Source organism: Castanea sativa, chromosome 7, assembly GCF_040712315.1.
Source record: "Castanea sativa cultivar Marrone di Chiusa Pesio chromosome 7, ASM4071231v1".
NCBI lineage: Eukaryota > Viridiplantae > Streptophyta > Magnoliopsida > Fagales > Fagaceae > Castanea > Castanea sativa.
Genome location: NC_134019.1, coordinates 38,484,615 through 38,627,731, shown reverse-complemented (window position 1 = coordinate 38,627,731; position 143,117 = coordinate 38,484,615). Strand labels below are relative to the sequence as shown.

The following is a 143,117-nucleotide window of genomic DNA, read 5'->3' as shown; positions in this document are numbered from 1 at the left end:
AAAGGACCATGCTGACATGGATGTGGAATGGATGAGTAAAACAGGTCTCGATCACAGCAAAGGGCAGTGGTCAGTGATGGAAGGTGGCTGAAGATGGCTGACATGGTCAGTTGATGGCTACACTGGTGGCTGGAATGATGCATTGCATGTAACTAGATGATGACAGCATCAACAACCTGTACGATGACATCTGCTGTGGACAGCATCATCGGCAATTGGCTTAAGAAGCATATCTAACCTAAATAGGCGCAAGAGCAAGATGTTTTTGGAGTTGATACTGGTGGAGTAGCATAGATCTATTATTAATGATCTTTTATGACTCAAAAAAGTACCCGAAAGGCTTGAATGGTGGTAAAAACTGAAAACACCTATAAGGGGTAGCACTACTGGTAGGGAGGCCAAAGAAGACGTGAGAGACTCTAAAACCATGTTAGAATTAATGTTGAAATTAAGAATGAAAATGAGAATAGATAGAAATAATCAGTAGAAGCAAATTAACATTGTTCGAGATCATGGCCTACGTTCATGGTAGAGAGCCATTAGTGGCTATATCTATTCCAGGGAAATATATTTGTTACAATAAACCTATTGAAGGCTATATATTAGCAAACCCTAGACTAATCCTAGAGTTACCTACTTGCACTATAAGTAATGTTATTACATATAGGATTAGGATTTTTAATTCCACAAAGTGGATTCAGATGAATAAGTTGCTCAGACAAAATTACCTGGTTGTCCCAATGTATGTGAGCAGAGTTGTCCCAATTACAAAATCCACTTGGACACAAGGGATATCCCAGGATTCAGTAACCTCCTTTCTTGGAAACTGGGCAAAGACGAGACCAGCACCCTGAACTTCCAGTACAGTATTTATAGCAATGGTAGCTGACCTCTGAAAACGAGATTGAAAACAAAGAACTACTTTTCCTCTCGCTAAAGTGGCATTTAGTGCTCCTGAATCACAGCTCCTGTTAAAAGTACACACTATTAGCTTTCGAATCTTCTAACATAGATAGAGGCTTCACTTAGAGTTCATGCCAACAAGATGCAAATAGCAAGGCATTGTACCTTGCATCGTCTTCATCTGCATCACTAGCTGCTATGTCTTCTCCAAATACAATAGGGTGAAATTCGTTCATATCTTTCACTGTATAGAAAGCCTGACCCTGTTTAAAAATAAATTTTAATTCTAGTCCTAGCCTTCTAGGTCTCAACAACAAAGAGTTAAGCATCAATAAGACAACTAGAATATTCATTATGAGTCTGAAATTTGAAAAAGGCTTTTTTATGCACGGTTTAACAAAAAGCAGTTCCAGGGTCATATTCAGATTCTTCATATGACACCATATTCTATAGTACTCAAACCTACTTAACAAAAATCTCTATTTGGATTACCCCAAATATTTGCATATTCTAAAAAACAGGAGTGGAAACTGAGGATTATCAGTTACATAAACCTTGAAAAAGAAATTAAATAAACAGAAAAGAGTATTTCAATGACTGTGAACGTAGAAGTGTCAAATGATAAAAATGATCTCAGACTCACTTATGATTCTCATACTTTCATACAAAAGCTTCAAGTACATATTGTAGATGTAAGGGTACTTTTGGAGTTTTCCCCCAGGTAGGCTGGCTTTTAAAAGAACATCATGAATTGTAATCCAAATCTCAAAAATCGTGAATTCTTTACATTTCTTTAGGGACACAGGCATATTATGGAACCACATATTTCTTTTACATGTGGATTGTTTATTAGGTGAATTAGTTATAGTTATATTTCTGCAGTTATATTTCATTGCAAGTTTGTTTTTATCTTGTCCCAATATAAGCAAAACATAGTATTTCATGACAGAAGAGAATTTAAGAATTACCACAAGAGTTTGATTGTTTCCCATGGTGATCACAGTGGGGAAAGCTCTATCTATGGTGCTTGCAGCTACAGTTATAACCCATGGAGCTGTATTTATGACAGTCTGAGGATAAGGACCTGAATTCCCAGCAGAGCATACTACAGAAATTCCTTTAGTTACAGCATGGAAGGAACCAATTGACAAAACTTCATCAACATAAGTAGAAAGCGGAGGTGGTGCGCCAATAGATACTGAAAGCACATCTACACCATCAAGTATTGCATGATCAAATGCAGCAAGAAGATCGGCTGAGCTGCAGCCACCAGTAGACCAGCAAACTTTGTAGACAGCTAACCAAGCTGATGGAGCACCCCCTCTTGCTAATCCTTGAGCTAATCCTAGAAAATTCACATTTTCTATTGGAGCACCAGCTGCGGTAGATGATGTGTGAGTACCATGACCAGAAGCATCTCTTGGAGATAAGTATTCACCCACATCACTAGTATTTAGCTTTCCGAATTCAGCTTCATATCCTTTGATATACCAACGTGCACCAATAATTTTCCTGCCCAAAGTATCATAACAGTAAGTAGTTAAGGCTAAAATCAAATTTAACTTAACTCAAGCTCCTTTGAATACAGTGAAAGAAGAAAAATACGATTAGTACTTCTAATAGAAGAGCAGATTCTTCAACTCAAACATGGATTGCCACGGTACTAACTAACATGAATTCCGGAATTCAAAGCATGCAATTTGATTGGATGCTAACAAAATTGTGGTACACAGGGGCAGAGCTGCACTTAGCAATGGGGGGCCATGGCCCCCCCAAAATTTTTTAAAAACTTCATATTGTATGTATTTTTTGCAATTGTTTAAAATATTAGACATTAAAATCAATATTTGGCCCCTCCAAAAAATAAGAGTTGGCCCTTGCAAAAAAGAATTGAACAACTAATTGTTGAGTTCCTAAAAATAGTTGTTAAGAACAACAAACTATCCACCTTGTAACATAAATAGTTGTGACTTTCAAATTTTTAGTTTTTTCCTCTCTTAATTGGTAAGTTTTGTTTGTTGAGTTCAAATAGTAAGTTTTTAATAAAATAAATTTCTCTTAAGAGTTATTTTATTTGAGACTAAGTCTTTTTGTTGTTTTTGTTAAGTTTCAAATTGTTTGTCAATACTTAATTAGTTAGTCACAAAGCATCAAATGAAAAAAAAAAAAAAAAAAAAAAAACTACAATGAGGATATGTAATGTTAGGGAGTGACAATACTTAAAAAGCAATTTTCTCTTGGACACACACACATACAATTTTTATATTTAATTTTCAATTTGGGACTAAGTCTTTTATTGTTATTGTTGTTGTTAAGTTTCCAATTATTTTTCAATGCTTGATCTATTCTAGACTAAACATGTTGAATGAAAAAAAAGGATAATTTAATGTTAGGGGGTAAAAATATAGCTGTGTAAATATATGTATGAATATGTATTCGGCCCCCCCAAACTAAAAATCCTAGCTACGCCCCTGGTGGTACATTTAATAATTTCATCAACTAAATTAGCCCAAGACATTGCTCCAAACTACATTGTCATTCACCTTGATTGCTAGAATGATCTTACAATTATCTTACGAAATTTGAGTTTTCTTCTCAAAAGTAGTGATAGAAAAATATATTGATTCTGTTAATATGACAATGATTTAATCAGGAAGAATACTTTAAGAAGACAAAAAGAATAAAATATCAAGCGAATAAACCTGTTACAGTGGGATTGATTGAACTTCTCTCCTGTTTGGCATATGCCTTTCCAATGAGATGGAACCTCCCCCATTCCCTCATCTTTGAAGCTTTCAGACTCGGGCCAGATTCCTGTTCAACACAATAAGCACAAATAAAGCCTGATCCTGTATTGTCTACAAGCACATGCAGCATTTCCACACTAACCTGTGTCAAAGACACCAATAATAATCCCATTTCCTGATTGACTCATTGAAAGAATTCCATTTGCAATTTGAGGCTTTACTTGGAGAAAATCCCAACTTCTAGTTGTCTGCAGACTAAGAACTCGGTTTGGTACAACACTAACAACTCCTGGGAAATCTGAATTGCATCATGAAAAGGGACAATATCAACTACAAGCACTTGTTTGCAAAGCTCAAGTCTAATAAGAAAACAGAGTTCACAGTTCACCAACATTGTAACACCTGCAATAAGCTTGGCTTGTGACTCAGTTAAAACTGCAGCAAACCCCGAAAAGCCATGTTTGTAGCTGTACAAAATTGACTCCTTGGCAGCTTCATGGCTGTCAAATTGATATCACAAGCTCTTACTTCATTGTTGTTATCATAATTAGGTCCCAGTCACATACCTTTAGAAGCAACAAAGTGGAAAATGCATTTGATGCACATAAAACTGTATGAAACAATCAACACAACAGCCAAAAATACACAAACTTTACATCTGCGCACACAGATTTGTTTGCTACTTAGCACTATGCGACATAACCTTTGCCTTTGCTACGACCACCGCTGATGCCACTGCATGTTTTTAAAATCCAATTACAACCTCTACCTACCAGCATGACCAACTATATCACCAAAGATACCATGATACCTACCTACTCTAATACATTGATAAATTACCACTAATTTTAAAAGCTGAAATTATTAGAATAGTGCGAATTTAATCATTTAACCATTATTTTATTGGTGTGTGTATTTTCGACACATTCCAATAGGTATACTTCATTGACTACGACACTCAAATCTTCTTTCTTTCACATAAGAAACTCTTCTTCTTTCTTTTTGCCAAAACAAAAGAACGTATTGAAACAAATACGATAGAAGCTTTTTTTATTTAATAATTTGATAGTTACGGAGTAAAGGGATTTGAATCCTAAACTTCTTCGTTGAAAATATCAGTAAGTGTTAGTTGAGCTTAAAAGGGCTAAGAGAAGTTTTACGGCATGCATAAAAATGCATGCTGACAAAGAGAATACGATTCATTTAACAGCAGTAAATAATTAAAGATGCAAGTAGTCAGAGCACAGAAATTAATTTATAGCCGTTTTAAATTTTATTGAAACACATAAAAATTTTAAAAAATTGAATGAATGCAGACTAAAGAAGTCAGAACTGAAACCTTCCAAATATATTTGATAGAATCTCATGGTGGGAGTCTTGAACGAGTTCAGGTTCATCATGCTGTCTCTCTCCCATGTACACAATGTGAACCTGCCAAGAGCATAGAAAAATACAAACCCACCAAACAAATTCATCAAAATAACTAAATCAAAAAAAAAAAAGAAAAAGGACAGAACAACCACCCCATATAATTAAGAAAACTCAAACTCACATTGGTTGAAGCAAGTGCTACAAGGAGCAAAGACTGTAATTGCATAACAAGAAGAAAGAAAATGATACTATGATGAGAAGACATGACTTGAGAGACCTGAACTCAAAATTTTAACTCACTCACTGACTCTTATATATTAGCTATAAATGGGGCCCATTGAGATTTAGTTGCTCAACTACTGGTGCAGCTGTACAAGGCACTTGCATTAAGGCTGTGTTTATTACGCACAAACTTATCAACACGCTTGTTTTAAACTGAAATCGTGACGCGCAATATCAGTTTAAAGACGCGTACAAAGTATGTGTGTATGAGACATTTCTCTTGCATTAAACACCAAGATTGTTGTGCCATAAATGTGTGTACTGCACTACATAATTAGCTTTTGGAGGTTCTGTTACCGTTTGGTGAAAGATAAAAAGCTAGTGGACCATTGACATTGACTCATTGAGTGAGTGAGAGAAAGAGAGAAAGGCTTGTCTGTTCGGATATCTTATCGTGGGGACGCATATGCTAGGGGGTTGACTGTAATTTCACACAAAAAATGAGACAATACTAAGTGGTGAGGTGAGGTCAATTCCCTCTGGTCGGAAATGTCGGATTCATATTTCATTATTTCGTATTTGCTTTCATTATGTGTGGCTACTCGTATTCCATATGCGGTGCATTTGAACAGTACTTTTCTTTTTAAGAAATTGTTTCAACTTTCAACGTGATTCACTCTTGATGGGAAGATATCATCGAACGTTAAAAGATTTTATTAATTGAATTAGCTGAAACCTACCATTTAAGTAATACCATTTTTACAATCCTATCATCATCATCATATTAAATAATTACCACAATTTCACAAGAGACTCCACTACTAATAAGCTAATTGAAACCCCATTATGATATACAATTTTATTTCTCCGCATGAGTTTCAATCCTTGCTCTTTTATTGTATTTATTGAATTATTGAAAAGAAAAGAAAAAAAAAACCCTTTTATAGAAAATAATACAACAATAAACTTCAAAAATGGTTTACTTCATACAAAATGGCTGACCCCTTGAGTGAAACTTATTCTTAATGGATGAGGCTGAAATTAATGATGTTTCATATTTGTTTTGATTGATGAAGTATCCGAGATTAAGGATTAATTTAAGCTTGTTGCTACCGACTAGGCATTCCAGTGATGATGGAATAAGCACGTCATGATTATACTTACACCTTATTGCTTGCCACATCATTTGATAAAGAAAAGACAAGAAAAAGTGTACATCACTATTACACACAAGGCAATTATTTAAAGTTAAAACCCTACCCTTGCCCATGCAAAACTTTCAATACTTTCTTGCAAGCCTGTGAGTTAACTACAAATTAATAGGTAGCATTAGTATTTAGTGTCTCACCGTTTAAGAACATTCCAGGGGCATTTGGTAACGATATTGTTTGTATTTTTTAGAAATACATATAGGTGAAAAAGTGTGTGAAAATACGTGTAATATTATTTAAACACCAAAAATTATTGTTTAAAATACCTTACCAAATACCCTTCATTATTCCTGACATCGTTAAGATTTTTATATATAGAGGTCTCATCCTTTCTGCCTCTAATTCTCATATTATCCTTAACAACAGCTGCAGCAGAAAACTTTTCAGACCCATGAGTAAATTCCATGTTGATATATAAGGGGGGGAAAAAGCTGCTGATTTGTAGCTTGTAAGTCAAAGCATTATTTCCAATGGGAATCTATAACTGGTAGTATAATTTAGTTATTTACTTCAGAATGTCATTGGTGGTGAATATTGTAAAAGCATTGTGTACTTGGCATGCTTTAATCTGACCCCTTTTTCAAAGCGACCATCGACTCAAACTTTCAAGTTTCCACTTTCAACCAATGTCATCCTCGAAAAACCCTCGAAAAGAAATCTCCCCCCCTCCCCCAGTTGAGATATATTTTCATCTTATAATTATCACATCCCTTATAATTGTTCTTGATCATTAGATTAGACTAAACATCAATTAATTTTATGGTATAGACAAGATACCCTTAGGTATTTTAACAACAATAGATTTTACCAATTGAACTAATTAAACTGACAAACTCCCTTATTTTGAATAACTAATAATTATTTTTTTGAAAAGAAGAATCGCTAATAATTATTTTTATTTTGACTATTTATGTTTCAAAATTTTCATTTAAACCCTTCGTGTTTGTTTTTGTTTTCATATTAGCTTTGTCGACTATTTTAGTTAGTAATCTGATTGCAAAAAATATATATTAGTCTAAAAATTAAGCTCAATTATAAAGTAAACCCCTAAGTGTGTCAATTTTAATTTCATCTCTAAAGTTTTGATATTTTTCAGTTTGTCAGTTTACTTCCATCAATTGGTAAGTGATCCCCAAAACAGCATAGTTTTAATTTTAATTTTTCCACTTTTAAAATACAAGAAAAACGAACAAATAAACAAAACAAAACAACTATTTTAATCAATTTTCTAAATCTACTAAATTATTTATTAATAATCACTTTCTTTTCTTTCTATCTTTCTTCTGTTTTTCTTGTATTCTCTTATGGCAGTCAACTTCTCCTACACTCTCGTTCAATTGTATTGGTGGTAGCTGAGAAAAGACATTGCGGTCACCCAAAGGAATAATGTTAAGCTTAGAAGAAAGTTATAAGTGTACCATGAACCTATATATTCAGCCAAAAAAAGTGCACCTTGAACCTAATTAATGAAAACTATGACCACTCTTTCCATAAAGCAAATGAAACATATCCCCTTATGATTAAACAACTCCATTGGTGCATCGCTAGAGGCAAAACCTATAGTGAGTCTAGATATCATCATAGATTTATGTATGATCTATGCCCCTATATTGCCAATTCCAATTGCTATCAAATCAAAAGAAGAAAAAGGAGAAAAAGTTAGATGCATTATGTGCTTATGACCTTCCATTAAGCAATATAAAGAAAAGACGTAAAATGCAAGATTTAGATGTTAATAATGCAAGGTGCCTTTCGCTAAACTCATACAAAAAAGGGACATACATACTTTCGGCATTAATGATTGAACTGAGAGAAAAAAAACTTGTTGGCATATATTGCTTTTGAATTATTTTCCTAACAAACGTAATATATAGATATTAATCACTGTTACTACTTACTATGTTACTTAACCCAAAAGGTCTTTTGTGCAGTTGAGATTAGAGAAGTTATATTATATAGTATAATGCAGTACAATTGGCCATTTCTTTTTATCACTGTTAAGACTTTGGGGAGTTGCATCAGTGCAATCCAACACAATTGACCATTTCTACAATACGGCAATTTTTTATTGTATGATTTGGATGTGTTCTGTGTCTCTCTCTCTCTCTCTCTCTCTCTCTCTATATATATATATATAAAAGATAGAGGAGAACATTACTATCATATATACGTAATGCAATTTAGTAAACAAATTTCTAGTTTCAGCTCTTGAGGGACAGAGAAACGTAGTCAATAGGAAATAAATCAATTTAACCTTTAGACAACTCCATTAGCAAGGTCACTGTGCAAATGAATGATGATTTTTTTGGACCTTCAAATTTTAAGTCCTTCGAAAATCATTTTAGGATTTAAGTGACAGCCTAGGTTACATAGGGCAAGTTAGGGTTAATAACATCTTTTGTTGTGTCCTATATCTGTGATTTGATCCTCACCTTCAATTTCCCCAATATCAATCTCCAAAAGAATTAAAAATTAAATACTCATTTAAGTGACCCATAAATAACATTTGCATTACTAAATAGTAAATACAAAGGGCTAATGCTATGTTGATGACCTGATCTTTTCTTCTTTAAGAAAATACATTTCAAACCCTATAATTCAAATGTTTAACAAATTCTTAAAGTTAAAAAAATAAAAAATAAATAAAAAAAATCAAATTAAACCCCAATTCATTGTATTTGATGTATAAAATAGGTTTGAGGGCTTGGTTTGTTATTTTATAAAAATAAAACTTCATTATTTGATTTGTAACTTTTGAAATTAATGAGTTTAATTTGTCACTTTTACACTCTAGGATCTAATTTGTTACCCCGAAACTAGGGTTTAAAATGATTTTTTTTAATACCATACCACAGTTGACATTACTTTGGTAAAGGTTTCACAATTTGCTCATTATGGCATTTCACAATTTAGTACACGAAGTTTAAAAAGTTAGACTTTGACTCAGTTGACTCAGTTGACCACTAGAGAAGATGGAGATGCTAGAGAGAATTGAAGTGGAATATGAACAGAAGTTCTGCACTAAAAGAATACAGCAATTGAAATTTGGTTGACGTTGTCACCAGTAGAAATACTAATGGTCATGTGATCATGTCTATCTTGGCAACCATCCCGACTCAGTTGACCACTCTCGCAAACTCTAACTTTGACTCCCTCAACCTCAAGTAACCTTACAATCCTAACCTATAATGATTTAGGTGAAGCTTGTGTCCATTATTTAAAATACACTGGACACAATATAATTTGAACACATGTCCAATTTTGAATATATGTTTGTATAGCAAACAGAGGCTTGGCTCAACTAGTAAAGCTCACACATTTCGTCTAATCCACCTAGGTTCGAGTCCCACTGTCAATAGGAGTTTGTTGGTGGGCATCTATAAGGGTTGACTGCATCAAAAAAGAATGGGCTTTAACCCGAGCACCCTGCTTGGGAACTAGCATAACCTAGCTAACCCCTATTTTTGTTAGCAATATATGTCTGTGTGTGTATGTGTCTAATGCAGAAAAAAGCACTGGACACAAGCTGTATTTAATAATTTCAATCATATCTTCTTCCCTTATTTTTAATTCAAGGTTTTTTTTTACTATCATATTTAATGTTGTGTTTGTTTGTATTGATTGTTGACTGAATTTACTCTGTTATTATTTATTGTGATTTGGGAATGATTTTTTTTTTTCCAATTGAGAATTTTAGTTTTTAATGAATATTAGGATTTTGGTTGAATTTTGATTCATTGTTGTGTTTTCATATTGATTTTAATTTTTCCTAGTGAGAGTTTTGGAGTTTTTGAAATATTGGAAATGGAATGGTTGAGATAATGAATTGGGATATAATAAATGATGTGTTCCTGATGAAATTAAGTCGAGGGAAATGGTTACTTTCTTGAAATCTTTTTTTTTTTTTTTTTTTTGAGAATCCAAACTTGAATTTCATTGAAAAAAATCAACCATAGTCGGTTAACAATACAGACTAGAGGTATGGAGGAATATCCTACATCCACACCTTTAAACTTGCGACATGTCGTGCATGTTTAGCAAGGTTAGGAGCAACAAAATTGCCAAGTCTACGAATGTGGGAAAAAGAAATACAATTGACATCTATTGTGGGTTTGGATGCAGCTAGGATGTGACCAAATGGTGCTAGTGAGTCTTCCTTGCTTTGTAATGCTTTGATTATTAATTCTGAATCCCCTTCTAAAATGAATCTTGAGAAGCCAAGTTCTGCAGCAAAGGAGATAGCTCTTGCCGCTGCCATGGCTTCGACTAAATCCGAAGAGAAAGGAAGTGTAATATGCTCTGATAGGGAGGCTAGCACCTGACCAAAGCTATCCCGAATAACAACTCCCAAGCCAGCCTTATTTATGTCGCCCCATCGAAGTTAATTTTTACATAGCCATTAGGTGGAGGGTGCCATGCAACTCGAGTTGGTGTTGGGGTGATACTCTGTGCTTGTTGGACTCTACAAGCCTTTTGGTAATCCGTTGAGGCTTGTTGAGAAGTTTGGAGTATTTGTGAAATGGTGTGGTCTTTGTTGGTCACTCTCAATTGGTTTCTACGAAACCAAATGTTCCACACGATGACCGCCATTAATTCCACCTTGCTACCTACATTTGAGAAGTAGAGAAGCAGCTCTTTTAAGTCTGCAAATGATCAGGCATTGCGGAATGAGAATTCTGGAATGGCTTCCCAAATTGTAGAAAGCTTGGAGCACTCCCAAATTGTGTGTAAGACCAATTCTTCAGCTTGCCCACAATGATCGCATTTGTCGTCATTCAATATCTTCCTTCTCTTCAAGTTTTTCTTCACTGGGATCGCATCTCTGCTTGACCTCCACACAAAATTTTTAATTTTGTTTGGGACATCAACACTCCAAATCAGCTTCCATAACTTACTGTTTTGATCCGAGTGACCAGGAAATTGATTGTGGAGCTCTTCCTTTGCTAAGAATTTATAGCCGGACTTGATTGTGTATGAACCCGATGCATTGAAAGGCCATGTAAATGTGTCTGCAACAGAGGTGGTGCATAAGGGAATACTCTTTATCAATCTTACCTCTTGAGTGTTGAACAAACCTTGAATTAGACAATCATCCCAGCTGTATGTTCCAGAACTATAAGGTCTTGGACTTTAAAATCCTCAAAACCTTCCACAATTGGTGATTGGATGTGTGGGTGCTCCAATGATGGCAGCCAAGCATTAAGCCACACACTAATGGACTCCCCACTTCCCACTCTCCATCTCGCACCTTTCAACAAAACATCACGCCCTTTTAGGATACTTTGCCAAGCATAGGAACCTGAATGAGAATTTGAGGCCTCCAAAATCGAGCAATCCGGAAAGAATTTTGATTTGAAGACCCTATAAAATAGGGAATTCTGATTGTGCAAAAGTCTCTATGCATGTTTTGCGAGTAGTGCATCATTGAAAAGTGCCAAATCCTTGAAGCCCATACTACCATCAGATTTTGAAAGACATAAGGTTTCCCACTTAACCCAATGAAGCTTCCTCCTATCTCCCTTCTGTCCCCACCAAAACTTCTTTATAGGACTTTCAATTTTTGAGCATAAGCCCAAAGGGAGTTTGAAACAACTCATGGTGTAGCTTGGAATTGCTTGAACCACAACTTTGATTAGAATTTCCCTTCCTGCTTGTGATAAGAGCTTCTCTTTCCATCCTTGCATTTTCCTTCATACCCTTTCTTTGATGTAATTAAAGCTAAATTTTTTATTTTTTCCAACAAGAGATGAAAGGCCAAGATACTTCTCATAATGTCTTATTTCCTCTACTCCCAATGCAAGCTTAATGTGGTCTCTTGTGCCCTCATCAGTGGATTTGCTAAAGAATATGGTAGTCTTGTTTCTATTAATCTGCTGACCCGAACACCTGCCACAAGTATCTAAAATGTCTATAAGTATCTAAAATGTCTAGGATTTTTTGACATTCTTGAACTGTGGACCTGCAAAACAAGAGGCTATCATCTGCAAAAAAGAGGTGGGTTAGGCGAGGACTATTTCTAGATAAAGAATAGCCTTGAATATCACCCTATGCTACTACTTGACTGATTAGGCCATGAAAGCCCTCTATGCATAATAGGAACAAGAATGGGGAGATGGGATCTCCTTGTCTAATGCCCCTTGATGGATGGATTAAACCTTTGGGTTCCCTATTGACAAGAATGGAATAGGAAACAATAGTAACACATAACATAAGAAGTTTAATCCATCTATCATTGAACCCCAATTTTTTCATGACCGCTGCTAGGTAAGGCTACTCCACTCTATCATAGGCCTTGCTCATGTCAAGTTTGATTACCATGAAACTCTCCTTCACTTTGTGTTTATGCATGCTATGTAAGGATTCAAATGCTACCAAAAATATTATCTGAAATAAGGCGGCTTTTGGTGAAAGCACTTTGGTGTTTAGTGATAATTTTTGGTAAAAGGCATTTAAGCCTATTAGCTAAGACTTTAAAAAAAATCTTATATAAGACATTACAAAGACTAATAGGCCTAAAATCAGCAGCATATTTTGGGGGTTTTTTCCTTTGGGATGAGAGTTATAAAAGAATGGTTAGGTGCTCAGGTAAAGATGCAGAATTAAGGAAGGTAAGAACTGAATCAATAACATCTTCTCCAATTAAATTCCAGTAATGCTGAAAGAAAAAGGGGGGCATACCATCTAGACCTGGTGCTTTTAATGAGGTCATCTGCTTTATAGCTTGTTGCACTTCCCAATCCTGAAATTCCCGAGAGAGTTGTTCATTCATCTCATCACTGATCACTTGGTTGATTGAGTTTGTGGCTGCCTCACATGGTGGTAGATTTGTCGAGATATAAAGCTCTTTGAAATAAGTAATTAACGTCTCTGTGACTTGATCCATGTTCGAACTCCACTCCCCATCAGCTTTGCTAATTTTTAGGATTGAATTCTTCCTCTTCCTTTGGGTGGCACGATAGTGGAAGAATTTTGAATTCTTGTCTCCATTCGATGCCCACAACACCTTGGACCTTTGGAACCACATCCTATATTCTCTATCCACTAGCTCATCAATTTCTTTTTTAAGCTCTCTAACCCGGAAATTAACTCTTGTTCTCATGGCTTCTTCTTCTGATGGAAATATATATGTACGCATCGGAAAAATAACGGATCTACTTCATTCATAAATGTTAACATGCACTATGTAAGTTTCAGAATATAAGAACAAGAAAGTGTACCTTGGAGTGGTGAATTTCAAAACCGAAGATCAGAAGCACTTGGGAATACTTTCAATCTTCACCCCAATTCCATTAACGCCCAAGATGTGTGGTCTCTCAATCAATTTTCAAATGGAGAATGTCAAAGTATCTAACACTCACATACATACCATTTTATCATGATGTCTCTCTTTTTCATACATAAAAATTATGTATGTTTCCCCCTTTGTATCTAACTGATTATCTAATTGGACTAGCCATTTAGGCATTTCCAATTGGGCTTAAGTGTGTGTGGCTTGGAGTGAGACCAAAAAGGGACCAATAAGACATTAGCTTCAATGAACATTGGGCTTTTCTGTCAACTCTTGACAAGTCCAAAGTTACCATTAATTACATTTAATATCATTATATAAATATAATTGTACTCTAGGCCTTATTAATAAATTATATCCCAAGACTTTATTGTACATGCAACATCTTCATAAAATATTCGTAGTAATACAAAGTCATTAATATAGACTGTCACTTTGTAAATTACTACATCTTAATCTTTGAGTACCCGGTTTAATCCTTTAAAGTTATTCATCATATATTTATGAAATCCAATTCCATAAATATATACTTTAGTAACTCCTTACTAAAGTGGTTAGGCCTAACTCTCTGAATAATCAAACCCATTAAACTTATCTCAAGGGAATATTTTATATCTCCAGGGAATATTTTATATCTCCGCTAAGAGACTATGAATTTCATCTTGAGAATATATGTTCCATCAACACTGATAGGGGACTGATTTAGCCTATCTCCTAGTCGTCCATACAGGTCGTCCAGAACCCCCCTACCACTGTAAACACCCATAGAAACTCGCCTACAATTACCTCGTCCAGGGAAGAAGAGTTCTGGACGAGGTAGGCACCACCAGTGATGCACTCGTCCAGAGTGCCGACAGCCTCGTCTTGAAAGAATTTGCCCGTTAGACGAAACGGCCCCCGCGCGTGGACCAAAGCACACCCAACTAAGGAACTCCAGGACGAGGGTATCATACTTAGGAAAATCTCCGAATAAGACGTGATAATCCCTTATCCCACGCATAACCGCCAGGTATCCGTTGTGGAGACAAAAGCATAACTTCTAAACGGTTATGCAAGTTACGTTCGATTTCTACCTCTCCTTGAATCCAGGAGAAGTTCCAATTTTGGTAACCGCCTATAAGAACACTATATAAAGGCTGTTTCAGACAAGGCCAAGGTATGTTCAGTTTTTACTCCAAAAAAGTTGGAACTCAGATAACATAGAGGAAAAAACTAACTTAGCCATCGGAGGATTTTTGGCTGGCAGCCCCGGTCGCCTTTGATTCGCTTTTCTTTCTTTTCCAGGCCGCAGAGAGAACCAGTAGTCCTTTGAAGTCCGAAGCATCCAACCTACTGATCTTCTTTGCATCATCAAACACTAAATGTGGTTGCCCAATTTACTAAGGTTTTGACCGTAACTATAGATCTCACTCCTGATATATCAAAACAACCTACACTTCATGATCAGGTCCATTATCCTCTTAGGATTAAGAGTTCATGTAAATATAAGTCGTGAGTTTATTATTCATTTGATAGTCGTTAAAAGAATAATAAATCTCACACCAGTCCAGTTCAGTTCAATATGTCTTAACTTTTAAAACATATCAACATTCCAACTAGAAATCTCCATTTCCATTATCAAGACAAATCAACTTAGTTGATATGTTATAGTCTTCGCAGATGAAATGCCCAATTTCATCACCGACTACGAACTAAATTCTGAGTTTACAAAGAATTTATGATTTATATCTTTTATGACTTTTCACATAAATCACATACTATGCATCTCATGGACTATATGATAATGTCTCAATATTCATGTTACCATTATTTTTAGATAATAATAAAATAACTTTATTAAACACAACATTAAGTCATACATAAAATTATACATAATAACATACATAGCATTATACAATAGGATTTAAGGGCACACATCCTAACATCTTCGGCCTCCCTCAATAATTTTCTTTTTTTCTCAAGCTCCCTTCTCACATTTTCGAAATGCATTCGGTTCCATTCTTGTAGTTCTTTTCCACACTTTTTTTTTTTTAATCTTTTTGATCACCTTGATGCTAGGATCAGCCTCTTCATGGGATGTCCACACCGCTTCAACAACATTTGTGCACCCTCTGTCAGATAGCCACATCTCTTCAAATCTGAATGGTTTAGTAATGCTCGGGATTTCTAGACCATCCGGGATAACCCATAGTGGGCAATGGTCTGAAGCATTGGAAGAGAGGTGGTGAATTTTTGTTCCAGCAAATTTCATAAACCAATCATTATTTGCAAAGCCTCGATCCAATCTTTCCCAAATGGAGTGCCTATCAGCAAAGTGCTTCTGCCGAGTGAATTGTGACCCAATGAAACTAAGGTCAATAAATCCACATTCGTCAATAATGTCACAGAATAGCTACATTTGGGCATGACTTCTGCAACTCCCCCCTAACTTTTCAGAATTTCTCACTATCTAATTGAAATCTCTTGTACAAAGCTATGGCAATTGGAATCTATTGTTGAGTTGACGAAGCATATCCCATGATTCATGACGTTTATGCGTCATTGGATCGCCATAAAATCCTGTGAATCTCTAAGCATCCCTTACACCCTTATTAATAATAGCATCAATATGATTTTTTTAAAAAGATTCAACATTCAAATTTATTGAGTTACTCCAATACAATGTCAATTCTCCACCTCTATTATTTCGTTCAACAAAAAAAAAATTATCAAAATTCAAATTACGTTTCACTTCTTTTGGCCTTGCTTCATTTGCCCATATTTCGGCTAAAAACACAGCAGAGGGATCTTTTGCTTGAACCATTCTTTCAAACTCTTTCCCTGTACGTAGGTTCCCAAGCTCACGATAGTTGCACACAATCATACTCATTATTCTTGGCGGGGCTGCCCTGTAGCCTCCACCATTGAAATGTCATGAACTTCCGCCTTTGAAACATGGATTTTTTTAGTCTGTAACTCTGGCAGGTTTGTTTCTCCATCAGTGCGTGCTCTTTTCTTTTATGTGAGATTCAGCGAAGTAGGGGGCTGGCTGTGCACGTAAGGCTCACGTTCAAGTCTTTTCCATTTATGTGTTGCATGAGGATCGTTGAGTTGGATGCAATCATTGCTTGTATTTTTATTCTCATTAATTTCTCCTTCATATTCTCCATTTAATTTTGTGCGGTGCGGTGGTATTGATGACATGCTGTCTATCTCTTGCATGTTACCTCTGTTTCCTTTTTGGTGTGTATCCGAATCAATGCCATTTAATTGCATACCAAATTCGGTGGGATTCGTTTGATAAATTGGTGCTTTATGATTGGCATTACTCCCCTCATTAATTGCATTAATTCATGGACACATATCGGCTTGTAACTCCTCCTCGACAGCTTGATGGTCCGAATTTAATGCTTTGTCTCTGTCCACGTCTGCCCTTACGCCGTGAGGAGTGGCCAACTTGTTCACCGACGTGTGCTGCTGTGACTGAACTACCGAGACACTGGTATGGGTTGATGCACTTCCCAATCCATCACCCATTCCATCCACGATGGTGACCATTGTTTTTCCAGGATTGAAAGGTAATGCTCGAAGCCAATTCCCATATCCTTGCTACTCCTGTCGAAGTTTCCCTTTACTACTGAGCCAGACATCACACTCCTTGTTCGCGTGAGATACCAAACCACACCAATAACAGAAATTTGGAAGTTTTTCGTACTTGAAAGAGACCCAAATTTCGGATTCCTCATTGATGACTACTTTCTAGCCTTTACAGAGCTGATTAGAGATGTCTACTTCGACTCTAACCCGAAGAACTTTACCCCCCACCATCTCCTTAGTGTTCTCTGATGCCAACACCAGACCTAGTGATTCACCAATTTCTATCGTCGTTTCTGGATCCATCATGTTCATTGGCAGTCCATGTATTTGGACCCAAAACTTCGTAGTAGTAAACCTCATATTTCTTGTATGGACAGAGAAATCAAACCGTTTGAAGAGGACTAGGTGTTTGTCAAACACCCACGGTTCTAAGGCTATAACTCTTTCAGCATCATGCTCAAGTTCAAGCACGAATAGGAGGACATGATCTTCGGCTTCTCTGATCGCAACTTCGCCCCTTGACCTCCACAATGGCTTAAAAGTTCTGCCAACGGCTTCTACATTCAAAGCTCTTTTGGTTAGGAATTTTGCTACTAAAACATATTCCTTGGCAGTTCGGTTCTTGGATTTCTTAACACTTACTTTTACTCCCTCAGCTTCTATTAAAGAGAGTTTCTTCCAATCCTCAAGGACTTCTTCCATTGTTAGGATGTGTAATAGAATTTTTGAGACTAATAAAAGACTGTAGAGAAAGATAAAGAAATAACTGTTTCCCTACCCTTGAAAAAAAAACCCACAAGCCTACTAATAACCTTGTTATTAGAGGAAGAAGATTATCATTCCGAAGAAGATAAGTTAGATTCTATAGTCTTTTCCCTCAGTAGAGAGAGTAGAAGGAGAAAACTATAACCATTGATGTCCTTTCTTGAAATTTGTATGGTTGTGTATCGATTCTATCGAACAATATGATTTATCGATGTGCATGCGTGTGTATGTTGGTTTTTATGAATATTGGGATTTTGATGTATCTTTATTTGCTTGTATGTCACTTATCTGGCTCCATTATTTGCTTCTTCTTCTTTTTACTACAATAGTTAGAGGTAGAAGATCTGAATATTGGATATCTCCATAACAAACGTCAAAAGATATCAATTCAGCTACAAGGCTCTTTAACACCAAATAATGTATAGTTTTTTTTTTTTTTAGTTTTTTTTTAAAATTGAATTTGCTTGTAAAAACTCATGTGACAAAAAAAATTGATTAAAAACTTTTCGTTGTCATGGTGGTTGTTGGGCTTTATGGAGCCTAGTTGTGTTTGATCCAGATTATGATCCGATCCAAAATAGTATTGTTCTGGTTTTTAATGAGAGATTTTCTGAGGCTTAGAATATAGAGCAGAGGATATAAAAATTGTTGTTTTGAAGATTAGGGTTTTATGTTATTTTTGAAAGAGAGAAATTGTACTGCCGGACTCTGTATTTTTTTCTGTGGACGTAGGTAAATTGCCAAACCACATAAATACTAGCTTGTGTGTGATTTTTTTTAGTGTATTTTTTTCTCTATTTTTGCATCTCACAAATTTGAGAATTTCATGTACATTCCCATCCGTGGTGGTGCTGTGATGGTTAGGTTTGATTTTGTTTGGTTTTGATGGGTTTTTTATGTGGGTTTTGTGGTTTTGATGGGTCTTTGATGTGGATTTGGTTGGCTTTAGGTTTGTTGGGATTCTGATGGGTGGTGCCATGACAAATTCTCATGGCAATGCTGTGGTGGTGGTGCTATGGTGGTTGGGTTTGGGTTTGTTCAATTGTTTTTGTGGAGTTTTTGATGTGGGTTTTGTTAGGTTTTCTGATGGTAGTACTGTGGTGTTGTTATATATGGTTGTGCCATGGATTTGTTGCATATGGTGGTGCTATGGTGGAATATTGCCACTGTGGTCTATGTTAAGAGTGTCTATGTTGAGAGAAGAGAAAAAATATTTTATTGAAGTTGATGTGTAACTGTGTAAGCATAAAAAACATGGATAGCTAAACTATAAAAAATAGAGCTTTTTGAGTTAATTTAGCTAAAATTTTGAGAAGACTAATGTGAATACTCTAATGAAACAATATTTTCACGTATTAAAGCAAAAAATTTAGTTGTTTACATTCTACACTCTACACTTTACACTTTACGCTTTACACTTTACAACCTCAAAATTCAAATATCTATAAGCATTTAAAATGTGTGGGTTCAAACTACAAGCATTAAAACTACTAATTAGAACTTATAATATTGCTTCTTTTCGGGCATCCTTTTGTAATTCTAAATTCCATATATTATAGATTTTTACTTTCATGTTAAAAGATAGAAATATAATTTGAAAAAATATATAATAATAATAATAAATATTTTAAAGATATCTTTCAATTCTTTAAATATTGAAAAAATTACTTAAACATGCTTGCGTTTCTGTTATTTTTTCTATGTATTAATTTAGTCATTACTTTTTTTCACAAAAAATTAAACTAACTAAAAGTTGAAGACCTTTTTCTCTCCCTTATGTGTGTGTTTGTTTCTCCAAAAAAAGGAAAAACTAAAAATTGAAGATCATAAGTATATTTAATTAATTAAACAAAAAAAAGAAAGATAATTTTATATCCTTAAACAATACTTTCTTATTAGTATTATGCCCATGAAATGTTTGGATCAACCTAAAAATCATATATAAACGAGGAAAATATTTTAATAATATAATTAAAATTAAATAACAAAGTACATAATAACAAAATTACTTCAAGTTACTTAATTGAAAGCATATCTTATAAGACCAATTTTTTTTATTAAAACTAAAATTATAATATATTTGTAGGGGCATTGGGCCCAATAATTTACCAAGGATGGCCCAACGAAGTCTTTTGGGTTAGAAACTCAAATCCGAGGACATCAAATGATCGTGGAGTATCTGAATGTATCTTGATGATGCCAAGAAAATCAGTAGGCTGGATGCTTCGGACTTCAAAGGACCACTGGTTCTCTCTACGGCCTGGAAAAGAAAGAAAAGCGAATCAAAGGCGACCGGGGCTGCCGGCCAAAAATCCTCCGATGGCAAAGTTAGTTTTTCTCTCTATATTATCTGAGTTCCAACTTTTTTTTGGAGTAGAAAATGAACATACCTTGGGTTTGTCTGAAACAGCCTTTATATAGTGTTCTCATAGGCGGTTACCAAAATTGGAACTTCTCCTGGCTTCAAGGAGAGATAGAAATCAAACGTAACTTGCATAACCGCTTGGAAGTTATGCTCTTGTTTCACAACGGATACCTGGCGGTTATGCGTGGGATAAGGGATTATCACATCTTATTCGGAGATTTTCCTAAGTGTGATACCCTCGTCCTGGAGTTCCTCAGTTGGGTGTGCTTTGTTACACGCGCAGGGCCTGTTTCGTCTAACGGGCAAATTCCTTTAAGACGAGGCTGTCGGCACTCTGGGCGAGTGCATCACTGGTGGTGCTTACCTCGTCCAGAGTTCTTCCTACCTGGACGAGGTAGCTGAAGGTAGGTCAAGAAGGGTGTTTACAATTCCAAACTGGCCACGGACGACCTTTATGGACGACTTGGAGATAGGCAAAATCAGTACCCCATCAGTTGCCCCCTTGTTTAAGGGTCGTCCAAAGTTCTTCGAGTTTTGGACACACTTCAACATATTATCCCACGTGCCTCAAGGTAGAGGGTGGGGCTTTAACGGCCACCACATTATGCCACGTGTCATCACTTACTTGGTTAACCGTCATGTCGATCTGAGTTTTTGAGGAAGTTGCCACGCGGCTCTCCCCGATTGGATATTTCGTTTCAAGCCTTACTTTTCAACGCCTATAAATAGTGGATTTCCTCCCATACCCTCTCCATTTTTCAAATTTCCTTCTTTGACATCTCTCGTTCGTTGCCTCGTCTAGGAGTATTCCAGCGTCCCTAGTTTCCGTCGTCTAGAGCCAGGTATTTTCTCTACGCTCGTCTTTAGGTTTCCCTTACATTTCCACAATGTCCGAGGTTTTTTCTTCGTCTAGCAATAGTGTTAATAGGGAGATAGACGAGTATTGTAACACAACTAGCTATAGTGGTTCTAGTAGTGATAACAGTAGTAGCGGTGGCAATACTACGGACGAGTATATTTCTGGGGTTCCTGGGTTCCCTTAGAAGTTTTCCGGGGAAGAGTTCGGACGAGAGTGATGTCGGGGGTCCAAGGCAGCCCTTCTAGTGCTCCCTCGTCCACCCAGAAGGACGAGATTGAAACTGTATACAGCTGTGCTGTAGGGGTCCCGGCTAGGACGGACGAGAGAAAATTAGCATCTCTTCGAAGCTGGTACCAAATTCCAGACGAGCTAAATCCTAGATTGGCCGTCCGTGATGAATGGTGTTGCCAACCTCATTTTGGTATTGGGGTTTACGAAGCCTATCTCCTTGGGGGTCTTAGGCTTCCTCTTAACGCTTTTGCTAGGGAGTTACTTACTAGGTTAGGTATAGGTTTATGTCAGCTAAATCCTAATGCATGGAGACTAGTTGTTTCTATGCAAGTTTTGCGGAGAGAGGTTTTTGAAGGGGATTGTCCTCTTACCGTGGACGAATTCCTTTTTTGTTATAAACCCTCCGAAATTAGTCAATCTCGTGGCTTTTATCAATTCACGGCCAGGAGAAAAGACTGTAGGATAATAAAATCTCTGGTTACCTCAGATAGGAGTTGGAAGACAGAGTTCTTCTTCGCCTCAGGTTTTTGGGCAGGACGCCCTGTTGATGTGAGTAGGGATTCATTTCCTCCATATACAGGGGAGTTAGGGAACCTTCGTCCTGAAGGTATGCTCACCATTACCGCATCACCTTTATTACATATCTTTCTGAGCTAATCTCTTCGTCCTTGTCGCAGGTGTTAGAAGGCCGTCGCTGAGCAAATTTTATCTAGGACGCGTTCAGAAGGCTCGTCTTCATCCAGAGAGGGACTTCCATTCCTTGGTTACCCTCCAGCGTCTTGCGACTTGGGGACTTGGCCTAGAGCCCTCTCCGGAAGCCTTAGCCCACGAGATCACAGTTCGTCATCGTGAGTTCTCGTCTTGCATTTCCCCCTTCTTCTTCTTCTTTTTTTTTTTTTGTCGTCTTAGACGCATTTGTTGACTTACTCACCTACATTCATTACTATCTCTGTTTATTTTAGGGATGGCTACCCTGAAGGAAAACAAAGGCAAAGGGGTCGCGGACGAACGTGGCAAGCAAGACACAGAGGCTAGGGCTCGTCCTGCTGTGGGCGATAAGAGGAGCCTGTCAAAGGCCATCAATCTTGAAAACCTCCCCAGCCGGAGAGCCAAGCACAGAAAGTCATCCAAGCCTGGGGTCGTCTCTCCCGTTCCCCCCGTTCCTCCTCCGCCACCGTCGAGTCCGGATCTTCGACGTGGAGTCGTCCGAGCTGCCTCCTACCCCATCCAAGACCGGCGTTCCTGCCTCATCCCAACCTCCCGTTGACGTTGTGCCCAACCTTCTTGAGAGTGAGGGCTTGGCTTGGGAGAGGTTCCAACAGGCAGTGTCTGACGAGGACGTGGTTGCATGCTATAACATGTCCCTGAAAGATTTTGAGCACTCCGGTGTCCACGATCTTTTCAAGGTAACTGATACAAATATGTTCTCGTCATTAGTTTTTTATGCTTGTTTACTTTGCTTGATACAAAAACTCTTATTTGTTTGTGCAGGCCATGTCCAAGGGTATAGCTGCGTCTAGGCGGGCTCTTGGAGACCGGGGCAGACGATTTCTTGGAGAGGAGGATCAAGGAGGTCAAAGATGAGTGCAAGGGGCTGGGGAGGCAGTGCCGAGGCTAAGGACGCGGCCAAGGGTTTGCTGAACCTCGTCGAGGAACTAAAGGCTGATATAGTGGAAAAGGACTCTCGTCTTGACCACTTTCAGGGGAAGATCGACGAGCTAAGCAATTCCCTTGTGAGGGCTAAGGACGAGGCCGTGGAAGAATTTAGGGCTTCAAAGCAATTCACTGACCTTCTGGACGCCAACTATGCAGCTGGATTTGAAGATTTTCGCATGGAGGCGAAAGAAAAGTTTCCAGAAGTTGATTTCAGCCCCATCGTCCTTCAACTGGGAGGTGCTACCAGTTCTTTTCTTCAGGCTAGCTCTGAAGATGTCAATGTTGAAGACGATGCCTCAACCAAGCCCGTTCAAGACGACCCTGATGCCTAATGCCCTTTGTTGTTGAAAGATTTTATTACTATTTGTCCATGTGTTTTGCTTGTCTCTTTTTCTTTTTCTTTTTTTCTTTTTTTAAGATGTATAATACATTTATCTCGTCTGGGGTACTTTTAGCGAGTTTATAAACAATTGTCTTTCAAGGCTTATTTCTTAAGGGTTTTTGGACGATGGTTGTCCACCCTTTAACGTTTAATGAATGTTTATTTTCGATTATTATTGTTGTTCCATGGACGAGTTTATGCATTTTTATATTTTATTTCATTTCCTTTTAAGCAATATTCCCAAGTGTTGGGTGATTGTTTACACAATTCCCTCATGGACGACTCGCTTAGGACGATGATGATCATTTTGCCTGCCCTTTAGGCTATTATTACTCGTATTTTCACGAGTTTGTAATCGTCTTGACCATATGCTCGTCGTTGGGATGTCATGCGTTAATGCCTACTTTCCTTTTTAGACAAGTGGGCTTTGGCTAAGGAAAGCTTGGACGAGCATGCCTTAGCATTTTTTCTTTGCTTTATCCTCATTCTTTTCTAAGGAAAGCTTGGACGAGAATGCCTTAGCATTTTTTCTTTGCTTTATCCTCATTCTTTTCTAAGGAAAGCTTGGACGAGCATGCCTTAGCATTTTTTTTTTTCTGCATTATCCTCGTTTAAAGGAAATCTTAGACGAGTCTGTCTTCGTCCAGAGATTTTACTTGTCTAAGGCTTTTGCCTCGTCCATGGGTATTATCAAGGAAACTAGAATTCAAATACATAAGAGATCCAAACCATATTATTACATGAACATTGTTCACAAACTTGGCACATGCTTACAAGCTAGTGCCTTATTAAAATAGTCAAGTACATAGCATCGTCTTTCATAAGCTAGTCTGTAAGCAGTGCAAAAGTTTAAGAACTAGTGCACTTTTATTCATAACACACCATAACAGTAGTAAAAGCAAAAGTAAATATAAACAAACCCGCAAATCACAACTGTAATTTTGCCAGACTTCCCTCGTCCCTGCTCATTACTGATAGTACCTTCGTAGATGTTCCACGTTCCAAGGATGCTCTAACTTCCGCCCGTCCAGGGCTTCCAGGTAGTAGGACCCCTGCCTTTTGCAGTTGATTACCCTGTAGGGTCCTTCCCAATTGGGTCCCAGTTTTCCATGAGCTGGGTTCCTGGTCGCCAAGAAGACCCTTTTGAGGACAAGGTCCCCGACACTAAACCGTCTAGGTTTTACCATGGCGTCATGCTGTCTGGCCATGAGATTTTTGTACCTTGCCGTCCTTTGCTCCGCATCCATTCTTACCTCATCAATAAGATCGAGGTCAAGGCGAAGTTGTTCCCCGTTGTCTTTCTCCTGGTACTTCATCACTCGGTGACTTGCCATATGGACCTCCGCTGGTATAACAGCTTCACTCCCATAGGCTAGTTTAAAAGGGGTCTCTTCTGTCGGAGTTCGTGTAGTCGTCCTATAGGCCCAAAGAACACCTGGCAACTCGTCTGGCCATATCCCTTTTGCCCCCTCAAGCCGAGTCTTTATGATTTTCAGCAGGGATCGGTTTGCTACTTCTGCTTGCCCATTTGCCTGTGGATGGGAGGGTGAAGAATAGTGATTCTTGATGCCAAAATGATTGCAGAAGTCCCTAAAGGGTGCGTTGTCAAATTGACGTCCGTTGTCAGATACTAATACCCTGGGTACTCCGAACCTGCATAGGATATTCTTCCATACAAAATTCTTCACGTTCTGCTGAGTGATTGCTGCAAGAGGCTCGGCTTCTACCCACTTGGTAAAGTAATCTATCCCTACCACTAAAAACTTCATTTGCCGGACTCCTATGGGAAAAGGACCCAAGATATCCAGTCCCCACTGTGCGAAGGGCCATGGGGCTGTCATTGGGGTCTGATACTCTGACGGCTGTCTGCACATTGCTATAACGCTGGCATTGGTCGCATACCTTGACATAGGCTTTGGCGTCTGCCTGCATTGTTGGCCAATAGTAGCCGGCAAGGACGATCTTATGGACAAGGGACCTCGCCCCTGAATGATTTCCGCACGATCCTTCATGAACTTCCCTCAGAACATAGTTGGACTTGTCAGGAGCCAGGCATCTCAAGTAGGGTTGGGAAAAGCCTCGCTTGTACAACACCTCATTTATGAGGACATACTTGGCCGACCTGACCCTTAACTTTCTCGCTTCATCCTTGTCTTCTAGAAGCCTCCCATCTTTGAGGTAGATTATTATCGGACTCATCCAATTTTCTCCTCCTCCTATATGCTGTATGTCAGGGATGTCTATGCTCGGCATGTACTGGATGTCGCCGAACTCGTCTAGGGCTCCTGCCGAGGCGGCTTTTGCCAAGGCGTCTGCTTCGGCATTCTTCTCCCTGGGAAGTTGAATAAAACTTATGGCTGAAAATTTCCGGGCAAGGCGTTTCACTTTGTTAAGGTACTTCTTCATTCGATCCTCTTTGACATCACACATCTCATTTACTTGGTTAATGACCAGTTGAGAGTCTCCTCTGATTGTTAACGACTCCGCCCCTAAGGACTTGGCCAATTCCAACCCCTTGAGTAGAGCCTCGTACTCAGCCTTGTTGTTGGTAGTTGGATACTGCAAACGGGCTGCATACTCCAGCTTGTCACCCTCAGGGGACTTTAGTACAATTCCAACCCCTCCTGCATACAGTGTGGACGACCCGTCTACATTAACCACCCACATTTCATTTCCTTCGTCCTTGTTCAGGTCGTCCTGGCTGGGGGTGAATTCTGCAATGAAATCTACCAACGCCTGCACTTTTATCGTGGTCCTTGGGAGGTACCTGACATCAAACTCGCTAAGCTCAACGGCCCACTGTACTAGCCGTCCAGTAGCTTCCAACTTGCTCATCGCCTTTTTTATGGGATGGTCTGTCAGGACGTTGATGATGTATGCCAGAAAATAATGTCTTAGCTTCCTGGAAGCCGTGATTAATGCGTAGGCTAGTTTCTCCATCATCGGGTATCGTCCTTCTGCCCCTCTCATCGCGTGGCTTGTGTAATAGACCGGCTTCTGGACTCTCCCTTCTTCCCTGACTAGCGTTGAGCTTACTGCGTGTGGGGACACTGCCAAGTACAAGTACAACTTTTCCCCAGGTACAGACGGACTCAACAGTGGTGTCGTCATTAGATATGTCTTCAAGTCTTGGAAGGCCTTCTGACACTCGTCCATCCATTCAAAAGCCTTCCTAAGGATTTTAAAGAATGGTAAACATTTGTCAGTAGCTTTCGATACGAACCTGTTAAGGGCGGCGACGCGTCCCGTAAGAGACTGGACTTCCTTGATATTTTTCGGTGGCTCCATGTTCAATATCGCCTGGATTTTATCCAGATTTGCCTCAATTCCTCTGTGCGACACCATAAACCCCAAGAATTTACCCGATGAAACCCCGAAAGCACACTTGCTCGAATTTAGTTTCATGTGGTACCGTCGCAATGCATCAAAAGTCTCTTGAAGGTCGTCAAGGTGTTTATCCTTGTCCTGGCTTTTCACCAGCATGTCGTCCACATAAACTTCCATATTTCGCTCGATTTGAGGACGGAACATATGGTTAACCAGCCTTTGGTAGGTCGCCCCCGCGTTCTTCAAACCGAAGGGCATAACCTTGTAGTAATATAACCCTTGGCTCATGATGAATGAGGTCTTCTCCTGATCCGCTTCATTCATCTGAATCTGGTTATACCCCGAGAAAGCGTCCATGAAGCTAAGTATCCTGTGACCTGCCGTCGAGTCCACTAACTGGTCAATGCGCGGCAACGGGTAGCTATCCTTGGGGCAAGCTTTGTTTAGATCAGTGAAGTCCATGCACATCCGCCACTTGCCATTGGCTTTCTTGACCATGACCACGTTCGCCAACCAGTCTGGGTAATGAACTTCTCAGATAAACTTCGCGGCGACCAACTTCTGCACCTCTTCCTTAATGGCATTGTCTCGCTCGGGAGCAAAAACTCTTCTCTTCTGACGCACTGGTTTCGAATAGGGACACACGTTCAGGCTATGGGTAATGACGCTCGGATCGATGTCAGGCATGTCCTCATGACTCCATGCAAAGACATCGAGGTTTTTCTTCAGAAACCGAATCAAAGCGTGCTTTGCCCCCTCTTCCATGCTCGCCCCAACTCTGGTAGACTTCTCGAGCTGGTTATCGTCCAAAGGGACGTCCTCTAATGCTTTAGTGGGCTCAGCCACAACCCTTCTTCCGTCTATACTCATCGCCTGCATGTGCTCGTCCATGGCCAGCATAACTAAGTAGCATTCTCTGGCAGCCAGCTGGTCTCCTTGTACCTGGCAACTCCGTGCTCGGTCGGGAATTTGATGGACAGGTGGTAGGTAGAGATTACCGCTTTCCAGTTGTTCAAAGTTGGCCTTCCAATAATCGCATTGTATGACGATGCACAATCAACAACAAGGAAGTTCACCTCCTTGGTTATCTGCTGCGGATATGTTCCGACGACCACTGGCAACGTGATGGTGCCCACAGGTTGCACCTTCATTCCTCCGAATCCTACCAACGGCGAGTTCCTTGGTCGAAGGCGATCTCGTCCTAGTCTCATTTGTTGGAATGCGGGGTAGTAGAGAATGTCTGCGAGGCTGCCATTGTCTATCGGTACCCTCACAGTCGTGTAGTCGAGGAGATGAGTAGGGTGATGACTATCGCGTCATCGTGTGGGTGGTGAATTCGTCCGCCTCCTCGTCGAGTGAAAGTAACGACTGTTGGTCTACCTCCCTCGTCACTGGGAGGTCGTCCGGGCTTGTTGGATGTTCTGCACCACCTTCAAGTATGTCTTCCTTGACTTGGACGACTGCGCCGTCGAACTTCCTCCTATAATTACCCTTATTTCTCCTGGTGGGGGGCGTGAGGATTCTTCCACCTTGGCCTTCATTTTCTCATCTCTCTGGTCTCGTCCAAGGAAGTTCCTCAATTTTTCCTGTCTAATGAGATTTTCTATCTGCTGCTTCAAGTCAAAGCACTCGTCCGTATCATGCCCATGGTCCCTGTGAAAACGGCAGTACTTACTCCTATTACGCTTGTTGGGGTCTCCCTTCAATTTGTCCGGCCACTTCAAGGACGGATCATCCTTGATCTGCATAAGAACCTGCTCTAATGGCACAGTCAGGGGCGTGTATTGTTAATTCCTTGCAGAGGAACTGGCCTTCTTACCATCCTTATCTTTTCTCTCGTCTACCCGAACTTTCTTCGGACGAGGTCCCTAGTCCAGGTAGCGATGGTGGCCCACTTCCGAGCGTTCTACCCTTTTTCTTTTCTTGGCTATGATGGCGTCTTCAGCATTCATAAAATTCTGGGCCAAATGGACAAGCTCGGCCATAGTCTGTGGTTCCTGCTCGTAGAGCTTATGAATGAATAAGTCAGAATTGACCCCATTGTGGAAAGCGGCCAGCAATAGCTTGTCATCCATCTCGTCCACCGTTAAAGCTTCTCTGTTAAACCGGGTGATAAAAGATCGAAAACTTTCATTTTCCCCTTGCTCTATGGTCAGCAGGCTAGAGGAGGAACGTTTGTGACGCTGTCCTCCAATGAAGTTGTTGACAAACAGCTTACTCAGTTCTTCAAATGATCCCACTGAGTTTGGGGGAATCTTACTGAACCACACTTGCGCTGGTCCCTTGAGTGTGGTGGGAAAAGCTCTGCACATGATCTCGTCTGGGACCCCCTGTAGGTGCATGGTCGTCTTGAAAGTTGCAATGTGATCGCAAGGGTCGCGATTTTCATCGTACGAGTCTAAAGAAGGCATTTTGAATTTCGGGGGTAGAGGGTGACTGTTGATGAAAGCTGTGAAAGGGGAGTCCATTCGATGGACCATATCATCAACTGGGTTTGCTCGCCTCATGTTTTCCCTCATTTCATCCATGGCTTTTCTCATCTGGTCCATTTCTTTTTCCAAGTGCGGCACCCTTCTCGAAGCGGTACCCCGTGTTTGATCTTCGGACTCTACATTTTCCCCTCCTCCTTCCTGACTTGGGGCCCTTCCCTCCATGTGTCCTTGACGCTGCCTCCTGAGGTTGATCTCCCTATTCAACTTCTGGTTCTGACGTGTCAGTTCTGCCATAACGGCAGCCATGGATTATATGTGCTGAATAGAAGGCGGTTGCATTACAGGTGCCGATCTGCGATCGCGAAGGGGATTGCTGGAAGCATCCCTACTCTCCTGGTGGCCTGGGCTGGTAGCCCTTGATCTTGTTCGAACCATTCAGCCTTTTGTCTGGGATAGAATAACTCCTTTTTCCCCACAGACGGCTCCAACTGATGATGCCAAGAAAATCAGTAGGCTAGATGCTACGGACTTCAAAGGACCACTGGTTCTCTCTACGGCCTGGAAAAGAAAGAAAAGCGAATCAAAGGCGACCGGGGCTGTCGGCCAAAAATCCTCCGATGGCAAAGTTAGTTTTTCTCTCTATGTTATCTGAGTTCCAACTTTTTTGGAGTAGAAAATGAACATACCTTGGGTTTGTCTGAAACAGCCTTTATATAGTGTTCTCATAGGCAATTACCAAAATTGGAACTTCTCCTGACTTCAAGGAGAGATAGAAATCGAACGTAACTTGCATAACCGCTTGGAAGTTATGTTCTTGTTTCACAACGGATACCTGGCGGTTATGCGTGGGATAAGGGATTATCACATCTTATTCGGAGATTTTCCTAAGTGTGATACCCTCGTCTTGGAGTTCCTCAGTTGGGTGTGCTTTGTTACACGCGCAGGGCCTGTTTCATCTATCGGGCAAATTCCTTCAAGACGAGGCTGTCGGCACTCTGGACGAGCGCATCATTGGTGGTGCTTACCTCGTCCAGAGTTCTTCCTACCTGGACGAGGTAGCTGAAGGTAGGTCAAGAAGGGTGTTTACAATTCCAAACTGGCCACGGACGACCTTTATGGACGACTTGGAGATAGGCAAAATCAGTACCCCATCATATCTCATAAAGAAATGCCAAGTAAAGATATGATAAACGAGTGACCAATTACGTCCGAGGAATAGATTTGTCCTCGGATTGTTAAGCCGAGGTCATAAGAAGAGAGTTTTGGAGTCCCAGGACTATGCTATAAGAAATCCTATGACTACGGGAAGACACGACATACGTGGAGGACAATAGGAAAAGCGGTGGAATATCTAAGGTAAAGCTGCTACCACCGCCCATGCATTAAAAGCTCTGCGATTGATATAAATGACTGCAGAAAGGGGAAGATGGGACCTGAGCATGAGGATCGGAACTTGGTCCCTAACCCCAGAGGACTTTGGGAAAGAATTGATGGGACAAGTATTCAAAGCCAGTGTTACAACCATGAGGTGGAAGATGATGAAGAGAAGAGGAGTTAGTATAAATAAAGGGGAAGACCTACGAAGAAGAAAGAGGCTTTTTCAGTGAAGTAAAAGGCCAATAGTATATGATAATCGATAATTGTATCCAACCTTAGGAAATACTATTATAAAATATCCTTGGATTGTGTCCGAGGAGGAGCTTTCAGTCATATTCTTACAAATAACTCTCTATTTCGTGCCATTGGGCCGGAAGCCCGTTCTTTTCCTTGTTATCTAAACCATCCATGAAATCTAGATTACAAACCCATCATCTACAAATTTATTGTAAAAAAGGCCCTTTAAACCCATTTCCTTTCAGTCATAGATTGAGAATTTGAATTGTATCTTTACAATATTATAATTAAAATAAATAATTAAACTATTTTTTATAAGAAAATTTTGATGTTTAATTTTAATTAAAATAGTATTCTAAATTTCTTGAAATTTGTTATAAAGTTTTACTTCAAGTAAATTCTGTTTGTAATTTTAATATATTTATAATACCTCACTTTTTATTTTATTTTTTTGCCAGATGATGAATTTTATTATAATAAAAAAAAGGGTTCAAAACTTGGACCATTTTCCATCTCAGCCTCCAAGATGTGGGCAAAGAGATTGGAGATGGGGAAGATCCTAAGACTATTGCAAAAGGGATCACAGATTGCAGGGCCATGGGCAACACAATTGATGACTTGATATGCTTTACAACTAGAGAGAATAAAAAACTAAAGGAAATGAGTTAAATGGTTGTATTAGCTATGATGAAGGAAATAGCCTAGTGAGGAGTGATTGAGAAGTTATGGATAGTCTTAATCACATTAACGTCTTCAAATATGATATTGCATAAAAAATATATAATAATAATTTATTTTGATAATTATAAAATAAATAAATAAATAAGGTAGAAGATTTGTACCAATCACGTTAAGTGAAACCTCTTCAAAAATGATATTGCATAGAAAATATAATATTTATTTATTTCGATAATTTGATAATTATAATAGAAAAGAGAATTTGTCTTAGGTTGCGTTTGAGAAAAGTTGAAAAAGACAATTTTTTTAACTATTTAGTTTATTTTTGCTATTATTTATAGGTCTTATTACATTTTTTGGTACTGTGAACACCAGATCCTACTTGAAAGATGGTATTTGGACCCCTAATTAATTTGTACGTGGGTTATGTCACTATCCTACCAATTGAGCTCTAAACTTCACCTGGTTTATCTCCCCTTAGCCTTAGTTCACAACCCTCCCTCTGGTTTCCCTTAATTTCCCTACATTTCCCAGTGTTTTCCCTCTGTATCTCACTCTCGAGAATTTTTCCAGCCCCCTTGTGTTTACCCTCTTCTACGTTTTATAGTCTCTCGTTAGTGGGGTGATCATCATTATTTTCTCACTTCACACATTCGTACGTTCATCAAAATCTCAAGGGATCCTTACGACTTTAGAGGATTCTCTTAGAACTTGTTCCAAACGCCAAAGAGTATTCAGCAGTGAACCTCCCTAATGACACTGTCAACCCTCAGTTACTAACCTCACCATACATGCGTCCCATGTCTATTTCCCTCATTGTCCGTCAATATTTAAACCGACCACCTAAACTTCCTTGGGGAGGTGTCCCTTTGACTTGTTATCCCGATCTTAGAGTTAACTCCCTTCATGTGTGCCATAACGAGTTCCTCCAGCGGGCCTTAGGCCCTATTTTGGTTTTGATTAAGTGGACTTATGCGGGCCTCCCAGGCCCAACTCCCTACAGGTACTATTTATAATTCTACTATATTATTTCAGTTACTTTTTTGCTTTATTTACAATACTTTTAGCCAAAAAAAAATTCAATTTCAACTAAATAAGTTGTTTCTAAACAAACTCTTAATCATATTAAGTGGAATGTCTTCCAAGATCATATTACATTTATATATATATATATATATTATAGTAATAAGAATTTGAGATCATGGTCATTATTTATATAGATTTCCAATAAATTATTCAATTTTAACTGGTACTCAAAAAGGAGATTGATATATGAATTGAAACTCTACCTCTAACAAAAATTAAAAAAAAAAAAATTAGACAAGTCTCTCCACGAAGGGACCAAAAAGTTTGCCAGTTCAAACAACACACATTTTGAAAATCTCTCTCTTTCTCTCTCTCTCTCTCTCTCTGAAACTCCGTTACCGGTCATCTGTGTGTCTGAGAAACCGAAATCGAAACCGAAACCGAAAATCTGATTGCCCGATTCGCTCTTGAATGGAAGCTATTAGAAAGCAAGCCACCAAGCTTCGAGAACAGGTCGCTAGGCAACAACAGGTCCTCTCTCTCTCTCTCGTTCTTTCAAACCCTATTTGATTTTTTCAACCAAAACTTTGTTTATTTCAGATCCTCTACTATTCTTATCTCTCAGTTCTTTACAATTAGATCCGTTTTAATGCTAAAAATTCAATCTTTTTCTCAAACCCATGTTAGATTTTCCTCCAAAATTCAAATTTTTTTGATCGATTTATGTGTATTCATGATTCTAGTTTTCATGTTTGGCATTCGTTCAGAAAATGGAAATAGCGAAAAAAATTTTTGGCTCAAATATTAGTACTGTAACATTGAGTATTGGGATCTATCAGATTGTGCATTTTTTAATTTTGAAAGTGAAAAGAGAATCTTCCAAAATCTGTGATTGTTATATGTTATTGAATAAACTACCATTGCTGCTGACTGATGCATAGCCAAGTTAGCTTTAAAGGGTGATGAGCTGTTTGTAAAAAAAATTTGATTCTTTCAGCTTTAATTAGCACTATCTGTTTTACCAGAAATCGAAACTGTTTTGGACTTAGATTAGGAGTTTGATTTGATAGAATTGAAGAATGGTTTAATGGGCAATGTTGTGTTAGGGAGGAAACTTTTTTTCTTTTTCTTTTTAAGTTAGGAATTTAGGTTTGGATTTTGTGAGTTTAAGTTGGGGCGTAGAGTGTCTAATGAGCTTTAGCTCAAATGGGATCTTCTTCGATTGTAAGATTATGCAGAGAATGAGGTTGTGCGTTCAAGACCCATCAGTGATAGAGTTAATGGTGTGTCATGGATGATAAACTTAATGCATGTTTAGTCTTTTATTTTATCATTTTTGGAGTCGATTGGCAGAATAGAATACAAATGGCTGATCCTGATTAGTCTGTTGAGGATGCATAGCTGAACCCGAAATTTTGGGACTATTGTTGTATATTGAAAGAACAGAACTTTATTTGGAATTAGGCCATATGGGAAAACTGGTGCTATCACTGAAATAATGATATAGGCTTATTTTCCATTAATTTCCCCACCATTTTTTTTGATGGCTTTCATTATTTATGGTCAGCCTCATTTACAATAATGGGGCTTGTGCTATACCATCAAATAGAGAACATGATGGGGAAATCAGATTTCCATGAGATGTCCAAGCAGAGCCCTTGTATAGTTTAACACTATCTGTATTTTAGTCATTTCAGATAACCAAGGCCTGCTTCTCATGTGTGAGTTCAGTGCTTGTAGCCTTCTTTTCTTTTTTATCCATTGAGTAGGCTTGCATCTCCTTCCCTCATAGGAATGGGGATGAGGTTGTGGGTTTGAAACACATTGGTCCATGCAGATGCAGAGCTTACTACTTACGGGGAAAACAAAGTAGGCTCACATGCTTACTTTGACATTGGTCATTGATTTGGTGCTCCAATTCATTGTCCTTCGCTTAATGCTTACAGTTGCATTTAATCTTTACTAAAAAGCACAACTTATATTGTTATATTGTGCTATTGATTTAAGAAACCTTTATGGTGTGTTTGGATGGCAGGATTTGGGTACATGGTTTTGAATTTGGGTGATAAAAATCCAAATACTTTGTTTGGATAGTTATAGAGGGTTAAGAATTTGGATTTGAAAAATCCACCAAGGATTTTAAACCTTAAAATCCTTGAATTTTAATAACTTCTAAACTCATAGAATTTTAGAAATCCATTAGACATACTTCAATATTTATAGATTTGGAATTAAGACATTTCAAATCCAAATTCAAATTCAAATCCAAATCCAAATTCAAGTATCCATACGCAACCTTACTTTATTTTAATTATTTTTCAGTTTGACAATAGCAAGTTTGTTAACTAAATTAAGTGTCTTTTTAGGCTGTCCTAAAACAGTTTGGGGCGGGGGGATATGGAGGTTCAGATAACTTAGTCACTGATGAGGCAGAACTCCATCAGCATCAGAAACTTGAAAAGCTTTACATATCAACACGTGCTGGAAAGGTTTGTCTTGTCCACCCCTAGCCCATCTCTAATCACATTTGTTTTTTTTTTAAATAAAATTTTATTATAAAAATATTTCATTTGTTTTCTTCCATAAGTTACAAAGATTCATCATTCATCTTTTCAGCATTATCAAAGGGATATTGTTCGTGGTGTAGAAGGATATATTGTCACTGGTTCCAAACAACTTGAAATAGGTGAGCTGGTGGAGCTTTGATACCATTTTCTTATACCAGGATTTGACTTAGGGGGACTTAATATGGTTATCTTGTCTAATATATCTTGTTCAAATAGGAACAAAGTTGTCGGAAGACAGCAGGAAATATGGTTCAGAAAGTACATGTACCAGTGGTAGCACATTATCAAGAGCTGCACTAAATCACGGGCGTGCTCGTGCTCAAATGGAGAAGGAACGCGGGAATCTGTTGAAAGCTCTTGGTACACAGGTTTGGCCTAGATTTTAATACACCAAAATTTGAAATTCCATGAGTTTATGTTGCATGTGCATGATATTTGTTCAACACCTCACAAATTTATGGCAGATGTTCTTCACATGAACTATCACATTTTATAAGATTGCATAGCATGGATGATATGCCACCTCTCTTGATTGGATTTGCTGCATCTTTTAATACTTAAAAGTGAGCCTTGGCCTTCCCTGCCACACCCATGAAGATGGTTCCCCTGCTAACTTAACACAGACCAGGGAGTCATTAGACTCAGATTGAAATACTAACAGCCATTGCAGCAATTGTTTGATTCTCAATTTTTCCTCATCTTCTGGGATCTCCCTTTCTTTTAATAATTGCTACAGTTTTGCTTTCGTTTACATAGTGGTTTACGCAGCTGCTAGTGCAAGGATATTTGTGAATGTAAACCCTCAATCTGTATATGTGGGCTTGAGATTCATTATATGGATGAACTGTTGTAATCATGCATGTTTTGGGATTAGCTAGTAGTGGCTCCAATTCTTACCTACAGAATCCCAACAGCTCCAGCGTTTAGCTAAGTTAATGCTGCTCAGTTGACAACAGAGAATCAAGTAAATTGTCCACTCAATGCTCCTCTATTAATTAGTTGTCCTTTAAAATAAACAATTTTCTCATACCTCATTTGAGTTTGTATTACCTTATTTGATATTTTTGAAAATTGTTAAAAGGCTTATCTTAGGGTTTTTTTAAGTACTTTTGTACTCTTTTGGTTTCAGATTCAATATATTCCTCATCCCCTCGCCCCCCCAAAAATGATTGGTATTTTAATACTGGGTATTGTGTTAAATGCTTTGATTATTAGGTTGTAGAGCCATTAAAAGCAATGGTAATGGGAGCTCCTTTGGAAGATGCTCGACATCTTGCTCAGCGTTATGATAGAATGCGACAAGAAGCTGAAGCTCAGGTATTCTTAACAGGGTTATTTTGTTGGGTTTTTGGTTATTAGAAATTTGATATATTGCGTTGTCAATTTTACTTGAAGAGCTAATTCTCCTCTTACAAGCTTGTAATTACACTTTCTGTTGAACCTAGACAGGCTATTGAAGTTGCCAAACGCCAAGCAAAAGTGAGGGAAACACCAGGCAATTCGGAGAGTATTATGAAACTGGAAGCTGCTGAAGCAAAATTACAGGATCTAAAGGCAAACATGGCAATATTAGGAAAGGAGGCTGCTGCAGCAATGGCTGCTGTCGAAGCTCAACAACAGAGGTTGACTCTCCAGCGACTTATAGCAATGGTAGTGCAAATTGCTATCCAATTTTGTTATAGGTTCATTTATTATAATTTTCACTATATATTTTAGGAAATCAGATTTAATAGTTTATCCACCTTTTTTCTTTCTGGATTGTGAAGATTGAAGCAGAACGCACTTATCACCAAAGGGTCCTTCAGATACTTGATCAGCTTGGAGGCGAGGTATGCAATCATGTTGCCATACCGTTAACCCATTATAATACTTACAATTGCAGCTGAATTTACAGTAAAAAGATCAATTGTGTTTTCCATCATTTTGTGATTTTCCACAATCTACTATTGTTGTTGATAGATGATTTCGGAACGACAACGGATTGAAGCATCTCCTAGTCCAATCATGGATAACACCATGCCTCCACCTCCATCATATGAAGAAGTTAATGGCGTATATGCTTCTCAAACACATAATGGAACAACAGACTCCATGGGTTACTTTTTAGGGGAGGTTAGTAATTAAGCATATCTTATTCCTACCTTTGACTTTGACTGATGAATTTTCTGCAATATTTATAGTCACTGTTAATTTGTCTTTGTTGTATGTGTTAATTTTCCATTCTGTTGCAGGTCATGCATCCATATCAAGCTGAATCTGATGTGGAGCTAAATTTGTCAATTGGTGACTATGTTGTTGTCCGAAAGGTTTATAACTTGCTTGGCTTAAACATTTTTATAATATGGCTCCATTTTTTTTTCCTTTTAATTATGCCTGCCAGTGAATGTTTTCTACTTTGAGTTTGTTTAGTATTGGATTGGTGAATGCAAGTCTGACTGCAACCCATTTGGATTTGGACCAATCCCACTAACCTGCTGGTGAATGAATATATTCATTGAAATTATTAAAATCTAGTAATGCTAATTTTGTTTTGAACAATTATAAATTAGAATATGGTTGATTAATTACTGAATATGGGTTATATTTTGGTTGGTGGTCTGATGAAACATTACCTTCATCCAACCTACTTATCTTTCTGTTTGGTTTACGTCCACCAAAATCATGCTTGGAGATGCATTCTCAATTCATACAAAACATTTACTTCGTGGGATTCCCGCATAAAGCCCCTTTCTTGTCTGATTGCTAGTGTTCTATATGTGTCAGATCCAGTCCAAGCATAACTATCATATTCTTTGTTCAACAGGTGTCAAACAATGGGTGGGCGGAGGGTGAATGCAAAGGTAAAGCAGGTTGGTTTCCATTTGGATATGTCGAAAGAAGGGATCGTGTTCTTGCGAGCAAGGTGGCTGAAGTGTTCTGATTTTTCTGTTGGCTTCTTTGCCAGAGGATTTTGTACGTGTGTATGTTTTGCTCCAGCATCCAAGTTGGATCTTGTGTTGTTGAAAATAGAAGAAGGTCTATCATCACCTACTTTGATGTGAAATAGATGATGACTTTCCCCCTTTGTTCTATTTATTGATATAAACAATTCTTTCTACCCCTTTTTTTTTTCTCTTTCTTTCTTTTAGTGCAAAGATGTCCCTGTTTGTTCATACTTATTGATGATGAGTGAAGTTATATTTTCATTCTATATTTTGTTTTCCAAGCCACGTTAATGCTCATTTTGGAAGGTTAAGTGGTTTATTGAGCTTGAAAAAAAATAAATCATTCGGCCAAAGATATAGTTGTTCTTTCTAAGTAAAATCTTAAAAAATTGTACATAAAATAAGCTGAAAATAATCTCTTGCAAACAAGCGACCTGCTCTAAAAGTTTTGGCTTAACATAACTTTTATTTCCTACAACCTATGGTTTTTCTTCCAAGGCAACAGAATTGGTTGAAATTGTAGTACTTGCCACCTTGAAGGTTGTATTATTCAACTTATATATATTTCGTCAAGCTAAAGTTGGTCGATTTGATAAACTTTCTTTGTTCTTTCTTTAGGAAAACTTCTAGTTTTGTTTTCTGTCTTAATCACAAGTGCCATGGAGATTGTACTAGACTTGTGAACATTTGAAAAAACGAAGGATTAATTATATTTAGTCTCTCTAATCTTGGTGTCATTGTCATTGTGAACCCTCTAGTTTCAAATCTAATAATTTGAACTTTTGAATTGTTGTTATTTTGGACCTTCAAGTTTAAAAATTTTACAATTTAACGCATTTAACTACAGAAAAAAAGTTTTAGATTTTATAAGTTTGGTGTTACTATATTTATTAACCCTTAATTTCAAAACTTGCAATTATTCTCTGAACTTTTGAATTGTTGTCATTTTGGTCCTTCAAGTTTCAAAAGTTTTATAATTAACCTATTTAATATTTGAATTGCTATCATTTTTTTTGCTGTTGTCAGTTTTAAAACAAAATGACGTTTGGCCTGGTTTACAGAGCCTGACAAGGGGGTAAATTTGACAACAATTTGAAAATTTTAAGGGATTAATGACAAGTTTTAAAACGAACTAAAATGATAACAACAATACAACATTATAGTTAAATGGGAAAATTTTATTTTAACATTTAAAAAAAAAAAAAAAAAAACCTAGAGGTATTGCTATTGGTAAATTTTTCATTAGGGAGGACTTCGTGTGCATTTAGATTAGGATGGAAAATTAAAATTATTTTACTATTCAGCTTATTTTTGCTACTATTCATGAGTCCTATTGCACTTTTTAGTTCGAATCACAAACATGCATAGATACCACAAAAGATGCCAAAACGACTCATTACAATTTGGTAAGTTGGTAATTAGGAAAGTTTTTTTTTTTTTTTTTTTCCCTTTGAACTGTGGGAGGAGTTGTCAACATTTGTGTTTTGGTTAGAGATACATATGAAGCTAACCTAAATATCAAATGCTCCTTTTGGTTGTTAGGGCATTGGAGAGGGAATTGGAGTCCAAATCACAAACATGCACAAATACCACAAAAGATGCCAAAACGACTTGTTACAATTTGGTAAGTTGGTAATTAGGAAAGGGATTTTTTTTTTTTTTTTTTTCCTTTTAACTGTGGGAGGAGTCGTCAACATTTGTGTTTTCGTTAGAGATAAATATGAAGCTAACATAGTATCAAATGCTCCCTTTAGTTGTTAAGGCATTGGGGAGGCGAAAATTTTTATACAAAGGAACCTCACGGCTGAATTGAATGAATAATATCACTCATTTCCCTTAACAAAGCCCAACTCGGTATTTTAGCTCGAGCCCAATTTGATTCTGGACAAACTACAAAAGGAGCTAATTTTTGTGTTTTAAGTCCAGAATTGCCAATAGGTGGAGTTTCCTGAACGGTATTGGAACTAGGAAGTTACAGCAACCGTATTTGGCAGCTTATATGGATAGACAAGCTTCAATTATAGCCATAACAAAATTTTCAGGAAAAAAAAAATCAATATATTACATTACATCCATATACTCTATAAACAAACTGGAGGCGTTGCCACCATTATGGTTATATTTGAAAGGTCTCTCTTCTCAATTTTGGGTGGAGTCATCATGTGTGAAAACTGAAAAGTGGAGCCATCACTAGAATCTATACACAGGAAATTTGGGGTTCTTTTTTTCTTTTTTTTTGAATGAATAACATTTCTTATTTTGTTTTACAAAGCTTTTAGTGTTATAGCTCAATCCAACATGACTAGAGAAAACTAATACACAGGAGCTCACTTGTTGCGTCAAGGAGCCCAGAATTGCCAACAGTAAGGGTATCCTAGAGGAGATAGACACTACAGGAATTGCATTTGATATGTTTATAGTAGATATACAACCTTCAAGCATAATAATTAAAATATTAAAAACAAACACAAATCAAGTTTCATAGAAGGATGCGTGCTCTTGGTAACTAGCCAGCCATTCTTGCAGGGCATTCAAGAAAGCCTCAAGTTCTGCATAAGAACAAAACATGAAAAATCAGCTCCGGTCAGCTGAAGAAAATAATACCTTTTCTTTTTTACTTGTTCCATGAAACCATCAATCTTACCATAAATGAGAACACTAATTTGTTCGCTTGGCAGAGAGATAAGCAAAAATGACAGACAATATAATGATCAGCATCACAATCTGCATTAAAATCAAAGAATAAGCATTAGACATTCTTAACATAACTTCTTTTTTGGAGGATGAGGGGGGTGATTAAGAGCTCATATATTCCTCAAGGATGAAAAATCGACAGATACTTACAAAAGCTGTATTGTATCTAGGGTTGCTCTTGACTACATAAGATTTCCTGGTGAAATTCACAAAAAGAGTGGTCAGAGATTAAAAAATTGATATTGACAACCATAGAGAAACATGTGCAGAGTTCATAGATGACAACCTTTGGTTAAGGAGTCCAGAATCCCTGCAGGTTTTTTGTATTGCATTCAGCCTGCTCCGTGTTTTTTCTGCATTAGGGTCATTCATGTCGACCTATATACCCAACAGTGCATTATTAGTAACACTCAGGAAAGTGCAGTGCACAATAAAAGCAGTTCAAATTAAAGATGTCTAGCAGCCATCAATTACAACCGTGCAGTGGCGACGCCACTCAGAAGCCAGGGTGTTCCTAGGAACACCCTGGCTTGAATTTTTTTTTTTTTTTGTTTACCCTTAAAAAAAAAAGAAACACCCTCAAGCAATATCAGGAACACCCTCAAAATTTTTATACCAAACAAATTTTGAACTAAAAGGCAGGCAGAGGCAAGGGTGTGTGCTAACGCACAGTGGGGTCTGTGCTAGACTCCTAATAGTTAGTTAAAAAAAATGAATGAAGCAACTAAACACCAATAATTAATAATTTAATTAACTAATACATTATAAAAGACAAACAAATTAAATTATGTTAGGCTAAACAACAATTAATGATTTAATAATTAATGAAACAACAATACAACAAATTATAGTTTATAAAAGACAAACAAATTTATAAACAACTAAACAACAATAATTAATAATTTTATTAATATTTCAAATGAACTTATAATTTATTGTACTGGTGATTTGCTCATTAATTTCTTTTCTTTTTATTTTTTTAATTTTTTTTCCTTTTGAGGTTTTTTGGTATACAAAATGCAAATTTGTTTTGGTTTAAAGATTTTTTTTTTTTTTTTTAAAGTACAAACTTCATGCTTGCCAAATTTTGAATTTCGGCTGGTATTTACCGAAATGTCCCGAAATAGACCGAAATGACCCAAAATTTTTTCAAAGTGGAATAAGAACACCCTGAACAAAATTCCTGGAGTCGCCATTGCAAACGTGTGCTCATTCCAAGGTTACAAACATTTCCTCAAAGCTTGGAAGCATCGACTATTTTATTCCCACACACAAGATTCATGTCCCAAAATCTATTGGCATAAAAGTGCGGTTCAAATCTAGGGTTCTAGTAGAAAAAACACATTGGAAGCATTGACAATTTTATTCCCACACTCAAGATTCATGTCCCAAAAATCTATTGGCATAAAAGTGTGGGCCATATCTAGGGTTCTAGTAGACAAAAAAACACATCCAAAGGGGTTAATGAAAAATTCTAGAAGTATAGGATATGGAAAGATAATTCCAATATATAAACTGAACAAATAAATATCTTGTTGCAAGCAAATATATCTTTTTAAGTGTTGATAAAAGCATTCTACCTTTGACTTCAGAATACAAGAGAAATCAAAGAATGCCCCATAGACATCAGCAATCGTCTTTGTTTGGTCAATGACTTTGGCAGTAAGACCTAGAAAACATAACCAGAATGAATAAAATTCAGTAAGAAATTGTCACAAAACAAATACAAGAGCTATGAAGAACAGCATTAATATATTAAATCCTTTGTATTTACCCAAACCATCATTTTGTTTTTCAAAAATGAAAAAGGACATCAAATACCATATCATGTCAGTGAAGAAGAAATTAAAATCTTCTTACACTACTTGGTTCACAATTTACAAGAGAAAATAAGGCAAATAAAAGGAAGATTAAAGAATTATATTATTTTCACTTGCTTGGTTAGAAAGAATGTAGAGAGAAAATAAAGAAAGCAATTTTAGGGTGAACCCAAGTGTTTAGACATTCTCCCAGGAAGTTTTATCTCGCTTTCCCCACAAGTGTACAAGAGTGCTCATGTGTTCAACTTTTTATTGCAAGAAACTTGCTCATCTGTCTACAAAAGTCATATCAAGCTAATCCAGACAGCTAGAAAACGCATCAGTGGATCTTCTCTGAAGAAATGGATCAAAGCCAACCATATATTGGTCTTTCCATGAAATACACACATGATCTGAAAGTTACTCCTGCTATTCCCTTTTCTTGGCTTTGCATCAGATAGTTTCGCTATCATGGCCCAAAAGCATAACATATCTTTTTAAGAAATTTCTAGAAGGCATAGAAGGGGGCACAATCTAAGCATAAAGGGAATTATGCAAAGTGCACTCCAAATATAAATAAATAAATAAAAAAAGGGACCAAATTACAAATTAACTCATAACCATACATAACATCTCTCAGTTTCTGAATTCAATAACCAGTTGATCAAAAAATTTTAAGACAATTAAATACAAACCCAACAGCACTAAGCACAATCATTCATCAATGGGGGTCTCTGATTGTTCTAATCTTCCTAAAAGCCTCAATGCCCCTAAAGAAACCCCTGCTGTGCTCTAAGGCAGATAGATTACAGTGACTATAAAACTGTTCTTTGTAGGCCACTAGCTCTCAATTTAGTATCCACATGAATGTGCATCTTAATCATTTTTCCCCCAAGGTATCACTTCAAAAACACCCACTATCTAGCCCTAAGAGTAGAATAGTAGAAAAGGTATTAAGAGCTGTTAACCACGTTATAAGGCCCAGTTAGGGCGCATTTGAATGTCTCATTAAATTAAATTTTTTTGTTTGTTCTACTATAACTCCACATAAAAATTTATAATTGGAACTGATATTCGTAAACAATGAACTGTGGAAACTTTATGACTCAAATGAGAACAAAGATAATTTTTCATGAGAAGTTCTCCTTTCTCAACTTGAGAAGGGTAGGCTTGCAGCTTTGCCAGAACCAAATAGTTGAAAATCAATACATTTGTTTTCTGTGGATCAGCCTCATTCCACAAACATGTTAACTAATTTTCATTGTCTAATATGCCTTCAGTTTCAGCAGTAACAGCAATGTCTATAGATGACTTACCACGCCTCATTTTCACTACACCTCTGAATACTTCAATATTGTTGTAGCATAATGCCAGTGTTCCAATTGCCATGACCTAGACAATGTAGCATATGTCAAATGAGATGCTACACAGAAACATCATATAATTATCAGTGTGTTACATATCTAAAACAACACACCATTAAACTGGGACCTAATTTTGATTTGGTATTTCCATGCAGGTCAGAGAATATTCATATTGTTTGCAAGTGATTTGTGCATAAATTACATATATCCACACCATTATGCCAAATTATCAGGCATAATGGTAACAGCTCGGAGTTCACATATTAATAGTTTTTTTGGTTGGGGTGGGGAGAAAAGAGGCTTTCAGAGTTTGTTGACAATATTAGATACCTGGGGGATAGCACAAAATCGAAATATTGCAGGATCTCGTAAAGCAGCCATGTATATCAAGCAATCTTCCACGTGCATCAAAGCATTAGTGACCATGTCATTCAAACATTGCACTGCCTTTTCAGAGTTTTCCTCATATTTCAAGTCCTGGATTAAAAAGATTTCAAAATAGTGAAATGAGAAAAGAAAATCTCAATATGATGTTTTTTTTTAATGGAACAATAAATTGTTAACGAAAACACAGTTTTACAATGTTTTAGAGACCTACCCCTCTATTGAAGGTCAGTGACAAAACTGGGTTTACGTATTATAAAAGGCCAAAATGACAGATAAAATAAAGACTGAAAATGATAGAATTGCAATGAAACTTAAAAAAGAAATGCACCTCAAGTTTGATAACATATTTACTCCAGATCTGACGAGGCCAGAACATGCGAGACTTTGGTATCTCATTAATATCCTCCAGATAATCTCGTATTATGTTTGTTTTCTGTGGTTGTAGAATGTTTAGTACTGAATCAAACTTCCAAGCAAAAGAAACTGGAATGAAAATGAATCGGTTGCTTAATACAGCAAAGCATTACCTGAAGAAATAAACCCATTGAATTTGATAGATCATCTGAAAGCAAATCCTCTGTCCCAGAGGCATGGAAAAGCTTGGACAAACCTAGTCCAACAAGTCCTGCTACATAGTGGCAATATTCATCATAGTCATCAATTGTCTCTACCTGCAGGATGAGGATAAAAACATAGGTGTCACATAAAATATTTATTATAAACTTTTTTCATGACCTATGATATAGATTTAGCTCCCAAGCTCACAAACCTCCTTCAATATAAATTTTGCCATCCCTGCACCCATTCTTTTGGTAATATCCTCAATTGCCTTCTGAAAACTGCAGAATTGACAGAGAATTGCTTGTTATTTACTAGAAGAATGTAAGGCAAGAACTTATATAACATATTCACAGACAAGATATTCACGTATGCCAAAAAATTTTGAACCATATAGCATCCTATGAATCTCGACTAAATTATGAATAATGTATAAATCCCAGATGACAATTTATTCATTATAAACAGATTATTTAAAAAAAAAAGGCATAAAATCAAAAAAAGGGACTGGTACTTTAAATTTTCCCCAGACCCTACTGGCTACTTTAAATTCTAGTGTCTCAAACAATCACACTATTTAAGAATCCTAAGCATTCCGATTTTAACAATATTAACATTTTTGGAGAAGTGCAATAATCAGCACATTGAACCAGTGAGACCAACCATTCATTAATGTATCCCATGATCAGTAAACTTGAAGGGATTGGGGGGAAAGAAGATTCACTCCAGAAAATAACCTACTTGACCTCTACAGTTATAGCAAAACACATTAACTACCACAGTGACATTCCAGTTGTACAGTGGAAACACAGGGCTAATTTAGAGATCACATAATACATGTTACTAGGCTATGAGCTGACAATAGACAAGAAGTTACTTGCTAACAAGAAATGAGCCTTTGGATGAATCCTATCATCAGTTTTCAGTAACAAATAAGAATAGGTAGAAATTTGGTAAGATAGAACGAAGGATACAGACTCTGACCAGGTCATGGTTAGTAAAGCACTAAAGCTGTAATAGGAATCATTAAAAATGAAACCAATATTCTCATATCCACAGAAAATCATTTCAGATATTTATAGAGGAAGAAATAACCTCTCTCCAAGCTCTAGAAAAGCAGTTGATACATGATGAAATTGATCCATGAGAACTTTGTAGTCCTTTTCACCACCTTTACACAGAAGCAAGGAAAAAAAAATCAGCAAATGGACTAAGATTCAATTCTCTTTGACAAGGTAACAGATAGCCAGATAGGTAACATGTAAGCATACCTAAAAAGTTCTATGAAACTTTTCTCATAAGAGAAAAAATGAATGATCTAAGAAAGCTTAAGTCCTTGGTTTAGAAACCTAAGGCATTAAGTCAAAAATGAAAATTTTACATAGGCATAATTAAAATTCATATAAAATAGGACATGAAAAACAATTAGAACCATAACACTAAAAGCAAAAGAAGAAATTGGATAAATGATTCTGCTTGCAACTACAGCCTATACATGCATATATTTACATGACAAACTCAATGGGGGCTAACAGCAATAGAATTGAACGTCTGAAATGGGGTCCACAAGACTACAACTTGAATTGCCAATGAGACCTCCTTCAAATGGCATGTCATTCTCTCACAAATGTGTAGTTTTTCTTTTCTTTTCTTTTTTTAAAAAGGACTACAATTCTACAACTTGAATCACCCACACAATATTGGTGCCTGCCTACAAGCACTAAATGCAATTACTAAATGAAAAATATGATAAATCTGAGCTTAAAAAAAAAATCTATCAAATCTATGAAATAGAAGACAGGTTCTTTGGTCTATAGAATCTAGGAAAGTTAAAGGTAAGAAAAACTAGGTAGCATGACTTCAAAACACTCACATGCAAAATGCCACTCCCGATCATATATGTGACGATGAAAAGCTATCAGGATAGGCACTTTAACATCTGCTGCTATGCTTGTATCATCCTCTGTAAAGAAACAATCAAAGCAAAGTTGGTCAGTTGGGAGAATCAACATAATAAGAATCAACATAATAATATATAGCACTAAGAGTTGAAAAAGGGGAGGGGGTGGAGGGGAACTGAATCACAACTAGAGTGCCACCGGAAACTACCATTCCATTACTAAAACTATTGCCAAATCAAAACCAGCATTTTCTTGATTGCCCTGTTACAAGGCAATCAAGATGATCTTGTATGTAACCAGCATTTTCTTGATTGCATAAACCTAAATAATACTACAAAAATATTTCATCATTTCTAGGAATCTTATTCAGTTTGTCAAAGTGAGCAGCTACAAAACATTATGCTGCCTTGGAATTATAAAGTTAGACCTTGATCAAGTAAATAATGCATATATTTGATTTAGAAGTTGATCGTCTTTTAGAATAAGTTCCAACAGAGGCTAAAGTATTGACATCAAGAAATGCAACCCATGGGGGTTCAACTTGTTAAAAGGAACTCATATTCTTCGATAAATCTTTCTTATGTATAGCATCAAAAAATGGAAGGGCCTGAAGGGTAGCCTCATGTGCTCCACTGTCAACCCAAACATAAGCAGAAAATCCTCATTCCCTATTCATTATTAGTAATATAAATATAAATAGAGCTACCAACACGTGAATACAACCTGTCCCTCTTGGAGAATCCAGTTGCGTAAATGGTCTTTCATTTTACAATAAATACAACACTACCAATTTAATATAGAGACCTCATACTCAATCACTCAGACAAAAATAACATAAAATAGATTAAGAAAAATAAAATAGAAAATTTAAGGCGTTGACAGGAACATACCAACAGTATCAAGGGCTCGAAGAACCAAATAAAATATGCATACCTGCAAAACCACGAAGGTAATCTCTGAGAAATTAAATATTATATATTGCTAGAAAGTAACACAAGAAGAAAATCTAACTAGAAGATGAAACACGGTAATCTGTCATTTAAGTAAGAAAATAACAGAAGTAGCAGAAAAAACAACAACAACAACAAACAATTACTGTAAAGTATTGGCTTAAGGCTCACTCTCAGCATTCTGATATCATAAAAAAGACCAAAAATATATAAAGCATGGAATTGTTCAACAGTTCACGGTACTTAATGTGATGTGTTAATATCTGATTGATTGAATAATATTAGTTGTTTACAGAACTTATGGTCAACTTATAGAACTAATGGAGGAAAAGAAGGAATTTGGGAGCCTTTCCTGCAGCTAATACACTATATCTTCCTTCACACCAGTTGTTCTCTTGTTTCTAAAGCCACGTATAGGATATGCAAACACCGCACTTTGTCATCCAAATAAAGGGAGAAACTCATTGTAAATTTCATTCTACCTATTATTGTGTGATTTCTAAGACCTAATTTTTAATACCATACCATATACTCTAGAACAGATTTGTTGAGTCTATAAAAATTAGTGGATGTAAATCAAAAGTCACAAGAGCACTTAACCCTTCTTCTTGGTAGTTGTAATTCCACTTTTAGAACCCAAATTGAAGCAGTTCATGAAAAATGTTTCTCAGTGCCTTTTCACTGTAACTCCACTAATTTGTTATTTTAAGAGGGTCAGGCATAGAATTCAACCTCTGATGGTCAAAATTAGACTCCGTGTATATTACTTATTTTGTGCGTGTGTATGAGAAAGATAGAGAGAGTAAATTTTACTTTCTCCATTAAAAGTCTGAATGATTACACACAGTCCTTTCAAACGAATGAAGACTTTGGCTTAACAAATCAACCAACCCACCACCACCGCCAGCAGCCATGTAAGCAATCAGCCATAAAACATAAAAAGTACAGTCAGCCAAGTCAGCAAAACTTCATGGATTCTCATCTCAACCCTTCTAATCCATAAGACTAACAGCATCCACCATCCACAACATGCAGAGAAAATCTTAAAAACACACATTAATCAAACTACGCATTTCCCACACCCCAAAAAACAAAAACAAAAATCAATATATCAATCACAAAATCCCATAATAAATCACATCAGAACCATCCAAATTTCTCATCAAGACACGTAATTCAAACAATAACATCATCATCATCATCAACAACAACAACAACAATAACAACAAAAAAGTCAAAACTAAGTGACTCAATCAAAATTCTAAAACAAAAAAACAAAACAGACCCACCAAACCAAACACAGAAAAAATCAAAAATTTCTGGGTCTTACAGCGTTACGAAGATTGGTATCGAGCTGTTGAATAACGAGAGCAAAGCTTCGAGACACCTTGTGAAGCATGGAATAGCAGAAACCCCAGTGTGGCTCTGGAGGGATCTGCTTCGCCGCGTGCTTCATTGCCCTCTTCAGCTTCAACAATGGGAACAAATCATCTGGGTGTTTCAGAACCGCACCTAAGCTTCCCATCTTTTCTTACTTTCTTGTTTCTGCTCTCAAATTTGGGTTCGTGTTTTTGGATCTCCCAAATCCAAGAGAGAACAAAAACTCAAAAAACGAAACACACCCACGTTGTTGTGAGTGTGCGTGTGTTTCTTTATGTTACACTATCGGCTTATATAGGCGCCTATAGTGGTAGCGCCGTTTGGTCTTTAATGGCGTCTAGAGAGAGAGAGAGAGAGAGAGAGAGAGTTTTGAGCGCAACAAAAAAATTATCGAAGATGTGACTAATAAACTAAAAATAGGGAAATTATTGAATGTTAGCATAAATGCATTGTGATCCCACTATAAATTTGATACTCAAAGTATTTCATAATTACCCTTAAAAATTATTCTACTGACAGATATGTATGAAAAAAAAATTAAAATTTTCTAGATTTTTTAAGATACTGCTGAAAATGGTGGGGTTTGGTTGGATTGGTTTTTCAAATATTTTATTTTTATTTTTTCTTTGTTTTGTTTTATAAGTTTTGGTAGTTGGGAATTTCTTTAATTAATAATAGTTTTTTTTTATATTATATTTTAAGGGTTAGAATGTACGATTAGTTTGAACGAGTGTGAATTGTGAAATGAGAAGTAATAGCTGGAAAGTGTGGACTTTCTTGAGTCTGAACGTGCATACTTTGAAGAGATGTTGATGTAAGGGGGCGTTTGAAATTTCAGTTTCAAACGTAATTTTCTTTTTCCATTTATTGTGAGTTGACTTATTAACTGTTATCTATATGGGTAATATTATTTAAGGAATTTTTTTATTTTCACTCTTATTTTTTTAAAATAACCTAGAGATACAAATTATTTTACAAAAAAAAAAATTACAAACTGTTAATATGGTGAGTGATTATTAGTAAATGAAAAAGTAATATTAATGATGAGTCTAAATGAAAATCTTTAAGAGGTTGGCTACATCATCATTTTTGTAAAAATATTGTAAAATAATTTGTAACTGCACTATTATTCTCTTTTTTTATTGCCCAAAATATCTTTCAATATTGTGTTTTGACTCTTTGGAATATTTTATGTCAACATTCGACTACCAAATTATAGGATAAACACCATCGATGAAGTTGGGATTTCGATCCTTTGATATGATAGTGGTTCGACTTTTATGGAAACCGATCCTTCCAATGCAACCTAAAAACCCCTCCCAAGACTGATCACACTGAACCAGGTAAACCCTTAGTTTTGGGATTTGGCAATTAGCAACCTTTAGTTGCGGAGCTATTCTAAGACCACACATTTGATTACACACTTTGTTACAGCTTTCATAAGTGTCGATTTGTGATCTGATTACACCACTTACACATTAGTTCACTACTAGTACTTGGTAAAAATTAAAAAGTAATTTAATCACTTATTGGCACTTGTCTAAGTTATGGTAAAGTGGTGAGTTCCAGTTAACTCAACTAGTAAAGTCTATGATGGTTGTATAAAAGATCTGGAGTTCAATCTCCGCCTACACCAAAAACTGATTGGTGTCTTGGTTTGATGATAAAAACAATTATCAGGAGCAGACGTCATAGGTTGAAACTCTCTAAAAAAAAAAGTTATGGTAAAGTGTGTGGTCCCAAACTTTTTGTTAACTATGTTTTTATTTTACACTTTTAGGGGGAGGGTATGAATTTATTTATTTATTTATTACCAAATAGCTCAGTTGTCATATTTAGACTTTTAAAAAAAATAAATAAATAATCGTCTCAAGAAGCCATACCAAAAGGAGATTGTAAAGTTTTCTTTGCTTTTGATTTTGTACAACCGACATTTGTATAATTTCAAAATTTTAAAAAGAAAGGAATTGGTCCAATTGTCCAAATGTGTTTGTTTCTTTAAAACATTCTTTCCCTTGTATTACAATTTGTATACTTTCTGCGGAATTTTTAATAATTACTTTTTCTTTTCCAAAAGATTAAGACTTTCACCTACCCAAAAAGGGATACAATGATTTACTTTTTCTAAGCTAAAACAAATTAAACATAAGAACAAAGAAAGGCATCTATATTCTACAAGTCCTCATCAACCAGCACCACGCGGAGGATATTAAGCATAACGATAGCGTAAAGAATATTTTTCCCCCTCCTCCCATCCCTAAAGTAAATATTTAATCAAACCAAACCAAAAGATTATCAGCACCATTTTTTCCTTGGAAACAAAAAATACTTGGCAAGAATGGAAAAGATGGAAATAATTCCCACTTTATAACACATAATTGCTCTCTTTTTTAGCAACAATGTGAACACATTATGAACTACAAAATCTTCCTTCATTGTTTCTCAAAAAAAAAAAAAAAATCTTCCTTCATTGGACAATGAATCCTATTATTGACCAAGTTAGAAGTAATATATTAAAATCATTATCTAATGCAATAGAAGTCCATGTAGGTTGGCTAGTTGCTAGTGCCAAGAATCTTACAATATAAAAAAAGTCTACTGAGAGAGAGATGCAAGTTGCAAGTTAATTATAACAAATCAATATATCAATATATATATATATATATATATATGTCATATCATATACTAATATAATAAAATTTGGGCTTAATTAGACGCCATGGTTATGTCACGTGGCTTCACCAAATTGTAGATTTAAAAAAAAATTAGATTTAAAAATATATATATATATATATATATATATATAATTTTTCTCCTCCTACAATCTTTAACTTGATAAAAATCTTAATTTGATTATAATCCAAATTCTTCTTCTAATCCATCTAATTCTTATTTAATTTTAATTTGATTACAATCCAAATTCTTCATCTAATCCATTTAACAAAGAAGTTTAAGTTTAACTAAGACTTTAATTCTATTTTTTCTTATCAACTTATTTGGATAAAATAACAATAAGTATTGTATCAATTTTTTTATAAAATAACAATTTTACTTTTAGCCTAATTTAAATGTTAACTGTGTTTTTTTTTTTTTTTTTTTGTGGATAAAGTGTCAAATGATAGCTAATATGTATCAACATTAATGTAAAATTTATTTAAAAAATATAATTTAGATAACGTAAAAAAAAAAAAAAAAAAGATAAAGATAAAGTAACCCCCAAAAAAACTAATATATTTAAATAATGACAAATTTTGCAAAAAAATAAATGACAGATTCAAATCCATGTAAGTTTCAAGAAAAGCATACAAAATTTTGTTTCATGATATTGACAAAAAATAATATTAAAAAAAAAGAATAAATCATCTTATGTCTGAAAACAAACATATTTATTGCACTCTTTTAATAAATTATTACTTATATATATATATATATATATATATATATATATATATATATGCATTTCATAATACCTTCGTTTCACACAATATGAATTTATTATAAGACTGAAAAGTAAAATATTTATTTGTTTTTATTATCTATTCTATTATCTAATTTTAAGTAAATTAATAAAAAAAACTATTTAAATATGAATTTTGATTAAGTCATGCATCACATAATGTTAATATATATGTAAAAGTAGAGACCTCATGCAGAAATACATGAGGTCTTGTCATGTGGCGCTCTAATCTTGCATTTAGTTTCTTTAATCTCCTCTCATTAACCTTTTTTTACTGTTGCCTAAAAGATCACGTTAAATTTTTTTTTTTTTTTTTTACTATTATCTAAAAGATGGGTTGCTATTGAAAATTGGACCAAATCAAACCAAACCTTATATAAAAACTCAAGCCCACTTATTCTCTTATATATTATGATCTAGTCATCGATATATATATATATATATATATAAATAGAGACCTCATGCAGAAAAGCATAAGGTCTTGTCATGTAGCACTCTAATCTTGCATTTAGTATCTTTAACCTCTTTTCATTAACTCTTTTTTACTGTTACCCAAAAAATCACGTTAACTTTTTTTCTTACTAGTATCTAAAAGATGGGTTGCTATTGAAAATTAGATCAAATCAAACCAAACCTTATAAAAAGCTTAAGCCTACTTATTCTCTTACATATTATGACCCAGACATTGTCTTTTCCCATGTGTAGATGAAAGCCAAAACTCTAACCCACTTACAAACTCTCTTTCTCCTCCTCCATGTGTAGATGAAACTTGAAAGTCATGACTCTAACGCACTGTTTCACTATTACCAAAATAAAAGACCTGAGATTGACAAAACATTTGTAAGAGAGAGAAATAGGAGTTTGAGGGGTCGCCACCTCTGTCATACTAGCCTTCCACCACTATCAAGCAGTCAAAACCCCCTACGGGTATTTTATTTTATTTTTTATTTTTAATTAGGTTTGGGTAATTTGGTTAGATAGGTTTTGTTTTAGGTTTATAACTAGAGAGTATATTTGGTGCACAATGTAAAGCCATATTTTACCATATGTTTTAAATCATCTATAAGACACATGCATATGCACTTGTCCACACCATATCCTAATGTCACATTATCGATGAGTAAAAGAAGGTGAGAAAGTTGGGTATACTTTCATTTCATGATATGTGATCTGTTAACACAACACAAATTAGTTGATTTTCATGGTCCTGATATATACTCTTTTGCATTTATTTTTGGTTTCATGATTTAAAAAATAATAATAATCTTACCTTGAGAAGGCTACAAATGTGCAATGAAACTACTAAACTAATTTTTAATATTTTAAAATGTATATGTTTCTTTACTATAATTTTATTACTTTTTTATTTATTTATAATATATGTATAACACTAATTCTCCAAAACCGCTTTACATTAAATAGCACAAAATTATATGTGCATCGCACGGAAAACTTACTAGTGTTAAAAATACTTTATAATTTATATCATGTGTATCTCTGGCATAATGGTTACTTTACAAATATAAGTTTTTGTGAGGTGGGGGAAAAAGGTTGAAGTAATTTGCACCACGTGCATTCTTGGTGTGATGGTCATTTTACATTCATATACACTTAAATGAGACTTTTGACAACTATTTTTTTAACATAGTACCACAGCTCAAAAGAGATCCGGGGTCATTTCGTACTTATTGATAGCACCATGCTAATTAGCTTATAATACCACAGATGATTAAAATGATGATTTAACTATGTGCTTCAAGTTATATGTGAAAGGCCTCAACGAGGAAAGAAAAAAAATGCAAAAATAAGAGGATATAAAAAGATCTAAGTACAGGTGGAGTCGGTATATTCCAAGAGTTGGTGATATGCTTGGCGTGGACTGAATGCAGTTGACAAAGTTATAGTATGATTAGTGATATTTAAAGTCATCTGATTTTGGCCAATGGGGACGATAATTCAACCAACAAGTTGGCAATTCTTTGAAATCCTGTATAATGGAGTAATACTGATATTGTACCTTGTTTGGAGGGCGATCCAGATTTTATGCTATTTTGGGAATTGACTCAAAAAATTTGAAAATTTATTTTAAAGCCCATAATCTATAAAAATATTTTTCAACAAAGTATATAAAATGGCTGTGCCCCTTCCAAAATCACAAAATATTACAATATGAACCGTAAATGATCTTCTTCTTCTATTTTCCCTTTTCTTTGTTTGGCTAATTGATATTTTCATTCTACTCTTGTTTTAGATTCAATTTTTGAATATATATTATATAAGAGATCTATGAACCCTAATAAAAATACATTATACTATGGTCTCTCTAAGATAAAACTTCTGAATCGTCCCTTCATTGGTACCTGCTGTGTGTTTTGCTGCTCTTGCATATGTGTCGAATTATGATTTATGTCTTTGTGTGAATAGGAGGAAAATACCTTATGTTCTTTTTTTATCACGATGCCAGCATGCATTGTATTATATGAACTTAATTTGTGTCTAGTGTCCAGTTATATTGGACCCATTATAATGGTGACACGTGTTTAAAAATAAACAAATGTCATCATCTAATTGATAAAACACTAAATCCAAGCTTATCCCACGTTTTTCACCAACAAATTCTTGGATCCCAATGAGTCTCATAATTTAAAGAAAAAAAAAAAAAAAAAAAAAACAAATACACACTTCAGACGACTACGATTGTGAAGTGTAAACAAGCGAAACTTAAACAAATATTAAAAGTTTGATTGCTCATTTAATAAATTTATCAATACGCTCTAGCAAAAACCCTTCTGGATATGCAATTTGAAACGTAGAACGTGCTAGACTTCTAGCACGAGGCACCTAACTTTTGAAAAATTCATCTTAGGTAATGTTTGGACAAAAAAATTTCCGCCCACGTTTAAGTCAAGACGCGTTTCAGCCTTTTTTTTTCTTTTTTTTTTTTTTTCTTTTTCCTCTCCACGCGTTTCAACTTAGGGGACAAATTGGTCACACGGTACTATTCACACATTTAAAAATTATTTTGCTACAATATTTTCAGTTTTTAGTTTTTAATTTTCAGCTGTATCCAAACGGACCCTTAATACTGTGCCACAAATGGGCCATATATCACAATAATGCAAATGAACTTTCTCAAATGCTTGAAAGTCTAGCTAACTCCGGCCTTGACATATCCTTCCAACAGCAAAAATGGTCACGTGACACTCATACAAAAATATGCATTAATTTCTCAAATTTTCGGTGCGTCTTAGCCATGCTAATCATTAATGATCTATTTGGATTGAGGAAAAGTAAAGTAAAGTTGACCAGAAATTAATCTATTTCCGACAAACTCTACTCTACTTCCCTCCCTCCTCAATCCAAATGAGCCTAAAATAAATGTTATGTACACAATACTTTTATAATAATTTGACAACAAATCCTAGATAGTGTTACTCGCTAATAATGGTGGGCTAAAAAGTAATTTCAGTAGTGGGTTAAAAAGAGACTTTAGAGTATAGACATACAAAAAAATTGACAAAAAATTTCACACCAATTATTAATGACTAGCCTCATCACATGCGCTTCGCGCGTGCAATGAGGTTTTTTTTTTTAGTAGTCCTATTTTGTAGAAAAAAATTGTATTTAATTATTATATATATATATTTTAAATTTAATTTATAAGTGAATAAATCAATTTAAAAATTAATAAGAAAGTGGTCTTATTTTTTAGGCAATATTTTAGTGGGAGTTAGAGTTGCATTTTTACCGGATTGTCCTTTAGTTTTGTATATACTTAAATATAGGACTGAAGGGACATTTTTTAACTAAAAAATGAGGAATTCAAACAGGGAAAGCCCCTTAAATTGTAGTATAAATAAGTAAAAAAATAATGTTAATGATGATTAAAATAAGAACTAGTAAAAACTTGCCATTGTGAAATTTTGTGAACATTGCTCTTAGATAAAACCAAACTCGTGCAATGAAAGATCCCAAATTATTTTTTTAGTAGGTTTATCTTTTATCACTTGTTTTGGTAATAATTTATGTCAAATTGGGACCACAGTTCACTACATGAGTGAATTCAGACCACACTGATAGCAGGACAGTTAGTTACATCCACAATATTGCTAAAAGAGGTTGTTATTGATATTTAGTTATTTACTACTGGATCATTCAATCGTGTATTATCATTATATTAAATTTTATTTATTTGTTTTGATTCCTTGAATATTGAGGGAAATTGTCCTTAATCGATCGGTTAGGAAGTCTTTGAATAGGAGTTGGTAAGTATTGTGCTTACTTTTATTTGTTCTTAGATTAATTAGTTGTTTCTTTTAATTTGGAGTTTGTAATTTATTGCACAATAGGATCAATGAGAAAATTATAACAGGTCGTTAGTCTTTTGAGAGGTTCGATTTTTTTTTTTTTTTGAATTAATACCAAAACATTTTACCGTGTATGATTTATTGTGAACATAATATTTGATATTTCTCAATCATTAAATGCCCAACAACCCCAAGTCATCCACCTAGCAGAAGTCTCTCTCTTCCGCATCTAGATAGAGAGAGAGTTTAGAGTATAGACATGCAAATAAATTGACAAAAAAGCTCACACTAGTTGATGTGATAAATTATTAGTAGTAAGTAAAAAAACAATGTTAATAGTAATTAAGATAAATAAAAAATAAAAAATAAAGGTAAAAACTTACCAATTCAACTATCAAAAAAAAAAAAAAATACTGTAAAATTTTGTGTGTTTGTAAAACTACTCTTTAGATAAAACCAAACTAGTGTAATGAAAAATCTTAGTTAGCATTTTAGTAGGCTTATCGTCTATCACTGGTCTTGGTTATATGTTCAAAATATCTACGATGCAACATATCTCAGAAGTTTTAAGTACGAATGACAAATTGGGTCCACACGCCGCTAGATGAATAAATTCATCAGACCCCATTGATAGAATTTCTCGTCGTCCGTATGCATGCATGACCTACTCCATTAGAGCATTCCCATTAAGATGCTAAAAGTACCCTATGCTAAATTTTAGCACCAATTCACTAAAAAACTAACTCCATCAAACATTTCAAATCTCAAAATTTTTGAGATTCTGCTACAGTGAGATTGTATCAATACAACCTCATTGTAGCACAAATCCTAAACCAACAATTATTTTTTTATTGTAATGGTAACTATGTATAGATTTTTTATTTATTTTTCCCTTCTTTCTTCTCTCTCCTCTCACTTTCCTCTTCTCTCTTTCCCGTAGCTTCTCTGTTTCTCTCTATCTCGCGGTTTGAGCTCCTCCCCTTCAAGATTCGTCGATCAAAACTTCAAAGCCCAAACGCCTTCGGAGTGTTGCCGCCAATATGGAGGTAGAGTTTGATAGTGGGGTGATTTGATTTTGTGGGTTGTAAATTTGTGATTTTGTTTTGTGATCGGCGTGGGTTTGATTGTGGGTTTGTGATTCCGGATTGTGATCGGCGTGGGCGTGGGTCTTTGGGTTGTGGGTTTGTGATTTCGGACTGTGATCGTCGTGGGCATGGGTCTCTAGGTCGTGGGTTTGTGACTACGGATTGTGATCGGCGCGGGTCTCTAGGTTGTGGGTTTGGGTCGTAGTGGGTTGTGGTGCAGTGGATCGATGTAATGGGTTTGCTTTTGTGGAGGTTTGCTGTGGTGGGTTTGTGTGTGTGTGTGAGAGAGAGTTTTGCTTGCCGGCATGATGGGTTTGCCTCTCTATCTTTCTTCTTTCTTCTCGCTGATTTGGGTTTTGTAATTGTGATGGTGGTTGATTTGTAATTTGGAAGAGGAAGGTAGTGGCTGGGTCGTTTTTTTCTTTTATTTTTTCGTGTGGTGGATTTTGGTTGTCACAATGGAGGTTGATGCTGGTAGTGCTGCGGCGGAGGTGGCTATGATGGTTGCTATTGGATTTTGTGGAGGTTGTTTTTATATTATTTTAAAGTATTGTATATATTATTTTAAATGAAGTGGTAAAAAAATAAAACTTTTGATGTATAATGTATTGTAAAATAAAGTCTTAAAATTAATAAAGTAGGTTTTTAAGATGCTAAATGCTAAATTTTTTAAAACTTTTGATAAGAATGCTCTTACGTCCACAATATTTTCACCAGAGGTTATTTTATCATTATATTATATTTTATTTATTGGTTTTGAATTTTTGAATAATGAAAGAAATTCTCCGTATTATCTAGGAAGTCTTTGAATTAGGGGTGTGCATGGGTTGGGTTGAGAGAATTTTTTGACCCAACCCATCATGGTGGGTCAAAAAAAATTCGACCCAACCCAACCCACATGAGTCGGGTTGAACTTATGGGTTGGACATTTTTTTAATATTATTATTAAATTGAACCCATATTTTTTTATTAATTATATAATATAATTAAATATATATTAAAGAAAGTTGTAAGGACACAATTCAAGTTCCCAAACCACGACTAGGAGGAAAATGGGCTTGAAAGGCCTTTCTTCACAATGAATTTGTAGAGGATGGGTTTATAATTTAGATTTCAAGGATGGCTTTAGACAATCACAAAAAGAACGGGCTTTGGGCCCAATGGAACAGAACAAAGAATCGTTTGCAAAGAGTAAGATTGAGAATTCCTCCTCGGACTGATTCCGAGGATAATTTCTAATAGTATTTCTCAAGTGTGGATACAAATATTGATTATCATACACTTTTCCTTTCTCAAAAAGCCTCTCCTTTCTTCGTATGCCTTCCCTCCTATTTATACTCCTCCTCTTCTCTTCATCATCTTCCACTTTATGGCCGCGACCCTCATTTTTGGATACTTGTCCCATCCATTCTTCCCTAAAGCCCGCTGGGTTTTGGGACCAAGTTCCAAGCTCTATACTCAGGTCCCATCCTTCCATCTATATTGTCAGCGTATCAATTACAGGGTCTTTAATATATGGGCGGTGGTAGCAGCTTTACTTTAGACATTCCACCGCTCTTTCTACTGTCCTCCACGTATACTGTATATCCTCGGCCTAACATTCCGAGGACAAATCTACTCCTCGGACGGTAAGGGACACTTAAATACTCCACGATTATTTTGATGTTTTCGGATTTGGGTTTCTAGCCCAAAAGACCTTGTTGGGCCGTCCATTATAAATTACTGGGCCCAATACCCCTACAAAAGTAATAGGCTTTTATAATATATATGTTTGTAGGAATTGATGAAGTGCTCTACAGCTAGGTTTTAACTTTAAAATTTTTTTTATTAAATATATAATATATTTTAAATATATATTAAAATATGGGTAGGTTGAGTCGGGTTTGATGGGTTTGTAATTTTATGACCCAAACCCAACCTGACCAGCTACAAAAAAAAAAATTATAACCCAACCCAACCCACCAAGTCTTAAAAACCGACCAAACCCGACGGGTTGAGTTGGGTCGGGTCGAATTTGACGGGTTGGTGGGTTTTCTGCACACCCCTACTTTGAATGGAAGTTGATATGCATTGTGCTTACTTTTATTTGTTGCTAAGATTAATTAGTTTTTTTTTTTTTTAGAAAAGAAAAAATTATTAAAACAAAACAGAAGACCTACAAAGAAGCAGAACTGCTTGCCACAATCCTGATAATAGTCTCCAACGTTTTGCACAATAGGATCAATGAGAAAATTATAACAAACATTAGTCTTTTGGGAGGTCCCATTTTGTCCTCAAATTAAAACAACACCGTTGCTTTGGGCCTTTGACCAAGGAAGTTAGACGACGTAACACATCTCTTTTGGCAAAAGTTTGTAGTTGCACGATTATACTCCCTTTAAGAACATGGTGCTTTAAGAATCGTGTGCTTTACACTTGGCTCCTTTAACACTTGGGCAAGACCGACCAAAACAAAAAGGCACACCTTTGAGAAAAGCTTGTAAACTTTAATTTATACTTATATACACAGTTTTATATTTTATTTTTTTAACAAAAAGAGTAAGCCTTTTTTTCATTATTATTTAGTAGATACTAGATAGTGTGATATGTCACTATTATTTAGAGAAATGATATGTTCAAAATATTTTCACAACATTTTTATAACAAATTTTAAATGACAGGTTGTTACTGGTTATTATTATTAGAGCAAAAAAGTAATCTCAGTGTTAGGTTCAAATTTAAACTAATAACAACTAACCACCTATCATTTGTTATGAAAATGTTATAAAAATGTTGTGAATATAGCATTTCTATTATTCAATGACAAATTTCCTTAAATTGGTTTTAGCTCTTAAATTTTCTAAAGGGTTAAGCCTTTAAAGCATGTAGCACTTAATAGTCTAATAGCGAGTTTTCCCATGGAAAGTGAACCACCGGTGATCTGATAAGGATTATCATGGTGGCTACTCGCTAATAACTTAGTGAGGTCTACCAGACTACCACTACTACTCTCTCTTTCCTTGTACATGTCTACCATATCTTTCTTTGTTTTTCTTTTTCTTTCTAAGTCTTTGTTCCTCCTCTCTAATTTCTTGTGCCACTTTCAAATTGGATCTATTATCTCCCCCACCCTACTTTTAAATTTTTTTTTTTTTTATTATCTCTATGTAGTTTCATCTAGAGCTTCGTTTTTATTTTTTCTACTAGGTAATATTTGAAAACAAACTTTGAATTAGAATAGTAATTGAAATTTAATTGTAATTGTGTTGTTGTTCTTGAGTTTCAGTTTGTAAAGTGGATTAGTTTTAATGGGCAAATAGATCTAACGGAGATTACTAGTTTAGAGAGTGTTGGTGCCCCTCCAAAGCCATAGTTTGTGGTAGTTCTTAACTTTGTGAGACTTACTCTCTCATTCAAGAAGAATAAAAGAGATTAAAATTACAATCAAATTGATGATATGGCAGTAATTATCTGAAGCTTATAATTGCTGCTCTTGATGTTAATATTTTTGCTTGAACATTTTATGAAAATGGATGAGGAAAGTGATAGAGGAAAAGTGAATTACATTGAAATAAAGAGAGACAAAAAGTAATTAATTAGGAGAGAGTTAATTAGGATATTATTAATTAGGCAAGTATTTAATGATGATATGAAAAAATTGTGTTTTCTTTTTTACTGTTAGATCTTTTAGAAATCTATGACTTAAAAAATGTGTAACTTTTGTAGAGTTACACCAGGTATAACTTGAACCCATCTCTTTTATAAAATAATTAAACATGAATAGGTACTTAATTGTGATATTAGTGATAATAGATGACATAACCAATACAAAAACATAATAAAATATTTTATTTTTGAGAGACAAAAACACAATTAAATATGAAAGGTCAAAATGAAAAATTTTAAAACATAAATAGTCAAAATGAAAACAACCTCAAACTTTAAAGACCAAAAGTGCACTTATTTCTAAAAAAATATATAGAGAAATGTTATGTCACAATATTTTCACAACACATTCAAAACATATCCTAAATGACAGGTTTATTAAACTTGTTATTACTTGATGATGCTGAAAAATCACCAATAAGCTGCACACACTCTACAAAACAAAAAGAGAAGACCTACACCTACAACACCTACAAAACAAAAAGAGAAGACCTAGCAGAGAGCACCGGTGTGATGCTGGCCAAAAACCCTCCGAATGTCAAGTTAGAGCTTTTTCACAACTCTAGAGTGCCAGAGTTAAGTTAATAATGCATACCTTAATTTATGAGGGTTTGGAGGTTTTTATAGTAGTATAAGGCCGAATTTAATGTCTTGTTCACCAAGTTCTTTCCTTCTAGAGTTCCTTTCCTTATAGGAGAATTCTTGATCAACAATGCAGATCGTAGGACTTTGTATGATCTAGAATTCTATTCATAATAGGACTCTTAGTGTTAGTTGTGGGCCGCACGTATGCCTCACTTAAGAATCCTTGGATATTACTTAACATTCTAGAAACGTCAAGTAATACTTAATCCGTCGCCTTTTATCCCGTCGACCTAGTACCGTCACCTTTATATCATTTGATTCCGTCATTCTTAATTTCTCCTCTTCATTACTGGTGGGCAAAATAATAATTTCAGTGATGATGTTCAAATTAAAATGAGATGGGTAAAATTTAGTCTAGAGTCTAGTTGTATTGGACTTGTTGGGATGGTGACATATGTCCACTTTTGATCACATGTCATTATCTTAACGCGTCGAACACACTGAATACACGGGACTACCCAAGTCCCATATCTTGACCCATTTCAAATTCAAGTATGATTAAAACACTATCTTAATTATTATTTTTTTAAGAAGGAAAAAACACTTTCTTAATATTAAATTGTAAAAAATAAACGAAAAATCCCCCCACCAAACCACACCATGCTTTTTTGGTAAACAAACACCACACCGTGCTTTTTTGGTAAACAAACCGTTGAGCACGTTCAAACTAATTATTCACTGTGGCTTCACGGCTGCTCTGCAATGCAGACGAAAGTGGACCAGCACTACAGTCATTTGTGTTTTTTTTTTTTTGGTAATTACATTACAGTCCTTTGGTTTTGGCTAAGTAGAATTTTAGGCCAGCGTCAACCGATCTCAATGAAAACCAAGTCCAGTGATTCATACGCGAAATGCACAGTGGTATATAAAGGTTCTACTTTATTGATGCCAACTCTAAATATTGCACCCAAAAACACTCTAAATATTGCACCATAAGCTTTCTCAAGTTTAGTAGGAAGTTTTATTTTAATGATTTTTTTTTTGAAGGGTAAAGAGTAAAGTGTGTATAAGGTTTCTATTATTTGGTTTTTGAGTACCTTTTTCAAAATGTACACAAATATTACAGAAAGTTAACACATAATAACCACCTTAAATTTATGTGCACAACTAATAATCACTGATCACCATATTAAAAAAAAAAAAGACATACATTACATCACTTTTTAACTATGCATCAACCACTGCATCACAATTTCCATGCTCTAGCAGGGAGACAGATAGTCCAGTGTATTGATCTTTTGGCTAATTAAGAAGTTAAACAGCAGGAGCGAAAATTTCTTACTATATTATGTCTCATCAATTTAAGGGTGTTTGCTGGTGCGATGCATTTTTTTGATTATTTTTAACACTGCATTTTGTGGTGTGATTTGGTCAAACCATTACTACACCGCACTTCAATTTTACAATAACACGTGCAGTTTGGTACAGTGTACAAGGTGTGATACTGTGGTTTGGTTAATTTTGAACTAGTATATTAATATATTTTCAAGATGACATTACTAATTACTAGTTTACTATTAATAAATAGCATGTAACCCATGCAAATACATGAATGTATTTAAAATTAAATACAATTTTATTATAAAAATATAAATAATTAGTCAAATTATTAAAAAAATATCATTACATGCATACGAACGGATATATTTAAAATTAAACACAATTTTTATTATAAAATATAAATAATTAGTCATATTTTTTTTTTAAAAGTACACGAACTTAGTCACATATTAAAATTCTTAAATAAATTTAATACTACTTATAATCATTTTTTTTCTTCTAATTTTTGATAAGATAAAATGTGTGGTGATTTTTATTGAGTATATGTGATTGATTTAAAAAAAAAAAAAATATTCAATAGTTCATTAATATTAGATTTTTAGTCTTTTGCACTTATTAACTGACTTGGCACAAAGATTAAAAAACTTAAGTGAATACATGACAAAAACTTAAGTGGATAATTATGGTGTGGTTCTCACATAAATTTAGACACATGGCGCAAAATTGTATTCTAATTTCAAATTCTAATTGAACTTTCTCTAAATTTTACTTATATATATATATATACACACACACACACTACGATAATATTGACAGTAAGTTTTTTTTTTTTAAACTTATGTAACAAGAAAAGTAACACAAATATATATACAAGACCAAAAAAAATTCATGACAGATTGAAAGTAAACTAAAAGTACCACAGATATATACAAAACAAGATAATAATAATAATAATAATAATAATAATAATAATAATAATAATATGCAGTTTTATGTGGTTTTCTTATCATAAAATTGCACACTGCACCGCACAGTACAGTGCAATGCGGTGTGATTCATTGCCACTTGAGGTGCAGTGCAGTTATTTCATTTTGCTAGCGATTTTGGTTGGTGTGGGTACTGTCGTATAATTTGAGTGGTTTGGTGAACACCTCTACTTATCATCATTTTCTTCTTCTTTTTACAATAGAATTCAACCTATAACGTTCGTTTCATACTGATTGCTCTTTATCATTAACTCAAACCAGCAATTAATCTTCTTTTTTTGTGTTGACATGATTTTAACCATAGATTTCTTTATTGGATGATTTTTGTGTGTGTGGGGATATAGGGAGATGATATGGACTAGGGCTACTACTTCACGTGTAACTTAATCTATTGAACTTTTATTTTTGTTTTCTTTTGTCCTTCTACTTAATAACATATATAATAAATAAATCCCTTCGATGGAAAATAAATAAATAAATAAAGTTCACCACTTTAGGCCATGTGAATTGTATGTATGTACATATTGATTCCTCAAGATCCACAACTCAACAATAGCGACAACTTTTGTGATATAGTAAACGCCTTAATTTTGTAGAATCTGTGCCCATCTCATTGGGACAGGTCCATTCAATAAGAAATTCCAAGATATCAAATCACATGTGAAGAAACTTATTGTTTGCTAAAAAATTCCAAGATATATTCACATTGTCTCACATGCGAAGATTTATGCCGACTACCTTGCTAGGGTAGCCTGCTGAATCACGTGCCTGTGCCTAGTGCCTTTCGGGCTCCATGCATGAAAAAAGCATCAAGAAGTGATGGGCCTTAATCCAATGATCCCCTGTTATTGCTTTCAAACCATGTATATGGACTTATATGGTGTTATGGACTACCTAGGAGTCTAGGACTAGGAAGGTAAAAGCCCATAAAATTTTCTCCTTTCTTTTGGGTTGTGCCGAGAAGGGAGAGCTTAAGTCTACAAAAAGGAGCCTAGGAATTCATAAAAATAATTGCTATTTTTTTGTGGTTATTTCCATGATTTGCACATAATTAAGATCCTTTATAATAATGTTGGGAAAAAAATAAAATAAAAGAGAGCAAAGCCCACCCTTCTAACTCAGTCATCCATTCTTTTGGTAAGTTTCTTCCTTTTCTACGTTGATAACGACAAATGGTTTCTTTGTCGTTAGTGAAAGTTTTTCTTTGAACTTCTCCTAGGCTGTAGAATATTCTATCTCTACTTGTAGGTGTCTTTGTCCCTTAGGATAACTAGTTTATCCTTAAGGTTTGTGGGTTTTTCTTTCAGGGGTTTGGGAAACAGTGTAGTCATGGACGAACTTACAAACCATCGTAATGGTTTGACGATTTCAGACAAAGAAGGGCCAACCTTCAATCTTAAGGAGGAGATGGCAACGCCAAAATTCATCATTGTTGGCAAATTCCACACAATATGGGCTCTGAATATGGAAGCTATTGCTTCAACATTTAAGCCATTATGGAGATCAAAAAATGGTTTTAAAGTTAAAAATATGGGCAACCACATAGTCCTCTTCACGTTCAATAATAAGCTAAAAGTGGACTCCATTCTTTCAAATGAACCTTGGAGCTTTGACAAACACCTTATGGTGTTGCAACGCTATGACAAGGATACACCAATTGAGGACTTGACTTTCAATCATACATCCTTTTGGATGCAGGTACATGACATTCCAGTGAGATTCATGAATCAAAAGGTGGCAAAAGGGATTTGTAGTACTGTTGGCACGATCATTCGGAAACCTAATACGGAGGTTGATGGAGGAAGTTTTATGAGGGTAAGAGTCAGCTTGGATGTCACCCATCCACTAAGTCGAGGAAGAATGGTGTCCATAGGACAAGGCAAAGAACAATGGGTCTCGTTTAAATATGAGCGCCTACCCAATATTTGCTACTGGTGCTACTGTCTCAACCATGATGATAGGGACTGTGAAGTTTGGTTTGACAATGAAGGCTCCCTTAAAGTTGAAGAATAGCAATTTAGTCCTTGGCTACGTGCAGCACTAGCTAGTTGAGCACAAAAACATGTAGTCTCTATTCCAGGTTTCTCTAAGAAAATGAAAGCAAGCACTTCCACTCACAGGGCTCTGATTCCTCTAAGGCAAGTTCAGGTAGTTTCCATGATGGTTCCTCCACCTCCAATGGCATCGCCTGACGTGGAACAAAATCAAGTGGAGCATTTAATGGATCAATTATTGGGATTGGTTACAGTTGGCCCAAATAATTCTTCTCGAGTTTTTGCGTAGCAACTTGATAACGCAGAGCCGTTGGTGAATCAACTTGAGGAAGAGGATCGTGACTTAAAGAATTTTGAATTGCCACTTAATAAGGCACAGTCTGACACCCTACCAACAATAATTCTGAATTTAAATCCTCCTCAAAAGGTATCCATTCCTATTATTACTCCAAAAGAACCATTTCACAATGATTCTTTGCTTTCTAAGCTCGTTGAAATTGATGAGGGTCTATCAAAATTAAAAGCCATGTCAACCACAATCAATGACCCGTTGAATGCTGAAATTTCAATGAATGTGCAATCAGACCACACAATTAATGAGGATGATAAGGAAACGGCTAGGGTTTGCCAAGGCCAAGTGTCCAAAACTCATGCAACCCTACGTGCAGTCACAACTGGAAAACAGAAAACACAATTTTCACAACAACAAGAAACATGGAAACATCTGAACAATGCAGGTGTAACAAGTACTAATAGAATTGCAAGCACAGTAGATTCGATGCTATTAACCAAAAGAGTTTATTAGGAGCTCTCCTATCCCAATGGTTTACCAAGCAAAAAACGTGTGGTTTCTGTTGAGATTAATTCTATTGCTTTGGCGGAGGCTGATGCTCAGTCCCACCCATCACAATGAGTCTCTTAGTTTGGAACTGTCATGGACTTGAGAACTTACGTATAGTGAGGGAGCTCAGAAATTACATCTGAGCAAAAGATCCTCCTGTTGTGTTTTTAGCTGAGACTTGGACAGATGATACTAGGCTAGATCAAGTGTTACATAATTTTGATTTCAAGAATAAATGGTCAGTTCCTACTGGCAATAGAGGCGGTGGTTTGATTTTGTTGTAGAAGGAAGATATTCGAATCACAAGGGAAGACTCGTCAAAGTATTTCATTGATGTACTTGTTGAGAAGAATACCCCTCAGGAATGGCGCTTCACAGGTTTTTATGGTGAACCAACTATAATTAGAAGGCATGAGGCGGGGACCAAGCTTTGAAACCTAAATGGTAAGCCATACATTCCTTGGATGTGTGCTGGGGATTTTAACAAAATCAGAAGGCAAGAAGAGAAAGTGGAAGGAGCAATCCGTGCACACAGTCAAATGCAAGCCTTCAATGATGTTCTTGATGAATGCAGTTTTATGGATTTGGGCTTCATTGACCAAAAATTCACATGGAGCAAACATTATACCGATGGACACTCGATTAAAGAGAGACTCGACCGTGGACTAGCTACCAACCCGTGGTTCATGAGATACCCTAGCACTCGAGTTCATCATCTACCTTGTTTTTCATTTGATCATTGCCCTTTGCCTATCAACCCAACAGGTATTGAAATTTCATCCTATAAAAAACCTTTCTGGTTTGAGGAGATGTGGTTGTCAAATAGTCGAGGTGGAGAGGTGATTGAAGTAACTTGGAGATCATGTGTTGGACTCAGATAGGGAAATCCTTAGAAAGATAGACAAGTGTGGCAAAGATTTATCATGATGGAATTATAATGTCTTTGGTAATGTAAGAAGAGAATTAAAAAGAAAAAAGAAAAAGAAAAAAAGAGGGACATGCTAGTTGAAGAGGAAGCCATGGCATTGAGGACAAGCAGCAATATCTACATCAAAGAATTGAAAAGTGAGATCAATAATTTGCTAGACTGAGAAACTAGGATGTGGAATCAACGCTCTCGTATTCTTTGGCTGAAAAATGGAGATGGAAACACAAAGTTTTTTCATAGTCAGGTCTCCCACCAGTATCAAAAAAATGTGATTATGGGAATAAATGACAACCAGGGAGTTTGGAAGGAGGAGCCGAATGATATAGCAAATGTTCTCATCAAATTTTATAGTGAACTTTTCACTATCTCAAATCCGATCCTACACCAAGAAGTTCTAGACCAAATTACTCAAGTGATCTCAGATGACATGAACCAAGAATTGATGTGCAAATTTGAGGAATGGGAAGTAGCACAAACCTTGAAACAAATGGCACCACTAAAGGCTCCCGGACCAGATGGAATGCCCCCTTTGTTCTTTTAGCATTTCTGGCCTATGATTGAGGGTGATGTTACACACTCAGTGCTATCTTGGTTGAATTCAGGTACACTCCCACACCTACTGAATCATACCTTCATTACTCTTATCCCAAAAAAGAAAAACCCAAGTTTAATGTTAGAATATCGCCTTGTTAGTTTATGCAATGTACTTTACAAATTTTTTGCAAAAGTCCTTGCTAATAGGCTAAAAAAATTCCTCAATTCTGTCATTACTGAGCACCAATTGACTTTTGCCAAAGGCCGCCTCATTTCGGATAATATCCTTATTACCTTTTAAACACTACATTACATGAAAAATTATAATTCTAGTTCAATTGGTTTTATGGCTTTGAAGCTTGACATGAGAAAAGCCTATGATAAGGTTGAATGGGTGTTTTTAGAAAATTTGATGAGAAAAATGGGGTTTTACGAACTGTGGATTGGACTTATTATGGTGTGTGTGAAAACAATCACCTACTCAATACTAGTGAACAGGGAACCAAAGGGTTTGATCCACCCCTCAAGGGGCCTTAGACAAGAGATCCTCTCTCTCCTTTTCTCTTTTAACTATGCACTGAGGGCCTTCATAGCCTAATTAAAAAGGAAGCAAGCAATGGTGACATCCATGGATTCAGACTGTGCAAAAGAGATCCCAAACTAACCCATTTGTTTTTTTGCAGATGATAGATAACCTTCTTTTTTGTAGGGCCAATTGCACAAAATGTAGTAAGGTGATGGACCGTCTATCATTTTATGAAGAAGTTTTAGGCCAAAAAATAAATAGGGAGAAGACGGCTTTATTCTTTAGTAAATCAGTTACTAAATCAAACAAACAAATCATCAAAGGGATTTTGGGGGTTCGTGAAATCCACCACTATGAAAAATACTTGGGGTTACCATCTTTGACGGAAAAGGGAAACAAAAACAAGTTTTAATTATCTTAAAGAGAGAGTATGGAGGAAGTTGCAAAGGTGGGAAGGAAAAATCATTTCCCAAGCTGGAAGAAAGGTGCCTATGAAGGCAATTATCCAAGTCATTCCAACGTATGCAATGCGGTGCTTTAAATTACCGTTAGGGTTGTGTAATGAAATTAAGGTGTTGGTTAGGAAGTTTTGGTGGGGACAACGAGAGGAAAAACGGAAGATTCATTGGCTAAAATGAGGTGAAATGAAAAAAGCCAAAAGTGAGGATGGTATGGGCTTCCGTGATTTAGCCTTGCACAACGACTCTCTCTTGGCCAAACAAGCTTGGCAGTTAATGCATGATAAAAGCTCACTATTTTACAAGGTCTTCAAACCACATTTCTTTCCAAATTGCACAATCATGAAGGCTACTGAATCAAGCCATGGATCATATGCTTGGAAAAGCATACTCCAAGGTCATGATGTCATTAAATGCGGAGCTTGTTGGAGAATAGGCAATTGGTAGAAAGTGAAGATTTGGCAACATTCATGGCTGCCAATCAAACACCCTTCCCGTGTATCATCACCTATTTTGGAGGGGTGGGATGAAACCACAGTTGAAGTACTGATCAATGAAGACATGCGGACATGGAATGAAGTTGTTATTGATGGTTTTTTTGTTCCTGAAGAAGCTGCCCTCATTAAAAAAATCCCGTTGTCTGACATTCAACAGAAGACAAATTGTTTTGGCCATGGACACAAAGTGGGCAATACTCCTACAAATTTGTATATCAATTCTTGAAGTATGAGGTTGATGAGGAAGGGGTAGAGGCAACACAGATTGAGGACAGAACTTCTAGCACAGCATCTAAGATTTCTGAGTTGCAAATAAGATAAAAAATTTCATGTGGTGAGCTTGTTGTGATTTCATTCCTACAAAAGCAAACCTGAGGCAGCAACACATCATGGACAACCTACTGTGCGAACAGTGCTTGAGCGATGAGGAAAGCAAATTACATGCACTATGGTCATGCAGCGAGCTCAGTTAAGTGTGGTCATCATTGGAGTGGAGTTTTTGCCAAAATACAAGACCCACAAACTTCAAGGAGCTCCTATATGCAGGGACGGAGCTAGGATTTTAAGTGAGGGGGGCGAGATATACTCAAACCCAAATGCTTAAAAAAATTGTTATAACCTAAACCTTTATATTGTAACTCTAGATTAACCCAATGAATAACCTTTTTTTTTTTTTTATCCAAGCAACTTATAAAATTATATATATATCTGTGTGTGTGTGTTTATCCCAAACTTTTTTAGGGAACTTCATTGAACACTTAAGTTGCAATTATCCTACGCTAATACTTTAAGATAAATTTCATAAATCATTTAGAATCCAGACAGAAACTTATAAAAAGAATCAAAATTTAATGAAAATTTGAATAAAGAAATTGTATTTTTTTGTAAAAGCATGGAAATATTGAACAAAAATTGAGTATGAAAATTCAAAACCAAGTTTCATATATTTTATATTTTGCTTTTTCTCATTGGGCCAAGGGGGGCCATTGCCCCCCTTGGTCCAAGCATAGCTACGTCCCTGCCTATATGGATACTCAAAAACCAAGGTAACCTAGAGCTATTTGCGATGATGAAGTGGGATATATGGCACTAGCAAAACCAAATTCGCCTCTATAAACCGTGCGGCTCATTGGACCTGATTGTAGTGCAGGCGAAAGAGAGGCTAGATGAATTCTTTGCTACACTACCAACTAAGCCACCAACTATGCTGAGAACAAGGGTGATATGGAAGCCACCTGATGCAAGCTGCTTCAAAATGAATCTTGATGAGGCAATTTTCAGGAATGAAGACGGAAGCGGCATAAGAGTTGTTATCCGAGACCATGTTATCTTAGACCACACAGGCTCCATCATCGCATCATTAGCTCAGCTCATTGCTCCAGCATTTCAACCAACAGAAATCGAAGCAATTGCAGCAGCTCAGGCTTTGGAGTTTGGGCAAGAAATAGGTATAAGTGGAGCAGTTCTTGAAGGCGATCCTGAGTTAATAATTGACTCCTTGAAGGCAGGTGGTCATACAATAGCTTCAGTGGAGCCACTAATTCAGGATGCCATTGTTTTTTCTAATTTCTACTCAAAATTGTTATACTCTCATTACAGAAGAGAAGACAATAGATTAGCACGTAGTCTTGCAAGATATTCTATTAATGTCTCTAACTATGTAGTTTGGACGAAGGAAGCCCCCAATCCATTACTCTCTGTTGTTCAACATGATTTAGCTAATTTGGCAAGCCAATTTCAATAAAGTTTCAAAGTTGTTTCTCAAAAAAAAAAAAAAAAAGATCCTTTATATAATTTTTAGGGTAATTTCGACTTAAAGTAATTAAAATCTTATTTCAAAATAAATGGATTGAATTATTATGTCATTAATAACAAAAATAAAATTTGTCATAGACATTCAAGTAAATGGAAGCAAAAGAGCATTCGCATTAAAGGTTGTTGTAACGGCGAAAAGCGAGAAATCAACTTTGTTGTCTTAAAAGATGAATTTACTGTTTGCTATCACAATTAATTTCTTTACAGATGGTAAGTCAAGTCTAAGTATAAGTGCCGTGGTCACCCCACAAGTATAAGTGCTTGTGAGATGTGGGGGGTAAAGGCCGGGGTCCAAGTCTCTAAGAGGGAGCTTCACACACATATACACTTAGATTAGGTTAGAGTACAAATTCTATATTGTATAAAAAAAAAAAATCTATTTTATGATATCTAATGCAAAGACTAAGAAGACTTATGTTATAGAATTGAATGAGAAGCGGTATTTATTTCATTAATTCACAGCTTGAAAATTGATTAAGAAAAAGCACAAGTATTGGTCCTCAAGTCTAGTTCGAGGATGGGGTTACAAAATGGATGAACTCTCTCTTTCTTATTTTTTGCCCTCGTTTTTCTTTTTTCCTCATCTGGATCTTCTTCTTGCTTTTATATCCAACTACAAGGTATCTGGATCCTACACTTGGAGGGTTGGGATCACACTCCTAGAACTTTTTTCCCATTCAGAACATACCAGCAAGCTTTATACTAAAATCTTAGCTTTGCCGCCACTATTTATGGTCACTTCCTCATTAATGTGGTCAAAGGGGTGGTTGTCTTGTATTTAAAGTAGAGGGGATGACTTCTATACCTTTTTTTCTTCATCATTCTCATATTCCGTGACAAGTCTGCTTTCTTTCATTTTTAATGGTTTAACCTTGTGTCCCTCATATAACTAGTGCTTGTCTCTTGAGGTTCGAGGTATGTCCTTGGAACCTTCATCAAGTGTGCTATCTCAATCTCTTTTCGAATCGTGAGATCACCGCCCTAGATCAATTGTCGAATTTTAGCTCTTCAGAAATAACCCGTTTACCAATTTTGGGATCCTCATCCCTCCACAGTTTGTATTATTGCAAAAAAGTTATTTTAACTTTCAAAACCTCAAAAAATAAAATTGTATTTAAAAATTTTTATTGTGTTATAGTAAACTGTTATATATAGTAGCTACTGTAGCAAATACTTAAAAAAAAAAAAAAAAAAAAAAAAAAAAAAAAAACTCATTCTCTATCACTCTTGCTCTTTCTCCTCTCTAATTGCCCTTTCTTGCTTGTTCCTCTCTCTCTCTCTCTCTCTCTATGGTTCGTGGTCCAATTTGATTTCAGTGATGCTTCGTGGGTCCGATTAGCTTATCAATTCACAAGATTTTACGCAATTCTATCACATTAATCTCAGTAAATTCCTATTATTACCTTTTACTTGATGAACATCTTACAATTTCAAAGAAAGGTAGTTGCTACGTAGATTGGGAACGATCCTAATTTTGTAAACAATTCAGAGTCAATCAATCATAGGTAGCTCAAAATTGGTCAGCAACAAAGGCAACGAATGACTTGCAGACAATAAATACTATACTAGTCTTCTCATTTTCTTTGGTGGCTTTTTTATTTTTGTTTGGGGCGGTTAAAATAGGGAAAAGTGGCTGATAGCAAAGGCAAACTTGAGAAGTATGTTTGAAAATTAGTTAAGGTTACGTTAGATTAAAACAATGAACCAATGGAAAGTGACACCGCGGCTGTTTTAGCGTACGAATTTTTTGGTGGGTTTATCATGTCACTTGTCAGCATAGCATATGTCCTATCACCTACGTTTGACTTGCTGTGGATCTTACTGTCTCCGATGATACTACTTGGAATTACAGTTGGGCACGTGGATATTGGATCGGAGCCCCACTTCTGAGGCAGTTAGATGGCGCGAGGAGAAGGTAGTTGGATTAAGTGTGCTACAAACGGCCAGTAAGCCAAGCCGCAAGCTGAAGCTGTGAGCTTCCTTCCGGTGAAGTCAATTCGGCTCATTTTTCATTTTATTTTGTTTGTTCATTAGCTTTTTCTCTTCAAAAAATAAGTAATTTCCAAACTGGTTCACCTCTTCGCTTTTTAAAGTGAAAAGTGAAATTATGATTTTAATACTTATAAAGTGTGTATAACTTATCAATAATATTATATCTACAAAAAAGACTTATTAATAATAATAATTTTAAAAAACCAAGAAGTATCATGTTTGGCTTATTTATGTATAATATAGATTCGCTTATTTGGTTACATCTTTATTACAGAAATTAGTTGTTACATTGGAATAACCACTTTTTAAATTGAGGAATAATTATTCTTTTTTTTTTTAACATCAACTATTCATTTTTTAAATGGTTAGAGCATTCTCATCAAAAGTGAGATAAATGCTAAAAACTAATTTTAACAACAAAACCAATAAAAAAACCCCTACATTAATGGTGCTAAATTTTAAATTTTTTAACACCTTGTTATGGTAAGATGTTATTATTAACACCCTACTATAGCAAGTTGCTACTTATTTTTTTATCCCCCTTCTCTCTCTCCCCTTAGATTTCACTTTTTGCTCTCTCTCAAAAAAGAATAAATAAATAATATTTTAATGAAGTGGTAAAAAAATAAAAAATTTTGATGTTAGGTGTATTATAAAGTGATGTGTTAAATGCTATAAAGTTAGTTATTTAAGTGTCAAACAATAAAATTTTTAAAACTCTTAATGAAAATGCTCTTATAATAGTTATTCTTTAGTGCATGTAATGAGTTTTATATTTAATATATTTTCAAAAATATAAATTTTCTTTATACATAATCTTTAACAATCTTTTAAAATGTAACAACCAATTTTATGAATAATAATAATTATTCTATTATAATATCTTATATTCCTAATAATAAGATTCCTAATGTAATTTACATTCAGATTATGGTTTTATATTAAAAAATCTTCATTATTTAGATTATGGAGAGGGAAATATAAAACCATTTATCAAGTTTATGTGAACAAATTATGTAAACGAATGTTTTATCAAGTTTGACAAAAATACCAACAATTAAAACCACCTTCCTCTAGTTACCAAATTATCAAAAAATAAGGAAGAATAAAAAACTCAAATTGATTAAATTTTTTTTATACAATTACAAACTGATAAACTAATAAAGTAAACAAATATAAATGGCGAAAGGCCTAAGAAACAATATTATAAGAAATGTTAAGGACGCATAATTTTCTATCAGTATAATATAAAATTACTTTCACATAAACTCATTATTAATATTATTCTTATTATAAATTAATTATAATATATATACTACCTCAATAATTGTTATTAAAAAAAAATCATAAAATATTAGACTCAAGCCGCGGTCAGAGCCAAACCCAAGCCGCGCGTCAAACTTTCGTACCGCTCCTTCTTTTTCAAATTTTTATTCCTGAGCCATATAAACCGCTCTGGTACACAATCTCTCACTCTCTCTCTCTCTCTCTCTCTCACTCAAGTCTCAACCTCAATTCTCAGCTTCAACGATGCAGCTCAAAACCATAGCTCGTCCTTCCTACACTCCAATCGGAGCCCCAAATCTCCGACGACTCTCTCGCCCTTCAATCTTCCTCAACAGCCAATTCACCCCTCGCCTCCGCAGCTCCACCACTCGGCCACCGCCGCCGCCGCCGCAGAGTATTCGCATCTCTCACAAGAACAGTCTTCGCAATCGGTTCCTAACAGCTTGCACTAGCGCTAGCAATGAACTTATCGAAGAAGACAAGCTCGAAAATGATAACAATGTCGCTTCAGTTTCACTCTCTTCCGAAGAAGAAGTAGTAGTGGAGGTTGTGGAATCGAAGAGAGAGGATTTGGCGAACCAGAGCTTATGGAAGCAAATAAAGGAGATCGTGATGTTTTCTGGTCCCGCCACGGGGCTTTGGATCTGTGGACCGTTGATGAGTCTCATCTCAACGGCTGTGATCGGTCGGGGAAGCTCAACGGAGCTCGCTGCTTTAGGTACCTTAGCTAGTCTTTTTCTTCAATTCAAAGCTTCTAAAAATTAATACAATATACAATAATTGTCAATTTATTCTACTAAATTTAAATTTTATCATTTTAGTCCTTTAACTTCGACAACACTATTAATTTAGTCTTAAAACGACGTCATTTCATATTTATAACATTAAAATATGATTTAAAATGGCGTCATTTTAAGAGAGTTAATGGCGCTTTTCAAATGGCAATGGACCAAAGGACTGAAACAACATGTTAGTTATCAAAGTTAATGAACTAAAATGATAAATTTTGAATTTATTGGACTAAAAAGATAATTCACCAAACTTATAGGGTATAAATTGTGATGAGTGGTAGTAGTTTATCTTAGCTTATGCAGTTTATTCTTTTATTTTTAGAATGAATGGTTAAATAATTCAATTAATCTTTGTCTAAGTGATAATGGTATCAAAGTAGTGTGAGGTCGAACTCTCTCTCTCATTTTAAAAATTAAAAATCACATGTGTTAGACCCATCTTATTAAGAAGGAGTTTGTGTCCACAAGCGAGGGAAACGTTAAAATGAATGGTTAAATGATTGAATTCACCATTTTCTAACTGTTGAAGCTTTTGTGACAATTGATAGTTTATGATTTCGCACTAGTCCAGTTGAGATTTACGTAGAATTATTTGTATTTTGATATTATGGAAACTAATTCAGCATATAACATGAGAATTGGTTTTCTTAATGGCCAAATGGGGGATGTTTATTTTTTATTTTTTGTTTTTGAGTGGGGGAAGTAGATCAATTTTGATGGTGGTTTTGAATGTGCAGGTCCTGGAACGGTCTTTTGCGATAATATGAATCTTTTGTTCATGTTCCTTTCAATTGCTACTTCAAATATGGTTGCCACTTCGCTTGCCAAACGGGTTAGTTCTCTGAGCTGTTAAAAGCATTACTGTTTTTGTTCATAATTGATCTAAAGCATTGTGGGAATCTACAAAGGCAATGTTTTTAACAAATTAATAGTACCTTTCTAAAAGAAATACATGGATTCTTAATTGCCCTTATCATGTCAGGAATTTAATAATATATATATTCTGTGCTAATCTGATCCTTCATAGGCATTAGGCTATTCAGTCAAAATAGGTTGTCTATCGATGTTTTCTTTCTGGAATTTGAATAGCTCCATTATGTTTTTCAAAGCTTCAAAACTAGATATTCTAGTAAAAACAATAACACATGCTAAGTTAGAGAATAAGAGGTGCATTATATATCATGAATGCACAACATTCTTTACAAAATCATAATCAGTTTCCTATTATAGCTTGAATAACAGGCAGCAGATGACTACCAAATAAGTATGGACATTGATTAATAATGCATTTTTTCCATATGTATAGTGAGAGCTTTTACACCCTAATAAATATTGCATTGTCTTATTAGTACAATTTTGTGTTTAACTACTGTTGATTTTCTCTATTGGGGTGGGGGAGTTAAATGCATCTTTATTTTGTCAAATCACGTAATCTTTTTTACCACTCTCTTTTAGTTATTCTCTAGTTGCCAAATCAAGTAGGATACTGACAATGAAATCAATTCCTTTTTGCCATTTTCAGTTCTGTGCTGCATATTTTGACTAGATGGTTTTGATGCAGGATAAAAATGAAGTTCAGCATCAAATTTCTATCTTGCTCTTTGTTGGGATAACTTGTGGGACTTTGATGCTTTTGTTTACCCAGTTCCTGGGTCCATGGGCACTGACTGGTAATAATGCTTGTTCCAACTTTTAGTTACTTTTGGATAGATGTATAACGTTCATAATTTTTCGCCACCTGTTAGTCAGTAAGAACTGGCAATGGAGCAATTATATAGTGGAGGCCCTCAAACGATTCATGAATTTGTAACTTTTTTTCAGCTTTTGCTGGGCCAAAGAACGTGCATATTGTACCTGCAGCAAGCAAATATGTCCAGGTTCATTTCCTTTTCCATATTTTTTTAACATAAAATCGAGTTATTCCTTTGCCTTGTCAGATTGATATCTTCCTTTCCACTGTCGATCTTCATCATATGGAAGGCTGACATTTACATATTGGCTCTAAGTTGCTGCTTATATTTTTCCACCAATGTTTAAAAGAATTTGACACCAAATTAATTTCCATTTCTTTTTCTTTTTTTTAAACAAAAAAAAGCACAAATGGAGAAAATTCTATCCTTGTAAGTCTTATTGTTCTGAGCAAGTCGATCATTAGCTTGCATACCTGAACGATTTGACTTATTTTTCTGCCTGACATTTTTCCATGACTATTACTATGGATTATTAAAACACTCCCCGCTTACTTCTTCTTAAGGACTTTTGTGACTGAATGTCATCTTTTTTCTTGGTAGATTCGAGGCTTAGCATGGCCCGCAGTTCTTTTTGGGTTGGTTGCTCAAAGTGCAAGGTGCAAATATTATATTTTTCTCCCATGCATCATGTACTTATACGTTGGCAGTGTATTAGTGTGATTGTTTCGTAATAATTTCTGACTTATTATTGTACATACTTGTCAGCTTGTAAGCACTGCCATATTAATCTTGTTAAATATGAAATAGCTATGTGGTGCTGCATGTTTTTTTACACAGTTCTCCTGACAAGATCTCATCTATGTTTATATGTTGTTGAAGCTACTTAATTAAATACTCCTTTCCATTAAGTTGTCATTGAATAATTTGAACAACCAAGTGAGTGATCATGGTTTGCAGGATTATGAAGATAGGGAAATAAGGGAGAGATATTGGAAAATAGTATGAAGAGTTGATATCTTCTCTCTAACTGTAAAATTAGTTGCTAAATTATAAATAAATAAATAAACTGTAAAATTAGTTGTTAGCATCTTATTCTCACAACAACTAAGAAGCCCCTGTGGTCAAAAGAATTAACAACAGTAATAAGAAGAAACATAGAAAGCCTAAAGGAAGAAATTGCTCCTCTCAAATCCCCCCTTCCCCCCAAGTTGGTGACAAGATATACCCAATGCTTGAATAGATCATGTAATCAACATCCAATGCTTGCTTACATATATTGTATTCTGATGGTTTTTCTTCTGACTCCCAGTCTTGGCATGAAAGATTCATTGGGACCTCTGAAGGCTTTGGTGGTAGCTAGTTCTGTGAATGCCATTGGTCATGTAGTCCTGTGCAATATGTTACACTATGGTATAATCGGTGCAGCATGGGCAACAATGACATCACAAGTATGTTCAATGAACACTAAACAATTAACATATATGGTTTTATGCGTCAATCACTTTTTATTAGTTGTAAATTCCTAATTTACCCAATATACAGAATACAATTTACTGCTAGACTTGCCACTAATCAATATGATATATTCCAGCTTATTGCAGCTTATATGATGATTGACGCTCTTAACAAAAAAGGATATAGCGCTTTTTCAATCTCCATTCCATCGCCCAAAGAATTTTTGCAGATATTTGCAATTGCTGCTCCAGTCTTTGTAACAATGTTCTCAAAGGTTTGTTATGTTTTACTCGGCTCAATTGCTTTATCTGCTCACATGGGAATATATTTATGCATCTGTGTGTTTCTGATGTTCAGGTGGCCTTCTATTCTCTCATAACATATTTTGCTACAGCTATGGGCACAAATACAGTTGCAGCTCATCAGGTTGGTTCTACTCAAACAGTTACTTTCATCCTTGTGCTTCCTATCTGTAATGAACTGATGGTTTTTACAATGTGCAAATCACTCTAGGTCATGATCCAAATGTACGGCATGTGTGTGGTATGGGGTGAGCCTCTCTCTCAAACTGCGCAATCATTCATGCCAGAGTTGTTATATGGAGTCAACCAAAGTTTGGAGAAGGTTAGTGATATTTATCTTTTCTGATCATACCTTAAAACTTGGTTGCGTCACTTAAATGAAGATCGAAGAGTTTTGTCAGGATATCAGTTCTGTAGTGTTAACTTTTTTCTTTGGTCTAATGGATATTTGAATATATTATTACTAGTGAATAAAAAGTTCTAGTTACAATTCTGTATGTATATTGAATTCTGTTTGTTGCAAGTGTTCTGACGGGTTTATAATGTCATACAGGCTCGAATGCTGCTAAAGTCACTGATGGTTATTGGAGCTATACTTGGATTAGCAATAGCAACGATAGGAATGTCTGTTCCTTGGTTGCTTCCCAACCTTTTTACACCTGATCTTAATGTCATACAAGAGGTTAGTTCCCTAGTTTAGAACTTATTTATAATTATATTTATTAAAATTTCAACCGTTCTCTCTTGTACATAATGATCTTCTGAACTGTTCTACAATTGACAGAGGATTATATTGCTTTTTATGAGGTTGTCATTTTAAGCTTTGCACCAAATTAGATACTGAAAAAGTGGGACATGATAACTTCTTTATACACTAAATTGGCACTAAATAATTTCATCAGATAACTAAATTTGTGCTACTAATGTCTTAAGCCTGTGGTACTTATGTCTTAAGTTGACTGATTCTTGTGTCTATGCAGATGCACAAGGTGTTGATTCTGTTCTTTCTTTCATTAGCTGTGACGCCCTGCACTCATAGCCTTGAGGGGACATTGCTGGTATGTTTGACAACTTAAATTCAGACATTTTCTTGAAATTTTTACCTTTTGATTTTTTTTTTTTACTTGCATGTCTGATGCTGTGGTTGGACCAAAAACTAGCAAAACTTTAACATTAGCAACCCCCACAGAAAAAAAAAAGAAGAAGAAACACAACTCCATGAACTTATGCTGCTTAATTCTAAACTTGCTTTGCCTGCTAATGCATTATAGCCAAAATGGAATTCCACCCTAGTGGTGGTGTGAGGCCACAGGTTTTATCCTAAAATGCCAAATGTTTTGACTCAAAATACTCCGGTGGAGCACTCAGTTGTATAAGATAATGTATATAGCATCAATTTATCTGTTTTATGGTGCAGGCTGGACGAGATCTAACATTTATTAGCTTATCAATGAGCGGATGCTTTTCTTTGGGTGCTCTTCTACTACTGGTAGAGATCTATTTCTTGGTTTACTGGAGACCTTTTAGAAAAATAAAAATCTCTTTGGTTTTCTTTTTATGCATTAACAATTCTCTCCTATTTGTCTTGTTTCCAGCTTGTAAAAGGATTTGGTTTACCAGGTTGCTGGTTTGCACTTGTGGGATTTCAATGGGTAAGACTATCATCCCAAACACCTACATGCAAAAACTTTGATTTGTACTTATCTGCATCATCAAATTTTCTTTCAGGGTCGATTTTTCCTTGCTCTCCAGCGCCTTCTTTCTCCTAGTGGCGTACTGCAGTCCAAAAATATGATCAACTATAAACTGGAGAAGCTCAAAGCTACTTAGTTTCAAAACCATATTTTGGTATATGATACGGGGAAATTTATGAAGTTGCAAAGGAAGTGAATTCCAATATTCTTGCCTTCGGACAGCAGCCTATTATTGCATATTAGCATATCTTTTTGACCTAGCTGCTAAACATCAGCTTGTATTCATTCTTTGATGCCTCTATGAGGTTAAAAGCATAAGGGGGAGGATAATCTCCGAAGCAAAAGGTGCTAGACAATCTCTAGTACTTGTTATTCTTGTAATTGTTCGTTACTCTATTCATAAGAAACTTTCCCCAACCGTGAATATATATTTGATGATAAATAATTTCATTGCAATATGTTAATTACAGAATAAAAAATTTAATTGTTGGTTGAGAAAGCTATTTTGGTAACACAAATAGTGCTTTATACAGAGCTCACTTACTAAAGTCCTAGATTTGTTTCACTATGAAAACTAAATTTAGAATATTTTCAAATGTTTACCTTTGCCGCACTGAGAACATTATGGTGAAGCCTTCATTCTACGTGCACAATTTTTTAAAGAATATACTAGTGGCTAGGAAAGTCGCAGAAATTCTATGGAAAGTAGGAAAAGTTGAAGTGAGTCGTGGCTTATAAATAAGAAGATGAGATAAAAGTTGAAGGATATTCACGATATTAGGTTGGAGTTATGTTCATACAGAATTATGTACATTTTTTGAAAATTTGTGCATGTTGGATGGCAGAATAAAGCATATTCTTTATAAAAAAAAAATTGTGCCATTGAATGTATATAATTGTGAACATTTGTTTTTTGAAAAATAGTGTACCATGAACGTACTATATTGTGTACATATTTTGAAAATTTGTGTATATTAAATATACAGAATTATATACATTCTTTGAAAAACCGTATACATTGAATATATAAAATTAAAAAATTGTGTACGTTGAATGTATAAAATTGAAAAATTTTATATATTGAATATACAAAATTGTGTTCATTATTTGAAAATTTGTATACGGTCTTTGACACAGTGTACCTTGAATGTACCAAATTTGTGTACAATATTTGAAAAAATTAAAATTATGTACTCTAAATATACAAAAGTGTGTACATTCCTCAAAAATTTGTATATACTGAATATATAAAATTGTGTACTTAAATATACAGAATTATGTACATTCAAAGAATGTACAAATTGTATACATTATTTTAAGCAGCCTGTGACTAAACTCCTACAACTTTTTCCCCCTTTTGGATCAATAATAGTAAATCGCACTACTACATTGCAATTCCTGCAGCCATTTTGTTCACTTTTCTAGCTTCCTTTGCAATTAAATCATATCTTTTCAAACATAAGCATTGCATAAATCCCAAAGCCTTTCCCTCACCATAACATCGTTAGCTATGTTCACTAGTTCTTTATTTGATTGGTCTAGTGCATGGGGCTTCATTGTTCATTCTAAAGTTCATAGAGCCGTTACTTTTCTATACATAATAATATTCTGAAATTCTTTATACTTATGTGTCTTGTGTGTACATAAAGTAGTCTTTTTGCAATATAATATTTATTTACCTATCAAATAATTATAATACTAATGACTCAACTTTCCCAATCCTAAAGTCCAACACATGCATATGCCAGGTACTTCAAATCTGTCCTATGTCATTGTTACATCAAAAAAAGACTAATTGTTATTCACAATCCTAATTAATCACATCCGCTGTTTGGTTGCTGAGAAAACCTAGGAAAAGAAAAGAAACAAAGAAAAACTAAGCATAGGTGATTTTTTAACTCCAAGGTTAAATTAATTAGAACAGGGTCAAGGACACATGTTCTTAGCAGAAGGCAACCCTAAGCCTATCGTTCTCTGCTCAAGCTGTAAATTTGCTTATAAGAAATGAACACCGAAAAGAGAAAATAAAATCAATAAGATTCACTTCAATTAAATGCTTCCAACTATCAATCCTCAAATGTAATTCAGCTAACTTCACCCATTCGTACTGAGAAATTTCTTGAACTCAAGGGTGGAAACAATTACAACCTTAGTTTCAGCATCAAAAGCACATAGTTTCCAAACAAAATAAACTTACATACAAATTATGATGTAATAGCTAAAGTTAATTTTCACACTTACTTACCCTCATCAAGTAAAACCAAGCTCTCCATTGAATTAGCCGAGAACCCCACCCATTTGGAATCTTCAATTGCAAGAATGTTCTGATTTCGAGTCTCGGGGTCAATTGAAACCAGCCCACTGGCATTCTCAATCAAAAGTTCACCATTGTCAGTGCAACCATAAAAAAGAGGTTCCCAAACCCAACCCCTTAATGGTACCAGAAATTTTCTAGTCCAAGAATCGGCCACACCATATTCCTCCATAACCCAAATGTGGCATAAGCAACCCCCCAGAATACCTAGATTGAGAAAATTATGAGAGAAAACAATAACAGCCAGCAATCCCTTGAACACCGCAACCTGTTCAAACATTACAACGATTCCATCACGAAAATTAGGAGGCATCATTATCTCACGGAACCTCTCATCACTAACGTCGAAGGACAAAATGAAACGACCTTGTCGAGTAAATGCCATACAGTGCAGAGCTCCATTACAAATACACAGGGTGGCATAACATCAACAATGGTTCCAATGTTGGGTTCATAGCCTCTTAAAGACTCCATCGATATTAGAACCTTTGTCCAGGAACCCATCCTCAACCTGTAAATTTCAGCCTCAGCTTCTTTTCCAAAAAAACCCACAAGCCTCAAAACCTTGAAATCATTGTTTTGACAATCATATGCAAGTCCAAAAACAACAATCCTAAAATCCTCGCCGGTCAAGCGAGTAGCTAGAAGCTTCTTAAACATTCCAATGCTTGGGTTCCACAGATATGATATATGATGAAGATCATGGTCAGAACTAGCTAGGCAGAAAATTCCATTACAGAAACCAACTATGCTGCATTTGTCAAAAACGTTGGGGATTTCAAACCTAGAAATCTGGGTCAATGTGCGGTCGTCGTTATTGCAAAAAACCGTACACAATTCTTTGGAAGATGAAGTCTTGTATAGCAGATATGAGTTAATAACCAGTGTGATGAGTGTTTGGGGATATTGATGATTTGGGTTGGTTTAGGTTGAGCTTCAAGTGTGTGGAAATGAAGGTTGGGTCGATGATAATGGAGTTCAAAGATTTCGAAACGCAGCTGAATCGGATTAAGGATTGCACTGGTAGACCACTCAGGATGTCTGCCACGACGTCGTTTGGAACACGCTCGCGAATAGCTTGAGACATCACGGAGGGAGTGCAGGACTGAGATTAAGATCATCTACGGTGGAGGTAAAAATTTAGTTTTTTAACCCTACAAAAAGTTACTTTATTTATTTTACTTACTTATTTTATAAAATATGATGCAACAGTGAATCTATTTTATCTTTTAACATAATAAAATAATATAAGTATCACAATAAAATAATATATTTATTACAATAAAATAATATATCTATTACAATAAACAACAATCACAACTACCCACAACCGCTACCATCGACTCTTCTACTGCCACGCAATCGCTATCGCCACCGCTACGCTGCCGCCACCGCCACCGCCGTCGCCATCGCCAATTCTTCCACCACTGCGACTGCCACTGCCACCAACTCTTCCAACACCGCCACCGCAGTCGCTACCGCCGCCACTACCGCTGCAACCACCGCCACCACTACCACCACCAACGATTCTTCCACCACCGCGGCTGCCGCCGCCACCGACTCTTTCACCACCGCCCAAATTATACTTATGCATTTTTTTTTTTACTAAAACAATTTCTCAATCATCATGATAGCGCAACAATAATATTTTATTTTAACTCCAAATTATATATATAAAACTCAAACTAAATTATGAAATAGAGGAACTTTATAAGAAAACATATAAAATAAAACACATATTATAGCTGGAACAATGTAGTCCATAGATTACTCACATACATAATTCAAACTAAATTACAATAAAACTCACACACTTGCACAAGTTCTTACGACTCGCCTTGCAATTGCCATAAATGTTCAACAAGGTCCTTCTGGAGTTGAAAATGAATGTCTCGGTCTCTAATGCGTCTATACCTCTCAATGTATGACAGAAATCCATCATTTTGTTCATGTAACACTTGCATAGGAGGATTATCCACTCCATCAATTTGTTCATAATCCAAGTTTACCACTTCATTATCATCCCATTCATCTTCAACAATCATGTTATGGAGAATTATGCACGCTTTCATGATCTTTTGGAGTGTTTCAAGATGGAAAAAGTGTGCAGGTCCACGGACAATTGCAAAACGTGCTTGAAGCACTCCAAATGCACGCTCAACATCATTCCTATACGCCTCTTGGGTTGCTGCAAATAATTTTCGCTTAGGTCCTTGTGGAGATGGGATTGTTTTCACAAATGTTGCCCACTTTGGATATATGCCATCAGTAAGGTAATATCCCATTGTGTAATCATGACCATTGATTGAGTAACGTACTGCAGGACCACGTCCTTCAGCAAGTTCATTAAATACATGAGATCGCTTTAACACATTAATATCATTATTTGACTTAGGTAACCCAAAAAATGCATGTCATATCCAAAGATCATATGATGCTACTGCCTCCAAAATAATAGTAGGCTCATGTTATGACCACAATATTGACCTTTCCATGCAGATGGACAATTTTTCCACTTCCAATGCATGCAATCAATTGAACCTAATATACCTGAAAAACCTTGGCATTCGCCATGAGCTAACAGTCTAGCAATGTCTTCATTGTTTGGCTTTCTCAAGTATTCCTCAGAGAAAACATCAATTACTACAGTAACAAATTTTTTTCAAACTTTCTAATGCAGTAGTTTCTCCAATCCGCACATATTCATCTACCAAATCTCTCGACACTCCATACGCAAGCATTCTAAGTGCAGCAGTTATCTTTTATAATGAAGATAAACCAAGTTTGTTGGCACTATTTCTTTTTTAGACAAAGTAAGAGTCATGAGCTTCTACCTTAGATTGAATACGAAGAAAAAGAGAACGCTTCATCCGAAATCTCCTACGAAGTAAAGCGGGTGGATATATTGGCGTAGGAGCAAAATAATCAAGAAAAAGCCTCTCATGGCCTGCCAAATGATTACGTCAAATAGAGCGACGACGTTTAGGTTGTGATGTTTTCATAACAAGTTCTTCGATTATCTCATCCTCATCTGAGTCTTCAAGAAGCAACTTGTGAAATAAAGAGCGATTCATGGATGCAACCTTCAAGACAATTAGAAAACAATTATTACTATAGATGCAAGATTAAAGTCAAGTGACATAAGCCACAACAAATTGAATATAACCAATTTACGCACAAGTCACAACACAAACAAGATGAACAATAAATTTAAAAGTTTACTACCAAAATACTATAAAATACTTTAAATTTTACTTGCACTCATTTCTATCAAAGCATCAACAACAACAACAACAACTTAGCAAAACAACAACAACTTGCTCTCATTTCTATCAAAGCAAAACAACACAAACAAACTACTAAAATACCATAAATTTATAAATTTTAAGCCACTACAAAATACTACCAAAATACCATAAATTTGAAAGTTTACTACCAAAATACTTAAAGGCCTACAACCAAAATACTTAAAGGCTTTACATAAGCTACTACAAAATACATAAAGGCCTAAGCTACATCCAAAATACAATCAAACCCATTAATTACGTGAACTTCGTCTTGCCATGATTTCCTCTTGGAGTTGCTCATAAAAAGCTTTTTGTGTTCCGGTCAAGCCGCTTGTATCTTTCATCATGATTCTCTCCTCCTCTAACATATATTGCATCTCAAATTTTTTCTTCTCAATCATGACTCTTTCCTTCTCAATCTTAAGTTTCTTCACTTCTTTCCTTCTCAATTGTAAGTTTTTCCCTCTCAATAAACATTTTTTCCTCTTCCAATCGAGTTACCTCCTCAATAAATTTCATTTTCTTGGTCAAATATTCCCCTACATCTTTTTCGGTGGCTTTGTTCTTTCAATTGGCCTTTTCAGCCTTCTTACCAATTGGCCTCTCAAAATTGGAATCGTCACCAAGTCCGGATCCACAATCCCCTTCGCCCCCTTCGCCAATAGATGTTGACTCTGGAGTTGGAGGCACAGATGCTCTTGATCTTCCATTAGGATTGGCAAATTTTGGTTGGTCCTTTAACATGAGTCAACAATGCTCAAGAAGAAAGGGTTTTTTGTGTATCTCCAAAAACAAAACCTTTGCAATGGTAATCTAAAAAAATTAAAAAATATATAACATGATTAGAATCTTCAAACTATTGGTAAATGGGTATGTTAACACTAATGCAATATAATTTATACCTGATCTTGTTCGGTTATACCACTTTTATGATGTGCGTTAACTTTAGCCATGCACCCTACAAACTTATTTGTCCTTTCACTAATCATTCCCCAACGACTTAACAAGGAGATAATAGTACGTGTGGTACCGGATTTATTGTACTGCGTGAATTATTCCCAAACTTTTTGACGAAATGTAGCTTGTGTTTGTTCATTATTGTTTACGGGATCAACACTAGTATTAAGCCATGCTGACACTAGGAGTTGATCTTCCTCTACACTAAAGTTAGCGCCTCGTTTTCCTTTTGTAGAAGAGGCATTCTCAATTTCAGGTGGAGAATCAGAAACTGACATAGGAGTATTTTGAGATGTTCCTAAAAGTTGTGAGTCAATTTCTATATCCCCATTCATGATACCAATGTAATATGGTAGGTCTCTACATGACTCTATATCTCTACGTGACTCCATAAAATTAGACAAAAAAAAATTGTAAAGTTCCCTGCACGCAGAAAATTCTCAATCGAATATTTATATCAAAACTTAAAATACTTAGAATTATAACAATAGAACATGATTATGCATAAATACTTAATTTAACAGTAGCTTAATCCCACTGATAAAGAAAACCACACCACAAATTCCTGCACACAAAAAAATCCCACTACATTCCAATACAAATATATTCTGTCCATTCATGGATGCTCTAAATCAAAAGCCAAAAAAAAAATGTAAAGTTCCCTGCACACAGAAAATTCCCAATCTAATATTTATATCAAAACTTAAAATACTTAGAATTATAACAATAGAACATGATTATGCATAAATACTTAATTTGACAGTAGCTTAATCCTACTGATAAAGAAAACCACACAACAAATTCCTGCAAACAGAAAAATCTCAATACATTCCAACACAAATACATTCTGTCCATTCATGGATGGTTTGAATCAAAAGCCAAAAAAAAATTTAAAGTTCCCTGCACACAGAAAATTCCCAATACATTTTGTCCAATACAGATACATTTTGTCAATACAAATACAAAGACAACTGACCTGAAGTGAAACAGAGAGGTGGGTTTGAGCTGATCGGCAGTGGGTCTGAGCTGATCGGCGGCTTGGGACGGCGGTAAAACAGAGGTGAGAGTGGGTCGGTGACGTTGAGAGAGTTTGAGAGCTCGGGACTGTGTGGGTCTGAGACTGAGAGGGTTGATTGGCGGTGCGTCTCAACTGGTGGGTCGGTGATGTTAAAGATGACAAGGGCCGGCGGCGGTGAGCTTGAGAGAGTTGAGAGCTTGGACGGCGTGGGTCTGAGGCCAAGAGGGTTGATCGGCGTGGGTTGGCGTGGGTCTTAGCTGATTGGTGGTAGGTCTTAGCTGGTGGAACGGTGACGTTGAAGATGGCAAGGGCCGGCGGCGTTGAGCTTGAGAGAGTTGAGAGCTTGGATGGCGTGGGCTGAGGTCGAGAGGGTTGATCGGCGTGGGTCTCAGCTGATCGGCGGTGGGTCTTAGCTGGTGGATCGATGACGTTGAAGACGGCAAGGGTCGGCGGCGGTGAGCTTGAGAGAGTGAGCTTGAGAGAGTTGAGAGGTTCAGATTGAGAAGAAATTAGGGTGACTGTGAGAGAGAGAGAGAGAGAGAGAGAGAGAGAGGGGAGCGTGAATAAAAGAATCAGCGTGTATTATTTTAATCCCAAAGGTGAATAAATTTTTTTTTTTTTTTATAGCTCTCAGCTACAGTGCTCATGTATCAATACATGAGCACTGTAGCACTTTAGCTAAAATTTTTTGCTTTACCTCCACTCCTGCAGGAGGATTTTTTGTGTTTGAGTGGAGCTAAAATAGTTATATAGCTATTTAGCTCCACTGCTGCAAATGCTCTAAGACTGTTTGGTTTAAGGTTTAGGTTTTTGTTTTTGTGTCATATATGAAGGTAAAAGAACACGTTAAACTGCGGACACATGGTGCAAGTGCAACCATGGGTAACTCAATAATTACCAGAAAGTGATACTTAAACCCTATGATGTATAATGTTGTTTACTAAAACAAAAGTGATACACGTGGCGACGCAGACCAAGAGGTACAATTTTTTGAATTTTGAAATAGATTGCCACGTCAAGGTACGAGTATGTATCTCAATGGCTAAAAGTACAGAAGAGAAATAGATTTCAACGGTCACTGTGGAAGCCAGCAACGTGTCCAACCCAGGACAGGGTAGTTTGACGTTCAACAGTCAAAACACCAAGTGGACCTCTTGGGCCTAAGCCCAAGGATAACCTAAAATTATGACATATGAATAAGTCTATTACCATAAACATTTTCTTTTCTTTTTTTTTTTGAGAAAAAGGAAAAAAAAATTTTGAACAGTAAATTGTGACAAACATTTTCACAAACGTGTTCAAAATTTCGAACATTAAGTGGTGGGAAAAAAATTGATGAGCTCATAATTTCTCAATTCATAAATCATCACGTGAATAAATTGTGACAAAATTGTTAAAATAGTTGTGGTACTAAACTTACGCCGTAACATGTAGTCTAATTATTAAGGAAATAGAGGGGGTGAACTTAGAAAATCAATTGATGATTATAACACAAATTGGATCAATCCAAAAAAGGCTTTAAGGTTAGGGTACTAATTGATGAAATACAAAAAAGATGATTCCAATACCAAGACAAAGAGAAAGAACTCCAAAGAGGGTATGACATCTGTTTTTATTATATGTACATGAATCACTTAACCAACCAAACAAGTGAGTCATGTATATTATACATGATGGGATACATGTCATCTTTTTATTGGTTATTAAAGTCAAACATTTTCCATCAAAAAATTACTGCAGAAAATAAAGGGCTTCTTTTGGAGACAAAAGTCAAAAAGTGCAATGGCTCTTATTATTTGTATGACTTACTAATAAATAAATAAAGGGTTGTGTTAACTGGCACCGAGAGGTGTCCGTTAACAGCAACTTTTGACTTTTTTTTGTACAGACTTTTGTTTTTTTTGAAATTTTATGTCATTTTTTTCAATGTGGAACCCACTTTGTAGAGAGAAGAAAATATATTAAAATAACCAAAAGAACTAATTTTAACTTTTATGTCCTTTTCTTTTATTTATTTAATTTTTTATTAAATAGGACCCACTTTAGTACAACCTTAACAAGCACGTATGTTGAGCTTGTTAATATCATATTATATACTATTTAATAAAAATTGAGCTTAAAAGCTGTGGTTATGTCACATGGCTTCACCAAATTGTAGAAATTTTGTTAGATTTTTAAAAATATATATAATTTTTTTTGTCCTTATCTTATTCTCCTATAATTTCAATTTGAATAAAAACTTCTTCTTCTAAGTTGAAAAAAATTTCAATTTGAATACAATCCAAATTTTTCATCTAATCCTTTTATTAATAATTTATCTATAATTTCTTAGTGATTTATGTGGCGGCCCGAGGACCAAAGATGAAGATCAAGGAACGAAGGAGATCTTAGTTAGGGTGAGGGCCGAGGACCCGAGGACCTGAGGACAGGAGGACGTGGTTGCATGGAGAAGTACAAAGGGTAGACTGGTGATATATGGTAAAGAGAGTGAAAATATCGAGTTTAAGGGTAGATAGCCTATGAACTCCGCATTGAATGCTCTGTACCTAGTTTCCTAACCACATTAAATGAGAGTAATAACTTTATCAGCTACATTGATGTGGAGGTAACCTAAACAGTGCAAATCATAGCTAGGTAGCTTCTTTCCACCACCTTCTACCAAGCAATCGTACAAGTGTCAACAAAAGAAAATGGTTAGGTGGGAGATGGATGGTTGAGATGACAAGAGCAAGGAATATAAATAGGGATGAAAGAGGCTAGGAGAGGGGAGGATGAACACGGCTCTGAGAATAGAAAGAATAGGGACATTTGAATGTAAAGGATTCATCCTCGGGAAAAACCGGAGAACGAGCGTTTCCTTTTTCTTTTTACTTTGAATATAACCCTTGGAACGCAACCATCCTTAGTTGTTTTGTTCCCTCTCTACAAATTCTTTATTTTGAGCCTTGAATTGATTGTGAGCTTTTGTTCCATGCGTGATTTTCTGGTCCTTACAATTTATTTTATTAGCAATAGGAGATCTACTTCATTTATGATTTATGAGTTCTAGCATTCTAGAGGATTAGAATTTTGGTTTCACACTTAATGATGCCAAAAATTGTCAGTAAGTCATACGATCCTTACGTACTCCCAATAAAGAACCTACACAACATAAAAGCTAAAGATCTTAAGAGGAGTATCGGTGTGGTACCGACCAAATACCTTCCAATAGTCAAGTTAGAGGAAATCTTTTATTCACAACTCTAGAGTGTCAGAGTTGGGATGAATTATGCATACCTTGATTTATGAAAGTTTTGGGGTATTTATAGTAGTGTAGGGTTGACATTCGTGCCTTGGCCTAGAAGTTCTTTCCTTCTAGGAGAAAACCTTGTGAATTTTGCATATCTCTTAGAGTTCTTTTACTTATAGGAGTCTTCTTGATTAGGGCTAAGCGTGTGGCACAAGAACTCTCCTCATACATGTATGCGTGGAGACCAAGCAAGGCTGTGGACGGAAGTTCGCTTACCCTCTCCAGCTTAATGTCGTCAACTTACTACCTTTAGCTTTACTGTCGTTAGCCTACTGTCTTCAACTTACTGTGCCCAAGATGTAGATGTCAGGTATGGAATGGAGCTGTAGACTTCACAACAAGATTGTCTCTCATGAACAAAGCTGACGACCTTGTTATATCCGTCGCCTTTTGTTTAGTCAAGGGTTAATTACAAAATTATCCTTATCAACACTAATTGCTCATATCAACATTAATTAAAAAAAATCATAGTGCATGTATACAACTACTAATATCAACCTTTAATTTTATTTTTTATTTTTTTAAAACACCTCATAGATAGACACAAAACTATAATTGTTCTTATTGATTTTTTCTATACATCTCTGTCAATTCTTAGATAAATACAAAAACTTAGTTGTTGTTATCTTTTGTTTAAGTTACATATAATTCTTAATTAAACTGTGCATCGCACGGTCATAATACTAGTTTGCCAAATAAATTCATACTTGATTAATGGAATATTGATTGATTGAGTTATGAGCAGCGACTCCTCTTGTTTAACTATTCTGTTTCTTCTTCTAGAACACAGGTAAAATCGTATACTTAGTCGAATTTTTACTTAAATTTCAATGGCATACAAAATTGGAGCAGTTCACGTATTTCTAAATGTGCATGTCACTAAGCCCATTGATAATTGTCTCACTAAGGAAAGCCCAACAGCCATTTTTTTATGAGGCCCAACAGCCATCTTAGATCATTTACATTGCCAAATTTGTGTTGACAGCCTCGATGCAAAGGGTGATCTAGTCGATTGGTCTATTAGTAAATATAATTTGTAATTCCCTTAAATTAACAAATCTTTTTTTCAAGTGTAAGCTTAATTGGGTGGAGAAGTCTTAATTCTGCAACTTACACTGCTGCCAAACTTGTTGTTAAGTTCAAAAGCCATTTATGTTTTAGTAATAAGCATGAACCTCTAAAAGTTATCCTCAATACTTGTAAAGCTGATTGTATTATTGTTCTCTTTTGTTTGATTAAGGAAATAATAAAGTTCTAGGTTATATTATAATTTTTTTTTAAAGCTGATTTTTTTCTTGTATTATTTTTTTACCTAGCAACTATAGTTAATCTACGCAACAATAAATATATTACAATCTATTAAAAAACAATTATTTTGTGTATTTTGTTTGTTCATAGTTTGCTAATACTAATTGAATATTATTTTGAAATTACTTACGTAAATTCCCTTAGACCAGGAAAAAAAAGACATATATTTAAATAAGCCATTTTTTTTATTAAATATAAAAAATGGAGTAACTAAATAACTTAGGTTATGTGACCATTAAAAAAAAACCGTCAACTTCTTTTTGAGGGAAAATTGGGTTTTTGTCCTTATTTTGCAAAAAATCTAGCAGTATGTCTTTATTTTGAAATTATTTAGATCCGTATTCCTATTTTGAAACTCGACCTAAATAGCTTCAAGATAGTAAAGCTCAATTTTTAGAAAATCGAGTTATGTCAAATCAGACTTAAAAAAAAAATTTGTAAAACTCGAGTTCCATAATTTTTTTATTTAAGTTTGATTTTGCATATCTCGACTTTCTAAAAATGATTTCCACAACTTTTTTTTTAAGTTTGATTTGACATAACTCGATTTTCTAAAAATTAAATTTTACACTAAAATTCAATTTTGAGAAAATTAAATTTTAAAATAAAAACATGAACTTAAATAATTTCAAAATAGAGACCCATTAGACATATGGTTGGATATTTTGGAAAAAAAAAATAAAAAAAGAAGGGTCAAAAACCCAATTTCTCTTCTTTTTGACCGTTGAAAATGAAAAAGCCGCCAACGTCTGTTACTCGTCCACGTAGCTCCTCTTGGAAACTGACCAACAGTAAAAAAACAACCACTCCCTCTCCCCTCCTCTCCTCTTCTGTTATTCTCTTTGTTTCGGTTGTTGTACTTTGTTCACTCTTCCTGTTTTTTTTAATTCTCTTCACCTGAGGCAGAGTTTCCTCTGTTTTCTCTGCCTTCAAAAAAACACAAGAAAAATGCAATTCAAAACTCTAGCATCTCACACTCCACTCTTCCAAAACCCAACCTTCTTCAACAAATTACCACAACCACAACCACAATCACAACCAACACCACCTCGCTTCTCCATCCCTCCTTTCCTGTCTAATTTGTCACTCGTTTCGACCCCGAAAAAAAGCTTTCGGAATCGGATAGTAACTGCTTCTTGCATTAGCAATAACAGAGAACCAATCGACAATAATAACAATGGCCCCCGCGAAATTGAAAACGGCAGTGATATTGCTTCTGTTTCGGAGATTAAGGTATCGGAAATGGGGAGTCAGAGTATATGGCAGCAAATGAAGGAGATTGTGATGTTTACTGGGCCCGCCACCGGGCTTTGGATTTGCGGACCGTTGATGAGTCTCATTGACACCGCCGTTATTGGTCAGGGTAGCTCCATTGAGCTCGCTGCTTTAGGTATTCCACTATTCTATTCTATCAAGTTTGTTTGTTTGTTTTTTTTTTTGTTGTTGTGTTTTTGTGTTTTTGATTTGTTAGCTGAGGATTGAGGAAGTAAAGCAAGATTTACCTAAGCCTTTGGTCAGGTCGTTTAGTGTAGCTTTTTAAAACAATACCAAACACACATTATTTGTAAAATCTAACTTGAACCATAAAATAGACCAAATGGGATCCTGTTTCTATTTCATTTGGTTTTACTTAAAAAAAAAATTTAGCTCCTTTATTTTTTTAGAAAAAAATTTTATTTGTTTGTCTATAGGTTTTTAAAGTCTCACTTTTTATACTACTGACTATACTTTTAGTTTTACCACTTTCAACAAATAAGCAAACTCAGCTTGTGAGCGTGTTTTAGATTGTGTCATGTCATTTATATTTTAAGAAAATCTTACTAAAGCTTTTTTAGCTTTTTTTTTTTTGAAGTTATATAACATTCAAATTAAATAAATAAAAAACTTCACTTGAGAAAAAGAACTTCAACTTAAGCATGCATACTATAATTAGGTTGGTCTAATTTTGTGTATGTGTGTGTATTTGCAGCTTCGCGCACATATTTGTTGTATGCTGTTTTGGGCCCAATCTTATGTGTGTGGGGGGGGGGGGGGGGGTGGTTTGAAGTTTCTGAGTTGAGTGATGGTTTTATTTGATTGTGAATTTGGAATGACAGGGCCGGGAACAGTTGTATGTGATTATTTGAGTTATTCATTCATGTTCCTCTCAATTGCTACATCAAATATGGTTGCTACTGCACTTGCCAGACAGGTTAGTTTCTTAAACAGTTGAAAGGATTTTTTGCAGGCGAGTTACTTTTTTTTTTTTTACTCTGAAATTTGTGGTGTTGGATATTATTTTGTATTAATCAGTTTCTCTTTAATTTTCAATTTTGCACATTGCATTTTTTGACAAGATGTCATTGGTGCAGGATAAAAAAGAAGTGCAGCATCACATATCTATCTTGCTCTTTGTTGGATTGACTTGTGGCTGCTTGATGCTTTTGTTTACAAGATTGTTCGGTTCATGGGTATTAACTGGTAATAAAAATTGGAGCAACTTTTGACTTATAATAAAGGGAAAATAAATTTTTTTTTTATAAAAAATAAAAAACAGAAGAAGAAGAAGAAGAAGAATATTGGGGCGTCGTTTAGTTATTACTTAAATTATTGAAAAGTTCATTGTTCTATTGTCTTTGGGTGTTCAGTTGATTGATACTTTTCACCAACATATATACCAACTAAATGGACAAAATCCAATGACTGATGAATTGCCTATTTTTGCCTTTTCAGCTTTTACTGGGTCAAAGAATGCACATCTCATACCTGCAGCAAACACATATGTTCAGGTTCAATTTCTTTTTAAGTCCTTCATGTGTTCGTAAAATAATTTCAGGATTTTCAGCTACTCCTTTTGTGCAGATTTTCTTGCTTTAGTACTGCTAAACCATAAAACAAAGCTATATAAGAAAGAGGAGCAATAAAAGGTAAAAATAAATAACATATAAAATCCTCTTTCTATCTTTCTTTCTTTTTTTTTTCTCTGAAAACCATCTCCTTTGAAAGTTAGATATACTTGAGAATGATCTTCTATAGTATACCTTGAGTATACTTGTCAGTTGTCAAGATGGTGTTAACTGAAGTAGGTAATATAATTATCTTTTGTTGTTATTCATATTTATCATATGAATGAATATGAAGGATCAATATCTATGTATTGGCATGTAGTATTTTTCGTCTTTGCTGACTGCCCTTGGCTGTTCATATGATCTGCTGCTGAATTTTGCGTGTGAATTTTTTTTTTTCACGAGAACAAATACCTGGCTGAAGATTCTGGCTGCATTTCTGCAAAATTTAATGATCTACTCCACTTAATTTGTTTGTATGATCTTTTGTGATAGTAGATTCGAGGCTTAGCATGGCCTGCACTTCTTGTTGGATGGGTTGCTCAGAGTGCAAGGTGATAATGTGCTTTATCTCTGTTTGTTTTCTACCGAATGAGGTCATAGTGCCTTACCTGGTTGTTTATACTTGTTCTTGACCTGGTGGTACATTTATTTGTTAACTAAATTAGAACTACTATACAAGTTTTGTTAGATCTGAAATGCCTTATTTGGTTCTATTTGCATCCTTTTGAACGCCTTATTCAGTATTATAGGCATCCTTTTTCAACACAAAGTCTTCTAACAATGATTAATTATGTTTCGATTGTGTTTGTAATATGTTGGGAAACTTGGTGTTTGATGGTGATACAGTTCAATTTGCTCATCTCAAATCAGATATTAGCCTGCTTGATGAAATTGGGAATGTTTGCTGCCTCATTAAGTTTGTCTGATATTCTCTTTTCGTTTCCCAGTCTTGGCATGAAAGATTCCTGGGGACCTTTGAAGGCTTTGGCAGTGGCTAGTGTTGTAAACGGCATTGGTGATATAGTCCTCTGCAGTTTCTTGGGATATGGTATTGCTGGTGCAGCATGGGCTACAATGGCCTCCCAGGTGTGCTGAATGAAAAATTATATATTATTTTGTTTGGGTTAAATATTATTTATCCTATGCTGTTTTTGATGAATTCTCATTGCAGCCAAGCACATATGCACTTGCTTTCTTTTTATATTGCTACTCACCAGCATTTATTCTAGGTTATTGCAGGATTTATGATGGTTGAAGCTCTGAACAAGAAAGGGTACAATGCATTTTCCATCTCTGTTCCATCACCTGATGAACTGCTGACAGTACTTGGGCTTGCTGCTCCGGTGTTTTTAACAATGATGTCTAAGGTTACATTATATTGTATTACTCAATTCTGTAGCTGCATCTGGTCTCAAGTGATCATCTCTTTGTATCTGAGATATTTTAATTTTTTAGGTGGCTTTCTTCTCCCTCCTCACATATTTTGCCGCGTCTCTGGGCACCTACTCCATGGCCGCTCATCAAGTTAGTTTTGCCCACACTTGAGTTCTAAATACTATCTTCCCTTCTTTGACTTCCTTTATGTAGAAAACTGATGGTCATTTGCATTGACAAATAACCCTTTACTCTAGGTCATGTTTCAAACCTTCCTTACATGTACTGTATGGGGTGAACCTTTAGCTCAAACCGCTCAGTCATTTATGCCTGAGTTAATATATGGAGTTCATCGAAGTTTGGAAAAGGTTAGCAATTTTTTGTTTTCTGTTTTTAATGATGCTACAGTCCTCTAAGTTCTTCGTTTTAGTGTTACTGCACATTCATGTTTGATCTTACATCTTGTTGATGAATGATTCATTTGAGGTCCCCATCTCTCTCTCTCTCTCTCTCTCTCTCTCTCTCTCTCTCTCTATATATATATATATACACACACACACACACAATAATTTATAGTTATTTTTGTTTGTTGAAAGTATTCTGAGTGGTTAGTTAAATTGAACAGGCTCGAATGTTGCTAAAATCACTAGTCATCATTGGAGCAATACTTGGATTGCTATTAGGGATTGTAGGAACATCTGTGCCTTGGTTGTTCCCCAGAATTTTTACGCAGGATCAGAATGTCATACATGAGGTTAGTTCTTGCCTTTTGAGTTCGTCCGTAATGAGTAGTATCAATATTTCTATGGGTCTTTTGAACTTTTTTGCTTTTGGCCTAATTATGTTGTATTAAATGGGTTGTGACAAGTGCTATTATGCTGACTATTCATCCTTTTTAGTGATATTTCATACATGGATTTCTATCATTTCAAAAAGTATTATAACAGTAATAAATCTGAGAAAGCTAAAATTACCATTGCTCTCACACCTGGACAGTTTATCAGGTCTGTGTTGTTTCACTGGTATTTCATGTTTTTTACCTTAATTTTGACTAACATTATATATAGTCTTATTTAATTTCTGAGTTAAAGGTAGAGGAAATTAATTTAAGGTGCAGATATTCTGAGGACAACATATACTCTTTCAAAATTTTTTGCAGATGGCCAAGTTTGTTTCATCTGATTCTTGTTAACGTACCCTAATCTTGTATCCTTGCAGATGCACCAAGTTCTTATTCCATTCTTCATGGCATTAGCCGTCACACCCCCAACTCTCAGCCTTGAGGGAACATTGCTGGTATGCTTGGTTTTACTTTAATGTGAACTTCGTCATGTTTTTCTTATGAGTCATCTGCTTATTTTTGGACCATAGCTTGCTGAAACTTGATATAAGAGTCATGTCTATTTAAGGTGCCAGTTGAGGTATCCACCCTGTTTATCTTTTAGTGGTGGTGCTATGCCGAGTATTGTGGAGTTTTTTCAAAACATGGGGATGAAATAGAAGGCTCTCTTTCGCCTGCTTTCTCCTAATTACAGTAGTTGCTTGAATTATACGGTCACAAAAAGGTCTAATGTATGTCCCCCTTGTGTATATTCATGACATCTTAAAGCTTTGTGGATCAATGGTATTTCCTGGTCCTCCCATAGAGGAGAACTTGGGTTCAATCCCTTTCCCTCACTTGTTTTTAAGCAAAAAAAAAAGAAAAAAAGGGCACTATAGGATCAAAGAGTTCCCTGCAGCCCCGAACAAAGCACAGGGTTCTTTGCAGTTTGCGTATGATTTGGCCACTTGGTGTTCACTGTTGGCTACTTATTTACTATATTTCCTCTTTCCAACTATTAAATGGTTGCATATGTGGGACAAGGTGGGCATACACAATTATGCTTTTCCCCTATCTTGTACTCATAAAGTGTTTCTATCACAAATAAATAAGTTCTTCACCAGAAATAAGTCATATGAATGTCGTCAACCTTATATCATGGTCTCCTTTTGTTTTTGGAAACATCTATACCACTGGAATTTGTTTGACCACCATTAATTTGGTTGCGTTTCCTGCTCAATGAATTACATAATATAGCTGAATTTAGGGAATCTTGTTGTAATTCCCGATTATAGCAAGAAATCCCTATCCCACGTTATCATGGCTTTGTGATGCATAATTTCCCCAACACCATGCCAGGCATGAAATGTGAGCCTAGACCTGCTAATGAAAATGGCTATGCTGGGATAGAGGCCCCATTCAATTCATGATCAAATGCGTTTTACTATGGTGAAGTTACTTGCATAAGATATGCACAAACTCTAACATTGAAGCATCTGTATTCCTCCCCCTCTACTCACCTTGGGGCCAAAAGTCACTTGTCAAATTATAAATAAAGTGTCTGCTCTTTCTGCAGGCCGGACGGGATCTCAAATTTCTTAGTTTATCAATGAGCGGATGCTTTTCTGTGGCTGCACTTTTACTATTGGTACAGATCTGTTTCTTGCTCTTCTGGTGTCCGCTTTACATGTTCTTTTAGTTCACAGTGCATTGACAAGTCCCTCCTATTTTTCTTTTCCCCAGCTTGTGACCAGTAGGGGATATGGTTTGACAGGCTATTGGTTCGTTCTAATTGGATTTCAATGGGTAAGAGTTACATCCCCTGCTTGCATATGTGCAATACTATCTAATTGAACTTCTTTGACTACATACAAATTTTGCTTTCCAGGCACGGTTTTTCCTCTCACTTCGGCGCCTTCTGTCTCCCAATGGTATGCTTTACTCTGAAGATTTGGGTCAAGGCAAATTGGAAAAGCTGAGGGCTGCTTAGTTTAGGAATCCACATGAACACAATGGTAAATCAATTTGGCAGGAATCAAATTCATGGTTCTAGCCTACAGAATTTACAAATTATAAAAAACATTGACATTACATTATATCTTTTCTAGGAAAAGATAAAATTGTGATTCTGTGCTCAATGAAGCTAAAATCAGAAGAAATGTACGGCCTCAAACTGTGACATTTGTATTTTTTTCAACCAAAGCAAGCAGTTAATTGTTTGTCAATTGTTGTATTGTTCTGTATATATTTTTGTAGAAATAACCAGTCATCTTTTCCCCCCTCTCCTGAGGTTGTTAGAAATACACTAAGAAGCATGGATGCTTCATTTGGAGTGTCGTATCCATATCGTACAGGTATCATACTCATTGTATCATGTTATTATTTTGTTAGAAATTGCTTGTATCCCATGTTGTATCCATACCCGTGTCTGTGCTTCCAAAAAATACATATATTAATATGTTGTTGACCTTATAACTCGACCCTTCCCCCAATAAACACCTATCCACTTCATGCTTGGGAAGGGACCATCCCACCTACAAGGGCGGGTTGTAGTCACATGTATATTTTAGATATCTTATTAAGTTATGTACATATAATTTAAAGCTTTTGCTTTAAATTGATTTCTTTCATTGTTGATACATAAGCTTTTGGAAGGCCACATTTATGCATATCATTATTTTAATATACATTTTATTCGAGTTTAAATTTTGTACAGATTTCTTATTAAATTTTCTATATACACACATTCAATTACAATTTTATCACATCATATTTTCTTTAAATGATAATGTAGTTAATTTTAAATACAAACACAATGATAAAATAGTAAAATATAAGAGCACTCACTGAACTTTGGATCAAAATCAAACTAACCTCTAGTTAGAAAAATAAAATAATCAAAGTAATCTCTTGATCTTCTAATTTGAAATAGAAGCAATGAAATTAAAATAAAATAAAATAACTAAAATTGATCATTTTGTCTAAATTTGTCATCCTCTTATGAGAAAAGAGCATAAGAAAAGAAGAAGAATAAATCATTTAAATTTTTTATTTTTTTTAATAAAAAAAAATATTAAGAGAATGATCGATCTAGATATTTTTCAAAATTTATGGTTTTCTAGATTCAAATTAGAAAAATCACATAATCCATTCGATTTTGATTCCAAAATTAGAGGTGTTTCTACGTTTTACTATATTATATTTTGGACATCGCTATTAAACACATAAGTTATCTTCCTATTTTATAGTTCAACTAATATGTTAACTAAAAAAATAAATAAAAACCTGTGAATCTTGATGTTATAAAGCAAGAAGTTTGATTTCAACTTCTTTCAACAATTATTAAATACTTTTAAAATATATTAATGTGATCTTAATCTAATGATAGAGAGTGAAAAGATTTTAGGTTGAAGTTCTTTAAAAAAAAAAGTTACTACCCAAATTAGTTATAAAAAAAGAAAGAAAGAAGCAGCTGAAGAAGAATCTGTCTATTCAAGAAAAGGCCGCCAACGCTTGTTCCGACTCCACGTGTTTGGTTTTGAAAAATGATTGCTGAGTAAAAAAACAACCACTCGCTTTCTGAATCCCGATAGTCACTCTCTCCTCTTCAGTCTTCACACTCTCCTCAACAGTGCTGTTTAAAGAGTTAAAAATCTTTCTTTCTTCCTCTCTTGTCTTGTTCATTGTTTCAGTCTTGTCTTCATAATTGAGAGTCTCAGTTTTCTCCGCTTCCCATTTCCAATAACCACAAAAAAAATATGCAATTCAAAACCCTAACATCTCTCAACACTCCTCTCTTCCAAAACCCAACCTTCTTCTTCTTCTTCAACAAACTATCAAAACCACCACCACCACCATCTCACTTTCCAATCTCTCTTTTCCCTTCTAATTTACCACTCATTTCGACGCCGAAAAAGCGCTTTCGGAATCGGATAGTAACTGCTTCTTGCATTAGCAGCAATAACAAAGAACTCATCCCCAATGATAACAGCGGCCCCGAAATTGATATCGTTTCGGCCTCGGGAGAAGCAGAAGAAGAAGAAGAAGAAAATGTTTCGGAATTGGGAAGCGAGAATATATGGAAGCAAATGAAGGAGATTGTGATGTTTACTGGGCCCGCCACTGCGCTCTGGATTTGTGGACCGTTGATGAGTCTCATTGACACCGCGGTTATTGGTCAGGGTAGCTCCGTTGAGCTCGCTGCTTTAGGTATTATTGTAAATTCCAATTCCATTATTCTCTTCCAAAAAAATTGCTATATAGGATTTCCAAAATTTGAGCTTGTTGTTGTGAAAAATATTGTGAGACTAATGCAAATGTAATCATCCTTCTCTAGACTTCAAATCCATAGCCATTTCGTTTTTAAGTGAGTGCTTTAGATTTTGTGGATGAAGCTTTTTGCCAAAAGTTGGTTAAACTAAGCAAATAAGCTAAATTTTAGTTTTTGTTGTTAAAGATATTAGTGACATATCATAATATAAATGATTGTTTAAAAATGGATGATTATGATTTTAAAAAGTTCTAATTTTGTTTTGAAAAATATGGAGCACTGTATTTTTCCGTCTAAATTGATGAAATAAAGGAATATATTGGTTCAAACTAAAAAGTTTACGGACAATTTGAAGCTTCTTGAAGTTTAGGGTTACATTGGAATGTACATATTTGAGAGACCAAAAATTCAGTTTGAGCTATATATGTATATATTTAAAAAGATCATTTGAAAAATTAAAAAGGAACTTCAGCTCTAGCATTCATGATATAACTAAGTTGGTTAAATTTTGTGCGTACGTACGTGCGTGTGTGTTTGTGCGTGTCCTGTTACATGCATTTATTGGGCCTATCTTATGAAGGGTGATATTTCTGAGTTGAGTGATGGTGTAATTTAATTTTGAATTTGGAATGGCAGGGCCGGGAACAGTTGTATGTGATTATATGGGTTATTCATTCATGTTCCTCTCGATTGCTACTTCAAATATGGTTGCTACTGCTCTTGCCAGACAGGTTAGTTTCTCTAACAGTTGAAGGGCCTTGTTGCATTTATGGTAGGAGCACTCACAGGTGTGTTGTTGTTGTTGATGTTTTTTTTAGTTTTTTTTTTATATACTTTTAATTATGGACTTTGTGGTGTTAGATATTTTGTAACAATCAGTTTCTCTTTGATTTTCAATTTCCCAAATTACATTTTTTGACAAGATGCCATTGGTGCAGGATAAAAATGAAGTGCAGCATCACATCTCTATTTTGCTCTTTGTTGGGTTGACTTGTGGCTGCTTGATGCTTTTGTTTACAAAATTCTTTGGTTCATGGGTATTGACTGGTAATAAAGATGGAGCATTTATTGACCTTTTTTTAAAAAAAATTATTATTTAAGTTTGGAGCAGCTTTTGGTTATTAATTATGTTATTATTGTTAAGCTAAGTGCTTCATTGTCTTTGGGTGTTCACTTTTCAGTGTTCACCACTTAATAAATAACGAGTATATATATGTACACATGTTGGAATAATGGTTTTGTGATTAAATTAGCTATTTCCTCTTAGCTTAAGCTTTTCAGACAGTCTAAAATTTATTATGGCATTTGAGTAGGTGGTCTTGATTTCGAATGCCCGTCTTTGCTCTACCTGTCCACATGTTGGGCTCTATTTATTAAGGGAGAGTCTGAGCCTACACGTGTTTAAATTCATAATTTCCTATTAGCTTAAGTTTTTGGAACAAATGGTAATTTATCACAAATAAATGGTAGACAAAATCCAATGACTGATGATTTACCTATTTTTGCTTTTTCAGCTTTTACTGGGCCAAAGAATGCACATCTCATACCTTCCGCAAACAAATATGTTCAGGTTCAATTTCTTTTTAAATCCTGCATGTGTTCTATAAATAATTTCAGAAGTTTCAGCTATTCCTTTTGTGAATTTTTCTTGCTTTAGTACCTGCTAAACCATAAAACCAAGTTATAGTAGGGAAAGGAGAACTATATAAGTTAAAATTATATAACATAAAAAATCCTCATGTTTTCCTGATACCATCTCCTTTGGAAGTCAGATGGTAGATTTAATTGAGAATGATTATCTACAGTAAACCTCGAGTATACTTGTCAAGATGGTGTAAACTGAAGTAGATAATATAATATTTTTTTTGTTATTCATATTTATTATATGAAGGAAATATAAACAATCAACACCTATGGATTGGCATGCAGTATCTTTTGTCTCTGCTGACTGCTTTTAGCAGTTCATATTATCTGCTACTGAATTTTGCACTTGAATATTTTTTCGTGAGAACAAATCTGTTGGAGAATATTCTGGCTGCATTGCCGCAAAATTTAACGCTCTATTCCACTTGATTTGTGTATATGATCTTTTGTGATTGTAGATTCGAGGCTTAGCATGGCCTGCACTTCTTGTTGGATGGGTTGCTCAGAGTGCAAGGTGATGATGTACTGTATCTCTTCCCATACATTATCTACTGAATGAGGACATAGTGCCTTAGTCTGGTTTTTTATACTTGTTCTTGACTGGGTGATACACGTACTTGTTACCATGATAGAATTACTAGGCGAACTTTATTAGATCTGAAATTCCTTCTTTGGTGCTATATGCATCCTCTTTCCCCACAAATTCTTCTGAATGATGAATATATTTCATTTATTTTTGTACGATGTTGGGCAAGTAAGTGTTTAATAATGATACAATTTTATTTGCTCATCTTATATCAGATATTGGCCTGTTAAATGAAATTGGAATGTTTGTTTCCTCATCAAGTTTGTGTCTGATATTCTCTTTCTGTTTTCCAGTCTTGGCATGAAAGATTCCTGGGGACCTTTGAAGGCTTTGGTGGTGGCTACTGCTGTAAATGTTGTTGGTGTTATTGTCCTGTGCAGTTTCATGGGCTATGGTATTGCTGGTGCAGCATGGGCTGCCATGGCTGCCCAGGTGTGCTGGATGAAAATTTTAATATTATTTTGTTTGGGTTAAATATTCATCATCTTTTGCTCTTATTGATGCCTTCTCAGCGAAGCCAAGAAGATATGCACTTGCTTTTGTTTTCCATCGCTACTCACCAGCATTTATTCTAGGTTATTGCAGGATTTATGATGATTGAAGCTCTGAACAAGAAAGGATACAATGCATATTCCATATCTGTTCCATCACCTGATGAACTTCTGACAGTACTTGGGCTTGCTGCTCCAGTGTTTATAACAATGATGTCCAAGGTTACATTATATAGTATTACTCAATTCTGTAGCTGTATCTGGTCTCATTCATCTCTCTGTGTCTGAGATATTTTTGATTTTTTAGGTGGCTTTCTATTCCCTCCTTATATATTTTGCTACATCTATGGGCACATACACCATGGCCGCTCATCAGGTTAGTTTTGCTCACACCTGTATACTATCTTCCCTGCTTTGGCTTCCTTTATGTAGAAACCTGATGATCATTTGCATTGACAACTTTCTCTTTACTCTAGGTCATGATTCAAACATTTGTCATGTGTACAGTTTGGGGTGAACCTTTATCTCAAACCGCTCAGTCATTTATGCCTGAGTTAATATATGGAGCCAAACGAAGCTTGGAAAAGGTTAGTGATGGTTTTTTTTAATGATGCTACAGTCTTCTAACTTGGTTGTATCAGTTTCTGTACAATCATGTTTTAACTTACATCGTGTTGATGAATGATTCATTTGAAGTCCCCATCCCTGATTCTCTCTCTTTTGATAGTATTGATCCAACTCTGTCTCCCTCTCTCTCTCTCTCTCTCTCTCTCTCTCTCTCATAGTATAGTTATTTTTGCTTGTTGAAAGTATTCTGAGTGGTTATTTAAATTAAACAGGCTCGAATGTTGCTAAGATCACTTGTCATCATTGGAGTCATACTTGGATTGCTATTAGGAATTGTAGGAACATCTGTTCCTTGGTTGTTCCCCAAAATCTTTACACATGATCAGAATGTCATACAGGAGGTTAGTTCTTGCCGTTTGTTATGTGTACTATCCATCCTTTTATAATCTTTGGAACTTTTTTTCTTCTGCCTAATTATGTTGATTAAATGGGTTGTGAGTCTTGTGACAACTGCTTTTATACTGAATGTTCATATTTTTAGTGATATTTCTTTCTTTAGCTTCCAATGACCCCCATGAATAGATTCAGAGGCCAATTAAGGACCTTCTTTCTATCATTTCAAAAAGAATTATAACTGATAAATATGAGAGTGAAAATAACAATTGCTTTATTAGTACCTATTACACTTGGACAGATTTTCATGTTTGTGTTGTTCCTTGCTTTCTAATGTCATTTATCTCAAGTCTGACTAACATTATAAATCCTATTTGAGTTCTGAGTTAAAGGTAGAGGACAATAATATAAGGTGCAGATGTTTACTGGACAACATATACCCTTTCATAATCGTATGCAGATGGAAAATTATATCTCATCTGATTCTTGTTAATGTTTTATCTTGTTTCCTTGCAGATGCACAAAGTTCTGATTCCATTCTTCATGGCATTAGCTGTCACACCCCCAACTCACTGCCTTGAGGGAACATTGCTGGTATGCTTGTTTTAATTTAATGTGAACTTTGTCCTGTTTTTTCCTACTAGTCATATGCATATATTTGGAACATAGCTTGCTGAAACTTGATGTAGGAGTCATGTCTATTTAGGGCACCAGTGGAAGTATCCAATCTGTTTTATCTTATAGTGGTGCCTTGCTGAATATTGTAGAGTCTGTTCAAATATGGGGATGGAATGGAAGGCTCTTTTGATAGACTTGGATTTTTTTCCCCATCTGTTTTCTCTTAATTTCAGTAGCCACCTGAATATGAGGTCACAAAAAGGTCTGATATATGTCCTTGGGTTTATTCGTGTCATCTTTATAAATCTTGCACTATAGGGAAAAACGTTTTGTGGCACAATGGCATTGCTTGGTTCTCCCATTGAGGAAAACTTGGGTTCAAACCCTTTCTCCCCACTTATTTTTAAGCCAAATAAAATAAATCCCTGCTCTATAGGATCAAAGAGTCCCCCCAGCCCTCAACCAAGCACAGTTTTCCTTGTAATTTGGCAAGATTTGGCTTCTTGGCGTTCAGCGATGGCTACTTTAACTCTATTTTCTTTTTGCAATCTTTGTAACTATCAAAAGGTTGCATATGTGTGACAAGGTGGTCCAATGCAATTATGTTCCCCCCTATCTTGTCCTCAAAATGCGTTTCTATCACAAATAAATAAGTTCTTCACAAGAAATACAATATGAATGTAGTCACCCTTATATCATGCTCTCCTTTTGTTTTTGGGAATATCTGTACCACTGGAATTTTTCTGATCACCATTAATTTGGTTGCATTTCCTGCTCAATGAATTACTTAATATAGCTGAATTTAGGGGATCTTATTGTAATTCCCGATTATAACAAGAAAGCTCAAGCTCTCATTGTCATGGCTATATGATGCATAATTTGCTCAACTCAATGCCAGGCCTGAAATGTGAGCCTAGACGTACTTATTAAAATGGTTTCAGCTGGGCTGGAGGCTGCACCCAATTAGCGTTCTAACATGGAAGTGTCTATATCTTGCCTTCCCCCTCTCCTTGCTGCCAAAAGTCATTTATCAAAATGTAAACAAATAGATAAAATAATCTGTTCTGTTTCTGCAGGCAGGACGAGATCTTAAATTTCTTAGTTCGTCAATGAGTGGATGCTTTGCTGCGGGTGCACTTCTACTATTGGTACAAAATTATTTCTCTCTCTTCTGGTGTTACATATTCTTTGTTCACTGTGCACTAACAAGGCCCTCCCATCTTCCTTTTCCCAGCTTGTAACCAGTAGGGGATATGGTCTGCCAGGCTGCTGGTTCGGACTTGTAGGCTTTCAATGGGTATGATTAACAATTACTGCTTGCACATGTGTCATACTATCTATTTGAAGTTCGCTGACTGCAGAAAGTCTTTCTTCTTCAGGCTCGCTTCTTGCTCTCTCTTTGTCGCCTTCTTTCTCCCAATGGCATACTTCACTCTGAAGATTTAGGTCAGTATCAACCAGAAAAGCTGAGGGCTGTCTAGTTTAGGAATCCACATGAATATACTGGTACATCAATTGAGCAGGAATCAAATTCATGGTTCAAGCCTACAGAACTTACAAATTATCAAAAATATTAACATTACATGATTCCCCTTGCTAAAGATTAAATTGCCGTTCTGTGCTCTGTGAGTCTAAAAGCAAAAGCAATGTACGGCCTCAAGCAATTGTGTGTCAAATGTTGTATTGTTCTGTATCTAAACAATATAGAAATAAACCCCACGTGAGAATTGATTTGAAGTTCGTAGCCAAGTTCATGAATCACTACATTATCTGAATAAATTCTGTCTGCATAAACTACATTTTTATAGCTTTTAAGCCAAAAAATTGTTTTCTGGAAGCTTAGGGCCCGTTTAGTAGAGGAGTTTGAGTAATGTTGCTTGTAGTTTTTTGAAATACGTGTGGATTAAAAAATGTGTGGAAATATATGTAAAGTTGTTTAAAAACTGAAAATGTGGGTTTGAACCACTCTACCAAATAGGCTTTTGGCCTTTTTTTTTTTTTTTTTTTTGAGAGAGAATTTCAACTTATAACGTCCTCTCTAATAATAACTCTTTATCATTAGACCAAGACACTAATCAATTTTCAGTGTAGGCGAGGATTAAACCCCAAATTCTTATATAATCATCAGAAATTTTATCAGTTAAACTAACTATAATCTATAAAAACTTTGCCTTTTAAGTTGCAGTTATTGCAGCAGTAAATTGGCTAAAAATCAAGTGTCCTTTGCCAACATTGTGTCCAAGACAAAGTTTAACCTTTTACAGGCCCACGATTGGGGCGGCCAACATCTTCTATTGCAGTAAATACAATAGTCAAATATAAAAGAACTCACTGAACTTTGGATCAAAATCAAACTAACCTATAGTTAGCAAATAATAATAATAATAATCTCTTGATCTTCTAAAATTAAATAATAATAAAAAATTGATAATTTTCTCTAAATTTCTCTTCCACTTATGAGAAAAAAGCATAAGAAAAAAAAAATTTTAATTTTAATTTACTTTTTTAATAAAAACAAAATATTAGGAGAATGATCCATCTGAATATTTTTCAAAATTTATGAAATTCAAAAATCAAATTAGAAAATCACATCATCCGTTCAATTTTGACCCCAAAATTAGAGGTGTTTTCGCTTTTTCCTATATTATATTTTGGACGTCACTATTAAACAAGTGAGGTTGATCAATGCAACTATTCACTGATTTGAATTATCTTTTTACCCTTCAGTTTATATTTCAACTAGTGCCTTTTGTTAAATAAAAGAAATACTGTAAATAAAAAAGAGAGGTGCTACGTCCACAACATTTTTACAACAAATCATAGGTGGTTAGTTGTTATTGGTTCAAATTTGAACCTAACACTAAGATTACTTTTTTGCCCCAACAATAACAACCAGTAACATCCTGTCACTTAGGATTTGTTATAAAAATGTTGTGGACATATCATTTCTCAATAAAAAATAGTGCAAAGTCACAATTTGTACCTAAGCCCAATAATAGGAAGGATATAGGCTCAAAAAGCGCAATACAATAAATTTGTAGAGAGTGGGTTTAAAATCTGGTTTCTTATGAGCTTAGCTAATAACGGTAGTGGCCCAAGATCACCAAATAATATTGATGGACTAGTTTGTATGACAAGAAATTGTCCTCAGACTCAAGCTGAGGAGCTTATTCTTATATTTCTTTTTTCTTAAGGGCAGATTACAAAAATATTTAGTCTATAGTGTCTTCTCTCTTTATCTCTCGATCTCCATCTTAGGGCTTTCTTCTTCCTTTTATACTTCCCTTTATTCCCTCTCTAACCTCCACGTATGGATTAGATTGTCGATCCGGATACTTGCCTTATCAGTCCCCTCTTAAAACTTATAAAAATAACTGTAAGGATGAACACTGCTACTCAGGCATCACTTTCTCATTAATGCAGCTAGAAAGTTAGCTGCAAAGCATTCAATGTGGTGGTAGCAACTTTTACTTTAGATATTTCACAGCTTTTCATTGTCCTATACTCTTACCACGTACATCCTCATCCACAGGACCTCCTAGAAAGTTGCTTTTGGGAGACAGACCATCCCTCTCAACCTCAACTTTACTTTGCCGAGGAAGTATTCCTCTTCAGACCGCTTTCTTGGACGACCTTAGTCAGACTTTATCTTTTTACTTTCCAACCCGAACCCTTGAGAAGATATTTTCTCATTTTCGGATTTCCTAATGTCCTCGGATTGGGTCATTGGCCCAATACATACATAGATATATACTCTCGACCCATTGACTGTACAGATAGTATCCTGTGAATCTCGATGTTACGAAGCAAGAAGTTTGATTTCAACTTCTTCTACTAGATACTTTTAAAATACATTAATGTGATATTTTCTTTTCTCATATTCATGATTATAATTAGATCTCATCACAAATTTAATTAGTACACAAGAAAATAACACATTACATTATCATATTCCTAGAATACGTAATAATTTCCACTCCATACTATAAGTAAGTTGTAACTAGTTACTACTTAAATTATACATTTTTAAAAAAATAGACAAATTACAACTTACTCACTTGTGGTTTGGTTGAAATTTAATTTTTCTATATATGGTTTGAAATTTGACATTTTACTTACATGAAATTAATTCAGTTAAAGTTCTGTTACTCACTTCTATTAAAAATATGGCTAAATATGTAATTTTACTTCACTTTTATATCTCTTTTCTCAAAAAACACAAAAATACACATCAAAAAGAATTCAGTAGAAGGCTTACTTTATAAAATTTCAAATTTCAAATTATAAGTAAGCAACATAAATTTAAGTTAAAAGAACAAGCGAGTAAGTTGTAATTTTACTCTATAAAAAAAAAATTGCCCAAAAAAAAAAACAAAGAAAAAAAAAAAGGAAAGAAAGAAGAAGAAGAAACTTAACAGTGGGCTTTGGATTTGTGGACCGTTGATGAGTCTCATTGACACCGCGGTCATCGGTCAGGGTAGCTCCATTGAGCTCGCTACTTTAGGTATTGTAAATTCCAATTCCATTATTCTCTTCCAAAAAATTACCATGCAGTATTTCCAAAATTAGCTGTTTTTTTTTTTTTTTTGGGGTTGTACTAGAGTTCAATAAGTAGGCAAACAGAAAGTCTAATTGCATAGCAAAATTTGAGCTTCTTGTGAAAATATTGTGACATTTTGGGTCCATTTGGTTAGAGGTTTTGGAAGATAAAAAGAGCGTCTCTAAAAACACCCAAAACTCTGTTTTGCAACCACAACATTTTGTAACTTTTTTATTTTTATAAACTCTCATTGTAAAATCAAAATACAATTTTCCAACTGCATATATAAACGCACCCAAATGCAAATGTAAATCCTTCCCTAGAGTTCAAATCCGTAGCCATTTCGATTTTAAGCGAGTGCTTTAGATTTTCTTATATCATGTACATTTAAAAAATAAAAAAATATTTGAAAGTGTCTTTGGATGAAAAACTTTTTGCCAAAAGTTGGTCAAAGTAAGCAAATAAGCAAATATTTAATTTTTGTTATAAAATATATTAATGACATATTGATACTATAGTATAAATGGTTGTTTAAAAATGGATGATTATGATTTTAAAAAGTTCGAATTTTGTCTTTAAAAAATATGGAGCAATGTATTCTTCTGTCTAAATTGATGAAATAAAGGAATATATTGGTTCAAAGTAAAAAATTTATGGACAATTTGAAGCTTTTTTAAATTTAGGGTTACATTGGAGTGTGCTTTATATTTGAGAGACCACGAGTACAGGTTGACATAATAGTTATATTTTTTACTTGAGAAATTGGGGATTTATTGAGCTTTAGTTCTTTGCGGTTGATAAGAAAATGTTGGAAAAGAAAAGTCATGATGGCTGATATAAATAAAAATGGAACTTCAGCTCAAGAATTCATCATATAGATAAATTGGTTAAATTTTGTGCCTGCATCCTATTACATGCGTTTATTGGGCCTGTCTTATGAAGGGTGATATTTCTGGTGTGATTCAATTTTGAATTTGGAATGGCAGGGCCAAGAACAGTTGTATGTGATTATATGAGTAATTTATTCATGTTCCTCTCAATTGCTACTTCGAATATGGTTGCTACTGCTCTTGCCAAACAGGTTAGTTTCTATAACAGTTGAAGGGCCTTGTTGCATTTATGGTAGGAACTAGGAACACTCACAGGTGTGTTGCTTTTTTTTACTTTTAATTGTGGACTTTGTGGTGTTAGATATTTTGTAACAATCAGTTTCTCTTTGTTTTTCAATTTCCCACTTTGCATTTTTTTGACAAGATGCCATTGGTGCAGGATAAAAATGAAGTGCAGCGTCACATATCTATCTTGCTCTTTGTAGGGTTGAATTGTGGCTGCTTGATGCTTTTGTTTACGAAATTCTTTGGTTCATGGGTATTGACTGGTAACAAAGATGGAGCATTTATTGACCTTTTTTAAAATTGTTTTTTAAGTTTGGAGCAGCTTTTGGTTATTACTTATGTTATTATTGATAAGTAGAGTACTTCATTGTCCTTGGGTGTTCAGTTGATTGATACTGTTCAGTGTTCACCATTTAATATATAACGAGCATATAAACATGTTAGAATAATGGTTTTGTGGTTAAATTAACTATTTTTCATTAGCTTAAGCTTATCAGACCATCTGAAAAATATTATGGCATCTGAGAAGGTGGTCTTGATTTCAAACTTCCGTCTTTGCTCTACTTGTCCCGCATGTTGGGCCCCATTTATTAAGGGGGAGTATGGTCCTATATATTATTAAATTCACAATCTCCTGTTAGTTTAAGCTTTTGGAACAAATAGTAATTTGTCACAAATGAATGGCAGACAAAATCCAATGACTGATGATTTGCCTATTTTTGCCTTTTCAGCTTTTACTGGGCCAAAGAATGCACATCTCATACCTGCAGCAAACACATATGTTCAGGTTCAATTTCTTTTTAAATCCTGTATGTGTTCTATAAATAATTTCAGAAGTTTTAGCTATTCCTTTTGTGATTTTTCTTGCTTAAGTACTGCTAAACCATAAAACCAAGTTATAGTAGGCAAAGGAACTATATAAGTTAAAAATATATAACATAAAAAATCCTCTTGTTTTCCTGAAAATCATCTCCTTTGAAAGTCAGATATACTTGAGAATGATCTTCTACAGTAAACTTCGAATATACTTGTCAAGATGGTGTTAACTGAAGTAGATAATATAATAATTTTTTTGTTATTCAAATTTATTATATGAAGGAAATATAAAGAATCAACATCTATGGATTGGCATGCTTTGTCTTCGCTGACTGCTTTTGGCAGTTCATATTATCTGCTACTGAAGCACTTGAAATTTTTTTTTGTGAGAACAAATCTGTTGGAGGATATTCTGGCTGCATTGCCGCAAAATTTAATGCTCTATTCCACTTGATTTGTTTATATGATCTTTCATTCTTTTGTGATGGTAGATTCGGGGCTTAGCATGGCCTGCACTTCTTGTTGGATGGGTTGCTCAGAGTGCAAGGTGATGATGTACTGTATCTCTTCCCATACATTATCTTCTGAATGAGGACATAGTGCCTTAATCTGGTTTTTTATACTTGTTCTTGACTGGCTAATACACATACTTGTTACTGTGATAGAATTACTAGGTGAACTTTATTAGATCTGAAATTCCTTCTTTGGTGCTATATGCATCCTCTTTCCCCACAAATTCTGTTGACTGATAAGTATGTTTCATCTATTTTTGTACGATGTTGGGCAAGTAAGTGTTTAATGATGATACAATTTGATTTGCTCATCTTACGTCAAATATTGGCCTGTTAAATGAAATTGGAATGTTTGTTTCCTCATTAAGTTTGTGTCTGATATTCTCTTTCTGTTTTCCAGTCTTGGCATGAAAGATTCCTGGGGACCTTTGAAGGCTTTGGTGGTGGCTAGTGCTGTAAATGGTGTTGGTGATATTGTCCTGTACAGTTTCATGGGCTATGGCATTGTTGGTGCAGCATGGGCTACAATGGCTTCCCAGGTGTGCTGAATGAAAATTTATATATATTTTTTTTGGGTTAAATATTCTTCATCTTATGCTCTTATTGATGCCTTCTCAGCGCAGCCAAGAAGATATGCACTTGCTTTTGTTTTCCATTGCTACTCACTAGCATTTATTCTAGGTTATTGCAGGATTTATGATGATTGAAGCTCTGAACAAGAAAGGATACAATGCATATTCCATCTCTGTTCCATCACCTGATGAACTTCTGACAGTACTGCTCCAGTGTTTATAACAATGATGTCTAAGGTTACATTATACAGTATTACTCAATTCTGTAGCTGTATCTGGTCTCATGTGATCATCTCCCTGTGTCTGAGATATTTTGATTTTTTAGGTGGCTTTCTACTCCCTCATTATATATTTTGTTACATCTATGGGCACATACACCATAGCCACTCATCAGGTTAGTTTTGCTCACACTTGTATACGATCTTCCCTGCTTTGGCTTCCTTTATGTAGAAACCTGATGGTCATTTGCATTGACAACTTTCTCTTTACTCTTAGGTCATGATTCAAACATTTGTCATGTGTACAGTTTGGAGTGGACCTTTATCTCAAACCGCTCAGTCATTTATGCCTGAGTTAATATATGGAGCCAAACGAAGCTTGGAAAAGGTTAATGATGGTTTTTTTAATGATGCTACAGTTCTAACTTGGTTGTATCAGTTTCTGTACAATCATGTTTTAACTTACATCTTGTTGATGAATGATCCATTTGAAGTCCCCATCCCTGATTCTCTCTCTTTTGATAGTATTGATGCCAACTCTCTCTCTCTCTCTGTCTCTCTAATATAGTATAGTTATTTTTGCTTGTTAGAAGTATTCTGAGTGTTTATTTAATCAAACAGTCTAGAATGTTGCTAAGATCACTTGTCATCATTGGAGCCATACTTGGATTGCTATTAGGAATTGTAGGAACATCTATTCCTTGGTTGTTCCCCAAAATCTTTACACATGATCCGAATGTCATACAGGAGGTTAGCTCTTGCCGTTTGAGTTCTCTTATGAGTACTATCCATCCTTTTATAATCTTTGTAACTTTTTTTCTTCTGCCTAATTATGTTGCATTGATTGGGTTGTGAGTCTTGTGACAACTGCTTTTATACTGAATGTTCATATTTTAGTGATATTTCATTCTTTAGCTTCCAATGTCCCCATGAATAGGTTCAGGGGCGAACTAAGGATATTCTTTCTATCATTTCAAAAAGTCTTGTAACTGATAAATATGAGAGTTATACTTATTATAAAAAAAAAAAAAAATGAGAGTTAAAATTACAATTGCTTTATTAGTACCTATTACACTTGGACAAATTTTCATATCTATGTTGTTCCTTTCTTTCTCATGTCATTTTTCTCAAGTCTGACTAACATTATAAATCCTATTTGAGTTCTGAGTTAAAGGTAGGGGAAATTAATATGAGGTGCAGATATTCTCTGGACAACATATGCCCTTTCATAATCTTATGCAGATGGAAAATTATATCTCATCTGATTCTTGTTAATGTTTTATCTTGTTTGCAGATGCACAAAGTTCTGATTCCATACTTCATGGCATTAGCTGTCACACCCCCAACTCACTGCCTTGAGGGAACATTGCTGGTATGCTTGTTTTAATTTAATGTGAACTTTGTCCTGTTTTTTCCTACTAGTCATATGCATATATTTGGAACATAGCTTGCTGAAACTTGATGTAGGAGTCATGTCTATTTAGGGTGCTGGTGGAAGTATCCAGTCTGTTTTATCTTATAGTGGTGACGTGCTGAGTATTGTAGAGTTTGTTCAAATATGGGGATGGTATGGAAGGCTCTTTTGACAGACTTGGATTTTTTTCCCCATCTATTTTCTCTTAATTTCAGTAGCCACCTGGATATGAGGTCACAAAAAGGTCTGATGTATGTCCTTGGGTTTATTCATGTCATCTTTATACATCTTGCACTATAGGAAAAAAAGTTTTGTGGTACAATGGCATTGCTTAGTTCTCCCATTGAGGAGAACTTGGGTTCAAACCCCTTCTCCCCACTTGTTTTTAAGCCAAATAAAATAAAATAAAATAAGTCCCTGCTCTATAGGATCAAAAGTCCCCCCAACATCAACAAAGCGCAATTTTCTTTGTGGTTTGGCAAGATTTGGCTACTTGGCGTTTAGCAATGGCTACTTTAACTCTATTTCCTCTTTGCAATCTTTGTAACTATCAAAAGGTTGCATATGTGGGACAAGGTGGACCAATGCAATTATGCTCCCCCCTATCTTGTCCTCATAATGTGTTTCTATCACAAATAAATAAGTTCTTCACAAGAATACAAAATGAATGTAGTCACCCTTATATCATGCTCTCCTTTTGTTTTTGGGAATATCTGTACCACTGGAATTTTTCTGACCACCATTAATTTGGTTGCATTTCCTGCTCAATGAATTACTTAATATAGCTGGATTTAGGGGATCTGATTGTAATTCCCGATTATAACAAGAAAGCTCAAGCTCTCCTTATCATGGCTATATGATGCATAATTTTCTCACTCAATGCCAGGCTTGAAATGTGAGCTTAGACCTGCTAATGAAAATGGATTCTGCTGGGCTGGAGGCTGCACCCAATTAGCATTATAACATGGAAGCGTCTGTGTTCATACAAAAAAAAAAAATGTCTATATCTAACCTTCCCCCTCTCCTTGCAGCCAAAAATTACTTATCAAAATGTAAATAAATAGATAAATAATCTGTTCTGTTTCTGCAGGCAGGACGGGATCTGAAATTTCTTAGTTTGTCAATGAGTGGATGCTTTGCTGTGGGTGCACTTCTACTATTGGTACAGAACTATTTCTTGCTCTTTCGGTGTTATAATCTTTGTTTACTGTGCACTAACAAGGCCGTCCCGTCTTCCTTTTCCCAGCTTGTAACCAGTAGGGGATATGGTCTGCCAGGCTGCTGGTTCACATTTGTAGGCTTTCAATGGGTATGATTAACATTTACTTGCATGTGTCATACTATCTATTTGAACTTCACTGACTGCAGAAAGTTATTCTTCTTCAGGTTCGCTTCTTCCTCTCTCTTTGGCACCTTCTCTCTCCCAATGGTATACTTTACTTTGAAGATTTAGGTCAGTGTCAACCGGAAAAGCAGTGTACAGCCTCAAGCAGTGATGTATTTCACCAAAGCTAATGGTTAATTGTTTGTCAGTTGTTGTATTGTTCTGTATTGTCCACTTAGCTTAATTGGTAAAGTTTTTAATGGTTGTATAAGAGATTTAGAGTTCAATTCTCGCCTATACCAAAAATTGATTGATATCTTAGTCTAATAATAAAAATTGATTGATATCTTGTTCATTAGGAGACATCATAGGTTGAAATTCTTAACAAAATATATATATATATATATATAAATTATCTCACTAGAGAATTGATTTGAAGTTAGTAGCCAAGTTCATGAATCACTACGTTATCTGCTTAAGCTCTTCTATCAGCATAAAATCTATATTTATAGCTTTTGTACCAAAATTTGCTTTCTGGAAGCTTCGCCTTGAAAAGTTGCAGCTATTGCGGTTAAAAATCAAGTGTCCTTCAACAAAGTTTAACCTTTAAAGGCTTGCGATTGAGGCAGCCAACATCTTCCATTGCAGTAAATACAAGAATAATAATTTTCATAATGTTTTTCATAATTGATGAAGTTAATTGGTGTTAATAAAAATGATGTTAGCAATGAATTCATGTAAAAGTAATAATAATGCAACCAAATTTTCAAGTAGCAGTGGTAAAAAGATTGCCAAAATTGTTCTTACTAGCATTCACTTTTGCACATTACAAGAAATCCATAAGAACTCCAAATTCCAATGGTCGCAACGCAAGATGAGGACCAAAGAAACTGCTTTTAGAGGAAAGGGCTGGAAAAGAAAACCTTTATGCTAGAGATTTGCTTGCATCCCTGTCTACTAAAATAAAAAGTTTTTCCCAATGACATTACATGTCCACGCTTCTTAATATTATCTAGCATCATTTTGTGCAATAAATATTTTCTTGCCCAGTTAGCATTATCATGGTAAATATCACACAACATGCAAATGTTACATCTGATTGCAACTAGGAATACATCTTTGAACTTGCCCAATCATGTTTGTTGATCTCAGCTCAAATTCATGTCTTTGACAGAAGAAATAACTCTGCACTCTTGATCTGCCAAAACAATCCCATTCTTGTCCTATAATTACCACTCAATGGAGTGCCATTGAAGTGCAAGTACTCCCAAAGGTAACTCGCCCTACTTTAACAGGCATCCCGAGTATCAAAAAACACAGAAATGATCTCTCTTTGGCTACAAAGTTTGACAGGCATTCTAACTGCATGCCCCCTCCTATTAGCTACAAAGTTGACAGGATTCCCAGTTAATTAGAATTGAAGTTGAAATTGGCACCAAAATCCAACGTTAAGTATCCACACATGCATTGCCTCAAATGTCACTTTCGAGCATAAACCTACTGCTTCCCCGACGACCACGCCCAGATAAGCGCTGTTGTGCTTTGTTCTGCATTTTTTGGGAGAGAGCTATAGAGGTCAGCAAACAGGCCACGGTGGCCTTATGCATTACAATATATATATATGTATATATATATATATATATATATATATATATATATATACACACTTTTTTTAATTTAATTTATTTATAAATATATATTTTTTTAAAACACTATTTTACTTACCAGCAACGCATGTTTTGGTTTTGATGCTTTTCTCACAAAAACTTTCCGAGCCTGCATCTTTTTCTCCTCTGCCTTCATCTTGGTGATGCTAGGTCTGTAAATAATCACTGTTCTACCAATTTGACCAACAACCACTGAACCAGTTGCTTCCTCTAATTGCTTCACCACATCATCTAGCTCCCCCGGACAGGTATTGTGTATTTTAATCTGTTTACAATGTTTAAATTGAAAATATGATTTCCATCAGAAGACCAAAGAATACAACAACATCCAAGCCTCAGCCCCACACTACAAGATTCTATAAAGAAAATGCAAAAGGAAGCAGAACATAGTTTAATATGTAGCAAATAGCACAAATAAGCTATAACATCAAATTTTTAAACAAGATGGCTGCTAGGGAGTTTCACATATCAGTCTGTCCATATAAGCTAGCATGCCATACCATCCAACTTAAAAAACAGCAGGCTCAACTTTATGATGTTCCAACCAACACCACATGCTAAATTTGGTAACAAAAATGGACCAGTTATCAGCATCACAACAGCTTAATAAGGGCTCATAACCAAGGCATATGCTTTAGGCATTTGCAAGTTTTGCAAACTCAGAAAATCTTGGAAATCAGAGTAACTAAGATCCTAAAGTAATACCTCTAGTTTTACCAACAAGCATAGCTCAACCGTTTAGAACTAATAGTGACACAAAAGTTAGTGATTCACAGACCGATTTTAAAGTGATGGCTTCAAGGATTGCAATTTGAGACCCAAAAGTTATAATTCCCAAATTTCAATAAGTACAGTTTCAAGCTGCATGCCCAGCCTATGATTATCATTTCAAATGTTCATGATTCCTTTAGAGAGCAAACCCATCCTACAACTATAAGTCTCATCAATCCAACTCTCCCTCAACAGAAACAATGAGAAATAGATGCTCTTCAAATAGAAACAGTTGTTAAGCTGTCAAAGCAAAGAAAGTACTACAAGAAATCAACCATGGACTCTCATCAATCAACAGCACATTAATTCCACATCAAGCTTAAAAGCTAAACAACAAATTCTATTGAAAAATTAGCATTCCAAACAGAAAAGATGACTCCATTTGATTGCTAATGAAAAGTCCTAGTTTCTTCCACAAAGATCAAAAACTTTTGTATTAATCTGACCCAAAAAATTAAAGCAAAAGAACTCCAGCAACAACAACCAAACTTTTATAATTTAAAAAACACTAGGGTCGCATATGGATTCTCAATAGAAATAAAGGGATGCCTCAACCTATATGGGCCCAACGTTTATCGGTACTGGATTTATTCATAATAAAGTGACTAAATGTTACTCGGACCGGCAATCTAACCTGTCATAACCCCTTCCTTTTTCCGGTTTTGTGACCAGCTGTGAACAAAATATATTACATTTAAGCACAGACAGAGAAACACTTAATTAAATCAAAAGAACTCTATCTTGCTTTTCACCAAAGTTTTTTAGCACCACAAGGAGTAAATTACACTCACATTGACAATTGCAATTTGCAAGGCTATTAACATCTACTTAACTAGGAGACAAAAATAGTTAAAAAGAATAAACCTTAAACCCCAACTGACGTTTTATCTAAATCACCAAACTGCAAGCCAATCCACTACCAAAAAATAAATAAAAGATAAAAAGTTCAATTCATTGAAATTGATACCTTTAGAAGCTCATTAGCCTCAAGGGTCTCAATGAAAGAGGTAGCAACATTAGCAGTAACACCAGACTTCCCCACCAACTGGGACTTGAGCTTTTTTCCCAAGCTATGCGCGTACGAAGCTAAATCCTTCTTCTCCTTCACAGTCAGACTCGGTAGCAGCTTCAATTCCAAATCCCCATTTGTCTTCACATTTAAGGAAGAAGCTTTTTCCACCACACCCTTTTCAGTATCCTCTCCTTCTGTCATTCCCAATTCCAAATCTTCAATTCCACTCTCATCTTCTTCACCATCATATTCTTCATCTTCTTCTTCTTCTTCTACATGTTGTTGTTGTGTAGGAGGAGGGTGAGAAAGAGTGGCAAAAGAGGAGAGAGAGTGACAGAAGAGAGGAGGGAGGGATTTGGTGAAGTGGGTTGTAGGGAGTGAGCTTAATTTGGATAGAGTTGCTGTTGCTTTTGTTGTTTTTGTTTTTGTTAATGTTGTTGTTGTAGTAGTTGGGATAAGAAGGGGTTTGAGAAACAAAGAAAAGAAAGAAGAGGAAGGTGGCAGTGGTGGTAGTGGCGGCTGAGGTTGAGGTGGGCGGAGGAGGTGGTGGAAGAATTGGGATGAGAGTGATGATGCCACTGCCATGTTTTCTCTCTTTGAGTTTTTGGTTGCTTGCTACAAGAAACTATATAGATAATTTATTAGTATTTGTTAACTTCGAATAATCTATAGTTTTAACCCGATATTGAAAACGAAATAACAAAGATGGGTGTTTGGTCTAGTGGTATGATTCTCGCTTCGGGTGCGAGAGGTCGCGAGTTCGATTCTCGCAACACCCCTTATTTTGAGCTACTGCTCTATTTTTGCTATTTTTCTTCCTCTTCTTCGCTATACGACATGAACCAAGAAAGCTTTATCGTCGTTCTATACATATAGGCTAAAAACTAAACGACTTATTATTTTTATTCGTTTTTCATGCAAGTGCTACGTGCTATCCATTAGATGTGGATAAAACATGGTCAGCCTAAGCAAGAAAAATATTCAACAAATGGCCAAAGTTACATTCCTACTAGGCATCAGGACTAACTAGAATGAAGATAGGCTCATTCAACAAGTTTAATTAGTCTGATGATATAATAAGTTTCACAACATTTTTCTGAAGTATTGAGATAACAAGTTGTGATTGGTGTAAAAAAATGATATAAATTGGGTCCTTGTTTTAACTATAACATTGGTGCAATGGTTTGCTTCACAATAAACATGTTCCCTAATTTTGTTAGGGAAGGTCCTTAGGAGAAGCTCCTTCAATTAGTAGGGTTCCATCAATTGGTTATTAAAAATGTTATTCTTCATAAGATGAACAACAATACTTTCATCTTTTTCAATATGGATAAAGGTTGTCCTAAGCTATATCGCAAGTAGAAGTCCCATCTTTTAGAGGCCAAAGCTTAGCAACCACACTCGTGGTCGTGGTTTACTCCGTTGATCTAGCAAACCCTTTTATTCAGTTTCATTCACTGTTTCTAGAAGCACTCCACAATCCACTCTTGACAAGGCCGAAAAATATTCGATCCGAACTCGATTTTTTTGACCCAAACCAAAAACAGGTTGACCCATGACCCGACCCAAACCATTTTTTAAAAACTTTTTTATTTTTGTAAAAAAAAAATAGTAAAATTAAGACAATATTGGTTTAGTTGTCTGTTGTGAGCTTTAAGGAAACAATTGATACATTTACATAACTGAATGCAAATTAATTGAAAGATAAATGGTCGAGCATTCTATAATGAGTAAAGATTTTTTGATATCAAATAGCAAAGTATATGCGCCAAGATAATCTGGTTACAGTAGAGTTAAAAACATAGATTTTAAATTGTAGACATGTGTGAGAAACATTCACAATTGTGAAAATAGTGAAACCAAAGTATCAAATTAGCATAAATTATAAATGCTTAGACCTATTTTTTAAAACTTTATATCCAAAATAAACGGCTTTTCAAATTAAATTATGATATTTCCTGGAGTGTTTGTCGCTTAACAATGATATGATATTCATAAAAGAGACCATGTATAAATAAGTAAGCCATCAAACTTTAATGTATATCTCAAATTGAAATAGAGAGTCAACCACAACTTAATAATGATTATAAAATTAATTTTAAAGATTGTAAATTTCATATATGTTTTTATTCTTTATCAAATGAGTTATCCAATAAGTCATTTGTAATTTTTTTTTAATATTTTGAAATGTTGATATTATGTAGAAATAAAACTTGTCTATTTGTTTTACTTATCTTTGTGTTATTTTGTTTTAGAAAGCCATGTTAGGATTTGTATAATTTTTTAAAATTATTGAATAAGTATTAATAAGTTTAACTGAGTTCATTCTTGATATAAGTGGTGAATTCAAAGTAATGCATTTTACATCAAGTAATTTGTTGCATAACTTTTCAAATAGTAAATAAATGTTGTTTTCTTTATAAAATAAATAATAAAAATAAAATTCATGTGAAAAATACAAGTCAACCCGACCTGACGTGTAACCCAATTGACTTGAATCCATTTTTAACCCACTTAAAATAACCCACTTTTAACCTGTGACCCATTTGACCCACGACCCGAACCTGACCTGGCCCACCCATTTTGCCATGTCTAGGCATGGGTTTTAAAACGTGGAGTCATGAGAGTTAATTTTGATCAAGCCTTCCAAAGGTTTTAAAAAATATGTTTAAATTATAGAATTATGTTTAAATATTAATTACTAATATATATATATATATATATATATATATATATCTACTAAAAAACTATTAATTTGAGAATTTTGAATATTACTTAAGATCTAACTAGGTTTGTAAATCAAGTTGTTTATGAACAACTTGGGCTCAAGTCAAGAAAGAACTTGTTTATATTCATTTATTTAGCAAATAAGTCAAGCTCAAATATAATGGCTTGTTTGTGTGTGCATGTGTGTGTATAAAGAGTATGGGACTCAATTTAAGTGTATAATATTGTATATATTTATATTACACATCTATAAAAAATAATACATATAAAGATTTGATATTGGATTGTGCAAATTTGATTATAAGTTTATAAGATATTAAATTATTATTTTTAATTTGTTAATAATATAAATAATCCATTTCGTAATAAAAACTATATTTTATTTTTAATAATACAAGTTTGTTGAATTTAATTTTTATAAGTTCACAAAAATCATTCTATCTAATAATTTAAATACTTTAGTTTCAACTATAATTTAGTTATTAATTAGTAACTTAGACTTGTGAAAAGGTAAAGATTTTGGTTGTGGTGTTTACTAAATATGGGAAGATAATAATTCAATCAACTTGTTCATGAAAAAACTTGACAAGAAAATAAATTAAGTTTGAATATATAATATAGATTGGTAATAATAAACTCAAGCTTGACTCATAATTATTGTATATTATTAAATGAACAATTTTGAACTTTTAGTATTCAACTTTTTTATAACCCTAATCTCAACAAAATTAACATATAGTTTCTCCAACGTTTATAATTACAACAATAATATTTAGAATCAAAAAATATTTCACATAAAAGTTTTTATGGTAATATTTCACCATCTATTAATCATCGATTTTGATAAATGTTTTATAAAAAATTGAAAAAATTAGTTACTTTTTTATTTTTTCATCAAAATTTATTAAAATAGTTTATTATTGATAAAATAAGTATATCCGTTAGTAAAATTCATTAAAAAAAAAAAAGGTGTAAATGATGAACCTATCACCTATGCAATCAATAACAATGAGTGAGCCACCTATACTTACCTGGACGGGGTCAATGGTGATAAAAAAAAAAAAAAAAAAAAAAAAAAAAAAAGTGAGCCACCTACACGTTATGGTGTAGCATTATTAACCACGCGTCGAGGTGGAAAAGTAAGCGTATCAATCAAAATGCGTGTAATTGAATCAAAAACTAAACCAATCCCGCAAAGTTCAATTATTGAAAATGACAAAGAGCTGAGTTAGCATCGGTTGGGATGACAAATGATAACACGTTTCAGAACTCAAAAACCCTTCCCATAGCCTTGCAGTGATCAGGTTTAATTGTGTGACCAATGACCACCAAAAGTTTCACCCAAAAAAAAACAAAAAACTCAATAAGGTAAAGAACTTGCCAATTAAATCTAATGTTTTCTGGAACTAGGAAAGATTACAGTATAAAATTCAATTATTAATTTCACCAAATAAGAAAGAAAAAAAAAAGGCGTTAAAAAACCCAAAGAGTTGCAAAGCAATAAGATAGAAAGAGAGGTGTTACTTTTCTTTTTCTTTTTTTCCATATTCTGATTAATCTCTTAATTTCCATTTTTTTAACAACTATTTGATTAAGCTTTGGTGACAAAAGTTTGTAACAAATGAAACAAATGCGTGAGAAGTATTATAATATTGATTGAATAATTTTATTTTATTTTATTTTATCAACTAATAAGGATTTTTATGTCAATCTAGAAATGTTCCAATATGCATGTACATCAACACCTCCTCTACCTCACATAGTCACATGAAATTAAGCATCCAATAATGTAAACTGCAAGCACTAATTTAACACGATCTTTCTGGAAAAGATAGGAAATTAATGAAACAAATAATGCACTTCAAAGAACAAAAGCCTAATAGTAACCCTAGCAAGTTTCCACAAATATTTCAGCCTACAAGCATTGATAAATTACACATACCATGCATATAAATGTAAACTGCATGATTCACAAAACTTAATAAAACAGTTTCATCAAAAATAAAACATTTCTCAATGAGAAGGGATCTTCTTCTTCTTTTCTTCTTTTTTAAGATCTTTAATTCCAAATATTTACACATGCATACAGCTGCTAATATATCTACACATGACATTCATCCTCCAACCATTTCTAGTGTATATTTGACAAAAATTATTTTTGCCTACTTATTTTACTATCTAGCTTATTTTTGTTACTCTTCATGACCATATTGCACTTTTTTGGTATTGTTTATATAGGTTTTACTGTACTATTTCAACTAACTTTTACATTTATTTACGATACTTTCAATAAAAAAAATTTCAATTTTAACAAAATAAACGGATCTTAAGACTCCTAATAATGCAAGAGAAAATTAAGGCTAGCTGATCAACTAAACTAAAGTCATATGAAGATGACAAAGCCGATAAAAAAAATAATAATAATTTAAAAATATTTTTTTAAAAAAAAGAAAAGAAAAACAAATAAATATGGCATTGTTTGACTAAAGCAAAGACCCACTCTTAGGCCCGTTTAATACATTGATATAAAAATTGAAAATTATTATTCGAAAATATTTGTAGAAATATATATGAATAAAAAATATAAAAATATACAAAATATTATTTAAAAACTAAAAATAGTTGTTTAGAATCCAACCAAACACCCCTTAATATCTTGCTCTTCTAAGCTGTTCAATACTCCTGAGACGAGTTTAAGAAAATACTGGAAGAGAGCAAAAGGGGAGGACCTAAACATAGTACTGTTTACCCTTTAAGTACAAGATCATTGATGAAGAAATTAAAAAGCGGCTCAACTTTTTAGGGGGAGAAAATATCTGATATACAGATACAGAGTATATAATTTCTTTAGGCAGTTAATATATGCTTATTTTCTCCTTAAGTTGGTGAACAGTTCACAGTCTTTTGTGCTAATTACCCTAATGAATTCTATCCACCATTCAGAGAACGAGTTATCCAGTGTCGGTCATCCTAGCTAGTTTGCTACTTCAACTAGGGAAACTTTTTAGGCGACAATAATAACTCCATTTTCAGGCAAGTCTACCTGCTAAGTGCTAGCTTTAATAAATTAGCTATACCATGCAACCCTAAACCCTGCACAGAGTTCATTGATGGTAAATGTAATAATATAAAAGTTCATGTGTGTTTTAAAGACATAAATTAAATTATTTATTTTTAAAAATATTTTATTAATGATTAAAAAAATTATCAATACTTTTTTAGTTTGAAAAAAATTTATTTTAAAAATAAAAAAAATTTATTTCAAAAATAATTAATTATTATATGTTCACAGCCCACGTTAGCAAAATCCTAATATAAAACCGACAACATTTCAGAAATAACCAAAGCAAACCACGCAGAGATCCAGTGATTTTACGAAAAATATAATCCCACTCCCTCCATTTCAGTAGCCACGTGGTCAGTAGGATCAGTCTCAGTTTTAAGTAATTAGAGTGGAGACCAATATTAATCAGAAAAAGAACAAAATTTCTCTCGAAATTGGTGGGTGGAAAGCTCTAAAATCTCTTCATAAATATATTAAGTGTAAATTTTAAAAATCTAACTATTATTATTATATTTTTCATGCTTGTAAAATTTTAAGAATATTAAAAATTAATTACTATCTCATCAAACAAATGTTAAAATTTTCAAATTTTTATAATCTAAAATTATGTATAAAAAATATGTTTATTAATCGAATAATAAATAATATTCAGTTAAATGAGATTTGATAGACATGTTAATAAAATAAAAAATACAAAATTTAGCAATTAAATTTTTAATATTTACATAAATATATATATATATGAAAAATTTGTAAAATTTCCGCTCAAACTAGTTTAAATAGAAACTTTGTTGATGGAGAAAACCTATCAATGAGCATTATAGTTATACGCTAGCAATTTATAGCAAGACGCTCCAATATAAAAGTAAGATCATTTGTGAAAACGAAATAAAGAGGAAGGCAATAAATGAAGAACAAAATGAAGAGGAGAGCAAGTCGCTATAAGACTTTAGTACTTAAAATTTATAAATACAACAAATTTTTTTTTTTGCTGAAATTTGTTATATTTATAAATTAGGGAATAGATAACCTTAGATCAACAGTTAACAACAACACTTTTATAAGAAATTATAAATAAATAAATAAAAACTGTCAAAATATTATTTTTTTCCTTTTTCATAAATTTTTTTAAATAAATTATTAATCCTTACCATAAAATTAAATAGAACAACTACACCCACTCATGAATAGTCTTCTCAAATACAAAAAATACTCAATTTTTCATATTTTAACCCAAAAACTCCCATCAATCTTTGTAAAAATATCTAAATATACATAATAATTAGTCTTGTAAATACAGTAACTGAGCATATAGCATACGTACACTATTGTTTATCATGTAAATAACTTTTTTATTCTTTTTTTTTTATTCCCTCGACACTCATTCACACGTACCTCCCATCCCCCTCACTCCCATGACCACCGTTTACAGGATTAAAGAAATAAATATTTTATTTAAATAAATGTATATAATAAACCAACTTAGGAATTTTTGTAAAATGTGTGTAAAATAAAAATAATAAAAAAGTAGAATTTAGAGGTACAAAATGAAAAAAAATAAATAAATAAATTGCGCATACTGATGGGATGCTCTTACGCATATTTTCTCCTTAATTCGATGACACAAGCTTTTCAGCCACAGAGCTACTTGTCCTGAGCTACTTGTCCTTAACTTTTTGAAGAGACAATAGCCCATACTCTGATCCGCCAAAACGATCACAACAAACGGTGGGATTATCAACCTAGGGACTTACTGTTTGCCAGAACTGGAATAAACAGTAGCAGTAAACGGACACATTTTACAGTGAGAGCACAGAACCTAAAGCCAGAATAGAGAAAAAGAACAAAGTGATCGACACAACAATCAAGAAGAAATACAACCTTCTATTCCAAAGCATTCATGAGTAACTACAACATCTCTCGAGGGTCTTCAAACAAACATAGTATATACAAACAGTTCACTAGAAGATCACAACCATCCATCAGGAGAGGGTGGATCCCATCACCTGTCCTTCCATGGTCTTTTAGGTCCAGGTGCCAAGTTCCACCCCCATTCTTTCCTTGCTTACACCACAGTAGCACAGTTACCTAAGCTCCATACTAACTAAAAGTTCCAACACTCGACTGAAATAGAAGAAAATGAACCAAACCAAAGAGTTCAACTTTTAAAAGTAAAAAATGGCTGACTGACTGACCCATAATGAGAAATGACAAGCATGGATAGGACTTTGTCAAATCCGAGCCACCAAATCCAACATAGCTAGATTTGGATAGTCCCAAGCGCCACTCAGTACTCCTCCATGCGGGTACATTTTCCCACTATGCTTTGCTTCACCAACTTTCTTGAGCCATCCCGAGGTGGTTCAAACAATAGAGGTAGAACTTGATCGGATTCACACGGAAACCCCACACTCTCAAAGTGACTCACCAGTTCCTCCTTGCCCTGTAAACATTTTTTTCAGATCAAACCCATCAGAGTTCATTTTGAGAAAGATAACGATGGTAGCGTGGAGTATACTAAAAAAGTTTTGAGTTTTTACGCAAATAATAATTAGGTCTATACCTGAATTCTAGCTAGGGCTATCTGACGCTTCTTGTGTGAATTAAAATGATCCCAACTCTGCCCGTCAGTGGCAGTGTGAAACTCCCACACTGCTTGTGGGTTAGTGAAGTTAACAAACGCATACCCTTTGTTAAACCCTGTGCTGCAAAAAAATAAAAAAAAGATTCATAGAGTAGTTAATGCATTTGAATTAGCTGTAAGTTAGGGTGGGGAAGCTATAATCACAATACTTGAATGAAGGGTCTGACATTGGACTAAAAAGGTAGCTGAATAAATGTTAGCTTAGATAAATACCTGAAGTCTATAGGCAAATAGAGGAAATCATACTCTGACACAATGGGATTTTCAAATATCTCAGCCTTCTCTCGATTCGCCAACATGCAATGATGGTCCAGAAACTCCACCAACATTTCACGGCTGACAGAGATGGTGGAAATATAGAAGCTAATTGATTATGAAATACAAGGAACATGAAATGAAGAAAGAAAATCAAGAATATAAACAAACCCTTTTGAATATAATAGGGACATAATGGTTTAATTCGTCACAGACACACAAAATCTAACATGCATGTTCATCCAAATCAAATTGGAAAAGAGGGATAAAAGGACCAACAAATAGTAATACACGATCCAGAAAACCAAATTACACCCACATGCAGAAAAATCAACAACCAAGAATTAACAAAAATCACATAGAAATAAGCCCACAGAGAAAGAGAATGAGGAAAATGAAATATACTTGTATTTGTTAGGTATGTTTCTAATCATAACAGTGGTTTCAACTGCACCAGATTGCACAGGAAGCACAGGAGTATAGTTTCTCTTCTTAGCCTTCCCACAAAAACCCGCTTTTCGAGTAAACTTGTTCAAAGTTTCCTCATTTCCAGCATGCCTATTCTTTACATTCTCATTAGGACTAGAAGTCTCAGTACTGTTACCACACTTTGCCCACCATGGCTGCCTAACCCTACCACCACCTTGCCCCCCATAGCAACGATTTCTGTATCTCTTGTGATGAACTTTTTGAGTCACCACTTTTTGCTCCACCTTGGTCTCATGGTGCACCACATGGGTTTGCTCTAAAGGCTCTTCTACAAAAGAGTTTGTTGGTTCAGTAACAGTCGAGAGGTTCTTGGGTTGTGGTGGAGGAAGCAAGAGAGAGGGTTGGGTACTTTGCAGGTAAAAGTTAGTATAGAAGGTTTCTGATTTTGAGAAGCTTTGAACATATGGAGTGCAGTAGTAAAAGTTTGTATTTGGAGATGAGAGATAGTAATGATGAGAAGTGCTTAGAGAGGGACAAGGGATAAGAAGCTGGGGATTTTGTAGAGGGAAGAATTCTGGTGCGTTTGGGTTCAAAGGAGAAATCCACCCAGCCATGGGAGCTGTGGAAAAATGCTTGCAATATGCGAGAAGGAAGGAAGGAAGGAGCTTAGTTACTAGTTACTACCTTTGAAGCCACAAACTCCAGACCCTTCAAGCATTCTAGGCAGGAAGAACGATAAATCGACCTTATTTATAAATATGTACACATATAAGGGAAACACAGGTTGAGATAGAGAGGCGTGAGATGGGTACTACGCATGGTGGTCTCCAAAAGTGATCCTAGAGGCATGGATGTACAGATGCTGAAACTCAATCAATGGAGGGCCAAATTGGCCAAATAGCACCAATTTTAGCAATATTTTAAGAAAAAAGCACCCGAAACAAAAATACTTAGGGCTGTTTGGGACTGTAATTTAATTTTTAATCTTTAAATAACAATAACATTTTTTATATGAATTTTTATACCGTTTATTTTTATAAAATTAAAAGTTAAATAATAATACTTAAATATTGCTATTAAACAGGCACTAAGGCCTATTTTGTTATATTATTTAAACAACAATTTTCTTTGTTAAACCACACAACACGTACTACCATAATATTTTTTCACCCATACGTATTTCTACAACACTTAAATAACGTTACTAGAATAAAATTATCAAACAAGACATTAGTTATGTAGAACATTTTTAGAACTTGAATTTGACCTCAAACTTTAGTTCTAAAAATATGTTGCATAACAAAATAATTTTATCAATGTGTTTTTTTTCCTAAAATATTACTAAAGTTGTGTTATTTGGTAAATTTGGACTTCAATCCAGGCATAACAATGATTTGGAAGGGGAAAATTATTAATATTTGAAGCAAATAAGCAAGGTTAGAGCCAGGACTTTGAATTAAGGGATAACTCTAACCTCTAGCTTGGCAAATTCTTAGTTGTAGAGGTTTTTTTTTTTTGAGTTTTTGATGTGTGCGTCTGCTAGGTAAAGACAAAATTATTCTATTTAAAACTTTTTAAAAAGCAGATGTTTGTTTAAGTGAAATTGGATAATTGGACTTAATTTTTTTAACTTTGTTATTGGTGATTTTTGTTGTTGCACAAATGTTTTTGGGCTAGTATATATTATTTTAGATTTTAGATTTATAAATTTATAAATTTTTTAATGCCTTTAAAATGAGGAAAATTTTAGAAGTATATTGCTGATATAATAAGTGATTATTGGTAAATAAAAAAATGATGTAAATAATAGGCCCAGATACAAACTAATAAGAACTTGTATCTCAACAATTTGTAAAAATATTATAGATAAGTTTGTGACTAATAACCAATAATATTGTTATGAGGGATAAAATATAATTTTATATAACAAAATTGTTAAAACATATATACTAATATATTAAAAAAAAAATTAGGGGAGGGGAGAATGCACCAATGGTCAATATAAGCCTCCGTCCCTGCAAATAAGTACACTATTTTGTATTTTGCTCCTTAATTGATTACTTTTTCTTCTCTTAACTTTCATTATACACCCAGCAAAGGAGTACAGAATATTTTTCATGACTTTTTAAAATTAAAATTGATAACATTTATTATGATTGGATTAACATAATTTTTAGCTAATTCTCCTGAAAAAAAAAAAAAATCTATTATACATACATCAATCATAATATACGGTATCAATAATAATGTAAAAAAGTATTGTGTTTTTACACTTATCGTCAAAACCCAAGAGTAATGCTAAAAACTATGAAATTTACTATTTATCTTTATAAACTAATGTATCACTAATAAATAATAATATTTATTACTAAATCAATTTGTAAGGTTTTAGACTAAAATTGATAATAGATTTAGTATTAAAAAAAAAAAGGGTGTATTGGGAGACTATTACACAATTTTTAGTTTTAGGTATATTTCATTTAAATCATAAATTTTAAAGTGCTCGATTTAAATATAAAAGTTTTTAAAAAATACTTCAAACCCTTCTGTCAAAAACTTTTTAATCCCAGATAAATATCAAGTAACCAACTAATTTGAATGAATTTTGTTTCATACCTTGAGGTTTAAATAAAATATTTTAAATGTTTAAAGTTTTAATAAATATATTAAAAAAACTAATATAAAACCATCTAAAATTATATGGTACTATAATTTTTAAATGATAAATACTTGAAACTTGCATTTTAAAAAAATTGGATTCTTACAGTGTGATATTAGATCCTTATATCACTCTGAACTTTTTTTCTTTCACGTCAAAATTTTAACTCAAACTCTAAAAAGAATTAGGAAAGAAAAATGAGATGCAGATCTCATTTGTCCTAGTCATAGTTTTAAAAATGGACTAGAGAGGTTGGTTCAACCAGGAATCAAGCACCAATTCAGTGCGATAAAAACTGGTTAAGAACTAGTAAAAACCAATAACCAAGTGCTTTTTTGGTTCTTTGATTGATCCGGCTTTTAAAATTATGATCCCAATTTAATAAAGAGACAATAATATATAACAAATAAGTATTAATTGTTGTTATAATAAATTACAAAACATATCCATATGACATATTTAGCACACCTTTAAACAAAATACCTCCGTACTAACCAAATCACCCATGCCTTTCACGAGGGGTCAAGATTTTGGCACTCCTTGCTGCAACAAATAATGCAAGGAGATAACAAAAAGTAGTTGATTTCGTATCACATAAAGGAGGGCCAAAATGGGGCTTTGCGCCAAAACTTTTCAACAAAATACATTTGTTCAAAAACTATCTAGTAAAATGCTCTTATTTTAAATTCGATTTTCTAAAAATCGAGTTTTTTGAAACTCGATTTTTAGAAAATCAAGTTATGTGAAATCAAACTTTAAAAAAAAAAAATATACATGAGACTCGAGTTCCATGTAAAATTTCTCACATTACTCAATTTTCATTAAATCAAGTTTTTCATTGAAACCCGATTTTCTAAAAATCGGGTTTCAAAACAGGGGCATTTTGCTAGATAGTTTCAAAACATGGGCATTTTGTTACATCTTTTGGGCGAAAGAGGCAAATGCCCATTTTGGCCCAAAGGAGGCAAAGCACTCATTTGATGATGTATTTAGCTATAGAACATTTTGATTAATTATTTAGCTCTATTTTTTATGATTACTTAAGCCACAGAACATTTTGATGATTATTTAGCTATAGTTTTAATGATTATTTAAGTCATAGAACAATTTGATGATAGTGTTCATGAAATGACTTCGCTTTGATGATGCAATCATTTATAGATTATTCAACCATAGAACATTTTGATTATGATTCGTTACGAGAAGTTAATATTATTGAAAGATATGACAAATATGTTACTGTTAGGACACATGTGAATCATGTTAAAAACATATATGTTAGGACATATGTGATTCATGTTAGGAATATATGTCATCATGTATTGGCTAATCCTTTGACAAAACACACTTTACTTGCAATTGGGTAAATCTAGGATGTGTTTAATATTTCAAGAAACAAGAGTTCAAGTCTAATTTTGAAACCATGCAAATCTGTCCAAGAAACAAGTGCAAAAATGCTAATTCATTAAAGCTCAATAACTCTCAACAGATAGCTATCTATCGAGACTCAACAACTGCTCGACAGATATCATCTATCGAGAATTAAGAAATCAGAATTTTTAGATCTGATTTTCAACCCATGTTAATATGTATGTGTAAGGCTTCTTTTCTCATAACCCTAAACATATATAAGGCTTATTTTAAAGGCCGTCACATAAGAGAATACAAGAAAAACATATGCAAAAGGTGACCAATGCCTTATTTTCTTTGAAAGAAGCTACTGCATCTTTGCACCTTAGGGTTTTGTAACTAAGTGTTTCTTGATCTTCATTGTTGATGAAGTGAAGAACTTTGCAGCCAATATTCTTCTTTCTTAAGTTGGTAAGTGAGTCACGTACTGGGATTCGTGCAAAAGAGTTAGTCACGTACTGGGATCCGTGCATCAAAGGGTGGCATTCATATATTGAAGAGTTTAAAGGTTCTGAAGCAGTAGAAGGTTTCTGCTATAAGTCCATCTACGAGGATTGTAAAATCTAGGGACAAAAATTTTGTACTAAATCATAAATTCCTCTTTACTATAGTGAATTACTTTTCGAGAAGGTTTCCGCCCAGGTTTTTTACTGTGAAACTAGTTTGTTTCATTTTTCTTGGGTCATCATATCCTGTATTATTTAATTTTCTGCTGTGCATGATATCGATGTTCATTTGTTTTAATAAGTTTTATACATAATAAATCTAATTAAGATCTTGAATTTATAACTTGTTAATTCTATCAACAGGTGTCTAAATTTTTCAACAATATATCATTTAGAATTGGCTAATCCTTTTGATAAAATACACTTTGCTTGTAATTGGGTAGATCTAAGATGGTTTAAATTTTCAAGAAACATGTTTGTTCAAGTCAAGAGTTAAAGCCATGCAAATCTGTTCAAGAAACAAGTGAAGAAGTGTTGTATTTTAAAACTCGACAGTTAGCTTGACAGATTACATCTATCGAGGTTTAAAAGGCAAATTTATCCCGATGTTCAACAGCTGCTCGATAGATAACCTATCTATCGAGATTTACGAAAATCAGTTTTTCAAATATGATTTTACACATATCTGTGTATACTTGTTTAGGCTTTTTTTTTTCACAACCCTAAACATATATAAGGATTATTTTAAGGGTCGTTATAGAGGATGCAAGCTGATGCAACTTGATGTAAAGTTTTTTCATAAGCATATGGTGACTGAAGACCATTTGCCCTAGTTCATCTTTCTCTTGAAGAAGCTACTGCATTTGCACGCCGTAGGGTTTTGTAAATAAGGAGTTTCGTGATCTTCATCGTGTTGATGAACTGAAGGACTTTGCAGCCAACATCCTTCTCAAGTTGGTGGTTAGTCACGTACTGGGAGCCGTGCATTGAAAATGAGAGATTTTCATTACAGAACAAGTCCAATTGTGTATTGGGCAACTGTAGGTTGGTGTAAGATACTAGGATCCCTTTACTTGTAACCGCTTGTTGTGATAATAGTGAATTCTCGGGAGAGGTGACCTTAAATTCATCTGGTGGAGTTTTTGTCTTGGAGGTTTTCTCCATTCGTAAACAAATCACCGTGTCAACTTTATTTTTCACAGTAACTTAGTTGGTGATTTTTTTGTGCTACCACGTGTATTGCATGTTATTTAACTTAATTAATTCACATGACTAATTAATTGGTTAATATATCACAATGGGTCAATACATTCTTGGCCTATCAAGTAGTATCAGAGCAGGCACACTCTGATTAGGGTTAATCTTTGTTGTATGATCCATTAACCCCTATTGTCATGGACAAAGGACAATTGTTGATTATACCTCCTTTATTTGATGGCACTAACTATGCATATTGGAAAGTATGCATGAGAGTTTTCTTGTAGTCATTAAATGAAAAAGTGTGGCAAGTTATGAAGATAGGTTGGACCAAGCCAAAAGAAGTGTCGGCCGATCGGGATGATGTTATGATCAAGGCGACTAACTTCAACTACAGGGCATTGAATGTTTTATTCAGTGCGGTCATGAATGAGGAGTTTAAAAAGACATTTTCTACTGAAATGGCAAAGGAAGCATGGACCATCCTCTAGACAATCTATGATGGAACTAAGGCTGTTAAGGATTTAAAGCTTCAAAGGCTTACCACAAGCTTTGAAGAGATTAAGAAAGAGGAGGATAAGTTGTTCGATGAGTTTTATGCCAAGCTCAAGGACATAGTAAACTCAACCTTTAATCTTGGGAAAACCATTCCTGAACTCAAGATTGTTAGAAAGGTGCTCAAATCTCTACCCAAGAAATTTCATGCCAAGATCACCGCAATTAAGGAATCAAATGACATTGACAAAATTCCTTTGACAGAGCTGGTTGATAATCTGCAAACCTATGAGTTGGGTTTGACAATGATTGAGAAATCGGGTAAAGGAAAGAGCATGGCACTGAAGGTCAAGTAGTGACACAGATGAGTCTTTTGACAATAAAGATTTTAAGATGAAATCCTATATCACAAGGCAGTTCAAAAGGTTTATGGAGAATGCCAATACTAAAGGATTTGACAAAGACCGCAAGTAGTCTAATTCATCTCAGTTCAAGAACCAAGACAAAGGAAGAAAGGTGGTCAGTACACTATTCCCTCAGGACCTAAGTGTTTCTAATGTCAAGGTTTTAAACGCATGAAACAAGAGTGCCCTACGTATCTCAAGACCATTGGAAAAAGCAAGGCTCTAGCTACTACCTTGAGTAACACCGAGCCTGAGGATCATGGTTGTCAAAATCTCGATCTGGATCCTATGATCTTACGATTTTACGATCCCACCTACACAAAACGATCTGAATCTTTCAAGGATCTTTCGATCGTTCAAGATCGGTAGGATCGTATGATTTTGACGATCCTAAACGACCTTAGTGTTTCGTAATTTTCTTTAACTTATCAGAATACTCAATTGAACCTAAATGAAAAATAAAATCTCGATAGATCAAGTTTTTCCACTCTAATGTAAAGAGGTGTCAATTGGACCCAAATAAAAAATATCTCAATAAAGTGTCACATTTTGAGGTTTTTGATCTCTTCAAATGATGCTTACAAATGGATGTAGTGATATATGGTAATTATATCAATGAATGTATAATTTATGTGATTATTTAACATACCAATATGTATTTTTTCTCAAATAATGGAAAATCTTACGATCCATGATCCATAATCTGATCTTATGATCTACGATCCCACTTGCCTCTCACGATTCTACATAGGATCCTGATTTTGACAACCTTGCTGAGGATGATTCGGACAATGAGAATGATGGAATCCTGAATGCCTTCACTGCCACTGTAAATCCTACTGAGGGGATTGTTGAAGAAATGGATGAAAAGGAAGACTTGGTGGAGTCTAAATTTGAGAAGATGGATGAACAGGATGACATCCATACAACCTATGCAAAATTATACAAGATCTCAGAAAAGCATGAGAAATTGTATAGGTTGGCCACCAAGAAGTTTAGTGATGTGGAGCTTGAACGAGAATAAATCTCCATGAAATTTGATGAAGCCAATCAGACCATTGGAGCATTTAGATTTGAGAACAATTTCTTAACTGAGAAGACCAAAAAGCTTGAAGCAGAGCTATTTCAAGTCAAAACTCAGTTGAAAAGGACTTTGAGTGCAAAGCTTGATGAGATGCTCAGCTTTCAGAAATCTATTCTAATCGAACCGGTTTAGGATATGATTTCTCTTCTTCCAATATTGCTTCTTCTAGTACTATTGTTTTTGTTTCACCTGCTAATAATATTGAATCTAAGAACAATGATGTGAAAATTGTTTAGCTAGTGAGAATATAGACAAGGGTAAATCTATCTTAGAAGCACCCCTTAAGTTTGATAAGAAAGACACTAAAACCTTAGGGCTAAGAAGGGCAATACCCAAAAGTCTAAACAGAAGAAGCAACATCTTTGTCATCATTATGGAATTACAGGATATACTTGACCTAATTGCTATAAGTGGTTAGCCACTCAATAGAGCAATAGTATGATCTCATCGAGAAACTAGAATCAGTTTCTCCTTTGTTGCTCCTCTTAGACATCTTCTCAAAGCCCTTATGTTTCATTCAAACTTGAACAATATCAACTCTTTCCCCTCACCGTCGGATCAAGGATTTGCTAAACAGAAAGGTTCTTCCAAGGCGTGGAAGGAAAAAAACTCTAAGTGATTTAGTATGCATTACTTCTGTGTTTTACTTTTTTTTTTAGTCAGTCTAGTTTTATGATTTGCTTAGTTTAACATGTTTTTGTTTATTTATTTTCAGTTTTGCTTTAATTTGTTTTTCTAAAAAATACAAAAACAATGTGTATTTTGTGTACATTGTTACATGTATTTTGTGTATATTGTTATTTTGTGTACAAAATTTTCTATACTTTGTATCTTTTGTAACTTAGATGAATATCTCCATACACAACTAAACAAGTGAGCTTTGTGGCTCGTATTTGTGATGAGTAAGATTAGGTAATCTTTTGTACTTAACACTCGTATCACTCTTTTTGACAAGTATGACTAGAAAATCCTCAAAGAAAGGCATAAATAAACATCTCACCACTGTTACCCACCAATCATGAAATGACATCTGTATGTTTCGGCATAGCAAAAGTGTAATGTCAATGACTATGCTTTGGCATAGTAAAAGTGCAATGTCAAAAGTTTAACATTATTGGGTATTTCTTTTCACTCTCTTATATGCCCATGCATGGTATGCTTAAAAGAAAATATGAAAAGAAAAATAAAAGTAAAAAGAATCAAATTGCTTTATATATGATTGGAAGCGTGTCTTTTAGGAGATGTGGGAGTTATAGGATGTATTTTAAAGGTGATAGTCCCCATTAAACAGTTATGATTGTGTGTGAGTTAAATTGATTTTCTCATATCTCAAATTATCATAACATGTATACATTCATGCAATCTTGCGATATTTTTCACACACAACACGCAATACTTTTTGCTACTTTTGATACATGTGCAGGTACAATGTGACTTGGTCATCACAAGGAATACATGTGTTAATGTATGATCACTAAACTGTCTTGACTTGTTTTTAAAATATAAAATTGGTTAGACTTTTTTAGTGTGTGTGTGTGTGTGTGTGTATGTTGGATGTAAATGCTTGTCATTTTTCTTGTTGAGAGATGTTTTTAAAAGCTTAAAATGTTGATTGGATTTTTGGTTGAGTAGCATGCTTGATTGCATTCATTTTTGTGTTTTTCTCTTCTTTGAAAAACTGTTTCTGCTCATCTTGACAGCTGAGCTATCTATCGAGCCTCTTGATCCTCTTTCTCAACAGAAGTTAACGTAATCTTGATCCATCGAAGTTTTTGAGAATTTGTCTCGATAGCTTCTCGACAGATTCTCGATCCATTAAGAAAGTTTCTGTCATCTCAATAGATGCTTGATAGCTTCTAGATCCATCGAGGTCACTTTGCTGTGGACACCTCTCGATAGCACCTCGATTGCTTCATCTATTGAGAATTAATGCTCGATAGCTTCTTGATATCTCTTGATCCATCAAGTTTCATATTTCTTTATAGCTCAACGTGATAATCTCTCTCATTTTCTCCGATCTCTCTCGATAGTTTCTAACCCTTCACCTCCCTAAACACTTTTCTCTCTCTAAACCTCAAACCCAAGTGATTTTTGGCATAGATTAATCTTCCTTTCACTGGTAAGATCTTGTTTTCACTCTTTTTCATGCATTTCATTTATATAGATCTAGGTTTTTTGGTTTTTTAAAAAAAATTTGGGGTTTTTCAAAATTGATGAGGTTTTTGCAAAAATTTTGGGGTGGATTTTGTTTAAATGCTTTTATATGCTCGTGCATTACATCTCATTTGCATTTTAACAATGCTTCATGCATTATAGATGTTTGTTTACTATGTTCAAATCATGTGTGCTGGTAGGATTGGATTGGGCTGAGCCCATGATGTTTTTATTGTTGCATGTCACATGTTTATGCATTTTTCATTCATACGTACCATTTACTTTCTATCTTATTGATATTGATTGTGTTGGTACTCTTCAACTTGTCTCTTTCTCTCTCTTTCTTTTGGTTAGTTTGCTCATGGCACCTAAAAAGAGCAAGTCTACTCCGTCTCGAAACCTTCTTTGTTCCGAGGCATCTATTTCTGATCCTGCTCCCTCTCATGTTCGGTTTTGTGATGAGAAAGTCTGGACGGACTTCTCTGAGAACTTTTCTCGATGCGGCATTCATTCGGAACTCCAACTCATTCTTTCGAACTTTTTCGATACTGACCTTCCTACTGTCATCCACAGTAAGGGGTTGGAGTACTTTGTGACATTTGGGTCACATGTCCCTCCGTGATCATACAGGAGTTTTACTCCAATATGCATGGATTCGATTACTCTATATCTCATTTAATCATCGCATTCGAGGTACACGCATTGTAGTCACTCCGGATCTTATATCCGAGGTGCTACACGTCCAGAGGATAGCTTATCCTGATTACCTCGGCTATCGTCGTCTTAGGACTGTGTTTAAAGACGAGCTCATGTCTCTATTTTGTGAGACTTCTTCATCATAGGGTGAATGTCAAAACACCTCATGCTCGGCATTTGCCAAAGGTCCGAGGTTCCTAGATATAGTGATGACATTTGTTTTACATTCCTTATCTCACTATAATTCTATTACTGAGCCTCATGCTCGAATTTTATTATCCCTCCTTAAGAGGCTTACCATAGACTTTCTTTTTCACTTCATACTCTCCCTTATAGATGTCTATAAGGATACAACGACTCATGATAAGCTTATTTTCCCTTCAGGTATCATGCGGATCCTTTGCCACGCGTCTGTCTCCTATTCCAAGTCTCCTCACTTCTCTGTCATGAATGCCATTGAAGCAATCGTTCGACGAAGTGACGCCCAACTTCAACCGAAGCTGCCACAGATCGAGACAACAACTCCTCTGGCATCTTTCGCTCCATCCACATCCGCTCCTTCTACCTCCGTGGGTGGTGTGACCTCAAAGCGGTCATAGCACAGTTTCAGCGCATGGATGCTTGTTTTGATGTAGTCACTACTGAGATGTATCAGGTGAACACTCGTGTCGGTCGTTTTGTATGACGACAAGCTCGCCTTAGTGGCTTCATCGAGTCTCATTTTCCTTCTCTAGAGGCTTTTGAGGACGAGGACGATGATGGTGACTTTGATAATGGTAATGCCGATGAGGATAAGGCTTCTAGCTCTTCCGGTGATGAGGAGATGACTACTTCTTAGTGACTTACCATTTGTCATTCATGACAAAAGGGGGAAGTAGTTTTGGGTATGAGAATACTCACGTTAGGGGGAGTGATTATTTTTCTATGAGGGATGTAGTGATGATTTTTTGTATATTTTCTTTTCTTTCTATTTTAGACACATTGTTTTTACATTGTGATAGCAAACCTTATACTCTTATTGATACATATTGAGGTTGTTATTACATTCTTTCATCTATCTCTTCATGTGTTGTTTCTTTTCTCCCTTTATACGCATGCTTCTTATTTCTTGTATGCAATCTTTTATTTTTGTTTCACACTAAGATGCCGTGATGAGTTTTGTTTAAAGTAATTTAGAAATTCAGGTTGTCAAAGTCTTTCTTGTTAAACTCTCTTCTTGCAAAGTTTTTCAAAAGTTTGTGTTAGGATAGATTTTATTGTATTCAATAAGTGAGTATGAGTTGAGTGATTTATGACTTTTCTCATCTGTTCATTTGTTTGTTGTGGTTCTGTCATGGATTGCCAAAAGGGGGAGATTTTTAGGACATATGTGAATCATGTTAAGAAGATATGTCATTTAGAATTGGCTAATCCTTTTGACAAAACGTACTTTGTTTGTAATTGGGTAGATTTAGGATGATTTAAATCTTCAAGAAACATGTTTATTCAAATCAAGAGTTAAAGACATAAAAATCTATTCAAGAAATAAGTGAAGAAGTGATGTATTCTAAAACTTGACAGCTAACTCGATAGATTGCATCTATCGAGGTTTAAAAGGCAAATTTAGCCCGATGCTCAACAGTTGTTCTATAGATAACCTATCTATCGAGATTTATGAAAATCAGTTTTTCAGATCTGATTTCACACATATCCATGTATACTTGTTTAGTTTTTCTTTTCTCACAACCCTAAACATATATAAGAACTATTTTAAGGGCCGTCATAGAGGATGCAAGCTGATGAACTTGATGCAAAGTTTTTTCACAAACATATTGTGACCGGAGACAATTTGCCCTAATTCATCTTTATCTTGAAGAAGTTGCTGCGTTTGTATGCTGTAGGGTTTTGTAACCAAGGAGTTTCGTAATCTTCATCATGTTGATGAACTGATGAACTGAAGAACTTTGCAGCCAACATCCTTTTCAAGTTGGTAGTTAGTCACGTACTTAGATCCGTGCATTAATTGGTTAGTCACGTACTGGGAGCCGTGCATTGAAAATGAGAGATTATCTCTACAAAACAAGTCCAATTGTGTATTGAAATAATGGTTCAATTGTAGGTTGGTTTAAGGTACTGAGATTCCTTTACTTGTAACTACTTATTGTGATAATAGTGGATTCTCTGGAGTGGTGATTTTAAATTCACCTAGTGGGGTTTTTGCCTTGGAAGTTTTCCCCATTCATAAACAAATCACCGTGTCAACTTTATTTTACACTGTATTTAACTTAGTTGGTGATTTATTTGTTCTACCACGCATATTGCATGTTAATAAACTTAATTAATTCACTTGGCTAATTAATT

General features: G+C 35.0%; 11 protein-coding genes, 1 non-coding gene and 2 pseudogenes across 15 annotated transcripts in view; 7 read left to right on the top strand and 7 right to left on the bottom strand.

The window, feature by feature from the left end:
• Positions 1–5,348, bottom strand: part of LOC142642420 (subtilisin-like protease SBT3.9) — a 7,486-nt gene extending 2,138 nt beyond the window's left edge. Inside the window, exons 1-8 of one of the 2 annotated variants that reach the window (XM_075816769.1) lie at positions 5,203–5,348; positions 4,990–5,081; positions 4,053–4,150; positions 3,793–3,948; positions 3,606–3,717; positions 1,872–2,415; positions 1,069–1,166; positions 729–968 (exon numbers count right to left, since the gene is read on the bottom strand). In XM_075816769.1, coding sequence (XP_075672884.1) covers positions 729–968; positions 1,069–1,166; positions 1,872–2,415; positions 3,606–3,717; positions 3,793–3,948; positions 4,053–4,150; positions 4,990–5,081; positions 5,203–5,286 — 1,424 coding nt within the window. In that variant the 5' untranslated portion in view covers positions 5,287–5,348. Of the gene's footprint in view, positions 1–728; positions 969–1,068; positions 1,167–1,871; positions 2,416–3,605; positions 3,718–3,792; positions 3,949–4,042; positions 4,151–4,989; positions 5,082–5,202 lie in introns of both variants that reach the window. The other variant, XM_075816770.1, reaches the window with a different exon arrangement.
• Positions 5,349–17,480: 12,132 nt separating this feature from the next.
• Positions 17,481–18,020, bottom strand: LOC142644423 (uncharacterized). Its single transcript, XM_075819042.1, has one exon. The coding sequence runs from the start codon at positions 18,018–18,020 to the stop codon at positions 17,481–17,483; it is 540 nt and encodes a 179-aa protein (XP_075675157.1).
• A 14,925-nt stretch (positions 18,021–32,945) lies between these two features.
• On the top strand, positions 32,946–38,410 carry LOC142643726 (SH3 domain-containing protein 2). The gene is made up of 10 exons (XM_075818435.1): positions 32,946–33,184; positions 35,020–35,142; positions 35,270–35,339; positions 35,437–35,588; positions 36,436–36,537; positions 36,670–36,870; positions 36,987–37,049; positions 37,180–37,332; positions 37,452–37,526; positions 38,024–38,410. The coding sequence occupies exons 1-10, from the start codon at positions 33,125–33,127 to the stop codon at positions 38,138–38,140; spliced, it is 1,116 nt and encodes a 371-aa protein (XP_075674550.1). The 5' UTR covers positions 32,946–33,124; the 3' UTR covers positions 38,141–38,410.
• A 1,934-nt stretch (positions 38,411–40,344) lies between these two features.
• LOC142642160 (squalene synthase 1-like) lies at positions 40,345–49,604 on the bottom strand. The gene is made up of 14 exons (XM_075816515.1): positions 49,128–49,604; positions 47,738–47,780; positions 46,820–46,909; positions 46,042–46,117; positions 45,158–45,227; positions 44,916–45,059; positions 44,717–44,821; positions 44,332–44,478; positions 43,954–44,029; positions 42,419–42,507; positions 41,125–41,216; positions 40,989–41,034; positions 40,789–40,868; positions 40,345–40,693 (listed from the first exon to the last, which is right to left on the bottom strand). Exons 1-13 carry the CDS (start codon positions 49,320–49,322, stop codon positions 40,803–40,805), a joined length of 1,239 nt encoding a protein of 412 aa, XP_075672630.1. The 5' UTR covers positions 49,323–49,604; the 3' UTR covers positions 40,345–40,693; positions 40,789–40,802.
• Positions 49,605–65,912: 16,308 nt separating this feature from the next.
• LOC142644421 (uncharacterized protein At4g02000-like) lies at positions 65,913–66,596 on the top strand. Its single transcript, XM_075819041.1, has one exon. It carries the CDS (start codon positions 65,913–65,915, stop codon positions 66,594–66,596), a length of 684 nt encoding a protein of 227 aa, XP_075675156.1.
• Positions 66,597–75,646: 9,050 nt separating this feature from the next.
• Positions 75,647–81,887, top strand: LOC142643745 (protein DETOXIFICATION 46, chloroplastic-like). Its single transcript, XM_075818459.1, has 14 exons — positions 75,647–76,173; positions 76,984–77,078; positions 77,808–77,916; positions 78,068–78,123; positions 78,538–78,593; positions 79,247–79,385; positions 79,529–79,666; positions 79,750–79,818; positions 79,906–80,016; positions 80,248–80,376; positions 80,675–80,752; positions 81,112–81,183; positions 81,290–81,346; positions 81,423–81,887. The coding sequence occupies exons 1-14, from the start codon at positions 75,699–75,701 to the stop codon at positions 81,522–81,524; spliced, it is 1,686 nt and encodes a 561-aa protein (XP_075674574.1). The 5' UTR covers positions 75,647–75,698; the 3' UTR covers positions 81,525–81,887.
• Positions 81,888–83,450: 1,563 nt separating this feature from the next.
• LOC142643861 (F-box/kelch-repeat protein At3g06240-like) lies at positions 83,451–84,813 on the bottom strand (annotated as a pseudogene).
• A 715-nt stretch (positions 84,814–85,528) lies between these two features.
• On the bottom strand, positions 85,529–86,276 carry LOC142644420 (uncharacterized). The gene is made up of 2 exons (XM_075819040.1): positions 86,253–86,276; positions 85,529–86,092 (listed from the first exon to the last, which is right to left on the bottom strand). Exons 1-2 carry the CDS (start codon positions 86,274–86,276, stop codon positions 85,529–85,531), a joined length of 588 nt encoding a protein of 195 aa, XP_075675155.1.
• An 8,126-nt stretch (positions 86,277–94,402) lies between these two features.
• Positions 94,403–101,142, top strand: LOC142642508 (protein DETOXIFICATION 46, chloroplastic-like). Of its 3 annotated transcripts, none has more exons than XM_075816873.1 (15): positions 94,403–94,951; positions 95,658–95,752; positions 95,913–96,021; positions 96,274–96,329; positions 96,885–96,940; positions 97,337–97,475; positions 97,619–97,756; positions 97,845–97,913; positions 98,021–98,131; positions 98,389–98,517; positions 98,982–99,059; positions 100,160–100,231; positions 100,327–100,389; positions 100,472–100,598; positions 100,874–101,142. In XM_075816873.1, the coding sequence occupies exons 1-14, from the start codon at positions 94,510–94,512 to the stop codon at positions 100,571–100,573; spliced, it is 1,659 nt and encodes a 552-aa protein (XP_075672988.1). In that variant the 5' UTR covers positions 94,403–94,509; the 3' UTR covers positions 100,574–100,598; positions 100,874–101,142. The 3 variants fall into 3 exon arrangements, with proteins under 3 accessions (XP_075672988.1, XP_075672989.1, XP_075672987.1); XM_075816874.1 differs by lacking the exon at positions 100,874–101,142 and adding an exon at positions 100,840–100,858; XM_075816872.1 differs by lacking the exon at positions 100,874–101,142 and having other exon boundaries at positions 100,472–100,808.
• A 935-nt stretch (positions 101,143–102,077) lies between these two features.
• Positions 102,078–108,901, top strand: LOC142643087 (protein DETOXIFICATION 46, chloroplastic-like). Its single transcript, XM_075817633.1, has 14 exons — positions 102,078–102,792; positions 103,490–103,584; positions 103,792–103,900; positions 104,368–104,423; positions 104,956–105,011; positions 105,377–105,515; positions 105,659–105,796; positions 105,882–105,950; positions 106,051–106,161; positions 106,414–106,542; positions 107,051–107,128; positions 108,229–108,300; positions 108,387–108,449; positions 108,532–108,901. The coding sequence occupies exons 1-14, from the start codon at positions 102,342–102,344 to the stop codon at positions 108,631–108,633; spliced, it is 1,668 nt and encodes a 555-aa protein (XP_075673748.1). The 5' UTR covers positions 102,078–102,341; the 3' UTR covers positions 108,634–108,901.
• A 2,615-nt stretch (positions 108,902–111,516) lies between these two features.
• On the top strand, positions 111,517–118,018 carry LOC142643088 (protein DETOXIFICATION 46, chloroplastic-like; annotated as a pseudogene).
• A 555-nt stretch (positions 118,019–118,573) lies between these two features.
• Positions 118,574–121,717, bottom strand: LOC142642254 (uncharacterized). The gene is made up of 3 exons (XM_075816588.1): positions 121,069–121,717; positions 119,389–119,595; positions 118,574–119,210 (listed from the first exon to the last, which is right to left on the bottom strand). The coding sequence occupies exons 1-3, from the start codon at positions 121,696–121,698 to the stop codon at positions 119,136–119,138; spliced, it is 912 nt and encodes a 303-aa protein (XP_075672703.1). The 5' UTR covers positions 121,699–121,717; the 3' UTR covers positions 118,574–119,135.
• A 103-nt stretch (positions 121,718–121,820) lies between these two features.
• TRNAP-CGG (transfer RNA proline (anticodon CGG)) lies at positions 121,821–121,892 on the top strand. The gene has a single exon. It is a non-coding gene; the product is annotated as a tRNA-Pro (tRNA).
• Positions 121,893–128,770: 6,878 nt separating this feature from the next.
• On the bottom strand, positions 128,771–131,096 carry LOC142642146 (uncharacterized). Its single transcript, XM_075816501.1, has 4 exons — positions 130,209–131,096; positions 129,762–129,884; positions 129,468–129,609; positions 128,771–129,347 (listed from the first exon to the last, which is right to left on the bottom strand). The coding sequence occupies exons 1-4, from the start codon at positions 130,844–130,846 to the stop codon at positions 129,192–129,194; spliced, it is 1,059 nt and encodes a 352-aa protein (XP_075672616.1). The 5' UTR covers positions 130,847–131,096; the 3' UTR covers positions 128,771–129,191.
• Positions 131,097–143,117: the final 12,021 nt, after the last annotated feature.

Excerpts from the sequence above, each read along its gene's own strand:
- LOC142644423 (XM_075819042.1), bottom strand. The coding sequence starts at position 18,020 with ATGGAAGAAGTCCTTGAGGATTGGAAGAAACTCTCTTTAATAGAAGCT.
- LOC142643726 (XM_075818435.1), top strand. The coding sequence starts at position 33,125 with ATGGAAGCTATTAGAAAGCAAGCCACCAAGCTTCGAGAACAGGTCGCT. Across the intron at positions 35,143-35,269 it reads TATCAACACGTGCTGGAAAG|CATTATCAAAGGGATATTGT; the intron begins GTTTGTCTTGTC and ends TCATCTTTTCAG. Across the intron at positions 36,538-36,669 it reads GACAAGAAGCTGAAGCTCAG|GCTATTGAAGTTGCCAAACG; the intron begins GTATTCTTAACA and ends GAACCTAGACAG.
- LOC142642160 (XM_075816515.1), bottom strand. The coding sequence starts at position 49,322 with ATGGGAAGCTTAGGTGCGGTTCTGAAACACCCAGATGATTTGTTCCCA. Across the intron at positions 47,781-49,127 it reads ATACCAATCTTCGTAACGCT|GTATGCATATTTTATTTGGT; the intron begins GTAAGACCCAGA and ends GTGGTTTTGCAG. Across the intron at positions 42,508-43,953 it reads TGTAGTGAAAATGAGGCGTG|GTCTTACTGCCAAAGTCATT; the intron begins GTAAGTCATCTA and ends TATGTTTTCTAG.
- LOC142644421 (XM_075819041.1), top strand. The coding sequence starts at position 65,913 with ATGGACGAACTTACAAACCATCGTAATGGTTTGACGATTTCAGACAAA.
- LOC142643745 (XM_075818459.1), top strand. The coding sequence starts at position 75,699 with ATGCAGCTCAAAACCATAGCTCGTCCTTCCTACACTCCAATCGGAGCC. Across the intron at positions 77,079-77,807 it reads CCACTTCGCTTGCCAAACGG|GATAAAAATGAAGTTCAGCA; the intron begins GTTAGTTCTCTG and ends GTTTTGATGCAG. Across the intron at positions 80,753-81,111 it reads GCCTTGAGGGGACATTGCTG|GCTGGACGAGATCTAACATT; the intron begins GTATGTTTGACA and ends TTTATGGTGCAG.
- LOC142644420 (XM_075819040.1), bottom strand. The coding sequence starts at position 86,276 with ATGGCGAATGCCAAGGTTTTTCAG. Across the intron at positions 86,093-86,252 it reads CGAATGCCAAGGTTTTTCAG|TCAAATAATGATATTAATGT; the intron begins GTATATTAGGTT and ends GGGTTACCTAAG.
- LOC142642508 (XM_075816873.1), top strand. The coding sequence starts at position 94,510 with ATGCAATTCAAAACTCTAGCATCTCACACTCCACTCTTCCAAAACCCA. Across the intron at positions 96,022-96,273 it reads CGGTTCATGGGTATTAACTG|CTTTTACTGGGTCAAAGAAT; the intron begins GTAATAAAAATT and ends TTGCCTTTTCAG. Across the intron at positions 99,060-100,159 it reads GCCTTGAGGGAACATTGCTG|GCCGGACGGGATCTCAAATT; the intron begins GTATGCTTGGTT and ends CTCTTTCTGCAG.
- LOC142643087 (XM_075817633.1), top strand. The coding sequence starts at position 102,342 with ATGCAATTCAAAACCCTAACATCTCTCAACACTCCTCTCTTCCAAAAC. Across the intron at positions 105,797-105,881 it reads TTATAACAATGATGTCCAAG|GTGGCTTTCTATTCCCTCCT; the intron begins GTTACATTATAT and ends TTGATTTTTTAG. Across the intron at positions 108,450-108,531 it reads GACTTGTAGGCTTTCAATGG|GCTCGCTTCTTGCTCTCTCT; the intron begins GTATGATTAACA and ends TTTCTTCTTCAG.
- LOC142642254 (XM_075816588.1), bottom strand. The coding sequence starts at position 121,698 with ATGGCAGTGGCATCATCACTCTCATCCCAATTCTTCCACCACCTCCTC. Across the intron at positions 119,596-121,068 it reads AGGCTAATGAGCTTCTAAAG|ATTAAAATACACAATACCTG; the intron begins GTATCAATTTCA and ends CATTGTAAACAG. Across the intron at positions 119,211-119,388 it reads AACCAAAACATGCGTTGCTG|AACAAAGCACAACAGCGCTT; the intron begins GTAAGTAAAATA and ends CAAAAAATGCAG.
- LOC142642146 (XM_075816501.1), bottom strand. The coding sequence starts at position 130,846 with ATGGCTGGGTGGATTTCTCCTTTGAACCCAAACGCACCAGAATTCTTC. Across the intron at positions 129,885-130,208 it reads AACATACCTAACAAATACAA|CCGTGAAATGTTGGTGGAGT; the intron begins GTATATTTCATT and ends CATCTCTGTCAG. Across the intron at positions 129,610-129,761 it reads TATTTGCCTATAGACTTCAG|CACAGGGTTTAACAAAGGGT; the intron begins GTATTTATCTAA and ends ATTTTTTTGCAG.